The sequence below is a fragment of the Bombus vancouverensis genome, chromosome 9 (assembly GCF_051014615.1).
Source record: "Bombus vancouverensis nearcticus chromosome 9, iyBomVanc1_principal, whole genome shotgun sequence".
Classification (NCBI taxonomy): Eukaryota; Metazoa; Arthropoda; class Insecta; order Hymenoptera; family Apidae; genus Bombus; species Bombus vancouverensis.
Genome location: NC_134919.1, coordinates 3,717,790 through 3,860,815, shown reverse-complemented (window position 1 = coordinate 3,860,815; position 143,026 = coordinate 3,717,790). Strand labels below are relative to the sequence as shown.

Here is a 143,026-nt window from a genome sequence, read left to right as displayed (position 1 = left end):
TACTAAATTTTCACTGAGACAGGAAGTAATAGCTGCATAGCTCTAGTTCCAAGTTTATTTGTAATTAATAGCTGCCACTGCATAAGATTTACATAAACTTTTGAAATGTGCTTAAAGAACACTCGATCGCTCTAAAATCCCAAAAATAAACAGCCCCGCTAGCTCATTTGACCGGGTATCTCCGGACGATCAATTTTTGTAAATATTAATATTAACCCTTTACACTCGAGAACTTTTTCGATCGACCATAGCAGCTACTCCGAATGATTTAGCGTATACGTGACGCGTGTCTTACAACTAGCGGAAAATGATTTTATATACAAATTAACTTACAAAAACATTATATTCTGATAATTTATCTATATTTACATCTTTGAAAATATGATTTTGTAATATTAATTTCTGTATTTTTTTTATGATAATTTATAAAGCATTCGCCAAGATGTATTCTTGAATATAATTGATCTCATTTTTCAACAGCTCAAAATCGAGTTTACCTTCATTTGAGCTAATTTCACTTCCAAAAATCATTTTGTTTAGGGTTTCTAAACTATAATACTTTTGCCATGATCGTCGAATCCGAACTAACGTTGCAGACGTTGTTAGAACCATAGTTTCGCAGGGATATGAGATTAAATATTTATATTAACAAAGAACACAAAAAGCTAAGGAACCAATTTACGAACCAATATTGTACTCTCATCAATTGGAGATGTCGAAATCTGGCATAAACACGGACTGTCGGTTCTCGCTCGCTATTGGAGTTGCAGCACGGAACGCCGTGGTGACTGAGAGTCACCTCTCGAATGCAAAGGTTTAAGCATTACTTTTATCAATATCTACTATTTGTACATGTATGGAAACAAAATCGGGCCAAAATTAGATTAAAGAGATTATTTTGACAAGTATATTTTACACATCTGTGATAGTTTAGAAGTGGCCAAGTAGCTTGTACGTAGACGGTGGAGTATAGCAGGTTGATCGATGCTGTGAAAAAAATCCTGGCAATTTCTGGAAATTACACGAAGCAACGGTGAGAAAGGCAGCGCAGATCTGGAACGCTACAATTATAAGAAGTGCCTTTATTATGAATTGTACGGCGGAAAGAGGATGGCGATGAAACATAAAGCTTTTTAGAGCAACGTTGCTGCTCCGACAACGAAATTTACTTAGCACTGTTTCTCCGTCGCCATCCTTCTCGCCGTCAAAACTTCACTATAATAAATTCTTTTACGACGAAGTCACTGCATCGAATACCTTCTCGAACGGCCGGAAAGATATAAAAATATTACTCTTCGAACGATCGATTTTCTCGTCACACAAAGACGTTTTTTCGTGTAAAAAAATTCAACAAATAGCCGGCAAACGTCGAAAACGTTCGAGACGATAAACGATACACGAGCAATCGAGCCACGAAATCAACGCGGCTCGAGGTGCTGTCCAAAAAAAAACCCACCCTAAGGAAATGCGATCTCCGTGAACGTTTCAAGAGGTGACTCGATGCAATCGGGATAGGCCAAGATGCAGTCGCCTCCGGATCTTCCTTGTCGTTCCGCTTCCCTGTACAGTTGGTCGACGCTCTGGTGATTGGAATTAGCAGTCCCTGCCACGTCTTCGCTCGGCCTGATCCAGAAATTCTCTTCAACGCGTTTCTCACGAGGCACGCGTTAAGGTAGAACCAATCGCGGATCGATCTCTCTTTAAACCCCGAATACACATGTTACGTAATATTCCCCTAACTCAAACGTTGGAAAACTTTTTATCGCATTTTCTCCCGTGTTCTTCGATTGACAATCGAAGATATAATTCGCGACAAGTGAGAGCCTCGTTAGTTGTAGAAATTATTAGGTTGTCCGAAAAGTTTCTTTCATTTCATAAAGTGATAATAAATGAACAACAATTTCTGTTTTATATTATTTTATTGGATTAAGTATGATCCATTTCATTCTATTTCTATTATTATATTCGTGCATAATTCAATAAACTAATATAAAACAAGAAAACATCGTGCGTCTATTATTTGTTTATAAAACGAAAGAAACTTTTCGGATAACCTAATATTACGATCGTTTGTGTTTCAGGATTAAATGCTTGTTTTTAACACGATGCAATGGACATCTTCCTAATCTTTCGACCGGACCTGTAGATATATCTAAACAGGATACTTGGAATGTTTGAGTATTCCCAACTACCGTGAATATTTTGGCTGTCTACACGAGGATTAGAAAAAGCGACGTTCAAGAAAGAGAAAAGTAAAAGTGTGGACGATCGATCGAAGGAAACTGCAACTGTTTGAATGGTAAATAGCAGCAGCCAGTCGTATTATTGACATTCGACGCGCGTTACCCGGCGATTGTTCCACGGCTGCAGGATTACGTCGGAAGGAATTTCCCAGTGACGTGTGTACACATTCGAGGCACCGCACAAAGGGAAAACCTACGCGAAACACCTTCCATTAGAAGCTTAATGCACGCGCCTAATTTCGACGCAATTAGAGCCCGCTCACTGGTTCGGTTGCAATTTCCTTCGAGTACGCCCGGCCGCGTACGGAATGGCAAATTCCTGACCAGTCCTCCATCCACCCGAACCGATCGCTCGACCAGTGGTTCGACTCGCCCAACTATCTATCGTTAATTCGATCTCTCTTATGCTGCCTTTATGCGTACCGTTGAAATTTTCAACTTGTCGATGGCGTAAAGGTACTGTTTCGATATTCGTCGATCTTTTTCCATGAAATTACGATCAGCTGTGGAATTAGCAACTGACCCGTAGCTTTCGAACGGAAGTGTCTAATCTATAGATTGAAAGAGTACAAATCTCTCGCCCGTGTATAATCCCGTATAAGCCACCTTTGCTTATCGTAAGGTTATCAACGCATTTTCTTTTTTGTTGTTGTTATTATCAGTTATTGTTTACCTGGAATCGTCCCGAAATAATTGCGCCACTTTTTCTGCTTTTATAAAGTACAGTATATAATAAAATACATCAATTTAGTAGTATTAAAATGAATTAAAAAGTGACACTATCAATTATGACTAAATAAAGTTATAATCGAACGATACCCCATTGTAAAAAAATATTAAAATGCATTATGAATTTTTAATTTCACGTTCAAGTCGTGTTATATATCTTTAGTCATCTTTAATGTTTTCAATTTTACCTATATTTTTGTATACTTTTAATTTGATGTTTTAAATATATAAACAATATACATATAAACATATAAACAATATGTGAAATCGTTAAACGAAATCATTACCGCGAAATATAATTGACCACTTAAATAATTTTTAGACTTCTTTGTTTTTTAAGTACTGAATATTAGTCGTCGATATTTGGAAAAATGCGTGGTGGACAGCGTACAGGTTGGCCCGTCCGAGGGCGGTTAAAAGATAACAAACATTCGGCGATTTTAATTGTATGTCCAGAGACTATAAGTGAGAAGTTACGAAACGTTCGATTTTCTGTTAGCTTGTGAATAAAGGAGAATATAGCCGCGGTATTTAAATACGTCGATTAGAAAGAACGTACTGTAAAGTTATTAAACGATGCCCGTACCCGATGCAACATGGATTTACTGCATTATCTTAGTCTATTCGTGCTTCGTTACGTGACACCGTTGTTCCCGTTTCGTGGAAAGCGGCCAGGACAGCCATTAGGGACTTCCAACGGAATTCATTAACCGGCAGCTCCTCAAGAAATGAATTTTGTTTCGAAAAGTAGCAGGAGCCGACGGTGTTCTCCCGTGCCACGAGTCAAAGCGCGATTCATCGCAACGAACTTACGTTAAAATTAAGTGGATCACCTCCTCGAGAACGTCTTGACGTGTCCTGCCAAATGGTGTCTCCGCGAGCTCGCAAATGGTCCTCAAAAGACACTCCCTACCGTCCTGCCAGCCGTGCCTTCAACACAGAATACATTCCATTTTAATTTCTACCCCTTTTTGGTGCGCCGTGCTTCTGTCTCGTATTTATTTCCCCTTCTCCCTCCATTTCTCGCGTATTCCCCTACGTTTTTTTTTCTCTCTGTCGCTTCTTGCCTTTTTTCTTCCTTTTTTGTAATTTGACCGCCGCGTAGAAGTAATTTTATTAGGAAGTCGCACGGTAGCGAGCCCCTCGGCAAACCGTGCTGCCGCCAGATGATATTGGTTTTATAAAACGGTAAAAGGGAATTCTTAAACGTGTGCCGTACTTCTTCGCCCCGTTTCTAGCCGAGAAATTCATTATCCTGCTCCTTTTCCTAGCCGTCGTTCGACGGCTTGCCTCGAATGAAATTATGTTACCGTGCCGGAGAAGGATGTAAATTTCGGATTAGTTTAAGCGTTCGCCGCGCGTTACGCGTTAAACATTCATTCTCCAAGAGTTTCACGTTTGCGAATTTCACGATTTTCCAGAGGCTGTAAAAAACGAAAGACAGAATCGAAATGGTAATTAATGGCGTTGTTTCTACCTCCAGTTTCCAAACAATCGACGATGAACTGTTTGGCCAGACTGACCAGGATGCTGGATGAATGTTCGTGAAAGAAGGACGACGAGCAATTCACTCTATTGAGCCAGCTAACGATCCATTTCACGCGGCATCGCGTCTCCTTGTCAGCTTCGACAAGTTTCGATCAGTCCCGACACTTTCTTAACTTTCACACCGTCTTTCCAAAGCAAGATAGTTCGCTTGTTACCTGCGCTTCAGGTCTCTCTGCCAAGACAAAGTAATTGCCTTACGTCCCAATTAATTTATGTTCCAGTTCCCATCTTTACCTTACCCTCTCTCCGGTCTTTTGATCTTAGTTTCCTGATACTTGCTCACACCCTTCATGAAAATCTTTTTCATCTACCACAAGTAATCCTTATTACGTAGATTACTAATCTTTCATCAACCATCGTTAATAACTTTCCCCCAAACCATCTCGTACGAACTTCACCTACAAAACTGATCGATTTGTCGTGGAATAATTCGTGCGATTATTAATGTACACTTAAACAAACTGAAGGAAGGATACAGGTTCGTGTACCTGTAACTGTTTTTCGTCGCTATAAAGCAGCAACTGATCATTATCGTTATATCCATCGAGTTACTGAAGAACGTATAACAAAATGATAACTGGCGTAATAAAACTGACTGGCGAATATCAAGCACATACGATGAAGCCTCGTTTCCCGTTTCTGTCGCATAATCACCTACCCATTGTACGCGTTATCGGTGACAAACACGAATGTGGCGACGTCACGGTTCAATGATCGTCGACTAGAAAATGGAATTTCATTAATCGTCCACGGCAACTATCTGCACCAATTCCGATGTTGAGTTAATTATAAATTTATTCGTTCGATTCTAGCGTGTTTACCGATTCATCGGGCAATTTTGAACGGTAATACGGCCCACTTATTCTTCTTCCAATTCGTTGTTGGTCATTGTTCCATGACTCTAAACGACTCGAATCGGCTCGCGCTGAATTTCACCCGTTTCACGGCTCCCCTTCGTGGCGGCTTCGATTTTCCCCCACAGCGCAGAATATGGAAATTCGCGGAATACTCACCGATTCAATAAATTTTCGATAGCCGCGTAAGTGTCCTGCAGATTCAGATCCCTCAACTGCCTGGCCGGTATTATTGTAGGCTCGAGTTCTGACAAGTTCGACGGAAGTTTATAATTGAATTGGAATGCGGACGAGAATACCACGCTACCTCTCTTGTTCATGGAAATCGGAACCGAGACGCCGGTCGTGAACTGGAAAATAGAACGGGGGAAAAACGTTAGATGTAGAAGGTACGATCGGTTCTCGCGAGATTTTCGTAGAGGTTAAAGAAGTAAGTCGAAGAAATTCCAAAATATTTATTTCATCCAGTCTATGATATTTAAAAGACCATAAAGAGTTGAAGAAAAAAAGAGGAATGGACTCATAACTGTTGAGGTTGAGGTTGACTGATTGAAGAACAAGTGGATGAATTTGTAATAGAAAAGTATATTGAAATAATTAAAGGTGTACATATAAGCATAATGTATAAGTATATGCTGATTCAGATCCTTACTCTCTTAGTGTTAGACAATGGAATGATAGGGAACACGTTCATATATTTATAACAAAAGGACATTACCAAAAAAGTTAAGCTTATAGCTTTGACTAAAGGCTACAGGGAACATAAATAGAAATCTGTTTATTAGTTGCTTTGTTCCTAGACCTTGCAACCCAAAACATAATGTTTACTCAGGGGTACAATAATATGCACCGCTCCTTATTTAGAATATTTCTGCGTAATAGCAGTCTGCATGTCACGGATATACATAAATAAAGATGTAGAATTTTTTTTGAAGTAGTTACTTCAACAATAACTACATGTATGGCAAAGTAACAAAACTACACGCGTCAGATTCCAATTTCGAAGTAGGTAAATCTTGCTCGATTCTTCGTCAATTCGCCGATGCAACCGTCAAGTACGCTTTCCATAAGAAGTGCGTCCTCTGAAAAGAAAGCATCCAGAAAGGTTACTTTCCTAAGAACGAGGAAATGTTTTATTTATTCCTTCAATTATAACGTTTTATATGCGTGCAGTAGATATATCAATACTTAGGAGCGAAACTGTATATGTACACTATTTTTTGTCAGAAAAGTTAAAAGAAGAATTTCCTTTATCTGGACTAATAAATTCGTCCTTCGAAATATTTTCAAGAAACTAATCATCTGTCAAATAATCAATGAAATAATATACTATAATCAGTCAATCGTAAACCTGTCAAGATGATCATCAAAGAGACATACGAGCAAATAAAAAGGGAATTATATAAATTATATAAAGGAAAGAAAACTATATCGAACATTTAACAATAGCATTTTATCAAATACGAAATGGCTGTGTTGTACAATTAAAAAACGATATTTGACTTCGAGACTTGTCTCGGTGTCTGCCGCCTGACTTTCAATTCGTTCGTTTTTAAAAGCAGCCCGGTACGGTTTCAACTGTAAAACTACAAATACGCCTTTGAGCTATTTTTTCGAGAGATTGCTTATTCAAATTTCCCGTAAAAATCTCGTATTAAGGACGAGTGACCACGAGTTTCCACGTTAGTCCTCTCATCGACAGGCGAAGAATCCATCTTACTCGGAAAACATTAAGATTTCAATGCAAACAAAGGCGTAAACTAATTAGGGGAAAACTCGCGAAAGAGTACTCATTATCCTGGGATTTAAGTAAATTATTCTGGGGTTTAATAAATTTCGCGGGCTGTCTAAGTAGGATTGGCAAACAAAAGCAAATTGTCTACCCGGAGAAACTTACCGCTATAAAACCTCGTTCAGACTCGTCGAGCTACTGGAACCCAAGCGACTTAAACGTAAGTACGTACCGTTCACTTAATGAACTTTTCTTTAAACTTCGTATTCAGTCATATTTTCTATATATATATATATGTAGAAATCTATTGTTAGTTCATCGAGTATATCAACGACAGATGACAGCAAGTACAACATAAGCAACTCCCGACCCATCGACATTCGCTCAGAACCTGTTACTTCACTTACGTTGATATGTATATCCTTTCAAGTTTCTACACTTGTCTTCATTAGTCAAATCACTTGCAATTTGAAGGACTTTGCTAATGTAATTCTGTGATATCACTTCACTTGAACTATATCTCCAATTTTCAAGTGAAATTCATTTCAAGGAAATAACAGTTGCTAGGTAACGCAATCTGTTATTTTCAGTTCAATATTCGCTGATATCGTTGGTATCGGCTTTCTAAAGCTAGACGACTTTTACTGAGTTTTATATTCAATTATATATATGGAAAGCTATTATACATGATAGATAAATCATTTGTTGAATATGCTAATCGTAAACGATGGATAACTATAGAGTGATCATGCAACTCAAACGATTTTCAATCACTCAGTGATTCACTGAGAACTCTCTGGATTTTCAATTACACACACAACACATATCCTTGCCACACGCAGCCAAAAATACGTAAAGTTACCTGGAACAATGACCTCGCAGGAAAGAGAAGGGTACTTTCGCTTCTGCAGATAAAGAAACATATTATCGCAGTTTGGAACAGAAATAAACGGAACATGTTAATTCGAAAACACTTGCAGAAGCACTGAAATCACTAGTTTTGAATCACTGGCGAACGAACTAACGTCGAATGGGACTACCGCTCGGCCATGCGACGACGAGTTTATGGCAACGTGATAATGAACACTGGAATTTGCTATGGAGGACAGGTGGGCCACTGTTTGCGTTCAACGAACGTTCACGATACGTGATTATGACTCGGAAAAAAATTGCCTCGAATGCCACGGGCGAATTATTGGTCAGTTTTTGGAAAATTGAACGACGTCGATGCTTGTTTCAAAAACACGAAATCACGCTTGCCGAAATTGGCGACCACGTCGATAAGGATTCACGACGAAATGAAAATTCGACTAGAATATCAGTCGCCAATAAAATCGTGTTTGAATATTTCGAAATTTTCTTTACGTGAGAAAATTGTATTTTCGTTTAAACACGTCCCTTCGACTAACAACGTTCGTTCGCCGATGCAACTAGCCGTATGGGAGGAAACGAACAAAATTTCTCTGAATCGTTTCAAGCGTCGACGATCGCGTCGAATCGTAAAGGGCTAACCAACACAAACGCGTTTCATCAGAGTATTCAACCGGCTGCTTGGAAAACCGACGCGCGATTCATCGGCATATCAGCTTAACCCCTGCCAGCGATAGCGTTGTAAATCCAATAATTGCCCGGCCCTGGCCGTTAAGCAGCTTTAATTAATTCCGTTTCCAACGTGGCACGATTAACGACCAAAGTTGAATTAAAATCTCATCGCAGGATACGCGATTCGAACCTCTGCCACCCCTTTGCCTCAAACCAGATTCTTTCCTGTCAAATTATGCATCCAATCTTTTTCATCGTTTGCTATTTCCACACTTTTTCTAAAAATATAACGTTTAAAAGACGTGAAATATCGTAAACCGAGGGAATATCGACAGGCTTTCGTAACACTTTTGCCGCATATCATATCAAATTAGAATATATACATCTGTTTTTAATATTATAACGTTATAACTCTGGTTGTTCCTCTATGAGTATAAAAATGAATAAAATTGTTGCCGATAGCTCATTGTTTACCGTTGTCTCTCCCCTTTCCACTTCTTTACTGCTCGTTTTCCAGCACTAGGGAAAAACGGGAAATGCGAGGAGAAACGTAAGGTTCCGTTTCTTGGACATTCGCAGCCAGTCTTTTGCACAAAATGTATTTCGTGGAAGCAAGTCAAAAGTATAATATAACACACGTTCCCGGCGAAAGAGAAACGACAAGAGACCAATGTTCGTTCTTCAAGCTAGTATTCTATTTTATCCACGCTCCTTCGATTTCCTATTCGACTATCGCCACGCAATGTTTGTTCATTTACCTTCTAAGCGAATTCCGTGTTAACAATTAAGGAATTATTTTCTTTAGGAATCTACTTTAGTAGGGATATCCTTCTAAATGCAATTCACGATTAAAAATTAAATAAATAAATAATGACTACATTCTGTCTTGTTATTTCTCTATCGTGACGTCTCTTTATCAAGTGAACTAATCGAACAGCTTGCAATTTGTCAAATTTACCCATAAAACTTGTTTGTCTCTTACCGAACTCGTTACTGTCACGCAACGATATTTACAGCTAGCAATTCGTAACCTGTAACATTTAAAATTTGGCTAATTATACTAATAATAACAAATATTTAAAAACTAATAATATCAGTTCTATTGTGCAAGACGTCCCAGGTATTGAAATGCTTGTAGATAATAGTACACTTTATTTACCACCTCGACTTCTTCGTTATTATCGCGGATAGAAAATTTCCTCGCAGGCAAAACAGCGAGAGCAAGTGCAAGGAACGCGATGTAACGTCGGAGAAAGGGTGAAACGAATCGCTTTCATCGTTCGTTTAACAGAGAATAACGATATTTCGATCAACTAGGAGCAGCCCCGATGAAATTAAACGCGGCAGGGTTGCTGGGCGAATTTCAATTTGCCTTTCGTATTTCCGTGGAATCGAGCGTGACCGTTTCAAACGACGCGTGCAATTGGTGTCAGGCCGCGAGTGGGAACAAAAATGAAGAGGGAAAAAAGAAAGGCACAGAGACGGAAATAAACAATGACGGGAGGCGCGACGATAGACGGAGATAGAAAAGCAAAGGAAAAGAAAGAGAAGTACCAGGATTTTTTTTAGGGAAGGTTCATTTCCAGCAAAATCGATAGCGTAAAACCTCTGGCAATCGTCGCGTTTTTTTGAAAAGCACGCATCTTGCGAGCCTCTTTTCCCAGCACTGCAAATTCGTTCTGGCTTCGACGCCTTATTTTACGGTCACGTGGCTCGTAAAGAACCGTAACGACCGGGGGCAATAAAAGCGATAGCTTATGACGGAAATAATACGTCGATGTCAGGGAAAATGGTAAAAACGACGACATTTGTCTTCATTTCATGGTGGCGCGCTTGTTTGCTCGTCCCTTTCAATTACATCTGTTCCACAGGGATGCGAAGGAATTGCTGGTTTCCTAGCTATGTACTACACACCGCGATCGTTCTTTGTTAATTTTAATTTTGTGAAAGAAAATAAAGGACAAGATCTAGAAAAAGAGATAAGAAAAGAGACGTTCGTTCCGTGGTTTTCTCTGCTTGCAAAAATGCAAATACCGGCATGGAAAACCGGAATTCTCCCAGGACGGTAATTTGAGGCAAGCGAGCAGACATTTTCGAAGGTTCTTGGATTCTAGAACGCATTGCGACATGATCCGATTACGCTGCGCTCTACGGACGAGATTCGTTCACCGTCCTGCAAATTACGATAGCTTGCTACCTGAAAGTCCATTTCGTTCAATCGAAAAATACCTATAGCGTGATGTTTGTTAAACATTCTTTATCACGAAGAAATAAGCATAGTGGAAAAGAAAGTGAGGATCTATAGCATATTCCCTTGATCCTAAATAACGATGTCTCGAGACAGTCTGAAAGTTCGCAAGATAAATTACTACGGCCCCACACATAAAATTCAGCCTACGAAAGGCAGGAACGAACGTCTGGCAAAACAGATTTCAACGGGACGAAAATTTATAATGGCTGGACCGATAAAATAGCGCGGGTTATCCGGGCAAAGGTGCCATCACCTACCGAGAAGCACGTTCCTTCTCATTCCGCGTGATCTACGAATTAGATTTGACTGGAATAATAAAAGGAATCGAGAAAAGAAGAAGGGGAGCGTATCTTTGCACGAAGCAGAGAGATATCTCGCTGCCTGACGGAGAATCGAAAACGTCCTCCGCGAAGGCTTAACCGTTTTTTCCTTCTTTGCCCTTTCGCTCTTCCGTCGTTACATTCCACCGTTGTACCGAAGAGCTGGAATGAAAATACTACAGAAGAAGCACGTTTCGCGGAATCGTTCGCACTATCGTGGCTTCGAACCAGATCGGAATGGTAATGGAGAAAGTCGCCTGTCGAAATTTCGACTGATTTTCAATTGTTTCTCGTCGTCTACCAATTTAACGACCTAATTCGTGGAAAGAATTGTAGGATCCGTAACAAACACCAACTGTGTCCACATTTGTCGTTTTCCAGCCACGTGAAATACAGAGGAACAATATGGCATTTTTAATTTCTATTCGATATATCTCGATCTTTTTAACAAAATATTTATACAATTACACATTTATCGTAAGCTATAGCCACATATATTGGGAGAACTGGTAGAGGAACTCTAGTTAATTAAATTATCAAGTTATGAAATCAGAATAAGGTTATGTTTCTAGACTGTTCGACGATAAATTAGAACATGGATCAATTTTCATAATACTAATTCCATCGTGTGTTCTAGATGTCCGTTCCGATTACTAAAATACGTTGTTGTCTAGAAATGAAAAATTGACCAGGATTGTCCTTGTTATTAGCCCCTCGATTAATCATACGCTGGATCCTTACAAACGTGTGATAAAATGGCGCTGCAAACGATGAATAGGTGACTTCCTTTGAATAACAGGTCGCTCTACCGCAATTGGATTTATCTATTAACGAGAAAGCAAATTGATTGACTCGGTGTCGAGGGACCGTAACAAAGACGCAGGACCTGATCTTCACACCTACTGGAACTGAATAAATATTGAATGGTTCTTCTGTTGTTGTAACTTGGTATCGAGTGGGAACTTGTTCGCGCAAAGCAGGGCAAAGATGGTGGTTTCAAGGGCGATTCGAGCGCGAGCTAATCGAAAGTTTTCGAGTTTCGTACGAAGAAGCGCAAAAAATATCATGGAAAAAGCATTCTCTGCCTTTACAGGAAGCGATATCAAGCGTTAGATTACAAGACCATCCTTGTTCTATTTTTCGTAATATATTTCATCGCCGACGTGGCCATCAGTTATCCAAGCGTTTGAACACGCGAATTCCAATGCAGAAACGTTACTTGGAATTCTATTAAAGTTACGTGCAAGTCTAGAAGCCTTCTCGACCAATTTCTTTCTTCTTTCTCTGTGAAATCCTCAGGCCCCCGAAATAAATATCAACGAATTAATACCAAAGCAACACCCATTCGACGAAAAGGGATCGATAAAATAAATCCACGGGAAAATGTCGAAGGCGTTCGACTCTGGTATCCCGAGGGCAAACGCTCCTCTCTTCCAAGGCTACAGTCTTCTTCCTGTTTTTATTTCCTCCCTGCCATATTATACATACATACATACATATATACTACGTAGACGACCAACTCTGTTCGATCTACGCTCTTCGTTTCTCTCCGACACACTTTTCTTCCAGCTTTTAAGCGTTACGCGTACTTGGCTCGAACCTGCACGATAATGGACTATGCTTTTTAAAGTACTTTAACACCGTCTATTATCGTTTTGCAACCGGTTCACCGACGTCCACTGCCGACAGAATTCTTCTCTTCTTTCCATCGACTTTTCCATCCACCAACGAGTCGATAGGAGCCGATAAGGATCTCTTGAGGCGGAACATCACGCACGCCTAGATTGTCCATTTGCCCCTTAATTCACGGCCGTAAACGACCGCATAAATCGCTCGGAATTTTCAATTCCAACTCGGACACGACATATCCTTTCGAAAGCCGAAAGTAATCCAACTTTTTACATTACAAAGAGGTCTAATGGGATTGGCAAAAAAGTCATCCGGGGAAATCCATTTTCAAAGCGTGAAATTTTAAGTACGAACTGTAAGAAGATGCAGTGGTGTTACGTGAATGACTAAGGGAAGGGCTCGCGGAACACGCTTAATTTTGTTATACTTTCGGAAAATACCCTTTGAATTTTAAGGGCATATTCATGTGATGGAAATATCGAAACGAAGTAGTCCATCTTTAAATATTTCGAAAACAGCGCGCTCTTGCTGCTTCGCTACGTTCCGTCTCCAACAGGGTTACATACGTTGAGAAAATTTCGAGAGATTTGAAAAATTACAAAAATAGCGGGGAACACGTATGTAGCCACAAAGGCATATAGAAACGTCTTAGAATTGAGTTTTGTAAGATAAGAAGATGCGACTTATCGTGTCCTTCCCACCTATTCTCCATACATTTTCTATACTTTTTAATTAGTGGAATGAAAGATGTTCCCTTTTAGCTGCTTCCGAGTTAAAATTATCGCGACATTTATAACGAGTCGATCCAGTGCACGCGTTGAAAGAGTATCGACAAAACGAGGTTCGTTTTTTATTTTTCCGGGGACGGGGATTCGAACTTTCGACGTTATCCAGGAATTCTAATCGGAAGTCAGAGGTGGCCGATTTATTTGAAGCGGAGCGCGATGCCGGGAACGACGAAGATTCTTTAATTTCGAATTCCGACCAACTGCCATGCCAAGGCGAAACTCGACGATTGCTGCGGGTACTTTTAGGGAAATGAAACTCGGGGGCGGCTGAGAAGCGGCCCGCGCGCTGGAATGCTCGCGGAACAGCCGACACACAGTTAAGAAATGCTTTCACGGTGGCCTCGACACCTTGAGAAACGGCGCTCGCCTCGAAGAGATGAGTTTTAGGCATCGTTTGGGGATAATCGAGCGTTGAACTGGCCCACGAGGCATCCAACTCGCCTCGATGAATTGCTTCTCTTCGATGTACTCGCTCCTCCTGAGTTGTCTAGAATACATTTTCTTGATAAATTACAAGCGTCGGTGTACAGTTCTTTTTTCTCACACATTTAGAGTCACACAATCGCCGACTTATCTATTCTGTGGCAGTTGGTTGTTTGATTTCTGAAAAATTAATGGTAATCATGCGTATTCAGGATACTCTCGTACAAGTGGATTGATATTATTTCAGAGAAATTTTACAAGTTACGTATATTTGAATCTGATTGTATCATGTAACTTAAAATTATAAAATCAACGTCTATAATTTACATTTTTTAGTTCGTCGACTTACTTGACATTATTAGCTGGCACATTCTTGCGCAAAATGACTGAAAGTTTCATAAAATGCAGCTGATTAATGCGGCTTCTGGGAGGGTAATTTGCAATACTCTGATAAAAACTATGTACAAGAGTAAATATTTTATTAGCCTCGTTTCGTAGTGAATTAACCCTTTCTGCTGAAAAGAAAATGCAACAGCTTAAGCCGAGTTCGCAATTCCAATTTACTATAATAAATAGCCATTAATTCCTTCCGCGGAGGGTTACAAATTTCCTCGGAACTGATCTCGAGAAAGGAAACAAAATCGTACGAACGAGGATTCATTGAAACTCGGTTAACGAGCGCAATTTCCATCGCATCCCTGTCCACGTGCGGCTTCTTCACAGGGATCCAGCGGTGTAGAGAGTTCACGTGATCACCGTGGAAAATACGTCGAGCACACTTCTGCGGCATTCGGGATAAAGGGCGTGGCAGTTTTCCGTCGACATCTGCTCGCCCAAACGTTCGGCCGCTCGGTACTCCCGATCCCCGTACTCGTCGTACCGCTCGTCGGTGCTAGAAGGCCTGGAATTCCAACGTGTTCGCGTTCGAGTTCCCCGTGAAAAATTACAATCGTCGCCGCGAGAGATCCAGGCCCGGGAGAAACGGCCTGGAAAAGAATTCGGGGGGCCAGAAAGAGAAGAAAAAAAGGGAGAAAAAGAGGGAGGAAAGAGAAAGAGGGTGAGTGGCAGAGGGTGGTACCCGGGATCGATAACGCGACCGGATACGCAGGAGAAGCCCCGAAGTTATTTCGCAGCTTCCCTCGCGTTAATTGGCGCCACGTTATGCGGACCGACCGCTTAATCCCTAGCTACTCGCGCCACGCTACTGTGCTAATTCACCGGTTAACTACTACGTCATCGTAACTTCGATTTTAGTGCCACCGGGTCGGGGATTTTATCGCGTTGCCCCAACGTTTGTTGCTTTACGACGCGATCGAGACTTTTAGTCTGTCGTATTGTGTTCCGTTAAGAGACCCGGATTGATCTCGTAAGCTTCGATGTGACTTAGGCAATTGGATTTTACCTGCGATCCTCTAGCTTATGATTCTCTTCGTTTAGTTGTGTTTCCAATATCATATCTAACAAAGAACGATGGTATGTCACTGCATTCGAGTGGCTTAGAACGTGAGACACGTTGATTGAGTTAAAGTTTTATTTGTAATCTTCCGATAGAATATTCCTTTGGTGGCTATCTGTATCGTTTTGTTGTTTAAATGTATCGTTTAAATGTGATGGATTCGTAGACGCGGATGTGGGTTAGAATAGGAGAGACGAAGAGTGCGTGTTCTTCGGATAGTAATATATCAAAGTCGAAGTCAGACTTGGACTCTGATTGTCGTATTTTGACACTTCGTCGTAACTCGATAGCATAAAATAAGAGACTGAAGATTACTCACTTGAAGAACACGTGCAACAGCTGTCCCAGTAAACCATGAGTCCCGTCGAAAGGAGCAGACGCAGCTTCACAAATGGCCCTCAATAGACACGCTTTGCCGCCGAATCCGTATATATCAGCCACCTTTTCCAGCACCTTGTAAATGCTCCACCTGCTCTTCTGCGTTCGAGAGTAATAGACTCCTGGAATGGTGAAGTCTGACGCGTTGGAAGGCATCTCGTACACAATCTTCGAAAAGAGACCGATGATCACGCTCTCGCGGTCCAGTTGCAGGGGTGAGCCCAGACCAAAGATCAGCTGTAGTCCGAGAATTTTAAAAAAGACTTTAAAATAAGTGGCGCAACATTTCTCGACGAGTTAAACGATGCGAACGAAGAGTAAGGTTCTCTGACCGTATTTTCGTGTCACGAGATGCGCGTTTCGTGAGATTCTCTGAAGCTTTTCTCGAGAACGTTCCCATGAAACCTATCGATACGAGGTGACCACGTAGATGCCGACAATCTGATCAGAAAACCCGTTCTTATAGCGGTTATTCATGAGGCAGGCAGCCTGAAGAGGAAATTGGATGAACTCAGACGAGATCGGGTTAAAACCCAGCAGTGTCCGGCGCTAGAAACGGAACGTCCAACTGCTATTCCACGTATTTCTCGTCTGCTTTCGTAGAAATAGCTATAAACGTACCGTTCGCTAATAGCAATTTCGACTTCTCGAATTTAGCGACTCGCGCCCCTCGCATACACGCGTGTACCACAGTTTGCAAACAACCATTTCTGTCAATTAAATGAGCGAAGCTTTGTACGTCCTGTGGATGTCACGAAACAACGAACAGAATTTGATAATCTATATATATATATATTACTTTGACAAATGACGTAAATGCCATATAATCTATTTGCGATATGTCGTCTGACTCTATCTGACGATGGCGACTAGTGTTTCGCTGTTTATACTTCGCGTTGAGGAAGTACGGTTGCAGGTATGTTTGGTTTGCTTAGCATAACTGTGTATTTCTGGGAAAGTAGGAAGTAACGGTAAAAGTCCACGATAGCGAATAATCTCTAGACTTGGCAACTCCTAGGACTTCTAATTTGCTGGCCATTAGACATTGACTGACTCTGCTACTGTGTATCTTTCTTTCTTACCGATCTGTCCTGTATTATGTCCAAGTTTTCAGGACAGAAGAAGATAGAAAAGATAATATCGTATAAGAGCACCGCTTTTGAGCGGCTTAAATTCAATTATAAACTGTAATGTTAAAAATGTAAATCCGACAGAAAATATTGTATGGATACGTCGTACCGTCGCGTAACGATACTTTTGCCAAAGCCACTTTCCAATAGACATTCCTTGTTTATTGAAAACATATGTAATATATATTTTCTTGGGCAATAAACGTTATATATATATAGTACACAGTAGCAGAGTATATATATATATACTTCATTGTGGAATTTTGACGGTTTGCGAAAGGGTAGCTGAGGGTGGAGTATAACAAAGAGTACTAAACTCATGGATGAACGAAGCAACTCCGGTTTCTTCGCGGATGTAACGCAATTAATACGAGTAGCCAGAAGCAAAGCGGGGCGTATCGGTGGTCTTTGAAGTGTATCGATCTCGATTGGCAGCGGGCCGGCCGGTTCGATGCAAAAACGCCGCTAGCCCTTCCCCGCGCGAACCCCTGCGAATCTCGTTAAACTGTCTTCCCCAGACGCGCGGCCCGAAACGATTCTCCGTGGAAATTCGCGGTTTTATCGAAAATTCATACACCGGCCGCGGCCCATGATGCCGCCCTCCCTTTATCCGCCTCCGCATGAATATGTATGCACATGTACGAGATGGCTGTGCCACGCAACCATGATAGCAGACGTGTGTGCCCGATATGGGATAGAGGTATCCACCTGGCGCAGAAATTGGATGAGCCCTGAAAGGTCAGGTGGAATGTGTACCGTGATATCGGATGGGAAGATGAGAATCGAAATACGTTATACACTTTACCGGACGCTCTTCTGCAATCGATTATTACTTACCGATCACCCTAATAATTTGTTATTTTAATAGAGAGAATGGATTTTTGAATCTCGTTCGACCACTGTTTCAACGCCAACCCGTTTCGAGACCAATTCCACGATAAGACATGTATTGATATTAATCGAAAAATTATTTTCACATACAACAAAATTCATGATCTTCTATTTATTCCTTTCAATTGTTTATTCTTTATTCGCTCATCTTTCCCATTCCTTATTCCTCATTTTCCGACTCTTTCTAATTTCCTACATTATCCTGTTAACTGGGTCGTTGTCTCGCCAAAACTTTCCATAATTACGAAATTGAAAATTAATAGGAAAGGCAAATAAATTTCATTTAGGTCAGTTTTATTCCTTGCAAATATAAGTATGATGTAGTTTATCCCTAATAAAGATGAAACCGTACGTGAAAATTATTATTCCAGTAACGTGTTACGTCAACTTACCCTGTTAACAGGTTAATAAGCGATATTCGGAAACAGACTGTTCCTTACTCCTTATTCCTCTCAATCTTCTATTCTCTGCCTCAAGTTTCTCTTTTGTATTCCTTGTTATTCTCTATTTCCTGTTTTCTATTTTCTCTATTCTTTATTCGCTACTCTTTTCGACTTTCTATTCCCTCTACCTAATAGGGTAGATGAATATATTTCACCCTCTATTTTCAAACGTTTTCTATTCTCTGCTTCCTATACCCAATTCCTCGCCGTTTCCTATTTCTCGTCTCCTATTCTTATCGATCGTATAAGCCCTATGTTTCTGGATTCCCTACTTTTTCAGTATTCCCACGATTCCTTATAATTCTTCCCTAGACAAGCAAATTTCAGTTTCGAAAACTTTCGAGAAAACTCAGTTGAAGTTGGCTTAATTCGAAGCACCGCAGAAGTGACCAGAGCCTGTTCGTTGAAAATCCAGCGGTCATAGCGTAGCAACTGTGGCACCGTGCAATGCCCAGCCACGATCCTGTTCATCCTATCAAGCCGCGCGGTTGTAATCCGAAGGACGACCGTTTCCAAACACGCTGGATGGAAAATTGGATGAGCCCCGGACATGTGGCATGGCCCAGGAATTATTCAAGAAGCGGCGTAAACGGCGAGCGGTTTCACATGAGAGCCATGCCCGTTCTCGCGTTTCTCTTTTGGAATAATTGAGCGTACGGATGATAATCAAAGTGCATCCGCGGACAGTAGGTGTCGACAAAAGCTTCTTCGTTCGTGTACCAAGCTTTTCAGCTGAACTCTATTAATGACTGGTCGTTTTCAGGCTTTCCACCTGCTGGAACCTTTGCCCGGTGCTCTATTGTGACAACTGGATCCCGTCTCCCATTTGATACGGGGCGAGTTATTTGCCTAATGCACGGCCTTGTGACAACATCTACCAAATTAATCTATATGGGAAGGAACATGTGGGAACAGACACATTTCGCTGTTGGGTTGGACAGTAACGGACACTGGTTTGGTCGGTTTAAAATGAACAACTCCGACCGTCCCACGATCCTTTAAAGTCATGTAACAAAGTAATTTGCCATTGAAGCGTATTAAGGTGAAAATCTAATTATAATGACTTCAAAAACTGAAATTTGAAAAGATGAACAGGAAGATAGGACGTTCTCGTCAGAAACATGAAATGTGAAATTTTTTATTTTGTCTTCATAAAAATATGAATTCGAATAAATATCCGCGATCTACTCGTAAGCAAACTTCTTCTATATGCGTCAACGTTCTTGTCTTAAAAAACGAATATTTTTATAAAACTCTGCTGTCTCGAGGGAAGTCCTTTCAAGTGAACTGTATGACGCACACGGGAGGAAAATATGTGGAATACATTTTTATTAATTTTTTTCATTTTAATGTCACCTTCTGATTAAACAAAGGAACTTAAATACGTCACAATTGAAAATGAAACAATCTGCTAGGTGCAAAGATCTTTTAAAAATAATTGACAAGTCGGCAAAGGCAGAAACCAACGGTACAATTATCGAGAAAACCAAGAAATATTCCAATATCTTTGATATTTTCTCATAATATCGTGACGTGCAGTTTTTTACAAATAAAATCGTACCGAGAAAATACATGTTCACCTGCAAAACCAACTAAGAATCAATTTTAGTAACATAGGATTATCACGTATGTAAAAAATGGGAAACGTGGTGTATCGTATCCTTCACCTATAATCTTCATACTAATTTCTTGTATATTCGTACGTACTCCGAATCACAATGATATTTCGACCGTCATCCCTACCATAAATTCTGTCTAACAGCCATCTCCAACGGATTTGATTTTATCAAATTTTAAACGTTAACCCTTGACAAGTGGAAGTCGCTCGCGCTTCCACATTATTACGATGTTCCTGCGCGATTTTTCCCCACGATTACACTCGATCGAAAGCGAAGCACGCGTATAACGAGGGAAACCAGAGGGTTCATTGGAATCGCTCGAATTCCCCTGGATCGCCGGAAGAAAAAGCGGAAACCGATCGCGAACACTTGAGCGACGCGCGAGTGAATGCCCGATTGGCCGCGGAGACGGCTCATTAGCCTCGTCGTGCGGAATCTGCGGTATTCTCTACGTACCAGGAGCTGAGAGACACGAGGAAAAATAAGAGTCCTCGGTCGCCTCGAGCAACTTGCGAACAGCTTGGTCCCGTTCCTGCCCGTGAAATCGTCCTTGTCGTCGAGACTCTGCACCAGACATGGCGACAGGAAAGCGACAGCGAGCACCAGCAAGACAGCGTCAGTCATCGATGCGACTTTTCAGGCCTGAAGCGATCGTTCAACGCCGACGAACAGACCGTAAAGAAGCGAAATGCGATCGCTGTCCGTTGAAGAGCGCAAAACCGCTCAGAATGAGCGTTCGCCACGTGCTACCACCTCCTCGACAAACCAAAGGCCAGCCGTAGCGGCTGGTCCCGTTGTATCTCGGCGAATAGCACGCGCAAATATTGATACGGTGGAGCTCTTGCTTTGCTCTGGCAGCTTGTTCGTTCGTTCACCCGATTTGCCGATTCGCACGTATCAGACGTTAATCCAACGAGAAAACTTTGGTAACGGGATGCTTCATTAACAAGATGTCGAGTAGTGCTCGTTGGTTTTCCAACGTTGGTTGGTAGATCTTTGTTTCATCTTGCAACTTTATTCATCCGTAACTACGCTTCCGTAGATTTTTTTTTTTTATTTTATGTAAGACTCTCCTTCTAGAAACGAAGAGGTTGATGTGACAGATACGTGTAAGTCTTTTTATAAATATTTTCGATAAGAATTGTTGAGGTTAAGGTTGACTGATTGAAGAACTAGTGGATGAATTTGTAATAGAAAAGTATATTGAAATAATTAAAAGTATAAGTATAATGTATAAGTATGTGCTGATTCAGACCCTTACTCTCTCAATGTTACTAGACAATGGAATGATAGGGAACACGTTCATATATTTGTAACAAAAGGACATTACCAAAAAGGTTAAGCTTATAGCTTTGGCTAGAAGCTACAGGGAACATAAGTAGAAATCTGTTTCTTAGTTCCTCTGTTCCTAGTCCTTGCAACCCAAAACATAACGTATACTCAGGGGTACAATAATATGCACCTTTCCTTATTTAGAATATTCCTACGTAATAGCAGTCTCCAGGTCACGGATATACATAAATAGAGTTTTTCTTGAAGTAGTTACTTCAACAAGAATAATTGTTATTAGAAGGTTGGTCCAAACCAGATAGAGAATCAACGCAATTGCGTGGAAATGTTTAGAAAAGTTTTAAGGAAATTGTATCTTTCGTGTATTCGTATCGTTTGTATTGGAAAATTGACACAGCAGATCTTCGATCTAATGCATCTCTCGGACACAGCACAATCTCAAACGCAATTTGTAAGATTGCGATCTCTGCGGGGCTAACGAAGGGTTCCACTTAATAGTTTCCGAGGAATCTTAGAAGATTTCACAGGTGAAACGCTCGTCCCCTTGAAATGGTTTCAACGAAGAAGAAACTCGAGCTACGCTGGAATCAGTGATCACCGGATCGCTACTAAGCAATAAAATCCTTGCTAAAGTCTCATGCTAGTTAGGTTTTCTCGGTCGGTAGGAAGAGAAGGGGCGGAGAGTAAGAAAGAGACCTGGCTTTCAGAAAAGGGTCTCGCGATATCCGTGATTTGAAGACGCCCAGACGAAATCTCAGCGAGCCAAGGCCACCAGTCTTCGATCCCGGCATTAAATTGAATTACAACCCCTCCGGACTAGATCGTAAAACTCACCCTCGTTATGTACACGAATCTTTCGTTCGTGAAACGTAACTGCGAACGAACGCGAACACGCATACCTTGCCTTTTATCTATCTGGGTTAAACGATGTCCATTTGTCGTTTCTTATCCGACCGGCCGAGACGTCCGATCCGGAAATCGAAAGCTCGTGCTCGTGATTTCTCTCAAGGTAGAATCGATAGATCCAACCGAATCCTCACCGTTGGACAGTCTGCAAGCATTTCATGAACATTGAATACCATTTTTAGCGATGTTTTACGGATATTAAACGCGTTCGATACACTACCGGGAATTTCGAATTTCACGTAATTTGATGGAATTCTGAGATCTCTTTATTTCTTAAATCAATAGTTGAACTGATGTGCCTTTCTATGATCTTATTAGATTAGGTCTAGATCATTAGGTTCTGTGATAAATTGATTAGTCTCTTGCTGATGCATTTTGAGGAACATTATAAAGATATTGCTAACATTAATTGTATACAAGTTTATATGGATATTGTTTATAATTGTAAACATTTATTGGCTCGAAAAAGCGTCAGATGTATTTAGTAAAACAATGGTTCGTTAGTATACTGTTACTTTATAAACTATTTTCATAAAACGACACTTCTCTGATGTCAGTTTGCTGGACCAAACTGTTCGCAAAAAGCTGCAGCCCATTGCGATGCTAATTAATTTGCACTATCGACTTGTAAATGATGCAACTCGGCGAACTTCATCTTTCATACGCGAAGGAAACTTGTGAAAATGAGAAAACACGATGGCCAATTTCGTCTGGCCGGTTAATATATGGAAAAAAGGCTCGTCAACTTGGAATTTTGTTAGGGTTGATATATGGCCGGAGTTGCCGAAATTTTCCAGCCCTCCTCCTGTCAAATATACGAACTTTTTTTTCGCTTCGAGCTCGGGCCGGCCAACTTTCTCCGTTGAATTTATTGTTTCGCAACGTTGCTTGCTTGATTGCTTGACACGGTTTATTGCGTTCCGCTGTAACCGTTCTAGCCAGCTTGTATTATCTTCGGCGTTTCCCTGCCGCTTGTATTCCAACCAGTTTCGAAAAGCGGAGAAATTAATTTCATTGGAAAGCCCAGAGACAATAAGCATCAGAACAAGACTCCTGATTAATCTTCGTAATTGTTGCCTTTGAGCGGGAACAAAACGCGGAATCGAATCTCTGAAGGTGCGCAAAGCACAATCAGACCAATGATCGGCAGGAAAATTCTCAACGAAATCCGAGGGACACGCGTCACGAGCAACAATGTGTTCGTTAATCTGTCCAATGCGTCGAGCTGGTCGATTCCACGCATCGCGAATTATCGACAATTAACCGGCTAGTTTGTTAGGCGAATGGAACGCAGCTGTCTAAAAAGAGGAAAACAAACAAATAAAACGCTAGGCAGAAAAAGAAAGAGAGAAGAGAGAAGGGAACATAGAGTGGCGCTGCAAAAGCTCAAAGGTTTCGACCTTGTGGCGTTGTAACGACGCGCAAGTAAAATCGTATATTATCGGTCCGTGTTAATTACCACGAATGGCTTTGCCCTGGAAAAAGCATCCTCTCCCTTTCCCACGCGGCTACCCTGTTCCCCTCTCCCCGTTTCTCTCGGTCACCGGCGTCACGGGCCATTTTTCCCCTGCTCCACTCGCTCTACACCCTCTATAAATTTCAACCGGAGTATTTTCTCTTTACGTGTACCTGTTATTGAACGAGAGAACTGCCAATAACGTTGGATAACTGCGTCACGTTTCGCCGCGAACCCCCGTGCGCGCAACCCCTTTCGCGGGCCTCAGCCTCACCACTTCTCCATCCTCCTTTTCCCTGATCCTTTTTCCTTCGCTGCACAGCCCTGCCATTCGCGCGTCCTTTTCTTCCCTTGATATTTCTAATATCGCACGACATCGGCCCACATAAATTATCGCCGCCTTTCGATATAGTGTTTCGTTTCAGTCGCAACCCTCCCGCGCCACTTTCGTCCGATGCTTTTCCCAGCAAACTGTTTGCTTCTTCAACGATAGATTCAGGTGCGTAGTTGTAGATTGACCGAGTACAAGGCGAGTCTCTGAGCAATTTATAAGATATTTTCAACTCCGATGGGTCGATAGTAACGTGAGATCTGTACGTCATAGACAATTGCGTCGATCAGGTGAAATATCGGAGACCATCTTATCCTTATCGTTAGATAAAAAGATGGAAAGGATCAACTAGGACCATAATATAGCGGAGACTTTAACGTTGTCTAGTTTCTTCAAATCCTTTCAGTTGAACTAACCTGGTTTCGAGTAGATATTTAGTGGGAAACGAAGGGATTGGTAGTGGTGCGTGTACCTTTTATTAAAATTATGACGTGGATTTTAATTATGAATCATGATAAGAATAATACATTTCATAAATTAGAAATAACGTCACATAACTCGGCAACTGCTGCAATCTTTTAAATTAAACGATAGTTAAAATCACCTCGATTTTGTCAGAAGCCTGAAGGTTCAAATTCGGATTAAGTAAAATATATAATATGGATTAATAAATTGTTCCAAATTGCGCAAAGTCAAGTAAAACTCAATTAACGGAGGAGAGACTAGAAATTTGGCAAAATATTTCAATAAATAAAGAGGTTTCAAGTCATTTGAAATAATCTGACGAGGTTTCGGGGACGTCGTTTTTGCTCAGCCAACGTATATTCTGCCTCTTATCGGCGCTTAGTTCGCGTACTTCGCTGTGTGCAGAAAAAATTGCAGCACGAGACGCGATCTCGTTGATGATCAATCTTAGAGAAGAAAGGCTAGGTGAAGCGGTGTCAAGTTTATTCTTCTATCAATTAAGTCAACATATTGCAGGCGATGTTAGGCAAACGATCATTCGTAAACCTCTGTAAAGTAATCCAGAGGGCTCTCCGTACATTCCGCGAATAAATTATCGCAAGGACTGACTCCTTGTCGGCCCATAATTTCAGCAGCGTGATACACTCGATCAAAGTCAGTCCTGAAAGGCTCCGAGGTGGTCGACGGCCTGAAACGCGAACAAAATTAACCGATCGCCGTGAGGCATTTAGATTCAGGTTGATAATGGCCAAGTAATGGGAAGTTCGAGGAGCCCTAACGCACCCTCCGTGACGTTGCTCTCACAAACAGTGGAAGCAATTCATGGCCACGATTTTCATCGAAAGCGAAGTTGGCCATTAGCCTTCATCGTTTGATTTTAAAGTTACACCACTCTTAACTTTTACGAATAACGAATATTCCATTGCGTGATGATTATTAACGCGTGTTTTCCAAACTTGATTAAATGCTTTTCACAGAAATTTTGTTAGATCGTTCGCAACGTTTCCATATGAAACTGTCGCGTTTATTTTATACATTTATTTCATTTATACGTTTGTATAAAAATAATATTCGTCAAAAGTTGGCGTAATGAAAACCGAACAAAATAAATAAGCTTTAAGTAAATATATATTTAAGTACGATTATAAAAGGCAATATATCTTGCGAAAGTTTTAGCTATTTCCCTGGGGTCTCGATTATCAATTGAATCTCGATTTATCAAGGCTGTCTGGCTTCCAATTAAGCCAGTTAATCGACGACCTACCGTATTTCGTTTGATACAGAAGTAGCGATAAAAAGTGATGAAAATGATCAATATCTTTGAACAGGGATTGATAGTTAAGAATATGGAAAATTAAGTTTTGCGGTTTCTCAGGCTTTATCGACTCACGTCCAACCGACACGCTAACTTGATAATAAATTACAATCGTATCTTACACAAATAAGTTAGACCTCGATTTTCACATCGATCTACGTCTTAACACTATGCAAGTGGCACAACGTAGATCATTTCTGGTGTAAATTAATGTCCAACGAAGTACAGGAGATATGAGATAATCCACGAAGGCAGTTCCACTGCGAGAACACAATCAACCACGATACGTTCCCCGTTCCATCGTCCTTTTGGAATCGATACTCACGTGAGCAGAAGATGAACGAGCTGAGAGCTGAGACCGTGAACTCGGTTGAAAGGCGCCGCTGAGGCCTCGCAGATCGCCCTTAAAAGGCAAGCTTTGCCCGATCGCGAATCGCCGAGAACCGATTCCAGGATTTCGTAAATTTCCCATCTGTTGATGACACGTGCCACTCCTAACGACAGAAATTATTCATTGAACACGGGAACAACAGAAGAAATAATGGAGTATTAATGGAGTCGATGAGAAAGGGTATCGCATTGGAGTATAAACGCACGAATCTAAAGGACGAAGGACAAATTAAAGATTCAGACGCGAGCGCCAAAGCTTCTGATGAAAATGAGAGAAAAGCGTGTTCATCTTATCGTTAGCAGTGGTATTACTCTGCGGGTGAGTTTAATTATTAACATAAGCGTGGTTCTTTGACATTTTTCCCTTAACAAGATCTCCGACCATCTTATCTGCGTTTAACACTCGAAAGAGAGAAATCGAGATTGCAAAGAGGATTAGACGATGAAAGAAGCTGGTACTTGGCCGATGAAAAAATGCCGGAAGCGCATGGAAGCGGAAAGATGTGAGGTGCGTGTACCTTGGTGATCCGACGTTGGAGCGTCATTGCCGTCGACCTCGACACCGGGGCTGATCGATCTGTCATAGCGAACGTATGAATCCGTCAAGTAGGAGGCGTTATAGGGCAGCACGTAATTAAATTTCATCACATATCCGATAATCATGCTGACGTCGACTTCCATGGGTAAACCGAGGCCGAGGATTAACTGGAACGATTTTCAAATACACGAAGGTGTCATCGATCGTTTATAATAACCGCCAATCGAATCTCAATTGGCAGGCCCGTTCTCGTTCTCCTAGCTAGCTAGCTCGTGACATTCCAGGCAACGAAATTAGATGGGAGAAATATTACACGAATTTCAAGCCCGCGCCAGTTTGTCCGTACAGTTGCGGTATTTTTGACGATGCGCTCGCCGAAATTACTCGCTCACGATCGTTCTCTCTCGACGTTAATTTCTGCGAAATTCTGTCCATAGCTAGAACGTCGATGTTTTCTACCATTTCTGAGGCCACGTGTTCCGCGTGTTCCAGCCATTGCGATTCCCATGCAGTTACGATCGTCGATCGAATATCCAATTCCGCGATTGAATCGCCACCGATCGTGACGTGCACCGTGCAATTACAGATAATTGTATCGCGATTGCCTGTATGAAGCGTCTATCGAGCTGTCACAAGAGGGACACCGTTGTGTCTTTAGAAACGTACGAGACTCTGTCTCCATATTCTCTCCCTCCACCGGCCACACTTTCACTGTTCCACGCGCCCTATGTGTATCGCTTAAACAATTAGCAATCGATATCCAATTAGAATCGCGAGTGCAATTAAACGTGTAGGTTTGACTGCAGAGACGATTCCAATATCGATACAACTATATATATATATATATATATATATATAATGATATATTACCTGCACTTTGGTTGGCGCTACGTTGCTCGGCGGCGGGAACACCAAATATCTTTTGTCTCGTACGAAACTCGATCCAGAATGGTAACACGTAGACAGAAGCGAGATGAGCAAGAAACACCGCATGGTGACCGTTCGAGAAGATCGTAGTGAATGTCCGTGGAACTTTTGAGAGGTGTATAATCGAAGAGGCAGGTGGCGAGAGCTCGTTAATAGGTACAATTAGTTCGTTATCGCGAGTTAGGCAAATAATGAACCGGCCTCGATCGTGGTAAGCGACCGCAGTCAACTGAATGGACAGCTTGAAACTGAAACTGCGCCGGTTGCACATTGCTCCTAGTGAAATTAATGCGACCATCAATTTCCATCGATGGATTCACGACTCTCATGTTCGCTGGATTCCGAATCTTCGGAGCGTAACTGCGATTGACGCGGATGCAACGTCGTTAATGGACTGAAGAAGAATTACAGTGTGCGATGGCATTCGTTTTATCTGTGGAGATCGGAAGTTTGGAAGGACCTGCACGTGTGTCTAATTATTTGCATCGAGAAGATGATTGAAAAAGGACTAGTGGATTTACGGTAAATGTATTGGGTTGGCATTATGTGTTAATGACTAAATCCGAAATCACTTAGTTGCCAACCCAATATGTAGCACATGTACAAAACGTTTTGAAATTTCATTAATATCGTAATGAAACGCGAGTATCGTAAATATATCGTGTAAATATATAAACCAATTTGAAAATACATATACATGTATAGAAGTTAGAAAATATTTATTGCGATTATACACTTCGAAGAGAATACCAAAGATTTTGAACAGTCAATTCTTTATTATATTGACGTATTAAACAATAAAATAACGAAATAATGAGAGTTGTGTAAATAGGATCATATTGGAAAACGTAATTTATGTATTGTCTTATCGAGTTCAAAGTATTTTTGTAAATGTATTTTTTAGGACAGTATATCAGAATATGTAAGAAGAAATGACTGAAAAAGTATTAAACAAATCCTTCAAATTCCTTCTTATACTCGTAATGTCAAGAAAATAAAAGTCAGTTGTGTAGATCGATCGAAAAAAATTGCAAATAAAACGTTAGGTTGACACATTGTTGGACTTGGGTTAAATATGTCATAATATTCGGTGAGATGATCTTTCCCACTAATTATATGTTTCAGATCACTGATCATACTGTATATTAATTTCTCGCTACATACAAGTACAGCAAGTTTTATTATTCTATGTAAATTTCAAGTTCGAATTTTATATTGTTAAATCTCGACTATTTCCATCAAACCGAATTAAATGATATATAACGCGTTAACAATGTAATCTACTTTTCCTTTTCCATCTTCAAAAGTGGTTGTTCGAACGAAACGTTAGTCAGCACGCACGTGCAAACCCTTCCAGATACGACAGATTAAATGATATTCATCGCGTACCATAAGAAAACCATACGAGCTACTGGTCGATCGGAAAACTGCAATGGAGCGTTATTAATGATCGAGCGAAACGAATTCAAACGTTATTTCTTGCCGAAGATCGTTAAGATAAGATACGAAAGCCTGGTTTAAGTGGATTTAAATGCGCGGAAATCCAGGGTTATCTTCGATTCGCATTAACTCGCGAATATCCCCTTTCGGCCATCTTGCCACAATTGTATCGTCACGTTCACACGACATTTGCATTATTTTCGTATTATGGGCGGTCTCGTGCACGCCGGACTCTCCAGTGCGACGATAAATCTTCTTAACAACGGGCCGTAGAGACGCCAGCGAGAAGAATATATCCTCCTCGAAGCAAAGCACCCTGGGGATTGATTCGGACCAGCCGCTGAGAATTGCCGCGAATATAAACGGTGGCCTCGGTGCATGAAAACTAGCTGGCTAATGAGTGGAGAAAAACGCGGCTATGAAAAGTGATTATACAGAGAATAGAAGAAAAGAGATCGACTCCTCTTTCTCTTTTACAGACTCACTCTCTCTCTCTCTCTCTCTCTCTCTCTCTCTCTCTCCTCGACGCTTATTTCCTCTTTGAATAGGAGGCCGCCTGATTCCGAGCGGCTTGCAAATATCGGCTGATAGCAGTGAAAGCTGCGAGGGCAAAGAGGAAATACGTGCTAGGAAGAAAGAATCGGATTTTGCGGATCAGATGGCCCGATGGCTCGTTCTACTTGTTACGAAGGCCGTGTGCGAATATCTGACAGCAATCATTTGCTATAAGAAAGATGAAAACTGCTTGTTTGGGAATCGGACCACGTTGCTGGATGGAATTATCGAATTTCGTTTCCATCGATGGATGAAAACATCGAGAAATCGTTTTCAAGGGGTTGAACATATTTCATCGACCGGTAACTGCGGTTCATTCGTCTTCCCACAGGCCAATGAATGCTTTCACGTCTGCGAGGCTGGTTTATTTCGGCGACAATTTATTCGCATCTGGGTAGGAAACCGGAAAAATAGCGACACACTTCATCCACTGATTCCTCGTTTCTTCTCTGTCTCAGGAAATAGTTATTCTCCGTTGAATTCGGTAACGATATAGGTGCGAAATTCCTTGTTCCACCGATCCATGAACGAACTTAAACCGCTAGAATTGAAACGATAAATTTGCGCAACTCGCTATTATGTCGAGATACCGTAATCGTTACTTGAAAACGCTCGAATAGTTATCGCATGCTGTATACTGACTTATCTCAATTATAGCTCAGATTCTTCTCTTAAGTATATGTAACAGGTCTAAGTGCTTGATGTTAATCATCGTAATTGTACGAAAGGAACTGCCTGTACAATGTTCCAAAGCTATCCGGTTATTTCTGCCCCTGTAATATTGTGTTGGCAACTAAGCGATTGCGGATTTTGTCATTAGGTGGTAGTCAATAGTTCCAAGATTATACAGATCATACAGAAGTTACATGTAGAAACAATGCAAGGTAGAGGCGACTTGCATCATAGAGCCTTTAAAAAATATTATTTATTTCGTAATTGATATTTCTTAATAAATATGGAGCACTGCTTGTAGAATTGATACTCGACATCGAGACGATGAAGAAAGTTTAGATGCACAAGTGACGGATGAGGCATATCTTTCAAATTCCTATATTATAATTAAAAATTAGTAGGAACTATGTTAATTAGACGATAGAACGTTCTTTCATTGACCTCTGTTACTCGTTCCATCGACCTATATTTCTAGAACATCCTTGTAATCTTCGATCAAACTGGATCATTGATTCGAAGTTTTCATATACCGAAATCCTTTTTCGAAATACGCATATGCTAATGCGATTATCATGGCTTCCGTTATCTTCATTCGCCGAGAAAATGTAGCTTTAATAATTACCAAACAGGGTAATGAATTCACTTGAGCGTTCGAATAACAACCATCAGAAGCGAAGTAGTTTTAATTCGACCATTCAGAATTTCGCGTATCGAAGCTGCTCAACAACGGCGAATTTCCAGCTATTCGTTTATTATCCGAGATGAGGAGGGATCGGTCAGGACAGGGCCACGCAGTTGGTTTATTGTGAATATCTGTTTAAAATGTGTGTGCGAATCGTAATTTCGACGCGCTTTTGAACAGATTTCCCGTGGTCTCTGAGAGCCGGCCGAGGGCACGTTACATCTCTATCATTAAAATTAGAATAGTCGACGCTCAGAGGAAATTACAGACCGTCGGAACTTCGTAGCGGGCGAATACCCGACGAAAATCTAACGAGCTGCCCGGACGCGAAACACAGTCCCGTTGGATTCGCCGAAAATTTTTCTCAGTCACATTCGCTACTTTAAAGCGTTCCTTTTTCTTTATTTCTTTCATCTTCCTTCATTTTCTCCGAATCGAACGAATAAAATGAAATTTTCACGGTGATCGTACGATTTGCGGCTATCTGTTCTCGTCTGATAAAAATCTGGGAACCGATAGAAGAACAATCGATGGAGCAACGAAAGAAACGGATTGAAATTTTGTGAAATCATCCTTTGCGAACCCTTCCGCAGAATATTCCATGAAACGGCTGCATTTTTCTGCGAAACGAAGGGCTTTCTATCGAAAATTCTTCGCCAATGATATATCAAATATACATATCCAAGACACATGACAAATAATATTAATACGTTGGAGGTGTAGAAATTTCTCACGTTTAGTGTCCCGCCGATACGATGATCTAATAAATCGCCGTTGAAATTCATCGACACGCAAGAAGCATCGAATTCAATTATTCTCGGCAGAAGAAGAGAAAAAGAGGATATTAATTCATGGAAGCTTTTTACATGGATTATGTAAATCGAATTTTATCGCTCGTTTGGATATCTGGCATCTTTAAAACTCGCTGAATGATGCGAGGCGCTCGACGAGCTGCCATGAAATTTATAAAATAGCTTCGATTATCGCGCATCGAATTAGCAAATAATAGCTTCACACTCGTTTAGACGTTCGATATTTTCTATCGGAATTCAAACCTGAGTTTTCTCTCTAAACCAACGAAAGAGATGGCGAGAAAAATGTGAAAAGCGTAACGAATAATGCTTCGCGGAATTCAATAAATATCGATAAAATGAAATCAAAAATGGCTAGGATAAAAACTGAGCGAGAAGAAGAACGCTGAAAAGAAGAGCGAACAATTTTTCCACAGGAACCGATGCAAATTCCATTCGGAAATTACAACTTATAATTGTACTTACAAATTGGAAACCGATTATTTTTACTGCTATGGCGATCCATTATTCATATGTTCGCGGTGCTAACAGAATGGTCTACGGAATGACGTGGGATTTAAAAAGTAAAGGGGTAAAGGCGAGATCTCCGAGCCTCGTGTTTCTACCGATTTTCAGGACATCGTTTTTCCACGATCCAATCTAAATTTCGTATTCCTCGAGTTGCGTCTCAAGGCGCCAAGGAAATGGCAAATCTTTTCGGCAGTCGTGCCATTCGTTTCAAGGACCATACTCGAAGGAATCCGACTTTAATCGTGGCCTATTACGAACAGGAAATCTCGTCGATTTGTCTCGGTAGTGAACTTATTATTAATTTCAAGAAACACGTGACAGGATCTATAAAGGGAAGTTTGCAGCAACGTTGAATGGCTACTGCGGCGTATAGTAGATAGAACGGAAATAGTGAAACAGTTTACTGAACGATGGTAGTCGGTGGTGGAAAAAAGAAGAACATCGACACGGCGGCGCTCTGTCCCCGTAAAAAGGTAACAGACGCATCTGCAGTGAATAGGCACTTCGTCCTGAGGAGAAACAATCGTCTCTGACCTGTTTGTGAAAACGGAAAAGTGTCGCTATATGTCATGCACGAGCGGTCGATGCACGAGGAATAAACGTTTCTGGAGCAAAACAACGAGAAGGAAATACAAAAGGGTCGCAAGGTGGCAGGAGAGATATTCAGGCGCCTCCGTTTTTTCGTCCCTAACAATCGCGAGATATTCAAACTTGGAACCGTGGCGGAGGATACTACGTACGACACTAAATTAATAATTATGAACTTTGTAAAATTTCTTCGAGTCTAACTTTCAGAACCTTAGCGACTGCAAGTGCTTTCGGAATAAATGTACAGTACATTGTACAAAACGAGTAATTGTGTATATTGATGCGTTGCGTCGTTCCGTGCATTTTCAACGAAAATTCAGCCATATATATCGGCAATCACTTAGTTGCCAACTCAATATATTGGAAATACACAAATAATTCTACAGTTCTGTAATTTAACATGATGTTGTAACTTGAAATAAAACATAACGTTCGACGCTTATAAACGCCAACTATTTTATTCCATATTAACTTTTGAAAGTATAATACTTTTCATCGTATCTTAATATTCTACGACAGCCTCGATGAAGAGGAAAATCACCCAGCGCACCTTTCTCTTCGTAATTTCCTGATTAAATCATATTCTGCCGAAAGCAAGCAAGTGTCCACGTTCTTTTGAGCGATGGTGTTATTACATTATAATTTTTACTATTATATATATTAGTTGGCAATATACCGAGCATCACTATTGCGCCTACTTTCGTAAGTTTGCAAATATTCTAACTTCGTTCGTTCAAATCACCGTATGCATATCTCGCGATGAATAAAGATGAAGTAAATAGATAAATAAACGAAAGAACTTGATTGACCCTATAGTTTTAATCAAGTCGGGAGTTATTTGACTTTTTTCATCGGTCACACACAAACGCTGCGTCGAACGTATTTTTCACCCTCTTTCGTTCGACGTCCTCGTTTGTGATTAAACTCGCCAGTGCCTTTCCTTTGAGACGCATTCGCGTTTGTCACCCACTTTGACACACAACTTACATGGAAACAATATACTAAATCAATTGTAGACAAAATACGGATAAAAAGAAGACAGATGTACTGGCTAAATAGTCGAAACTCTAAACTCAGCATAGAAAATAAACTAAAAATCTGCAAAACGATAATAAAACCAATCTGGATGTACGGAATACCATTATGGGGGACAGCAGCAATGAACCACATAAATAAACTAGAGTCGCTACAATCGAAGGTACTGAGAACAATAGTAAACGCCCCACGGTATGTCAGAAACGAGGATATACGCAAAGACTTAAAAATACCAACGGTCAAAAAAGAAATCGGCAACACATCCAAACCAGCTGGCTGCTGAATCGAGCAAAACTCTCATAGAAAGAAGATTAAAAAGAAAACACCCCACTGACCTCGCTAAAGAAATAAAATAGTCAAACTCGAAGATGGTATCCCGCGGGGGGTAGCTATCCACATGTTATTTAGCAATTAAGTTAGAAAAATTTACCAAATGTCCAGCTGGACAAATTGTAAAGTACAGATTAAATTGTTGAAAATTGTGGATCTTAATCGCCGAAATAAAAGTAAAGGAACACTAAGATTACACTTAGAATTTAGATTAAAGTAGTTTTAGATTTATTTAATAAACGATTTGCAGGATCTTCATCGATATACATTTGCACGCGTCTCAACACTCTCTTTGTCTCACCATCTTCTATACCACATTACCAACAGAACAGTTACATTCATCTGTTTTTCGAGACGCTGTGCACACACATACTTCCATGTACTCATATTCACATACGTGTGTCACTGCCACGCGCCTAATCTAGTCTAGCACAGAAAATTATACATATCTCAATATAAATAATAAAAAAAAACATTTGTCGCGTATTTATTATCGCATCCTGACGGTTAAACGGACTTAGGTGGAGAACGGCTCGTTGCCGGTGTGATGCGTGTGTATTGATGTAAACGAGCAGAAGAATTAAAAACAGGAAATAGTCCCAGTAAAGTGGGCTCATTTACGTATGCATGGTTAAAGCACAGCAGCATTTCCAGCCGGCGTAACCCTCTCGTCTCTTGCTTTTTTTCACCAGCCACGCCAACGCTAAAATCGGTGAAGTTTTTTAATCACCGCCACCCCAGGCCGCCACGATATCTGAGGTGGAGAATTGTAATCGCATTTGAAAACCGTGCCACCGTCCGCTAATGTGGCCGGCAACGCGTAAAAACTTTTGGCTAACTTTGGAAAGCTTGACACCGGAACAACAGTGGAAAATATCGCTGGCGGTGAGTCGACAAGAACGAAATTCCATCGTGAAATTTAGTGGAAACTGATGCTAATGAAGCTTTAAGCACAACGACGTTCTTGAGTCTATACGATTCAATGACAGTTTATTCGAAATATCGACTATTACAGATCAAACTTCTGTTTCTCCTTCTACATTCGTCCAGCAGTTCCATCTTCGTGAGTTCGCATGTAATTATCGTTAATAATCACGAATATCGTTAACGAAGGAACCGGTTTGTGCGGAGAAAATGAACCGAGAGGAAGTTGCAGAACGTCAGACTTGCGTCTTCTCTGCGAGCCTACGGTTAAGTGTCCTCGGAAATGTCGACCCATCGGCAAGAACTTCTGTACGTTCAATAATTAAACCGATTATCGTTCGTTAACGGATCCATCCAAGCGAGTTCGCGCATTAGAACTTCTTAAAGAGAATTAAACGATCTTCACCGTCTTCCGACTTCGCCCGTTGAATTTTCATCCGGCCGACGAAAGGAGCTTCAATTTCGTTCAGCGCCTGTTCATTTGTAATGTTAATCAGGTCTCGTGCGATTCGCGATAGCCGCGGTACAACGTAGGGACGTTAGAAATCGGTCGAGAAAGTTTTCCGTACTTCTTTCGATCTCTATCTGTCGTATCCCGCAGCCACTTTGATATATCGTGAAAATTGTTTTACGAGCAACGTGCACGGTTTACCAGTCTGAAGCAAAGTCTTCTTTTACAGCCCCTTGATGCTCAATCTGCTGGTGATATTCCATCCGACTGGTTCGAGACTCCAAAATTCGGAGTTGGCGGAGATACTTCATCGACCCATCCGGTCCTTCACGTTCCCGGAAGAAAGTACCGCAGGTGTGAGTGTCAGAGTAGCAGTGGACAATAAGAAATTATCGATTCGCGCGAAGGAAGAATCGAGTTAAAAGTGATAAACGTGTTCTTCTTGAAGCTGTTCGTCGCGCTAGCGATACCGCTGGAGGAGCCATACAAATCGATTTCCATAGCCGATTTCTTCGAGGCGACTTACAGCCTGCCAACGAACGCCAGCGATGAGAAACTCTGGCTGTATACCGACGATCGAAGAAGGAAGAGAAGCTTGGACAGAGCTACGCTTTATCAAGCTGTAAAGAATAAGTTCGTCAAGTGAGTTCGAAATTAATTACACTGAGAGGTTATTGTATTCGTCTACAGACTGTGCTGTAGAGTTTTTCGTAGTTCGGAAAGTAAAAGATAAAAATGTAGAGCAGAGTAGAGAAAAATATAGGTGCACGCGGATGCTGACCCAGAAGTCGTAGTAGGTCAGCCACGGACGGTCTTATTTTATTTTTCACTTTGCTCTGCTGACTTTCTGCACAGCTACGGATATCAGGGTCACGAATGCCTGCTGAGGGCCATTTGCGAAACTTCGGAGCACTACCTGAGACATAACGGACTCATTGGTGACATTCTGCACGTGATCTTCACGTAAGTTCCTCCGTTAGCTTTTACGTCACACAGCAGCCCTCGTCTCTCATAATCATCCAGTCGAATTGCTTCCATTCGTCCTTCCTAATCTGTCCTTCAACCTGCCTGTAGATTCCTTTAAGCTCGCCGTTAATTCGGTTAAGGTAATTTTCCTACTTGCAAATTTCATCTTCGTCGTCTCTTTCTAATTCCATTCTGCCTCGATGACAAAGTTTAACGCAGGTGAACAATTAACTTAATAAGTAGATAGACATTAGCAATTTTCACGAGAGACAACCCCTTCAAAGTCGAAACGGAACGGAATTAGCAAGAGAACCTTGTGCCGCTTTGCAAAGTTCAATTAACCCGACGTTCGAAATTACGGAAAATTCCAGCTCTCAAAAAACGGCGCGTACATCATTTTCAAGCCGCGAATCCGACCGCCAGAGATCGAAAAGATCGCCATCCACGTTTCCAGAGAAAAGATGGAACTTGGTACTGGCAGGGGCCATTGTTCGCGCAGAGTATAATGCGCTAAAGGATCCAGCTGGAAATTTCGTCGGCGCGACCTCGTTTCGCGCTGCGAAAAAAAGAGCCAGGCCTTTTTTCGGCCAGTCCAAGGCGGCGCAAATTGGAGTAGATACACAAACCGTGTAGGAAAGCAAATTTGGTTTAGCTTTCTCGCTTCTCGACGGCATGCCAGCTTCTTCTTCTGTACGCGTGCACGTCGCACACGCTGGCTACCGTTGCATGCATTTTCCCGTGTGTGTTACGTGGCTGATGCATGTCGGCTCGTGGGCGGATAAACTGTCGAGCCAGGGACGTATGAATAAAAAAGACGGCCCGCAGGCGGCCGTGACGCCGCATTGTCGTCGTCCTCGGCCGCCGACGATATCCTCGCCGTCGTGAAAATTCTACGCGGTTTACCTCTACCCACCGAGTCGAGAAAATGGACTGGCTCGGAACCAGGAAAACGCTGTACCAAATGTATGCCTCGTCCTCGTCGTTATTTCATCTCCGACGATTTCGCCTCGTTCAATTTTCAAGATTATAATCGATACGTGATTCGTTCTTCAAACAAAATCGAATCGCTATGCGGTTAGTTAAAAAAGAGAGAACAGCTGTTTCGGACAGATTTCGTGAAATCTGGGTCAATATTGACACGGGTATTGAAGCTTTCGAATTAGCTGCACCATATTCAACAAGCTTTTGAGTTTCTGTATGCTCGTCTTTCTTCCAGAAAAATGTCCCCGACATTGTCGGCGATGTATTCCATTTTGCGCGTTTCTCGAGCTCTACGTGAGGAACTTGAGAAACTCGTCTGAAACGTAGAACGTTTCTGAGTTTCCAATTCCACTCTGACGTCTTTGGATTTTTCTTCAGCGAAAGGACGCAGCGACGATTAATGCTACTACCAGAGGGATCTAAATGATAAATTTGTCGTTTTTCGTGGTACGAAGATATATTTTGGATAATTTCCCTTCAACCTTTGCTTGTTCCTTCGCGTTATAATTTTTCATAACTTTCCTTTCCATTCCTTTGCTTCAATTTCTTCGATTTGCTCTTCGTTTGATTCGATCAATGTTTTTGTTTACTTCGGTCTGAGTCTAGTTCGGCTTAGCAATTTTCTATTTGTTCTTTACGTCAAGTTTACGTTATGTTTCTTCATAGATGTTTCCATTCTAACTTTTTGTCGTTCGGTCGATTTCTTTTATATTTTAGTCGCCGGTAGTTTTAATGCTAAACAAGGGACCGAAATGTATATGGTGATAGTGTTTGCCAGGCAAAACGCAAACAGCGAATGGAAAAGTCCGCGAAGGATGTTCACAGGGGTGAATAAAAATTGCAAATGAACTACGTTTTTCCGTTGAAGTTGTTATCGCGTTAGTGGAAGCGTTGTCCTCCTTGAAAGTCCTTTCACACGGTCTCACGGGTAATTTGAGAAAATGGAACTGGCTAAGGCGACATGAAAGAATCATAGGGACAGCTTGTTTGCCTTCCAGCTGCGAACGAGGTGTTATTAAACTCGCTCCGGTTCTCGTCACTTTCAAATAAAAACACAACTGCGCGTATACAAATTGCTCCGATCAGTGATACTGATCGACGTTCGAAAAATAAGCAAAGGAAATTGCAAGAAACGTATCGATTTCTTCGAAACAAGGACTTTCCAGATTCAAGATTCGTAGGATCAAGAACAACAGTTACTTCAATTTTCTATATTCCTTTCTATTCAAAAGAAGAGACGATGCTCCCAGATTGCATGGAACGTTCAAACAGCGACTACAATTTATTGTCTTTACAAATCAAGGAAGAAAGAATTGCGCGTATTTTACAATAAATTCGAGAAAAGAAAAGAGTTCGCTTGGAAGGAACCACGAACGAGTCGTTTCGACTCTCCTCGCTCTGATAACGAAATTATATTGTTTTTCACCTCGTATCTCCGGCAGGACGGAGCAATAAAACGGAAGAAGAGCGAGGCCAGCTAAACGCGTGCTTTCCCTCTTCCTCCAGTCATCCCGATTCGAAATAAGAGGGGACAGCAGCCGAAATAAAAGCGCAATGAAAACGGCCCGAACGTTCGTGACTTTTTACGAGCACGCGAGATATGCACGACATATTGTCGTGTTCGTTTGCTCGGCTCGCGGAATCATCTTCTAGCTGGCAGGAGAAAACGGTCAGGTAGTAAGAAAAAGGGAGGGATTCTTGGAAATTCCGGTTAGTCCTGTCCAATTTTTTCACCATCTTGTCAGTCTTGTCATCCTCGTTTTAAGAAAAACTATCGACTCTGAGAAGACTCGCAACTCATCGACTGACTCAGAGATTTGTAATTTCGATTTTCGAAAATCTCGGAAAATATTTTAAGATATTAGGTTGCCCGAAAAGTGTCTTTCTTCTACAGACACGTCTTTTACAACGACGCATCTTTATACAGACATGAAACCTAATCTTTCCTTATAGAACGAAAGAAACTTTTCGGACGACCTAATATAAGGATAAATTTAAGGTATACAAAAGAATAAAAAAGAATAATTTGAAGGTATAAGATCGGAAGTAGATTCAGACGTTTCTAGTCGACCTGGTTACCGAATTCAGTTTACAACGCGTCTATCACCTGTCCTAACAAAACTATAATATTTGAATTCTTTTCTTTTTTTTTTCTTTCTATTCTGCAACCCTCGTTTCGAACGACCGAGAAAAGTTTCATGAGATAACGCGGGTAACAGTCGTTGGCCGGCTCTTTAAATTGGCTCGTGCAAAGAATCGTATGATACCTGAACAATTTAATGGCCGTCTGTTAACGAGTCGACCAACGGTACGCTAGACCTTGTTATCGCGCCGAGGTATCATGGCATAGAGAAAAAAGGAAAAGCTTCTTATTATCGTGCAGATGTATGTACCAGTCGATGTTTTTTCAGACCAACAAGCTCGCGACACGAGCCACTACCGCGGGATATTCTTCAAGCCGAAGTGGTTGGACGTAATGGAAGCTGCTCTAAGTACCGACCGCAATGCCCCGTGGGACTCTTCGACTTGATTGGAGTCCTCGTTTGAACTCTGAAAAACCACTGCGATGCAACGCCGCTTGCACTTCGATCGGATAAACAGTTCGATTTTATGCTCGTACTCGGTGTCGTTCCAGCGCTTCGATTACTATGAATATCATACAATTTAACGGATTGATCGTTTTACGTGCTACTTTCCTCCAACAAAGAATTTATTTTAAGCTCGCGAGAATACTGTAAGAATGAATATTCTTATAAATGTAATCCTATGCGCATATACTCCCGTTAATAAACATTACAGCCTCCGATGATTTAGTGTAAATCATGATGATACTCGATACAGTAGAACCGCATTTATCTGAACTTGGACAAATATAACAGTTTCTGTAATTGGTAAATACGAGTAAATACGAATTCTTCCGTTTCCCCCCTAATTATTTTTCGTTTCTGTTCAGATAGGCAAATTCAATTGATTAATCGAACTCTGTCTACGATTTCGTTTCGACAAATGCAGTTCGAACAGACGAAGTTATTAGCGATCCTAAACTCTTGAACACTTGCATTGAAGAAGTAAATCTCGGAAATCGTCTACGACTGTCAAACAGATTCTTAACGATTCGCGGCATTGTACATTTCTGAGATTTTGTCTGAAATTCGTCTGTCTATGTGAAGGATCGTTTAACTGCAGAACCGAAAACAACGGACGAAAGAAATGACTATCGTAGGGACGCCGCTGTTATTGTCGTGACAATACGAAGCCCTAAAAGTATCTCAGGTAACACTATCGCGGATATATGGCGGCAATTTATCATCTCCGACTAAGGTGCGAGAATGAAACAGACAGGACGCGGTGTCATCGAATTATCTTCGGTGAAAAATCTACTTATACATGTGCGCGTAATTACCCAACGATCGTAAGCCTGAGGCGTGCTTGGAAACCGACCATCATTGTTCCCATAACGTGGTCGAGAATTATTTGCTAAGGTTTTCCATCGAATTAAACCGCATTTGCAAGTTTTATGCAGACGTAGAGGGCAAATCCTTATAGCTAATATCGAGCAAAGTTTATGAAGGAGCATAGGAAAAAAAGTTGGAGTCCCAATACGTAGGCCAACAGGCTTTATGCCGGAAGTTGGTAAAACCAGCTGAATTTTATAGCTGCTATGGGTGTGAAGTCCACGAGAATTTCGACACAGGCGGAAGTAAAGCCGGATATTTTACAACGGCAACTTCCACAGAACTTTCGCCAAGTTTCATTAGGAATTTAAGGGCTAGAGTGCTTAAGCATACATGCACACGAGTTCCAACGCTCGGCTTCGATCTTACCGCGCGCATACTAGTTGCTAATTTCCCTAATTTCTTATCGTCTGAACAATACTCGCGCGTAAATCACTGCAAATTCATTTCGAAAGGGTAAAATTACGCCGATCGTCGATACGTTTAATCAGTGCACCATGGCGAATGATTTATTTGCTTCTGTTTATCGCGTATGGATTAGAACGACGTTCCAGAGCAGTTGAACTCACAGTCTATAGATGTAACTTCATCCGGTAAAATCAGGATCAGAGGTCTCGTAATCTGGCAAATCGGAATTTCCATTCGCCGAGAATTCCATGCTAGCCAACTGGGACATTGATCGCGTCAATGAGTTTCCCTCTCCGGGCTTATTGTTAGTTATTACGCTATCGAAGCTTCCACGCGTGTTTGTAGCTCGATTAGAAACTTAACACGGATGGACTCGATCTCTGTCGCAAGATTTTGCCCATGAGCCATTCTCAGAACGCGTCGCGTTAAATACGTCGCTGATGTCACAGAGCCATAAATTAGCGATAGAAAAACCAAGAGGGTCTAACTAACATCCAGCAGGTCATCGAAACAACAACGTAGAGATTTTATAAGAGAATAATAGACGCACAATGTTTTTTTGTTTTATATTAGTTTATTGAATTATGCAGGAATATAATAATAGAAATATAACGAAATGAATCGTACCTAATTCAATAAAGTAATATAAAACAGAAATTGTTGTCCATTTATTATCATCTTATAAAACGAAAGAAACTTTTCGGACAACCTAATATATGAACCTTCCTAAAATCAGCTCTTGACATTCTCGGTTCTAACACTCTGAACCGTCACTCTGTTGGATTCGTACAATAAATTTTACTACTAAATATATCTAAAGTTCAACTCTTTACCTCATTTGTGAAACGTTCGAACTGCGACGCGAGGAGATCACCGGTGATCTGTCAATTTCGTGATTTCTTGTGTCTCCTACGTGACACCGACTTGGACCAATCCATCTGTTTGGGCAATCGAAAAATTGATTACAAAAAGACAGCAGGGGAGACAAAAGGATTGAAAGCTCGTTCAAGGACGAGGGAATAGCATTATGCCGCGCACGTTTTCAATAAAAATTTGGAATAATACCGTGTTCTTTAAGGGAGATTTATTAGAGGTGTTGTCAACGCGACGCGTGCGAAGTACACGAGTTGGGTGCCGATTAATCAGCTCGTTTGGCATGCAACAACTTCACAGCGGCTCAAGAGCTAGATCAGCTAATGAATTTCGAAATTGGTCTGTTAATCGATTGATTTCCTTTACACGCCACTGTCCTATGGTGTACATTATACATAGCGATCAGACACTGAGCAAGATTCCATGACGTTGGTAGAATTTACGAGCCAGCAAAACTTTCACCTCGACCCCTGTTTCCTTGGCGAGAACTGTCGCGAAATCGTTCCACAGTCTATCGAAGATCTTGAAACGGGTCTCGAAAGAGCCACACAGTTTCCGACTGGTCTTAGGAAATTCAAACGTTTACAACTAACTGCGGAAGAACTGTTAAGACTCCGGCTAACTTTCGAGCTTTTCGACCAGCGTCACACGCTTCCAACTTTCTTCCTTCGGCAACGACTCGATTAAAGCTCGCCAAACCGAATTTACACAGGGTTTTCGTGTTCCTTTCAAACATTAATGTATATATATGTACTATAATATAAATAAAAATAATATATATTAGGTCGTCCGAAAAGTTTCTTTCGTTCTATAAGGAAATAATGGATGCACAACATTTTTCGTTTTACGTTATTTTGTTCTATCAAAACGTTCTTACGTTCTATCGTTCTTACGTTCTTACGTTCTTACGTTCTATCAAGATAAAGATTACAACATTCGACAGATTAGGTTTCATGTTTGTGTAAAGATGCGTCGTTGTAAAAGACGTGTCTGTAAAAGAAAGACACTTTTCGGACAACCTAATATATTTCATTTCGCGATGTAATATGAGACAAATAGAACTGGGAGCTTTCTTAATCCACTCAATGGCCTAATCGCAGCAAGCTGGAGTCCATACTGAACGTGTATCGTAGTTATTAATCGTGCCATGTGATTTGTCAGGAATAACATGAAATAAATTTTTATTAAAAAAAAGACAAGCTACAATAGATCGAATCATTTTATACCTTTCTACGAAAATTCACACCCACGAAATCCCCGAGTTCACTCCTGTAAGGATTAATTACCTAAAGATTTTTAAAACAGTACGAGTTTACGGTTGTACGAACTATTTTAGGAAAAAGATATTTATCCGACGATGTTAAAAATCTGAGCATAATGGAGATGTACGTACAACAAATACTCACGGGAAAAATCAACGGGACTAATAATGAAATCAATGAATTAGAAAAATAAAAGAACTATAGGCAAATATCTTATAATATACAGTGGCATAATCTGCAATTTATTATAAAATAATTGATCCGAGCAAAATTTATTATGAAAAAGGTTGCTAAATATGATAGACATTGTCGAATATTAATCGAATAAAATCATTTAGTTGATTTTCATAGAATTTGATACTTCTTCAAGCCTAATAAATCCTTTGATAGATCTAACGAAGAATATTATTCGCTACATAATTAATATCTGTATCACGTACATCGATGCAAGCGCTATTGAAGGAAAAAGAGCCATTTTATGTTACAGCTATAACGAGTAAATTTACTCGTTTAACTTGAGAGGAATTAAAAAAGAACCTGGCTTTTAAGTAAGTATTAAGTAAGAATTTTAAATATTTCAAACAGAGATGTAGGTGTTATTCAAGAAAAAAACATTTTATTTTTTAATTAGCACGAGTAAATGAACGAATATCGATAATATAATATAACGCTTAATATGAATTTTATCTGTCTGATTATTTAATACCTTAACTTATTTCACAGTAACGTCATCGAATGCCGTTAGACTTTTTTTTTCCTTTTTGTTCAAACTAATTGATAGTCGAAAACTAGTACCAAAGTACCAAGTATGAATTTAGTCTTAGTTTGTAGAAACGATTAAAAAGACAAAAACAGATATAGTATTAAATCGTTAAAAACGCCAATTTACGATAAAAATTAAGAAATTGTTCAATTTGATTTTGTTATAACGGAAAAACCGTCCTTTGCTATGTCAAAAGATCGTTACCGTTTGATTGACATCTCGACAACTTGTCAAGGTATATAAGGAACACGGAAGTCGCGCGCGAGCTCTTTTGTGCCTGAAATTCCGGAGAGTGAACATCGAAGAAGAATTTAAATATAAGGTAAATAAGAAAAAAAATATCAAATAACAACATTGCAAGTAGCAATTTATAACGTCTAAACCATTAATTTACAACACTCGAGTAATTAATTTATAATATTTAAGCTATTAATTTATAATATTTAAGCTATTAATTTATAATATTTAAGCCATTAATTTATAACATTTAAGCTATTAATTTATAACATTTAACCTATTAATTTACAACATCTAAGCCACTAATTTACAATATTCGAACTGTTATTTTATACAATTACGCCATTAATTTCTAACATTTAAACTATTAATTTATAACAATTAGGCCATTAATTTATAACATTTAAGCTATTAATTTATAACATTTAAGCTATTAATTTATAACATTTAAGTCATTAATTTATAACATTTAAGCTCTTAATTTACAACATCTAAGCCATTAATTTCTAACATTTAAACGATGATAAGTTCAATATTCAAGTATGATTATGCGGATCCACGTACTACAGCTATTCTAATTAATAAATTTCAATACACGCCATTTCTTTATTATAAAATAATTTTACATCTCTGCTTCCAATGCTTAAAAACTCTTTATGTAAATGGGACCCGAGCGTAGTTACCTCCTCGTGGTGGGTCCCGGTAATTGGTACCGTTTTCCAAATAATAATACACCAAGTACTATTTTGAATATTAGTATTATTATTTGAGAAACGATATCAAGCTAAAAACTACTTGAATATAGTCTGGTCTTGATCATCCAAAATAGTTTTGGTGATATAGACTGGACTAATAACCCCCCGCGGGGGCGCCGTGGGACATCGTGGGACATCGTGGGACATCGCGGGACACCGTGGGATGCGAGCGATTTAGCCTTAATTAATCATAAGATAGATGCCTATGTTATGTGCATTGTAAGCTCATTCTGTACAAAGATACTTATCTATCTTGGAACGAAAAATAAAAATCTCGTCTCTCGTGATCCCCTCGCTTACCACACTGGAAAAATTGTTCCCACGATTTATCGGTTCACGGTCGCTCAGTTCTTTCAAACCGTAGCGTGACGTACTCGCTCGCGCGTATTCCGGGTACGTGCGGGTCAACGTGCACTGGACAACTCTTTGGATTCGTAAGTCGCCCCAAGCACACCTCTGTCTTGAGGACTACTCGACGACTGCTCGTCGTTTGCCTCGAATCACGGGAGTTGTCATCGCACTGGCGATGCCTGCGATCCGCAATACTGCCCGATTGGTACTTCGGTACTCGGGCAGAGACCTGCATTTTACGTCCTCCGTAATCCTGTTCAAGTGACGAACCCGCGGGGGTGGACCCCACTGTTCAGTTGGGGCCTTGCCTTTGTAATCCTGTTCAGCGGTCCCTCCCCGGGCCTTCATTTGGAGTGTGTTAAATTGCAGGCCTATTTGCTAGATCGCTAGTATCATCGGTAGGTGCCATCGACCGTGATGAGATCCAGACGACGTGACAGGAATCGGGCGAAGGTCAATGCTTGGGCTTTCCGCTGAACCTTAGGGTTATCTGGTACACGGGGGTACGTTGTGTAGGTTTGTTAGTTCTTTCGAGAGATCGTGATTTCGTTCGTTCCGAGCGCGCCGCGGTTTTTCTTTCATCGTCTGATTGTTGGGGCTCCTTTTCCGTAGTAGCCTCATATTGTTTCTTTCGTTCCAAGTTAGACAAATGTGTCTTTGATACGGAATGTTGCGGATAGGGTTGCGCATTATTATACGATGTTTGTGCTGATCGATGTAATCGTTGTATGGGAGATGAATGTTGCGTTGTATAAGCTTTGTTTTGCGTTTGTAAAGATTCGTGTAACTGCTGCGTAGGAGATAGGTGTTTCGCGGTTAGGACACGAAATAACTATCTCTTTACGCAGGCCCATGATCATGTAGAGTCAGAACTCGACATTCTTACCAATAGGTTGAATGTCGAGACCGATGCATAATGTTGAATAACTCATGGGCGGGTCTCGTGCGTAGTCACTTCCTCGTGGTGAGACCTGGTAATTGGCATCGTTTTCCAAAAATTAATCAGCTGATTAATCTTTGGAAAACGATACCAAGCTAAGAACTACGCACCAGTCCAGTTTGGAACTTCAAAAGCCGCCAAAAGAATTTTGGATGATCTAGACTGGACTGCAACATGGGACATCGTTGGACATCGTAGGACACCGTTGGACACCGTTGGATATGTTTTGACTATGTCGAATCCATTCTGAGCCCATTCTGTACAATGATACTTATCTGACTTGGAACGAGATATAAAAATCTATTCTTCTTTTCCACTGAACCTTGCAGTTATTTTGTGCACAAGAGTGCGTCACGTGAGTCCATTGATTCTTTTGAAAGATCCCGATGTATGAAATTATTCTCTTATTTCAAATGAATTTTTAACGTATTATCTTATTGTTTCAAATTGAGTTAGACAATTAACAGTTAGATTCAAATACTTCGAAACAAGGTTTCGCGCACGTTTGTGCAGTATTCTTTAAATATATTTAAGTGGCGAACTTTTGAATTCTTGCAAATGTTTTCCAATATTTATAACACGCGACTATAGTGTATTAGTGGAATGTATATTTCATAATCTAATAACGAAAATTCACAGTATATATTCCAATTGCGAACAGTATAATTCTTGCAAACGATTGCATTGCATTCACGGTATTCGTAAGCATTTGTTCGCTATCGAAAAATATCTCACAATTTTCAACTAAACAATATTTTTCAGACTTGTCCCAATTTCTTAATAATAATTTTTAAGCGTAAAAAAATAGCAGTATTTTCTAAATAAAAGTTCGATAGGAAAAAGAAGAAAATTGTCGAATCGACGTTTCGTTTCTTTTCCACCCCCCTCCCCCACCCCCGCTCTTAAACAGCTTCATTTTCGGGGAATATTTGTGACCGCGCGCAATGCGGTTGTAGAGTCAGTGTTTGCTACGCAATAATTTCTTTTCAATATTTTAAAATCACGATATTTTTTATTCATTTCGATCGAATACGCGAAAGTAATAAAATTTTATCAATTAAATTTGTACGCGATATTAGAGTTCTTGTTCGTCGATCATTATTTAAGCGGTCCCGGTAACATAGGCTTTTATTTTTTTTTCTAGATATATTTATTTTTTTGAATATTCGTTTTCGGTATTAGAGTCAGCGCCTCCCTCAAGAGGATAAAGCCTCTCCAAGAGGTCAAGATTATAAGTAATTTTATATATTGTATAATCCCTGCATAACCCACATGATCGCTAGTTTCAAACGAGTTGATCCAACATTCCCAAACTTTCGGCTATTTTAATGATCGAGAGTGTTCTCCACTTTGTTCCCTTATTTACCGAGACGAAAAATAAATAAAATTTGTTGATTCAACCACCGCGATCAATCTAGACATATAGCACGGATGATCCATCATCGAATAACGTCCGAGATAAACGATAACGAGACAAATGGGCGGTCCACGAAACTACGGAGTTCTCCATTGTGTGTATGAGCACGGGTTTCTTGTTTGTCCGATGGATAGACACACGTTACACGCTTCCGTTGCTCGACAAGCAAAGGGAAAAGGGCGAAGTGACGAACGACGAAGAAATTGGATCGTGTTGAGCAGGCGGGATGAGTTGGCGTTAGGTGTCGGCATCGATGAACTCGGTTAGGAAGCTTTAGGGCGACGCATACGTCTTCTCTTATGAAGCAAAAGGGTCGGAGACTAGTGCAGAGATCGAGTTATCCCAGTTAGTAATCGGATTCCCGTAAATCAGCGATTATTCGAAGGCGGAAAATGATAATAAAAATAAAAGCCCCTTCTACTTCGTGGACGTCTTATCAAATACGTTTGCACTGTGTAAAACATCGAAACAAACCGTACAAATAACTCTGTCGATAATACGACATCTACGAAGACACGTACACGTGTAGAGAACGATGCTGTTACGCTGGCTCTCTAATTAATCGCCTGAACTAAGGCTGCTCCCCTGGTACAATTCATCTTATCACAGACGCGAAGATTGATTAACGTTACACTTCTCGGTTTCATTCTATCGGATTCGGTCCCTGAACCAGCTTTCCTCGACAAAATCAACCGTTCGACTAGTTCTCGCCAGTCTATATAAGTAGTAACATCTAGGCTCGCAAAAAAGCTCACGGGGCCAAGTTGTTGCTGGTAAGTTTTGTTAGGAAATGCTCGTCAAAGGAACGTCGGGCAAGTTGCAAATGAATTTTCAGTTAAATACTTGGCAAGTTTTTGCAGCAGAGTGTCGTTAGCAACGGGGACTCTTTGATGTATCCGTAAACCCGACCAAGGCAAAGGAAGAGATCGAGGAGTGTCTTGAGAACTTCTCTGGCAACCTTTTTATTTCGATCGACCTTTGACTCGCAAGCTTTCCTACTAACGCAACCAACATAGATTCTCTTTTGAAGGATCCATGTACGTTACTTTCTCATATCCCCGTGAATCCTATACTTGTAAATCCTGGCCCGTTATTGCGGAATATCTCGAGCATTTTAGCGCAATCCATTATGGCCTCTTGGTAACCATCTATTCGTTAAATATTCCTATTTTAATGAAAGAAGAGCGAGGAAAGGGAAAACGGCTAACTTAAACGCCAAGCAAGAATGCAGAAAGCATCCGAACACAAATTCTTGGCCTGCAACAACCACTTATTAGAAAAGGAATGTGCTTCTTCATTCACAGCTACGTTTTCTTCTAAAGAACTCCTTCACTCGTAGATTTTAATAAAAAGCCGAGGTAAAAGGGAGGGGGGTGAAAAAGGAAGAACAAGATAAGAAATCACGTGGAACGATAAATCTGAAAGTTTGCCGGCCCGTTTCCCGCAGACTTCTTCGCGAGAGAAAGAAAACTCACCGCCAACTCGCCAACTTTCCTCCACGGAACTTGCCGAACGAATTTCCGAAAAACAAATTTCTTGCCCAACCTATTAAAAATACCTGTTAATGTCGGGGGAGCCGGCACGCCGCGGTTTACATACCGATTTTTACCTGATCGATCGCCAGAGGAAGTTCGTTAACCGACAATTACAATATTTATACGGGCGAATTGAATCCCCTCTCCTTCACCCAGCATTAATTACTTTCCGCGAATTTCCCTGAATAATCCTACCCAGTAATAGCTTGCATTGATCCTGACTCTCGACGATGCCAAATTGCGCTGAAATTTGCATATCGACTAGAGAAATTCGCATGCACGTCTTCGAGTCGACGACCTCGCCAGCTAAGACTTCTTCGCCAACTGATGGATTATCAAGAAATCTCGAATTTTCAAGATCGCCTCGATCGACCAAGACCCTCGTCATCCGCAGACGAACGACAATCGTTGTTGCGATCAGCGAAAAAATGTAAAAAGTACAACGACAAATGGAAATCGAGAACCATACATCTACGTTTATCGTTAGATCGGCGTAAATACATGTAATTACAAAATTATCCATCGCGTGTATTACAATGAAAACTAAATTATATTACATTTCGAGTAAGTATCGTATCAAAACTTATGTTTCAAATTAAAAACAGGAGTAAACCTTTCATTTTGATTTCTTCGGTACAAGTTTAATCGTTGCTGGTTTTAATGGTAATTCACGATCTTTCTACATTTTGGCCCATACTATACGATTTGCGTAGACTACAATCTGGTTAGATGCAAGTTAGATTATGAATTTAGAGGAAGTTTACAAGCATTGAGCTTGAATTACATCAGAGTTAGAATCATCCTACGTAAAGTAGGAACGAGAAGCAAACTAGCTCGCCATAAATCAAAGCCATAGACCGATCTCCCATTGGCAAACGTGGAGATCACAAAGGATTCGATGCAATCGTTGAACGAAAGGAGTTGGCAAAGTTCATTTCGAAATCTAATCAACGCGAAACCAAGAACAACTGCAGATATCGAAAAGAGGGACATTTCAACTTCAAAGCGTTACGCGATATCGGAGGGCAACCGCTAAGCTAGCGGCCATGTGTTCCGCAACGATGAAGTAATCTGATAGCATTCAAGTTCGGCCCGGACTGAAAATAAAGCCGCCACAGCTACGATTAAACCCTCTTGGTACGTTGATTACCAAGCCGGACAATTTCAGTAGGGCAGCGGTTAGCCCACGTTTCTGCTCGGCGAGAAGAAAAATCAATGCCAAATTCTGTCAGCCTTCCTTATTCCACTTCACCGACCGACCGATTTTTCACTGTGAAATCCATCGTTTATTTAAAATTCTATATTTCTAGAATATATATATGTCCGAGATGTAGGGACATCGGGCCTTTCTTTTGGAATTTTGGAAATATTCCCAATACTTTGGTCTGGTCTATTCATTGTAGCTGTGCTTAAATGGTAGAACTTAGAAGTAGTTATTGTGATACGTTCTGATTATGTTTGCCCAAGGTTTGTGACAGTGGGCTTGGGGTCGAGGTGACACAACTGGTTGCCGAACGTGGCCACGGTCACGGGATGAACGTTTTTACTTAACAGTAGAAGTATAAATATTGAGGGCACACGCTGTGTTAACAAACAAGCCCCGGGGCAGGAGCAATGACGACTCTACGCGGGTCTGCGTAGTAACGGCGCCTGGAATTTTGTTGATAACCCCGATCAATACGCAATTGACAAGTGTGATCGTGTCAGTCTTTTATTCTTACGATCGCCTTGGAGAGTTTACACACAACGTCTGGTCAATCAGTCTGAAAGATACTGTGCGTCACAGCTAACGTCACTTTGAGTTTCAAAACATATTCAATTGTACAAAGAGTTATCCCGTTGACCGTGGATTCGTTTGAACCTAAGAACATTGTCTTTACTTTAAGAGTGACTAATAAACACGTTAAATTGTTAAATCCTGTTAAATCAACACTTGTACACATAATTGTAAATATAAACCTCATTGAACAACTACGATGGCTTGTTCTAATGAAGATACGCAACGCGCTCCTAAAACTAGAAACTATTAAACTAGAAACTAGAAAATTTGTACGTGTAAAGAGCGCGGTAGAATCGAGAAGCGGAAAAGACTGGAAAAAGCAACACGGTACTTCAGAATAAGAGTTTTTAGAATTATCGCTAGTATTGTTTTCTTTCTATTTTATTATTACATCAATTTTATCTGCTTTCTTCTATATTTCATATATAGAAACCTGTCTGTGCGCGCGCCATCCAACACTTCTTCGCGTCTGTTCTGGACAGACTAAAACTATTTACATTACGATATATTTGGTTGTTAGAAAAGTGTCTTTCTTTTACAGACCTGTCTTTTACAACGATGCATCTTTATACAAACATGAAACCCAATTTGTCGAACGTTGTGATCTTTATTTCGATAGAACAAAATGATCATACGTAATTCGATAAAATAATATAAAACGGAAAATGTTGTGCGTCCATTATTTCCTTATAAAACGAAAGGAACTTTTCGGGCGACCTAATAGTTGCACGAATCTGTTTGAAATTGATGTTACGTTAACACAGTTACATTGTTCAACCATGTTGAGAATTGTGGATCTTAATCGCCGAAATAAATGTATAGGAACACTTACATTACACTTAGAATTGATATCAAAATAGTTTCAGATTTATTTAATATGTGATTTACAAGATATTCGTGGATACATATTTGCACGCGTCTCTGCACTCTCTTTGTCTCACCATCCTCCTTACCACACTACCAACGGAACAGTTGCATTCTTCTGTTTTACGAGACGCTGTGCACGCACATACTCCCTCATACTCATACTCATACTCATACTCATATATGTGTGCCACTACTACACGGCTAATCTAGTTTACAAAATTACACATATCTCAATGAACCATTTGAACGCTGTTTCCATGTATTGTCACGCTTAAGACATAATAGCTTTCCGATGCAGGTGTAACATTATTGGGTTAACAATGGCAGCTAATCGATCAGTCCGAGCTAAGATAAAACACGAGAAAGAAACAAGTCGAACAAGTCGGCTGTGACAGAGCGAAGGAAGAGAGTGCGGGAAAAAGAATAGAAAGGGTGGGTGAGAAGCGGCAAGCGTACGATAATGGTGTGATCGAGGCCGGGCGAGCATAATCGAAGAAGAAAGAGGAGACAAAAAGGGATGGAAGGGAGACACAGACATCCGCGGAAACGATATTTCAATCTTCATCCCCGGCAAGTTTTTTTTCGCTGTTCAGGGGGCAATCCGCATATCGCGACGAACAGCGGATAGATTTCGTTTTAGGATAGGCCGTCACACAGGATTGGTGCGACGATGGAAGAAGGAGAGAGAGAACAAAGACCTCGAGAATGGTACAGGGTTGATTGTAGCCGGTCGACCAGACCAGAGACAAAATTGCATTTCCCACCACGTATATCTACGAGCCTCGCATCATTTCGTTTAAACAAACCGCGTCCATTCACCGCTGTCAACGACCATCTCTTCTATCTCGGTTTCGTCTTTTTGCCGGCCATCGACCATCGCTGTTCTAGAAAACCGCGAAACTTTCATTTGCCCAATCCGTGCATCCTGACACGGACACTTCGATTACGATTCCGCAAATAACTCTGTCCAACGAAAAATCGGCTACATGTTCCAGCCACTCCCCTAGGCTGCTCAGGGACCGTGATCGCGTCTATGGGTTCGACTCACTCGTTCAGCAAGTAAGGGATCTGATTGACTTAGGATAGCTACATTTCAACCAGGGTAAAAGGAGATGGCATTCCAAAGCTTTATGGGCGATTTAGATTAGACATTTAGAGAATGGTAATGGTACTTTGAAGGACATTAGGGTATTCTAGCTTGTGGAAGAAAGGATATAGGAACGTAGAATTGTAAGATTATGCATAAGTGTGCGTACGACCAGTAAAGGGAATAGTTGGTGGTCGATGCTTCGAGATAGTCGAGGGAAAGCACAGAGGTTAGAATTGATCCCAGATGAGTCGACTACCCTCGAAGCCATTAAGTCGTGGTCATTGTCAACGTAGGCTTGGTCCCAAATAATTGGTGCCTAACGACGTACCTCTTACTGGAATGCATGACATCAGCGTACCTTTAGCGATGCTAAAAGGGGGAAGATATGAGAGTTTAAAAGAATGAGCGATGAGCGTTTCGTGAAACCATCAGAGCGATAAAGAGCAATGACACTGAGGTGGTATTAAACATGTTGTTTATTAAAGAGATGAATGATAAAATTGCGATAGTCAGTGTATATTAAAATCATTTTAAATACAAGTACACAGATCGTAATCGTCGCTCGCTCAGTGGTACTGTATGACTCGCTATACTGGCTCGCTTTTCTGATTCGTTATACTGATTCCTAGCACGTTCGTCTATTTATATCGATTGGTGGTCTTACAAAACGCTCAGATATAATTCCGGTAGACGATTATAAATTACAGCGATAATCTTTTGTCCGGAATTCGTTTACTTTTGAACCTAGCGAGTCAAAACAATGTCGACGCTCCAAGGCACAAGCATATGAGTCACTTTGATTTGAATCTTCCGTTGACTCATGTGCCACTAATTGGCACTTTGTCATCTTGTTAAATACACCTACGTCCTAGAAAATAAAAGCCGAGGGAGAAATGTCTGGCGTATCCGCTTCAACTCTTTAGAAAATATGAAAAGGGAAATAATTGTCGAGCGATTAATAATCGGGGGTAAAAGCTTTCGATCGCACATAGTTCGTCGAAGTTGGAAGATTCGAAAACCAGCGTCGCCGCGTGTTGCCACGTAGCTGGTTCGAAAAACTAATTGCATTCCGATGTAGCTGGTTTTCCAGCGGAGCTAACTAACGTGCCATCATCGAGGCTGGCGCAAAGCTTTTGTCATCCGGCAACTTTTCAGACCGTAATTTTGCCGTAGATTAACCTTCCCAGATCGCGATCCACTTCCTTTTTCCGGGAAACTTTTATCCCAATCATTGGCACGGAACTTGCTCGAAATGAGACGGACATTGCATTTTACTGAATACTTTCGCCCCTCTCATCTCCACTTCGAAATTAAAATTGCAATTATCCTACGTTATTCTTTCCTCTTTCTCTTACCATCCCCATTTTCTTACGTAATTTCCTATCTGCTCCCCTCAATATTTGAACGTTAACTAACCCGTACAGCGCTTTGCATTATATAAAACGAGATGTCCCAAAGTTCGACCTCTTCGATGGAAATTAATCGGTTCGAAACACTCTACCAATATAGTGTCGATCAGACTTCAAAGACAGATCAACGCGAAAAATAAATTTGCGAGTACCCGCTAAATCACGCTGGTGAAAAAAAAAAGACGTGGAAAGCGTCTATGACAAAAGTAGCGCGTCGACATTTAACTCGATAACCGGCGGTAGCATCGATGGCAACGAGAATAATTGTCGCAAGCAATCGATCACCACGGGACGGCGTATCGGATTAAAGCGCTATTAACGGCTGCAACCAGTCGGACACGATCAGTTCGTTGGGTTTTCGAGCGACTCTCCTTCCAGGTCGTCGTACGCAGAGCACCGAATCGATTATTTCGAGGATCCACCCTTTCGCAGAACATCCTGCGGTTCGAGTAACGTCAGATTGAGAGTCATAGGAAGAACGAATCAACGATTTTCCCAGCTTCCCGTTCACCGAGCAATATCATCCTGCCAACGATTGCATATTTCAAGGTCTGCTTGCAATTTCCGGCAATGCGCGACAGGTTACAAAAGTAATTTCTCGGTCTTGTGTCATACCGCTAGTCAGGCAGCTTTGAGGTCGCGCCGCTTCAATCAGAAACTGTAGCCATTCTTTTCTTCCCCCTTTGTTAGAACCCACCGTAATTAGTGCTAAATTGAATATCAACGTTGACAACGTAGTTTCCCGCGTTGTTCGTAGATTAATTCGCGGCTTGATCGTTACGGAACTCATTATAAAAATATTGCAACAATTCTTTCTAAAATAATCAGCTGAAAGAAATTCTTGAGTCGAAGAAGAGCAACGAATTGAAGTTGTTTCGCGTTTGCGCCGATCCGCTGGCTGCTTTCATTACTTTTCTAAGATACATCAACATCGACTATTCCAAGCACGTAGCTAGCAGGATTAACCTCGTCGGTCCTTAATCCAGGATGTATCTCCACGGAGGAGGTTTCTCTCTTACAATTAGGCAGAGGAAATAGCCGCTAAATTCATCATCTCGAGATCGACAAATGTCATTAATTATTTAGAATCGCCTCGTTGTTTCAGCTCGCAGCGACGTTTATGTACTTTGCAAGATTCATCTCTGATATTCCTATTACCCTGAATAGAGCCATGAAATTATGGCTCGTACACGGTCGAGAGATCTTCGATCGTAGCAAAACTTCCAATTCACAAAACAATCCTTTCACAGTGGAATCGCGTCAAGAACAATTTCTCAAACGTCTCGGACAAACAACCAGCGGATAGCGTATTTCAGGATTCACCCTCGATTTCCCACAACTGCTCCAATCTCATATTTTCGAGAATAATTTTCCCCACTCGACCTCTATAAGCTTTCTTATCGGCCCAACCACCCCTTCTACGTTCGTAGCCCGTTTAACACGTCCAGTCCCAGACGCACACTTTACAAAATTAGCTTTGTCAGCCTTTAACCAGGTATGTACAACCGCGCTTGGGGTTCCAAATGCCGAAGATACAAGTGGAACCGTTTCAACCCCTTTCAACTGACCAACAGCAATTGGGATCGACAAGTTTTCACGTCGTCGGATCAGCAGCTCTTTTTTTCTCTCGATTCCTTAACCATCGTCGAACCACTTGGTTTCTTTCTCTTCTGACCGTTTCTTTTTCAAGGAAGACTCAGTTAAAGCGATATTTGTTTCGTGCAGAGAAAAGAGAAGACGCAAGCTTTTTGCCGGTATGTTGGCCAGAGGATAAACGCGTTTTAGACACCTCTTTATAAATCGTTAATTATCCAGAGCTCAAAATTGAATCGGTTTTAAACAATCATGTGTTTGTTGAGACTTAACAGCCCGCTGAATTAACAAACTACTTGTTGAGTGCAACACACCGGCACAGGCAAATTACCATAAACGATTACGCGCCTATTATTCACAAGTATGTAATTGAATTCGTAATTAAAGCGTTGACTGAATTATCGAACAAAACAACAAGAACGCCAGTGTCAGGTGTTTCGAATCGATGCCCGTATATTATAAACTGACCCCGGCTGAAACATCACGGACGATGATTCACCAAAAAGGAAAAATGTCATGAACACGATACGACAGAACGGTATCGAAAGCAATAATTCGATTTGGAATATTATTTCGCAAGCTGTTAGAATTACGAAAAAAGCCATTCTATAACACACCTAGTAATTTTAATAAAAAAATTGATTGAAATCGTCGAACCTCGAATTAGAGACCTCGAGCAATTGTTTCAACTGCAACCAGTCGATGGCATGTTCGTTAACGCTCAACAAACTCGTTTCGTGTTCATCCCGGGAACATTCTGTGCCAAGCATTTTCGAATTGCGACGTTAAAAACATTAACGGCAATTTTAAACGCTTTCGATCGGTCAATTCGAAGAGACTGCCAATTGGGCTGTATACCGCGGCAATTTTTCCTATTTTTTTTTTTTTCGCACAGGCAGTGCGCTATGCGTCACGTAAAAATTACCATTATTTCACATCGACGCGATTAATTCTCATTTACGCGAATCCGGCGTTTCTCTAATCTACATCCATGCCTTTCGACTATTTTAATTCCGATCTGTTTAAAAATTGACCGATCTCATTTGCCGATAGACTTAGTCGCTCTTGAAACTCAATTTTCCGCGGGAAAGACCCTTCACACGGGCGACTTTTCAGCCGGTATCGAACAAAACGCGGTCGTTTAAATCACGAACGGTCCTTATTAAAAAAGACGACGCAAAAGAAGAAAAGGAAGCGAGCAACCGGTCGCATTCATGGGGACGTGCTGCATCTTGGCCGAGCTGGAAATTGCGCGGCTTATTATTTAAAAAACGGATACGAGCCAGCGGATGGGGAAGAAGAGGAAACAAAGGGACGAAGAAGAAAAAAGGGGGCGACGATATCGCATAGAGCGTTCCTTTTACGCGCGAGTCCGCTGAAAGCAGCGCGATACGATTTTCTGTCAGACGCAAAAACAGATAAACCGAAAAGAGAGCAGAACGAAGAACGAAAAGGAAAGAAGTAAAAAAAGAAACGTGACTATAAGATAGTTTCTGTCCCACTGTCTCTGTCCCCCTCTTTGTTACTTCCATTTGCTCGTTTCTCCGAAGGCTAATTTACTTCAAGCATTAACTTACCGAAATGTGTACACGCACGTGGCGAGAACTATTGTACGTGCGATTCATTCGGTTGAAAGTAATTTCTCTTGATAACAAGCTCGCCGGACTGACGCTCGCTTATGAGAATTACAGCTGTACGAGCGGCTCAACCGGAATAAACGCTTACGGTACACTTTTGCTCGGTGATTCGAGGCGTTTGCGACACGATAAAAAGGGACCAGCTGACGCGCTCCAGCGGAATTCTTTCACGCATTGCCACCCCAGGCGGACGAACGTCGTGATATGGCTTCATCGTGCGAAATCGCGTTAACCCTCTTAATATTCCGCGTCCAATTATTATGACTCGTGCGCGTGTCATCGCGAGCTTCCGCTAGGCTGCCTCGTGTTTGCTTTAACGGAAGGAAGTTATTACCAGGACGATAAATTTTCGAGTCTCTGGGAAAAGATTTCACGAGCAACCTATATTGGAACGTGACGATGGTTACGCTTGCAGTACGATGACGAGGAAAGGTCAGGTTCGAGTTTTACAAGGTGCAACGATTAAGCTTCCTCTTCGTTCAGGACCACTCAACGATCGAAAGAACTACCAGCTTCTTTATCACGGAAAACGCATACGAGAGATCCAAAGGTTGTTAGGTTTCATGGCCGAGTTTCCGAAATGTCAAAGGAAATTGAAGTTCCAAAAGATGTTTTACATTCACGTCTTCAAGATATCGATGACGACTCGTCACCTCGAAGAGGTGCGATCTAATTGTAATATGTTGTAAAATCGTCATCACCGGCGACGTTGTACGATGCAATCATCCATAACATTTTTTCTTGCGATGCAATTGAACATCGATTTGATTGACCATTTTCTTTTTGGCTACAATAGCGTTGCGACAGTTTTTTAATCAATAAATGACAGTGTTGAATTTTTCAAAGTGAAATACGACGTATCCCATTGTGATTGAACGTTAGATCGATGCGTTCAATTTCAAAATGAGTTCACTTGCGAAAGCAAGTTTGCATATCGCTTTCACCAATAATAACATGTATAATATCACTTTGAAATGGCCTATATTTATCGAGGTTGAGCACAGAGTTGCCGCGATATCGCCGATCGTCTGCGCACTTGGTATTGAGCAAACTCATAATCGTTCCAACTCGCGGTCCTCAAAGCAACTCTCGAACCTCGATAGTAGAAGAGGAACTTGTTTGACGCAGCCTAAGGCAGTTGGAAGTCTCACGCCACGAATCCTAGCCAGTACTTAATGTTGTTCCATTTGCAACTGCAATAAGTCTTGGAGACACACTTGAGATCCATGCGACTTGTAATTAATCACGCTCTAAATCCTTCAGATATCAACCAATCTATTTTCTTCGACAGATATTTCATTATTTCTATCATTATATCCCACTATATTATAGTTTCGTATGCAATGTTACACGATATTTATTAGTTAGATAAGGGAAAAAGTATTTCGTTGAGTCGTTGGCATTTTTTTTTCAATTTCAATTTCCTTGTTTTTTATTTCATTAATAGCTGCAATATATATTCTGCCTTGTAACTTATAACTTCCTAACTTTTCAGGTCCCTGGTAACTGTGCTTTTATTTCATATATCGTTTATTTTTCCAAACATTACTCTTTCCGCGCATGTTTTTATGGTTATTGCATTTTTATTATCAGATTCTTTACACAGATGAATTTCGGAGTATTTTTACAATTTATAGCAATTGAAAAAAAAAATCCAGAACACGGTTTGTTGGCTTTGAATCTCGAATTTCTAGATAGAAATCGAAGACCCAACTCATTAATGATCTTTTGCTATCATTCAGCGTTATCGTTATTTCTACTGTAAAACAAAGTCGTGCTTCACGCGTGTTTTCCAGTTTAGAAAATTAAACATTCGATAAATATTCACGAGTAGTCAAATTGGAAAATTTCCAACGCCTCTAATGCGAAAATTCTTCCAACTTCGTTTCAGATTAATGGTCGTGGCCGTGTCGTTATTAGGTTCCCGTAATTCACGCGAGATAATTTAGTTCTTAAGTTACATTAGCTGCGCCCGTTTTACATCTGTTCTCTGCTGCTTCTGTCTTCCGTTCGTGGAATCTCAACGGCAAACAAAAGGATCGTATCCATTTCCGCAGATCCTAACTCGTGACATACCCGAAGGGATATATTCTGTGTGCACGCCGACACACCTTACAAGTACTATGTAATTCCGTTGTTTGCCAGTCAACCGAAACTCGTCGCTTTATTTAATTAGAAGCGGCAGAAACGCTTTTACCGTCCACGAAAATGATAAATTGCATTTATTATAGCGCTGCCATCTCTTGTAATCATCATTATCACGTATGTTTTAAACCATTCCATAACTTTTAATCACGCCACTCAAATTGACTGGTTTTACAATTTTATTTTAAAATTCCTACTTCATGTTATATATTTTTTCCGCAATGACGTAATGACTTTCTCAACGATAACTAAAAGAACAATATAATGAATCTTATTTCGTTTTTTATGTATTCAAACTCAAAATAATTTTGTATCAAGGCTACTTATACTTGTCAAAGTGTAAAAGGGTCCTGCAACCTGTTTATCGAACTCCAATTAACCAGTTTCCTCGTTTTCTACAACTTCCCACACGTTTTTTAAATTTTTACTGCGTTTCATTGAATATGACGATATCAGTTATCAAGAAAACCCCGGATCGATCGCTAGATCGCTAGAAACCACACCAGTCAAAGTGACTGATTCAACAATTTCATAAATGTGTCAACCCTCGTTTAGGGATCATGGTCCCAGACGAATTAATAATAGCAAAAATGTACTACACAACATGGAATTCCTTCTGTAAGAAAGTAATAAATCAATAAATATAAAAGTATTCTATTATTAGGTATTTTTTAAAGATCAGTCATTTTGACTAGTTTTGGTAAAAATAGCTTCGTGTTAACTATCGGTAGTTCTAATGTTAATTCACTAAAAAGACACGTAAAAGAAAAATGAATCCATCCTTCTTCGCTTTCTCTTGTTTTTCTTTCACGATTTCTCCCTTCTTTATCGCGCTTACTATAAGAAGTATCAACCGTTCGACCGTGATACGTTAACTTTATTCTGAAACAGTCGTCTCAGTGAAAAAAGAAATAAAAGATTCTTCTTCCTGTACGAAATACTTTGTATGTACTGCGTACATTCCCCATGTTGTACTTATCCATAGTTTGTTTCTACTTCTTGTCCTCGCCCTTTCTTGTGCAAAAAAATCTTGAACCAACCAATCGATATCTCCAGCTTGCATTGTGCATTAGCATTATAAAAACAAGGTGCTTGAAAACTGGATGTCTTTTCTGAAATTCTATCTCTTTATATTCGGCTATGTCTGAATCCACGTTCCAGCCTCCGATCGACAAATCGATCTTCCACACACTCCTCCCTATTAATGTTCCATTACTTTTAATAATTTTCTATCTTTTTTTTATCGTATTTTAGTACTCTGAATCGCTTGGCAAATTATCGTCTAATTATAAAGAATATGCAACGCAACGTACGTTCTAAGGGGTGGAATTCCCTTTGAAGATTTTTAACGAAATCCTTATCACGCTAGAAGTTAACGTACCCAGTAGGGTGGTTAAGATTCGAAAATTTCCATCTCTCTACACGGCAAAGCCGGCAAAAAAGTTCTTGTTCGAATTACATGGGCGGGGCTGAAGCTTCTGAATACCAGCCATCGGCCGCCATCTGCGAACCGTTGGTCGAACAATCTTGGAAACTACAGCGCGAACTGCAATCGTGCCGCGTTCCAGTGCCGAAACAGGATTCTGTGGATTGTCTTTCTCCCTTTGGCATTCCACAGTGCACTCTTGATCGGTGGCTAAACCAAGAAATCAAGTATACATTCGTGAAATAGGGAAGCATTTCTGAAAGTTTGACAAATATTTCATCGATGTCTTTGTCCGAGAGGGGTGAATTTTCTTAAGCACGAGTTGCTCAACAATTCCGGAACAATTTCATAAAATAACTCCCATTTTTTAACATATAAGCCTAGCAACCAACGATTTCATTATGTAAGGACAATTTAAATTCAAAGGATTTTTCTATAAAATCGATCATTTGCAACATGAAGAGGTGGATGTGGTGATCGTTGCGTATTGGCGTCCACGTATGCAGGAGACAGCCGTGAAAAATCACGACACTCCAACGATACTACGCAACAATCGCCTTTTCTGACATCGTTGTATCGCACGTGGCGTGTGCAGCGACGAAATTCGCCAGCGGTGAATTTGCGCGGCCTCTAATCAATGATGCATCTTCGGCCGCGTATGTGCGCGTTTCTAACGATTAACTTCGTCCCAGATATCCAAAGGCCCGCGGCATAGAGAGCAGGTTTCAGCGCGTTATTCGGCTGCGGGTGTTGGCAGACCGACGCCTCCAATGTCGCACACAATAATTATTAATACAAGTCCTGCGTTGAATCTGAAATGCGCTAAACAACGCAGCAGCACAGTCGCATTACGATTTGATGATTTATTTAATATCGGACTGATCTGGTCCGTGTCGTGTATTTGAAATGTTTGAAATGCCCTCCGTCGATGATAAACGCTCGTACAATCCCCACTACGTGTTGCTGCCTGACCCGAGGAGATTTTGCAAATTTACGGAAATGGGCCGGAGATTCTGGGCGAACTGGCACAATGTGGCTGCTCGGATAACTTGGCAAGATAGAGATTGAAATTTAACTTCCATGAAGATATAACGTTAAGATTGGATGATTTAATCTTCTGTTTAGATTCAGTCTTTTATGTTTGCCTGCGGGGTGACTCGTGGCTCTTCCGCACAAAAATGTAGCGGGATCGATGGTTTACGCGTTTGCACATACACGCGAAAAAATCTAGTTACGGCTCGTTAGCAGTATACAATTATTAGCCCGCTGTAAACTTCCACAGTATCCCTCGTTTAACGGGCGTTGGCAATGTGCAGCTTACAAGTCGTTAACTCCCGCCTCGTTTCAGATCTTACGACGTAGCCTTTCGTTTAAAAAATGAAGCAAACGATTCGGACAAACTTTGCTTGATTAACGCGATGCTGCGCGCTTGGTAAAATCTAACTTTCGAGAATCTCTTCTATTATCGTCTCATGAAACATAGCTCGAGTTGGATAAACGATAATTTGCTCTTCCATGAGATTTCGAACCTGACGGATCATATTCGTATTCCTTCCAGACGGTTAGTCACAATGTACATCCTCGTCGTGTGTTACCTCGCGTGGATATCACAAGCTTCAGGGGTGAAAAATATCACGCACGGAGTAACAAGACACCTTAGATCTATTGGGTTTCCGGAAGGCAGCGGCATGGGGGTAAAGTACAGAATAAAAGTCATTCATACTGTTGCATCGTGCAACACTCTACCTGGACCCGGCCATACACCGCGGGCCAGACAGACCTCAGATGTCCGCGCATCCTTACGGCGTACCCTTAATAGCCTTAAGTACCCGTCATAAATCCCAATTTGCTTGCTAAGGCCCTTCAGACCGAACAAATATCCTTTCCTAAAACACTTTCTAAGGAGTATTGTCTACCACGGCTAGACAAGGGAAAGTTGGGTTTTCCCACGTACGATGCTTCCTAATAGCAACTTTCGGGGGCAGCTAAGACCTTTCCTAGTCCACCAAACTTCGTTTAACCAATTAATAACAAATCCGATGGTCCCGTGTGCTAGACACACCCATCCTTAGCTTTCCTCCGCTACAGTATCGTCACCGAACATCACTGATTCTTCAACCTTCCAACATACAACATCCTTCGACCGGGTCTACACCCGAAGATCACTCACTTATAAGTCACTCACTTATCTTATACATACGTACCAGCGTAACTATCTTCTTCACAAAGTTGTTGGAATAAACTGTCATTCACAACTCGTTACATCAGTGTCATATTCAATTAACCACCTCTATTATCCTAATCGTAATAGGGGATCGATCATTTCGTGGCGTCGATTATCTAATCGCAACGGGAATTTACGACACCCGTTGGCGTGTTTTCTCGCGATCGCGTCTCTCCGCGAGTGGTCGAAACACATACTTCATCAACTAATACTACCATTTACCCGTTAATGCGATACTAACATCGTAATTTAATCTGTCACCGAGGAAAAAAATAGCATATCGTGTAGAGATCGTTTCGATCTGATCTATATAAAAATAAATGGTTATCATATAAAAAAAACTCTTACGCGTGCAGATATTCTTCGCCCTCGGAGTACCCATTGATATTCCCGACAAATCGGTGCTATTTTCTCTATACTTCGAAGCGAATTATGCTCTGCCAGGGGAATGGAACTCCACTTACTATTCGAACGAGCCGTATCTTAAGAAGCGAAGTCTGGATCGACGATTGACGTACGAAATTCTTATGAACAAACTGGAAAGGTAAAGAAACTGGTTAAAAATGAAATGTAGAAAAACGAGTCCTGGATGGATTAAATTAAAAGTTATAATATTCTTTATTTTTATAGCTTTGGTTATTCTGGTGAAAATTGTCTACTAAAAATGATCTGTGAGGTTGCTAACTATCCTTTAACTAGTAATGGGGTGCTTGGCGAAGTGCTGCGAATTTTATTTACGTGAGTGCTAAACGTACTTTAATGTAAATACAGTTTCGACAATAACTTTCCAATAAATTAAACAAATTCAAAGTTTTAGAACACGTTTCTGAAAAATCAATAACGTGATCCAATTTTTGTCACAGGCCATCCTCTTCGCAAAATGAAAATCTTCCGAGCGAGATCACCGAGGCCGAGCACGCGAAAGATTGCAATTACCGCTATAAAAAATGCCCTCAAAGTCCATTAGCTTTGATAAGGCGCCATGATCTCGACGATAATAGTTAGAGAAGCCACGATATTAAACGCAATCTTCATAGTACACGGTATAGTTCACGGACAGCAGCCCGATAATGGAGTTTCTAAAAAACACATAAAGATTTTTATACCTCCATAAATAACATTTATCATTATCGAACGATAAACACATCTTTTTGTGTAATAGTATTGCAATATTTATTGAATTGAAAATACATATGTTCCTTCTCGTACTCCATATTCGCATGATTTATTTTCGCTTCGAGGAATATTTCCAAGTTTTTTTTATAAATTAGGAGCTTTAAATCGAAAGTTTCGCATAGCATACTACTATCGCTGCGAGAATAGTATATGCACATAAAGCGATTTGTCTAAATTGACATCAAATATCAACAACAAGAAAATGAAATAAGACTACTTAGAAACTATGGGGAGAAAGGTATCATGGAAACTAGTTCGTTCCGAATTATCGAAAAAGGACATTATACACATTTCGAATAAAGTTCGAACTTCGAGTCGAGAAAGTATCATTAAGAATGTATAGGTCATGTGCGTTCGCAATTTGTTTAAAGTAATTTCATTACGGCGACGTACAAAGTTTCGTAAAATTAACAAAAGTCTTAATTAATAACGGGAAATCTTGTCGCTGTATTCACAATTGTTTTTCACAGTAACAATGTATGGAAAATGATGATCAACAACACAGATTCATGAACATAGAATAATGAACTGGAAAACGGAAATCTAGTCGTCGACGTCGGCATAAATTTTGCTTGCATATTGATTAAATGCATTCTATTCTCTGCTATAATAATTTACCTAAAAATTTTCACCGACAGATCGTAAACGCATTTGTGTTAGCTGGTTTGATCAAATAAAACCTTCGAGTCGATATCTTAAAATGACAGTGGATCTTTTTACAAGGTAATTCTTAAATTAGTTACTCTCTTCTACATTCTTGATCAAAATTGGCAAAGTTCGGTCTTGATCCATCGTTTTTCTATGTTGCAGATAGTGAGACACATTTTCGTATACCAAGAATGTAATCACAGTCGCTGGAGTCACCCTGGTCAGGTTCGCGCTTAGACCCTTGTAAAAGCCTCGCCACCCCTCATACCTGCAATTAACCACCAGCAATACTCTTTCGTTATTTGCTTCTTCTGTTTTCATCATTTATTGCATAGAACTTTCTCAATAGGCTACAATGTACGTTTTCATTCGCATTACAGACCGGTGTACGATTCTTGTCGTGATTCATTAATCAAAGCACCTCTCTGTCCCACTGTTTTTCTTTATCGAAAAGGAAATAACTGTACGCCACGAGAATTATAAGCGATAATCATGTATTGACAACGATTATCGTAAACGTTGCACATACTTTTATTGTTCAACGTCAAAGATAACAGCATTATATAACTCCATTGTATATTTCAATTAATGTTCTTATTCGTTCATCGATAATCAGAATTACTTTTCGACACTTTTGTAACTTAGTTTGATAAAGAATTGTATACAATTGTGTGTAAAATGAAAAAAGTGGGTGAAGGAGTTTCTCAAAATCTAGACAATTCCAATTCTACGTAGTTTATTTCTCATTCAGATGGTTTCACTTTGATAAGTTTAGAGACACATACAACTTCATAAATCATACACAAACGTCCAAAAATCGTACCGCTGATGGTTTAACAAATGATCCGTCTAATTGTAATTACATTCCATGTCTCACGTACACACAACACTCATCTAAACATACACGTAAACACATTGCTCTCTTACATATTGTTCGCGCGTTAACTGTGGTCCTGCCACAGCAATTAATTCATTAGGAAATTTAGTCAAGGAGGAAAAAAATAAGATGATCGCCACAATCATCTAATTCGAAGGAAAATATTTGAACAGCCGATAGAAAGCTGGGATACATTCTCCAGATTCCCAATCGTTCGACAAATATCTTTTTTCTCCATTAAGCTCTACAAACATCATGCATAACCATTAAAAGCTAAATGATCCAACAGCTAGTTTATAATGAGAAACAATTAAATGTTGCTGCCAATGTTTATTAGGTCATTCATAGTCTTTAAATAATGAATCCTAGTCACAATTAGAAATACATATAAATAAATTGAACCTACTATTTTGAAAATTGCAAGGACATTGAATTTTATTGCCATATCATCAGTTGCACTGAGTACCAGACTCTATAAACTTTGCAACATTCGTCTATTGATTTTTCGGAAGGAGGTACATATTCATTCCATACAGAAATATAACATAAATAATAATTAAACTGTAGAGAATTATTACATTCCTACGTATGTTTTCATTTCATTTACTTTTAATCGAAATTTGCTATCAACATTATGACTTGCATTATGACGCGAGGATTTGTAATTGATCTATTTATTTTAACATATTCGCACTAAAAAATTGTTTACTGTAATTTCAGGTGTACGCATGATTTGTTATTTATACAATCATGCGACTTTTGATATTTTCTATCCTTTGTTACATGTTGTACCTTTCGCCAGTTACATTTTTACAATAAAACGAGAAGGTACAAGCTTTTTCTTTGAGTCAATCTTAATGCACTTACAAACAATATTAATTTATGGCAATAAAACTATTAAAATGTAATTTCATCTTAAAAAGAAGATATTAATATACATGATAGATATTATGAACTTTTGAGTGCCAGCCCAAAGAAAAATTCCTAATAAGAAAAATAATTTAATCTTCCGTAGGATTTATAAGTTTCGTTCCTCTTCTCGCGCGTTATAAAAGCAAATAAAATTGTTCTATATGCGCGAAATGTAGAATAAATAAAATATATGCTTGATCTCTATAAATTACTGTATGTTCAAAAAATAAAATTAACAACTGTTTTTGATGTCAAGAAATATCATTTGTTCGCTATGTTCTTAAAGTATTCCATTATTATATGAAACAGTCAACTAGTATATAACATGATCATAATAAGATAACGTTAGAGACTGTTTTTAATTGTTCCAGTAACAAAAAAACTAGTTGATTGGTATTCTTAAAAATAAGTTTAAATAAATTGAAAGTCTATCCCTATAATATGAAGGCATTTAGCATTCAAAAACTTCAATAAAATGCTATTATTAAGAACAATAAAACTATTCCCAATAATATTGTTTGCTACATAAGTTTCTTTTCAAAAAGGAATTCCCAAAAATATTTTCTAAATAATTCGAGTAATTACATTTGTTACATATACTATAGAACTACCTTTTTGAGTTACACTACTGAAATATATGTCTTATTAAACAACATATTAAACGTTAATGAACAACACTTTCTTTAATTCATTGATGCCAATTAAGAACATAAAATAGTTTGGTAAAAGTTGGCACTTCCAGAATAAAACTAATGTACTGCTTTGCCATTTGTATAAAAATATATACGGGAAAAGAATCTTTTTTCTAATAATACTGTTCCAAATGTACCTCTAATGAAAAAAAAGGTAAAAGTTTTAAAATACAACCAACATATGACCGTCTCAAATAATAATTACCTCCAGATTACCTTTGTTGATTTACAAATCATACTTAGGGCTGGGAAAATTCAATATCAAAGCATAATTCTACTTTAGAAAATTATAAAATATTTAAATGAGATTAATATGTTCTTATTTTCTTCTACCTTTAATAATTTTAGATTAGTGTAATCTAAGGAATCAATGAGAGTTTGTAGGCACATTAGAAAATGTTTCATAAATTACTATAATTAAACATATATTTGGTGTAACGTGTAAAAGGTAGGGAGATAAGCCTTTATAAAAACCCTTTATTCCTTCTGACCTCCATATTGATTGAATGCAATGAACGCTGCCATTATAGTTGTGGTGATGATCTTGAAGTCGTGCTCTAACAACTTGATAAGGATAAGTCGAGGCGGCGGCAATTAATTTTGAAACCGCCGCGAAGTTGATATATTCCCATGTGCTCTGTAAATATAAAAATAAAGATAATATTTTTTCAGGATTGTGTTTTAAATGTCAAATCAATTCAACATATATGTATAATTGCACACTAGACTTACCAGTTTGCTGTCAATCGGTACATTCAAGTAATTATTGTACCAATTTTTCAGTTCTTCGTACACCATAAATTGGATAGCACCGTGCGAAACACCAAACATTCCAGGTACAAATCCCTGTAAACATACGTTTTATAAAATTTTATATTATATTTTACTATAGTTTAATGAATACATTTAAAAAGGAGGATCAAATTAAAATCTAATGTTTCCTCTTCACTAAAAGGAAATTCATTTACCCGATACAAGCCTCTGAATCCTTCGGTTCTATATATCTTTTTAATTGCATCTACCATTCCATTGTATCTAAGTGTTTCTGGAAGATGTTTATCGTCCATGTACTGCAAACACAAACGTGTTTTTACTACCCAAAGTGGATTTGTCATAACTAAAGTAAGAATTCCAGCGTCTGCTGCAGCGAACATGTGCAACGATGGTCCTAACGGCTTCCTACTATTTCCACCTTGGATCCACGTTTTAATGGTATTATAGCTAAACAAAAGCAAGTTTCATATATTATTAACAAGGATTACATTAAAATCTTTTCTTATAAAAGTATTTAAATAATTTGAAATTCTTACAAAAAGAAATAGCAACCCCATGCACCGCCAGATCCTAGGACATTTGGCGTTACCCCTCTGTAAAGACCTTTCACTCCCTCAGTCTTAACAATTTGCATTACTGCGCTTTTAAGGCTTTTGTATTGTGGGCCCACGCGTGAGTGACCATCGCTAACTGCAAAAAGAATAGAGTGATGAGTACATCTTGTTTCCAGGATTCCAGGAGGAAGGTACAACTAGACAGAGCATGACGAACTGCTAATACGTAAAATTCTTCTAACTGATACCATTGTCCAGATAACGTTCGCTATTTCTTTTCGTTCAACTCGTGACGATAACGTAAAGAGCAGCCAAATGATAAGCAAAATCTAATTATTTTTTCTCGCATCACGTGTCATAATTTATCTAATGAGCGTATTGCAACTTCAATCTCGTGACATTTTGATATATAATAGAAATCGTATTTTACTCTTAATTGCATTGCACTAGATATTTCGACGAATTCCTTTCCAACAAACAATAATCTATATCGTGTTGAGTTTAATTCACTCGCCACAGACACAAAAAGACGATTCTTCATTATTCTTTGTGTTCAGGAAGATGTTTGTTGCGGTAAATTATCGATGTGTCCACATATTTCTAAACGTATTACACAGCCACCATTGCAACATTGCAAAATACTTTTAAACAGAATAATTAACAAGCCTTTCTACAACATTTACCATTGTATTTTTTCGTGGGAATTAAATTGTCAACAGTTTCTGCAAACATCCTACGCTTGTATGTACTACGCTAATTTTATTTCATACACATATGTATGAAGAGAAATGAAACTTATTCGGAATCACTAAGAAGATGACATTCTCTATTTACGTCTCGACGTGAATTTCCATAATAATATTAGGTTAATAGTTAAAATTAATAATGTTTCGATTAGATTATTAATATGTATAATTAATAATAGAATAATGCATTTTTGCGGTATGTGTACTACTTATTATGAACTTAATTTTTCCTAATTTCAATTACCATCTTTCAGATAAACTTTCTATTCTAGTTTATGAAGTTTCTGGTCTAACGAAATTCATCGTTCAATTTTCAAAAAAAGATAATTATTTATAGGACGATCAAATAGTAACGTTACTTTACACGATATCAGGAAACATACGGAATTAAAAGTAATCTCTCTTTGTCTCAAACGAAATGATCACCTAATTATTTTTAATAAATTTCACGTTTTTAGTATAGTTATTGTGAACCAAATAATTAAATTATCTACTTCATTTCGCCACACGAGACGAAACTTTGATCATGAGAAAAACATTAAAATGTAAATTGTTCGGGCTCACGTGCGTATGACGCAATCTGCGGAATTTCTTGCAATTTGGTGTGTAGCCAACGGATTTTACGACGAAAATACGACAAAGAACGAGTCCTATGAGGACATCATCAGTCTTTTGATGATAGCGAGATAAAAAATTACGATGAAATAAGCTTCTGTTTAAGATCCTATCATTTTAACGCTTCATTATACGCGAAAGTTTCGATTATGCTTAAATAAGTTGCTACTTTCGAATCAAATATGCTACGAAATCTTTTAAAATTCGTTTTATAACGTTAATTAACAGAAATTACGTAGCTACGTTGAAATAAACTCTTTCTTTAAGTTCACATCATATCTTAATACTCCTTCATATAAAAACGTTTCAACTATTCCTAAAAAAGATCTTTGATTCTTGATGTAAACAAAACCGATGAACTAACAGAAATTATATTAGTAAATCGAAATATATTTCTTAATATGCATGATGCAATAAATATTTGAATTACTTTGAGTTCGTCAGACCGAAGTTAAATACGTGGAAAAGCAGAAATACGAAACTATGACCGTTGCTCCTTGTATTAAATATCATTAGCGATAAACTGGTCGATTCCGAGTATGTAATCTTTAAATAATTTGAACATAACAGTATAATGTTAACAATAAATGTCAATACAAGGTAACAAAAAAAATTTTCGGAAAATTCGACTTCTCCTGGGAATTCTTACATTTGAGAAGCAGTATAGTCGTAATGACCGAATAGAAATGTTAATAAGGCACTAACAGTAAGATTCGCAACAACGTGAAACAAAGATATTCTTTAAGTCAATTTAACTACAGGAATGTCTACTTTCCATTCCTAAATGTGGTTGAAAGTTAACCATAACTTTCCATTTCATTTCGAGGTACATCATTCGTGTATTTTAAGATTATTATATAATCTAAATTTTATGTACTACTCTTGCAAATTTTGTTATATTATTCGCATGACAATTAGGCTATACAGGATATCCACCTAACTCGAAACCCGCGCTCACGAGACATAAGAATGGCAACAGTGTAACATGTACGCTTACTACTGCAATCAAATGTCGCTCGCCATCTATGAGCTGTTACTAGAAATAAAATTAGGCGAGGACACAGAGCGGTTTTTGTTGGTTGACGTCGAAGGACTTAAATTTGATGTCACTATAAGGAGAAGATGATCGCTGAGAAAATTAGCTTCGTATTTTCGCTCGATGATTTCATGTCCTTACGTGCTTGAAGCTTCGAAGCAAGCAAACGCACCTGATTTTGATATCTTAAATTATGTCTACCTGAAATGTAATTACAATTCAATTTTTTTTGTCTAAAATTGTATTCAACTGTTTGAACGATCGAATCATAATGAAATTATCATCGCTAACGAATTACAATAAAATTGTTCACTTTCTTGAAGACCCTTTTTATATCTCGTTTGGTAATTTTCTTCTACGTTGTATTTCAAAATTTATGATCGCTATTACCTAATTTTGGATCGTTCTGTTGTGGATATGTCGAATGTAAGAATAGGGAACAAGGAAAGCGATTGAGATATAGTAAGACATTTCACAAAATTCATATTTAGACAGATTATTTCAGAAGAATACAAATAAATTTAACCCTCGTACTGCAGTACCTGGGTCCGTTCGAACTAGTCGGCTAACGACGGAAGTTTATTTTTTTAAACTGATCTGTCTAGGTATGAATTCTATGAAGTATTTTATTGTATCTCAATTGTTTTCCTATTCTTACATCGGAGCAGCGGATTCAATCACAGTAGAACGATCTAAAATCAGGTAAAGCGGCCAATTTATGGAGAATGATTGTTAATAAATTTTAAAGTATGACGCAGAGAATGTTAAATATGTTAAAAATGAAAATTACCAAACAAGATATAAAAGGACTCTCCATATAATAACGTTTATAATAACGTGAAAATTTAATTGTAGTTCGTTAGTACCATAATCTAAGATATCAAAACCGGTTGCACTTACTTGCTTCGAAATTTCAGGAGCACGCAGGGACATGAAATCGTCGAGCGAAAACGCGAAGCTAGTTTTCTCAGTGATAGTCCTGTCCTTATAGTGACATCAAATTTAAAGTCCTTCGGCGACAATCAAATTTCTAATTTCTAATTATACTTCTAGTAACAGCTCGTAGATGACGATCGACATTTTATTGCAGTAGTAAGCGTACATGTTACACTGTTGCCATTCTCATATGTTCTCGCGAGCGCGGATTCTGAGTAAAGTGAATAACCATGTGTACGTATATGTGGTATCGATCATTAGCTAATTTTTACCATAAATGTATCATGAAGATTCACATCAATTAATACAATCTTCAGTTCAGTTAAATACGAAGTCAAAGTAAAATAGCAGAAGTAGTTTAAGTTTTACCGGGAGTTTAGTGAAGTAAGGTAAATTGCAAAGTAAACAATGTACTGTAATTAAAAATATGTAATCACATAACAATACATAAATATATTCGATCATAATTTGTAAATAAAAAGAATTTTATTTAAAGGAATTAAATAACAAAAATCGATGTTAATAAACGTCACTTCCCGTCGCGTGCAACATTCAGTATTTATAATGCAAAGTTAAGGGACATCGTTTGTCTCTGTCTTTAAGCCGGTCAAAAATACTTTTTATTCTTCATAATAACGCCACGTGCTTTTCTTGTTCGACCTTGTCGGCCAAACTGATAGGAGCGTCGACCGTAGACGTCACAGTTTTTTATTATATTCTTTTGAATGTAATTATCGCTACTCAATGTGTTAACGAACCTACACGTTATTTCGAACTACTTCTATATATATGTATATATGTATATAAAATTGGATCGACTATCTACCAACAAAAAATGACTAATATCAGACTTAGTATCTTGCTTCCCGGTTTTCCTCATGACAAGTTTAAATATAGAATGTATTTGCATCAAATTTGCAGAAATTAATATTAGAGAAATTATTCAAGAAATTTTTATCAGATCATTTATTATAGAAATTACTTATGCGACAATACTATTTTAGATTAACAATGTATCATCAATGAATCCATAACAAAGCTTATGTTAGATGGAATATGCGGTATTTTAGAAAACATAAAAATAGAAACATAGGTATTTCGTGAAGAAACATTCGAAAATTAAAATAAAATAAAATTGTCATGGCAAATAGCATCATTTGTTTTGAGAATGATTTCACTTACGAATATAATTATTACAATATTCTCTTCGATTCTCTGTAATTAAACAATTCAACTATCGAGATATTCATTTTACACAACGATTATAACATAAGCCGCATAATGTCAGACTGTGTGAGTCACAGAATAAAAGCAGAACATAGGGGAAAATTTTCTGTTTCTAGCACGTATAAATATACAATATAGCACGTTTACCACGTGCATATATCGAATAAATTGAATTCGTACCCGCCATTTGCATGCACAGCCGTTATGTCGTCAGCAAAGACACACTCGAATTTACTTACCTGCAAATCTGGTCTTGATCAAGTCTAAAGGATGCAACATCAGCGTGGAAACCACGCCACCGGATACACCAGCAACGAGATGTTCGTACTTAAAGTGGCTCAACACGGGCAAAACACGAGCGGTCCCCGGTGAACCACCACTCGACTTTATTGTCGACATTTTACCCGTGTCAAACTGCTCGTCGTTCGTTATCGATCCGTCAGTGGAAAATCCAGTTGCATCCTTTACAACGCTAGCAATATTCGTCTCCACTCTGCGGCATATCTCTTGATCCGCGGCAGGCAGTGCCGTTGCGTTTGCGGTAACGCGAGACACAGCCGAAATCGCTTCTTCGGTTTGATACGTTCTTCCGTCTCGCTTTCTCCTTTTAACTGATTATGTAACGCAAAAGGACGTAACGCGCACCGAACGCAGACTAATGACTGACTCAGCGACTACTGGCGTTGAATACTCTGCGCACCACCTCCCTCTACCTTCAATTACCTCTCTCCAACATGTGCCATCTTTCTGAATAAGAGGAAACAGAAACTCCTGTCGCGGGAAATTCAATTCAAACTATAAACGCGCGCCGTTCTCTACCACCACTTGAAAACGATCATCTTTAACTTTTTTAAGATTACTTAATTACTTTGTACCAGAGAAATCTAAATTGAAACATTATAGCTTTCATCTTTACGTTTCATGAAAAGTCATTCAAATCCTGTATGTATCCTAATCAAAATGTATGTATGTATATCTATCTACAAAATTTCTATGAAAAGTTACGAATTGGTCATTTTATTCATTGTAGTGATAGTTCTAGTATTAATAATATAACTTATAGAACAGTGAAAATGATGAAGGTGGGACATCTGGAAAATATTTGAAAATATTTTTCATTACGTATTTTAGAAAATAAAAAAATACTTTGCTAAAATGTAAATTTATACCTAATTAATGTAAACCTTCTTAAAGATAATAAATTTTGAATTACTTCTATACTGTCAGGCAAATTTCTCAATAAATTAAATTTTAGATAAAATTACAAGTATTGATTAACGAATCTAGCAAAGAAGGTAAGCTAGATAACAGAACGCCCGTTCGATAACGTTAAAAATTGCTTATCTTTGAATGTCTGATAGGATGAAACATATATTGGCGATTGGTGATGAACGGATAACAGTTTTTTTACCCACTGTCACGATATAATATCTCAGTTACTATCCTCTCTTATATTAGCAGTCAGTGTATTGAACAATTCAGTTTGCTGTGTATTTTATTTAGTGAAGCGTTAAAAAAGTCATTTGTATAAGTACGTTTAATTTTTAATTCAACAAACACTGTACTTAGTATTATATTTGCTAGAATTTTTAGAAGTAATTATCCATGTCGTTGTTAAAATGTTGTGTAAAATATGTTATGAATTGTTAATATATTCTGTTAATTAAATAAATTTCAGTGCTCAGAATTGCAAACGGAAACAACACATGACTGAAAGTTTTTATATATTGTAAGATTTAAGTGACAGTCAGTGGATAATGTGGTTAGAATTATATAAGAATTGTATAATTATATGTTGATAGAAAAGTAAATGAATAATTAATTAAATAAAATAACGAAGAAAACATTTCATTTAACTAGAAAAAGAAAGTTTCTACAACGGTGGGTCATTGGTGTCAAAGCTTATATGCAGAATGGTAAGAACCTTGTACTTTACGTAATCTTTTTATTAAAGGAAATATGTTTCTTGAGAATCAAAAGAAGCAAAATACGAAGAAACGTTTGATAGATTTACGATTTCCTTAGAAATAAATTTTTTATTGGCATTTTACCAAATCTAATGATATACATACGTCCGTTCTAGATGGTAAAAGTAAGCTGAGATAAATTATTCACGATAAATTAATCGCGTAATTATTTCACTATCGACATACGTCCATATTTATATGGTATGCAAAATACTAAAATATTGACAATAATTGAAGATATATAAAGTGGCTTACTGCTGAAGGTTCAGGGTCGCCCACATATAATTGCTTCTCGTTAAAAATCTATAAACACGAGGTCACATTAATTGATTATACTTTTTAAGATTTTTAACGTATTCAAGGCTCTAAAGAAATCTATTCAGAATGCATTGATGTTTTCATTAATTATAGTTTAATGCATATGCGATATTCGGCAGGAATAACGCAAACGACTATATCCATTTTACACATTTATTTGATATAAAATTTTAAAAAATAATGTACACAATATTGGTTCACAAATTACAACACACAATCAGATTTTCATCACTCAAAAAGCATTACAATGGTATATAAGAATAAAGATGTTTGATCCGTAAATATAATCTCAGCATATATTTATATGTGTGTGTAAGCTATTCTGACTATTAACACTATTCAGTTCTCAAGCTCAGTTGTACTTTACACGTCGCATAATCGTCTGCCTCACTTGTTATATCACAGTAATTCTGAATCAGAATAAACACTCAGTGAAAGAAAAGTACAATGTGGAATCACCTTGGTAGATGGATTTGCACATGTTACAAGAAGTCTGGTTATAAGCACTTATGTCTTTTGGTGAGTGTGAAAGAACATCTGATCGATAGGGGCGACATTCAAACTGAGAAAACGAAAGTCAAGGAGAAATTCATTATACGGTTGAATATATATATACATTCATTCTGATTGTTTAATCATTCATTCGTACTTTATGTTATCTGGTCATCTCGTACATTCTCTGCTTTATTTTTACACTTTGCGAACGACATATCTTTTGTTTAGCGTTCGACTAACTGCAGCTCAAGAGAAATTCATAGCATCAGCCATCATATCATTATACTCTTTCGTGTAAATCAGTTTGCTACCAGTTGCTGGAGCAGCCGATGGTGGTCTACCACCATAGACTATTTCTTCCAACTTTTTCCCTAGAGCTAATGCTATCCTGTCCCTCACGTACGTATACCCACCTTGGTTTTTATGTTCTTCTTGGAACCACATTATCTAAATATACAAAACACGTGACCAGATCCTTACAAAGAAGAATTAGATTGGTTTACCTTAGAATTCGGATACTTTGCTACTTCTTCCGCGAGAAGATGATACGGGAATGGACATAATTGTTCGAGACGAATGATAACTATTTTATCCTCCAATTGTTTCTCCTCACGTTCCTTGACTAAATCGTAAAACACTTTTCCACTACAAATCAACACCTTTTGTATGTTACCTGGCTTGACAAGAGGATCCGAAAGGATAGGTCTAAATGATGTGCCAGGTTCCATTTCGGAGAAAGACGATAGAGCCATTGGATGACGTAGTAAGGATTTAGGCGTCATAATACACTGCATGAATAGATAAATGGTTATGCCAAGTTTTACGTAAATAATAGAAATAATAGATGTAGTTAGAGTAAAATCTGCCTAACCAGTGGTTTTCTGAAAGGCATGTGAATCTGACGACGAAGAGCATGGAAAAGGTTTGCGGGTGTCGTTAAATTACAGATGATCCAATTTATTTCAAATAATTGCCGTGTCATAATTTGCTCCACGGTCTCTCCTTGGGGTGCACCCGGTTCCGTACCCGGAAGATAAATATAATCGTCGTCGCAAAGCTCGAGATATCGCTCGAGCCTCGCAGACGAATGTTCAGGTCCCTGACCTTCCATTCCGTGCGGCAAAAGTAAAACTAATCCTACTTGTCTACCCCATTTCGATTGGCCAGAGCATAAAAGAGTGTCTATAGTAACCTAAATATAATTAATTTTGCCTAATTTTAAATTATAATCTTTTAATAACAGAGATTGTATCAAATTAAAAAGCGATAATATATGATAATGATAACGTTCTTTTCAAAAACATATATATTGATCTTTCACAACAAAATCAAAGGGTATCTTTTGTATATATGATGTATCATTACGATTACCTGACACGTATTTGCGAAATCACCAAACTGGCCTTCCCACATCGTCAAAGTGTTATGATTGTAAGCCGAGTAACCTAACTCGAATCCTATACTCATAATCATGCAATTCATCAGTTGCTTATCGTAACTGCTTTTTTAAAAGATATTGCCTGTTTACAAGACTCACCGCAAACACCATATTCCGACAACGAAGAGTTAGAAACCGTGTATAATGCTTGTCCTGGAAACACATCGTGCAGAATATTTTTGAACGTTTTATCTTTATTTTGATCGTGAATAATATGAATGCGGTGAGAAAAGGTGCCTCGCTCGACATCCTCGCCGGACAACCGCACGTGGTGACCTTCTTTCAGCAGACTGAGAAACGCTAAGCATTCGCCCATCGCCCAATCTGCTTGCCGAGCTTCCATTAACTGCGCTCTTTTGTCCATTACCCTCAGCACCTACGTTAAAACGGTAAATCGTTTCGGCATAGCTGTCTCAGCCAAACGTTTTCGAAGAATACTTTGATAGGATATCAGTATGTTCTTAGTATCGAGGAAAACAACTGAAATGTCTAATATGTCGAAACACGGAAACATACAAAAAATAAACCATACCTTAATGTTTATTCATTTAATCACCGTATACCTGACTATGAGAATCGATATCTTTGGGAGGAGTTGATATTGCTTTACAAATTGTCTTCATGGTTTCCATGTCGATGCCGGTGGATGGTATCTTATTGTTGGGACTTTGATTAGCAAAGAAGTCAGACCACGGTATATCGTGCCAGTCGCTCAAGTGCAACGAGTCTATCGTTTTCGCCTTTTCAAACTCTGCTTCGCAGTAGTCAAAATATTTTTCAGTTTCCTAGACAAATTGAAAAATAGTAAGAGATAGAACGGACGACTAAAAACTTATCAATATATGGAATAGTAATCAGATCTGTATGCACTTCTTTTGCAATCGCTTCGGTAATAACTCCTTCTCTGAGCAACTTTTCCGTATAAATGGTAAGTACATTCGGATGCGTCTTTATACGTTTATACATTAATGGTTGCGTAAGCATCGGCTCGTCTAATTCGTTGTGTCCGAATCTTCGATATCCCACGATGTCCAGAACAACGTCGTTGTGGAACATTGTCCTGTATCATTAATTTCCAAGTGACAGAAAAATGATTCCTATACTGATATAAAAATAGAACATATAAGTACCTATACTCTGCAGCAACTTTGCTACAATAAGCTACTAAATCAGGATCGTCAGCATGCATGTGAAATATAGGGGCATTTACAACACGTGCTACATCCGTGCAATGAACGCTGGACCGGGAATATCTTGGATCAGTGGTGAAACCGATCTACGTTTGATCGATATCGTTAAAACAATTGATCATTTATTAGGTTCGATTGTAGTAACAAATGGATATCATTACCTGATTGTTAATTACAAGATGAAGGACGCCACCAGTCGTATAATTTGGCAGATTAGTTAAATGCATCGTTTCATAAACGACACCTTGCCCCGAAAAGGCGGCATCTCCATGAACCAAAATAGCCATAGACTTCTTACCGACTGGAATAAACAAACTTTTAATCATAAATTTCTTGATCAGCAGTCAACATAGATGCATACGTACATTTAGCATCGTCCTTTTCCACTTGTTCGGCTCGAACTCGACCGACCACGACAGGATCGATTGCTTCCAAATGAGACGGATTAGCCATCATAGAAATAAGAATCTTCTTCTTGGATCTGCAAATAATTTCAGTTGAATTATTTATAATTTCGTAAATTGCGTCACTATATAATAAAGTGATTTTTTACCTTTCTAAAATTCTTTCCGCGTGTGTTCCCAAGTGATATTTTACGTCACCAGAACCGAAACCTTCCAAAGGAATCGGATGAAACTGAGTAAGAAGTTGATGCAACGGTTTGAAACAAACATTGATCAAGGTGTTTAACCGTCCTCGATGAGCCATTCCTATCACAGCACTTTCTACTCCTGTAAACATGTTACATCTTTCGGCCGATGCAAATGAAAATAGCTTTTTCAATAATTCATTAATTTTATTACCATTTTCTGCTGATGTTTCTAAGCACTGTATCATCGATGGTATGAAAGCTTCGGAACCCTCCAAACCGAATCTTTTTTCAGTGGGGAATTTTCGCGCCAAAAAGCCTTCGAACGTTACTGCTCTCATAATGTTTACCCAAATGAATTTTCTATGATCAGCTGGTAATTCCCAAGCTCCAGGTACTTCAAACTTCTGTCTCAACCAATCTAACTGGAAAGGTTTAGTGAAGTAATTCTTCATATAATACTCGATGTAATTTCTAAGTTTCAAACACCTTTCAATCACTACTTTTCTTTTATTTAACAATCCAATTACTTATTTTTTTTTTTTTTTGTTCTTCCTTATTCTCTTTAAGGGACAATACTTACTACAACAAGGTCGTGAATGTAGGTGTACTCGAGACCTAAATGACCACAATAAACTTGGTTCAATCTCATTAGTATTTCGCGCAAAGGAAGATTTCGTTTAGGACCACCAATCACGGTGAATGGAGCAAGAGGAAATTCTCTGTCCATATCAGCCTCGGTCATTCCTTTCAAATGTTCTCGCACCACGATCGCAGGTGGTAAATTAGAAGTGCCTTGAAGCTTATACGATTCTGGATTTTGTATGCCCAGTGGATCGGTATCAGCTATTAAATGACCACGTGCCTTAAACCAATAAAGACAAACTTGACGATCTATTGACGAGTGGATTTACTAAGGTGAATTTAACTTTAGGTCTCGTTTGATGAGTGATACCTGATAAGCACGAATCGTGGCATTAATATCAAGAGCTCCATTTATAAATTGTTCACCTTGCATGTCACCGTTGGATTTCGATTCTGCATTCTTTCCAGAACTTGATGCTATTCGGTAACAAGATGACGATATATTTTGTTTTAAATATAGTACAGTGCAAAAGTCATCGGTCACCTACTAAATGAAAATATTTTGTACTTACGTACATGTTTAATTCAAGAATGATTGGTAGCTCGCTAAAAGAATATTCAATGATTTGAAATAATTAACGTTTTATGTAATTCTATTTTATCCTGTCGCAGAAAAAAATCTCTCGTGATTCTTGTCAAACAATTTTTGAATAAACTCGCATCCTACTATTTACCATTACATATGTCTTTACATATCTCGAACAATTTATTTATATTCTTTGCCTTGCTCTTCTCTCCATACTGGCTCTAAATCATCTCATATGTGTTTTGTAACATTTAATTTACTAGCAGAAACGACAAACAAGTAGTATGGTTAAATGAAATATCTAAAGATTTGTTTCTATGTAACTCCGTGTAGAAATATTTCCTGAAAGTATGACGGATTACCATTGCTAGACCGCTATCGCAGATGACCCAAGACTTGTATACTGTACATGTATAGCTTTTTTAAAAAACCATATCGTAATACTACATACAATGAAACTTCGTTTGTATATAATCTTAATAGGCAACAAGTAATTTATATAAACGGAATATTGTAATCTATCATAAACATACTATTAAACTCTAAGGAAAAGACCACCTGATAATGCAGAATTTGACGGTTTCGTATTAGAAGATAATTCAACTCGAGTGGACGCAGGTGTTGTCAAGTTAGAAGCTGATGAATACCCCGATGAGGTGGAGAATTTCGGTGAGCTGGAAGCTATTGACTCCGGTAGATTATCAGCATAAGTTAATCTAAAATAGGAATCCCACGAAGTGCTGACGGACTTCGGATCTTTCCTCCACAACTGGTACATGTGATCCAAGTACTGACTGTTATTCATGTTCAAGACGTAGTCGTACCTATTGTTCTTACGACCGCCTTTCTGGTCATCATGGTGGAAACGCACTTTGGACTGTTGCGGCTCGAACGGCACGAATAGGCAACGTTTGAATATCCGATGTTGGTCATTGCTGGACTTGAACAAGCGATTCACACATGAGACGAAAAGTCGAAAGCTATTATAAGATTGTGATTTCGTGTACATGTCCCCATTTGATGGTATTCGCGACCAAGATGCTGAAAATTTTGTACAAACACTTTCGAAATTTCAAATTTAATCGTCAAACGTATCGCATTTGAACCCGGGATCATAACATCGTGACACCTGACTGTTTGGAAGGTTGTTCTGTCGACTAACTTCGGCTAATATTCTTTAAATTCTTGTACGAAATTGCTCACTTCTCAAAGTTCAAATTTAGTACTTTGCTTTTTACAATAAATTAAAAGAGGATAATTTAAAAGAAAGAATCATTCGTGTTTGAATTTACAGAATATATATATATGCCTGTAGCTGGATGCATGTACATTCACACGTTCCTCAAAGAAAGACTTTAAATCGTAATAAATAAATTTGCCTAAATTTTTCAAACAAACAGTGAAAAACAGTGAAACTAGATCGATTGATAAAACTGCAACTTCTCTCGCCGTTCTCGCCATACGTTTTTGATATGGCACCAAGCTTCTTATCGATACTTTCTCGCAGAAATGTTTGAGATAGAAATCAGTAATTCGGCATTACAGGATAAAGTGAGATGAAATGACGCAACATGTCACGCAACCCTTAGATGATTTGATTAACCTGCCCTATATAGACGTGCAACTTGACATAACATCTTTCGGTAAAAGAATATTGCACTTTATTCGCAGAAGATGGTTCAAGTCGAAGAAATTATTACGCGTGCCAGTTTTCCTAAGAACCCAATATTCCTTTTCCCACGCGGTCCTTTTTGTGAAAGCAAGTGCACCAAATGTTTATTGACAATCTAAGTTATGAATCTATTGCTTTCGGCTTTCTAATTAATTAAAATGCTTTTGTATACGTAGGGCAACGCGATATCGTTGTACGCAGATCATAGGGTTATAACTATTAGCCCGAGTAACGATCCAAAGGAAACAATTTTTCCGAGTAATCACATAGTCTCTAAAAAGGTAGGTATTACAATTAGCAAACAAAAATATCGATCCAGTGCGTAATTTATTTTTGTATCACTTCATTTACAGTACACAATATGGAACTTTCTACCAAAGAATCTCTTTGAGCAGTTCAGACGGATTGCAAATTTTTATTTTCTCATGATGACAATAATATCTGTGATGATAATATCTCCGATTTCTCCGTTAACCAGCATTCTACCGCTGAGTTTCGTCGTATTTGTAACCGCGTGTAAGCAAGGCTACGAAGATTATAACCGTTACATGGCAGACAAACGAATAAACCGAACATTCATCACAGTGATCCGTAATAAATGTGTACAGGTTGGTGCAATTGTATTGGCATATCTGAAAAAATTGGTTCGATATGGTGGCATGATAGAAGAGCGACGTGTATAAACAATTACTAATTCTTAGATATCTGCAGAAACAAATCCTAAAAGTTTTTTCCTTTTTTTTTTTATTTAGTTGTTTACATTCACAATTTGTCCGATTTGGACATTTGGTAGAATTTTTTGGCTGTTTGATTATCATATAGGTGGTTACCCTCAGCGGTGGTTACCATCTTTGTGAAATCCTAAAAGTGTCCACTGTTAGGATAGGAACGTCACTATTATTCGATTTATATTATTTATATTATCTAACAAAACGTTTTATAGCTTGTATTAGAGATCAGAAGCGAAATTAAAGGAAAAAGATGTTTGACTTGCTAAATAATTAATTACTAATATCTTATTTCAAACCGGTTCCCTGAAAAATTTACTTTTCTTTCCGTAGAGAATTTACGTCACTCTTGTAACAAATTTCTTGTAAAGATCTTTTTATCTGTCACCAATCGAAAGTTAAACTTCAAAGTACAGAAATTACACTTTGTACAACAAAGAGTGTTGTAACAACCACGACCGATAAGATATCAAAAATACGATAACAATAGAAATCGAGAAAGGACGGATGTTAAGTCTGTTTGTAAACATTCTCATACCTTCTACGATAAACCAATATGATATAATAATTTACAACATCGAAAGTAAAGTAGTAATATAAAAATCAAGTGGAGAGGAAAATTTAAAAAGACTTTTCTTTATTTTACATTTCTAGAACGTACCTTGTGAAGAAATAGTAGTTGGAGATTTAGTGAAAGTGTATCGCGAGCAAGATGTTCCTTGCGATCTTTTGCTTCTTTTTAGCACGGATAATACGGAACGCTGCTATATCACCACATCGAATCTCGATGGTGAAACCAATCTAAAAGCAAGTAATTCTTTCTTAATCGAATTAACACGTTGAATGCCACGTCGGTTTCGCAAGGTTTGGCCGTGCCGCCATGATGAAGTTTTTATTATGCGATACATACAATATAATGTTGAAATATCACCTACAGGAGGTATCGTACGGTGTATAATCATCATTAATGAATTTATCTCACTGAGGTCACCGGTAACTTCCATGGCGCTGTGGTGTAATTTCGCTCGATTCACTTATTTTTCGCGATTATCAATTATCTCATATTGTTTCTTCGCGTTGGATAAACGTATGGATAAACCATAATCCACAAACGGACCGTCACAAGATTTAGCATTTGTTACTTTACTGTGTAACAGCACTCGACGACAGACCTTCCAACGGTTTTTATCCTGGGACGTGCTACACAAAAGCTCCGTTCTTCGGACAAGATAATTGCTAAATGTCGAAAGATCTTCGAAAAGTCGGCATACCTTCAACTAGCCTAAGTACCCGCTATAAGTCTTCCGATTTCTCTAATTAAGGTCCTTCAAACTGAACAAATATCTCTTAATCTTAGCTTTCCTTGATCTATTATCTATTACGAAGAAATACGGGAAATCCTTTCTCGGGTTTTTCTCAGATACGATGCTAGCAACTTTCTCTCGAGGGCGGTTAGCATCCTTCCTCAACCACCAACCTAGTAGATTAACCAATTAACAGCGACGTCCATTTTCCTCACTTTCCTAGCGAAAACTTTGAGAATTGTTAATACTTGAAACATTTTGAAATGAGAATTGTTAACAAATATACTGTTTAAACCCTTGGCCTATAACCACAAGCGAGACTCGTGGTAAAGAATTTGTGCCATAAGCGAAAACCACGAATCTAAAAACACTATTAAAACACGTCTTAAAAGCACTATTTGTCCTCAAACGTTGTTTATTATTTCACAATTCCTTTTGTAGCCCCTAAATATACATGTCATAAGAAGTATACATCTTGCGCCAATTCGGGCATACGGCTGAACAGATGAATGGCACGGTACGCGACCGAACTTCTTGCTTACTATGGCACGCGCGATCAGCAAATAGCGTGTAGGCCAAGGGGTTAAATATATCCGAGTGTTTCTTCAGCACCTATCACGTTCTATACACCTCAACTGTTAAGGCTCTTAATTGCCATCAAACATCTTTCAAGTCGAAACGTTCCTTAGGGTTATTGTTCACTCAGGTAAAAGTGGGATTTCCCATGTTCGACAGCCACTGGATAATAGATCTATATTTCATGTATAAATAAAACTGTTTTTATATGTTTTATACCGCATTAATTTCGTCACACCATTTTGGTAACGATGGTAATAATACAAAATTTATAACTATTGGCATTTGTTCAAATTATGTACTTCTACTAATCTTGGTGCGCCGGTCACCGATGACCCCTGCGGCATTCAACGTGTTAAGGAACAGATTTCATAATAAAAAACGTTGAAATAGCAGTGTCGATGATATTTATCGAACTATTATTTGTTTAGGCTGTGATGATCCCAAAAATACTCACGAAAATGACCATGCAACAAATAGCATCTATGGAAGCCACTGTTACTTGCCAGCATCCTTCGTCCGATCTCTATGCTTTTCATGGCAAACTGGAAATAAATAATGGGAACAATGAAATAGCCAATGGACATCTAACGATTAATAATTTATTGCTTCGTGGGTCCAGATTAAAAGACACAGATTATATTATCGGTTGTGCGATTTACACAGGTCACGATACAAAACTGTCCCTCAATTCCAAGATAAAGAGCAACAAATTCTCCACAGCTGAAAAGTAAGCGCATTGAAAAATGCAAAATGCTCATAGAATGTGAAAACTGATATAGTTCAGTGAAATGAAAAGTATCTATAAATAGTGAACGTTTCTTTATAGATCCATCAACAAACACATCATCTCGTTTATCGTCTTACTTCTGGTCGAGGTACTAGAATCTTGTGTAATGAAAGTCATAACAGAGGCGAATGCGAAGTGGAAATCGTACCTTGGTACTATCCAGTCCATTACTTTCGGTTCATTGGCTACAGATTTTCTGAGCTTCACCATTCTATACAATTACATTGTGCCGATATCATTGTACGTTACAATAGGTAAAAACCATGTTTTTTTTTATCCTTTCTTCGTCCTAAAAATATTTTTGCCGTACGATACCAAATTATCATCGTTCAGAATTGCAATTCTATCGATTAAATCTTGCCACAATTAATCTCAATTTAATCGCGATGCAAATAGGAACATTTCTAACAAGTTCCAATCAATTGTTTTCGTTACAGAATTACAAAAATTCCTCGGTTCGTTTTTCTTCAGCTGGGATCTCGATATGTATGACGAAGTCACGAACCAACCGGCATTGGCCAACACGTCGGATCTAAACGAGGAGCTTGGACAAGTCGAATATTTGTTCGCGGACAAGACCGGTACACTCACGGAAAATCTGATGGTGTTCAGGCGAGCCTCGATCAATGGAAAAGTTTATATCGAAAAAGATTGCGATGGTAATTTATATTTATTACCTCCGAACGGCGACGAAAATCAAGCAATCCGATTAAAAACTTGGGAGGTAATGTCGCATTTACAATGGAATAAAGTCTTCCTTTAAGTCCATGTTTAATATAGTTTTTAATTAAATTCTAGCCAGATATTTGGCATTTTATGATAAGCCTTTCTCTGTGCCACTCGGTTCAAATTTCACCTCCGAGTCAGACGCCCGGTGTTATCGCTAGACGCACGGAATATCGCGCCAGCTTTAAACAAAAAAAGATCCTGCAGGTGAACAGTTCCTTGCTAATGGATCCGAATTTGCCGGAGTATCAGGTAAAAATATTTGTCTCGTAGGTGAACATAAATCAACATTGTCATATGTTTTTGTTTCTTTGCGAAATGTTGAAAAATTCTTTCGTTTCATATGACACGTCGACACGTCGTGTTAACGTAATTCATAACGAACGAAAGACAAAGCTGTACGAAAACATCGATATTTTATGCGAAGCTAATTTGACTATCGGTCGAACATTTAAAAATATCTGATCACTATGCGGTAGGCAGCATCAGCAGACGAAAAAGCTTTGGTCGAGGCCAGTGCCAGATGCGGGGTGGTCTTCCAAAAATGCACCAACGACGTGATAGAGTTGAAAATTTATAAGAATATCTTAACCTACGAAAAGCTCGAAGTTTTAGAATTTACTTCCGGTTAGTATTCGAAGATCTATAGAATCGTCAATGGAATCGCAGGTTTTTTAAATCGCTAATTCTTTGTCAATAGAACGCAAAAGGATGTCGGTTATAGTGAAAGACACTGCTGGAGATTTCTGGTTATATTGCAAAGGGGCCGACTCCGCTATGTTACCACTGATTGTCTCAGGCAAAATCAACGAAGCTATCACACACGTGGCCGATTTTTCAATGGTTAGTCGATTCTTGCACTAAATTCGTGCACTTTCATTACTGTGAATTCGATCGTTACTTCCTACTTCCTATATGTATCGTTAACAAATTTTTTAGAGAGGTCTTCGAACCCTAGTTGTTGGCTATAAGAAAATGAGCCAGATCGAATACGATCGACTATTACAGAGAGTGGAACAAGCTAGACAAATAATTGGAATGGAACGAGCGGTATACATGCAGCGAGCTTATGATCAGATGGAAAGCGGGCTCACTCTGTTAGGTGTGACCGCTGTTGAGGATCGTCTTCAAGAAGATGTGCCGGAAACATTGGAGTGCTTGCAAGTAGCCGGTATTAAAGTTCGTAGGATTAATACCAAGAACAAGAAGAAAAAAAGAAGACAGACTCTGTCGAGATCACACGATTTCTTTTTTATTTAGGTGTGGGTGTTGACTGGCGACAAAGCAGAAACTGCGGAAAATATAGCGTTTCTTTGTGGTCAATTCAAGAGTGGTACCGAAGTACTAAGAATGCTAGAAGTAACCATAGGGCAAACTTGTCTAGTTAAACTTACGAATTTTGAGTAGGTACAATTTAATTATTTTTCATACGATCATTCCAACTTTAATTCATACTGTTATTCTATTTGGTTTCATACGATTCCAGGCGAAGAATTATCCTCGAACCTTACAGACAGTACGGATTGCTAGTTGATGGCTGCAGTATTGCAACTGCACTAAGGGACCATGCGGCACAATTCAGATCAGTTGCAATGGCCTGCGATGCAGTTGTTTGTTGCAGGCTAACTCCATTGCAGAAAAGCCAAGTAAGTTTATCGTAAGAGAAGAAAAATGCATTTTATATAATGTTTTTTGATTTTTAATGTTTATAAGATTTTCTTAAATCTGTGCAGATTGTAAGCCTGGTTAAAAAAGCAAAGAATAAACCGCACACCGCGGCCGTTGGCGACGGAGGAAACGATGTCTCGATGATACAAGAAGCCCATGTCGGAATCGGAATAATGGGCAAAGAAGGTCGACAAGCGACTATGTGCTCCGATTTCGCGATAGCGAAATTTAAATTTTTAAAAAAAGTTCTACTGGTACACGGACATTGGTACTATGTAAGAGTCAGCACTTTGACGCAGTATTTTTTTTATAAGAATTTTATCTTCATTACACCGCAAGTGTTGTACAACACATATTGCGGCTTTTCTGCACAGGTAAAACAATTTTGAAACAGATGTTCACTTACAATTATATGCAAATGATTTCATTTTACGATCTACGTATTTTCAGGCATTTTACGATGCATTATTCTTAATGCTTTTCAATGTCTTATTTACATCATTGCCGATATTGGCGTACGGATTGTTCGAACAGAACTTCACTGCCGATAAACTATTATGCCAACCATATTTGTACAAATTACATCGGCACAATTATTTATTAACTAAATGGCAATTTTTTGTATGGAGCGCTCTAGGTAAAGTAGATAATTCATTAACAATGATCAAACTTCAGAAGATTTCACGATCTAAACCTAATATATTCTTCCAGCTTTATGGCATACCCTTGTCATATATTATATGTCACATGTGTACATATCCATCAATCCTGTTATACTGCATAATAATACATCAATAGATCAGTGGACATTTAGTACATTTGTTTTTCATTTAGTTACATTAGTGGCCAATGTGCAGGTATACCAAATATAATATTTTTATTTCATAGGAAAATACGTTACACGAAGTTCTCTATGATTTCCAATTTTTAGATACTATTGCGTAGTTGCTATTGGACACTACCCCTCGTACTATCAGTAACATTATCAGAACTAACATTCCTTGTATTTGCGATTCTTTATTCATTCGTGCACGTGTAAGTAAGAATATTACAAACTTCGCAATTGTGAAACCTATAATTTTGTCCCATTTCTCTGAGATATCTTTTACATTTATTTCGCAGACGATATGACGGCGATATGCTGAAAGTTTTCCCGACGTTATTATCGTCGATAACATTCTGGTTCTTAACCATCGTCATTGTTATGATTTGTCTAATCCCCGACTGCTTAGTCATTATATACAACAACTATAGACCAGTTCGTATAATGAGAAGAAATGAAGAAACGCGGCAGTATACTAACAATAGTACCAATGATAATACCAATGATAACACGGAAAACGTACTGTTACAAGCATATATATATATTATAACATACATTCGAATAAGTCAATATTCCAAACTAACGATGATGAACCAATGAAATATATTTTTAGACGCAACGCTTTTTCAACACGATCCCATGGAAATTCAACTTTATATTGCGAAAAGCTAAATAAACTGGAACCAGATTGGAGCACTCCGATACTAATCAAATTAATAAATTGTTTCTCGTATCATAAGGAACGTAAGTCATTCATTAATTTATTAATTTATCATTCGTTCATCGGATAGAATTCATAAATGTATTTATCATTAAACTCCAAAGTCATTTGTAACGTACTAGTAAAATTATGTTACGCGTTACTATTGTATTGCATTGTTTATCATTAAACTCTAAAGCCAGTTGTAACGTACTAGTAAAATTATGTTACGCGTACATATCTATAATTGCTTGATTAAAACAATGGAACATTGTTGCAACTCGGATAAAAGTAGTAACTAGTAGTAACTAGTAAGATTCATTCATGACACGTGCATTTTTACATAAACATTGTATTCATATAAATATTATAATCGCAGTATAGTAACGATACAGTTACTAGTATAGATAAGTCTGTTAATAAATGTAAACCGTATTTTAATGAACGTATAGTATGATTATGTACGGTTTGGAGTGACTCAGGAGTCGCGTTCTTAAACAATTTATAATTTACGTATTTATATACTGATTCCAAGGTAATTCTTTGATCACTTCGAACAATATAATTTAGTGAATACAATGCACATGTTGTTGCAGAATTCACAGCATACTATAAGGAAGATAATTCTATATAATGAGTCTCTGCAATTATCGATTGTAAATTAATATAGAATACAACTATAGGATAAAAATACGTACTTTTGTACTTTATGACTGAAATACGAACGTTTTTATTTCTTAAGCGACCGAATTTTATAATAAAAATTTGATAAATATATGTATATATTTTTTTTACTAATCCACAAACTATTTATTGCAAATAAATACTAATTTCATACCGAAAAAATAGATAAGTTTAATTCATACCATAGACAAGTATACAGCATAAACCTCGCATCTTATGGGACTTTGTCCCCTATCTTCTGAAATACCGATCGTGTAAAAAATCAGAGTATTTCTTGTGCCTTCTACGATTTACAGTCATGGGTGCTGGAATTATATTTAACTCAACAAATAAAATTGGTAAAGTAAGTTGAAACATCGAAATGTTTCAATCATGAATATTTTAAACATGATATTATTTACATGTATTATAAATAGTGTTGATAGTTACAGAATTTTTTAATAAATTAAACAAAGCTAAAAACAAATTTAACTTCCAATACACGCATCAGATACAAAAGTATTAAATATATGTGTACATATTTGATTTGGAAGTTCTAATTTTGTCAAACTTTTTTATTGGGAACGATACATATTTAATAAAGATTCATAATTAATACTCATTTAGACATTTTTCTGTACCAAATGAAATATTGCGCATGTACTTACTTCAGATAAATGGTGACAAGTTATAAAAAATATTTTAATTTAGTCACTTAGTAAGTTGAAGTTTAGTTTATATTCTTTACCTTTAATACTTTCACCAAAGGATGGCGTTAAATACAAAATCCTAACTTCTCGATCGTAGCGTTTTATGGTGGTCGATTTGTAAAATACTATTCCCGACATTAAATAGTTACCTCTTCCATTGAAGTTTCAGACCTATGTATATGATCGTGGTTCAGACACTAAAAGTCTTACCCCCACCACTATTATATGGAATCGATAATATAGCATGCGATGCGAAAATGGTATGAGGGGTCAGATGATCCCCAAAACATGGGGCACGAAAAACATTGATTGTCTATTCTGTACTTCGTCAATGCTATGCCTTTGGCAGTATTTCTACTTCTACCATCTTTTTACTTCTATTGACTTTACCAATTTTGGTAGTTGGATCCAAGATAATCCCTAAATTCACTACTCTAAATTGTAGAAGGCAAAGCAACCTTCTGATTTTTTACACGATCGGTATTTCAGAACATGCGACGAAAAGTTTCATAAGCTCTAGGTTTATTCTGTACCTCGTCGATGATGCAAGGTCTATTCTATATCATAGAGAAAGATAGAGTACATAAGCCGTATGTTACCGTGTAAATATTGTAATAGGAACGCTGCACAGAGTCCTCTTTTAGTCCTTGCCAAATCAGGCATGTACACTGACGTGACTCGTTGATATATTTATGATATATTTATTATACAAATATGTAATATGCGTGCGTTATTAGAAAAAGACATAAGTAGCTTTCTCTTTCTATTCCTATGTCACTTTTTCAGCTTACTTACACACTCTATCTTTATATCTCTATGATCCGATGTGTTCGTCTGTGCTGTAAATTTCAAATATCATGTTGCGCTTTTTGTAATTAATTACAAACATTACCGAGGGATGGAGGCACTGGTAGTAAGGACCCTGGACATTGGAGGGGAGAAAGAATGTTCATGCTTTTGATGCAATGTCGTGTTAGTGAGTGGTATATTTCGCTTTCCTTGTTGTTTGGGATTTATATAGAAAGTGATTTACTTGACCTGTTGGATAGATTTTAAAAGTTACAGAAATCATTGAAAATAACTTTATTAATTTTATTTTCGAATTCCTATATAAATTCTATACAGATGGTAATTGTTTTATCTGCATATTATAGTAGTGGATATATTTTAAAATCCCCTATGTTCACCTTACTATTATTATGTGTTCTATCATATTGTTGTTAATCAATATGCAATATAATAATATTATTGGAACAACATTTGTTATTCCTATTTATTTTGTACTAAACTAAAAACTATAGGAATAAGTAGACAAAGACATTTTTATCTATTAATTTAACAATTAAAAGATTATTAAAGTACTTTGATCGAACATAAAACAAAACATTGGTAAATATTTTTCATTAAGCTTATTTCACAAAGCTTATTTCTATGTTTGTCCCTTATTCTATTTCTTAAAGTTTCTTAAGAATTCTAACTTATCTACTGAATATATATATTTCTTGTATATTTCTTCAATATTACATATATTGAACTTGAAGAACTTTCCTTTTAAATATATAAATAATCTTTTATATCTAGAGAAGAACAATTATGTTGTTTTCAACATTGTGTTTAGGTAAACATATATTCAACTAAATGCATGCAATAAAATGACATCAAAATGACATCGGTAGAGGCGCAGAAAGATCTTACAGGTTCCTCGTATCTACAAAATTCAATTACAAATGAATCACAAGAAGAAAATTCACAATCAGCAAATGTCCAAAAAGGACATAATCTAATTGATAACATTAACAAGGAAACAAATAAAGTTGCCATTGCAGATACAAAGGACGACATTAAAGATGCACAGGATATTACAAATTCTGATCAAAAGGAAAGTAAAAATGAGGAAGTGATCATTTTAGAAAACATTAAGAAAGAAGTAAAATGTAATATAAATAAAATAGAACGTAGGCAGAATACAGGGAAGTTGGATACAATTTCTTCTGTTTCTGACAATGACTTTAAGTCAAGTAAAAATGAAAATGTAAAAGAAACTGTGTTTAAAAGTGGAAATAATTTAAAAAGGACACGACGAAATGTTAGGTAAGCATAGACAATGTTTATTTTTACTGTTCAACATTTTTCATTTTATTTTATTTTACTTACAAATGTGAGTCTGTGTAAGGACATAGTGCTAGGTATTAGGATTCTAAATATTTCGCCAAAATTAATATTTCACAAAATAAAATAAACTAGAAACTAAATTTATTCTTTCAGTATACAAGAGACGGATGTTTCCTTAGATGAAAATAATTTGAGAAATAAGCGAAAAAGGAGAAATACAAATGATAAATTTTGTTGGCGATGTCACAAGGAATCTGTAGAAGCACATTGCAGTGCTTGCCCTAGATCATGGCATCGAAAATGTATAGGAATGCAACAGTCGATTATTCAAAATTGGATATGTGGGGAATGTGCAGCTATTTTACAGGCAGAGAATGCAGAAACACGTTCTACAGCTATGGCACAACTATCTGTTGACCAATTATGTTTATTACTGAAACATGTAGTCGACAGAATGAGAGAATATCCTGGTGTATGTATTAATTTTCTATTTATATTAAATTATTTTTGTATTATTCTAGTAAAATTGAATTCAAGTATTTTGGTCATAGTCAGAACCATTTTGGAAACCAGTGGAACTTTCTGAGGCTCCAAATTATTTAGATTATGTGGTAAAGCCAATGGATCTGAGCCTTTTAGAATCGAATGTTCGGGCTAAATTATATGGTAGTACAGACGCATTCATGGCTGATGCCAAGTGGATACAACACAATTGTATTGTATTCAACACATGTATGTGTGTAAACATAAATTAATATTATATTAGAATTAAGTACGTTAGAAAAATTATACTTAAATGGGTTTTATTTAAATTAAATTATACAGGTGGTGGTGTATACACAGATACATCTAAATTAACGAATGCCGCGAAACAGATTATTAAATTGGCACGTCAGGAAGTATCAGAAATTGAAGCATGCCCTGATTGTTATGCTCATGGCAGAAACTTACCAAGACCACAACCAGCATGGTTTATTGAACCCTGTCGTCGTCCTCATCCACTTGTGTGGGCGAAGTTGAAAGGCTTTCCATTTTGGCCTGCTAAAGCTATGCCTCGAATCAATTCTCAAGGTTTCATTGATGTACGATTTTTTGGGGAACACGATCGAGCATGGGTTCCTCCGCGAGATTTGTATCTATATTCCGAAAACCCACCTGCTCCATTACCGAGGAAGAGAAAATTAGATATGGTAGAGTGTGTTAGGGAAATTACTCGTCACTGTCGCAAGCTAGAACTTGTGTTTGGCCAATTTACATTTGCGCCTCCCAAAGTGCAATATAATCCGCATGATCCAATGCAAATAAAATTACTGTTACCAAATTATGATCCTCTTCATTCTAATAACTGTACATCACCGCAACTCTTGCTTCCCAAAAAGACGCCGCTTCTTAAAAAACGGGTTCATGTAAAAAATAATTTGCAAACAAACTCGGAAAAAGCAGACAATTCCGATACTGAAAATAAAATATCAAATGAATTTAACGTAACTAACAAAGGAAGCAAAATTGAAAATAAATCATTTAAAGCAGAACAAGAATCTGATAACTTTCACAAAACCGAAACGGTTACGATTACAACTAATAATTTAAATGAACCAAGAGAAAGAAAAAGGAAAGTGAATATGCAATCAGAGAAGAATATGTCAGCAAAGTTCAAAGTGGTGATGAAAGAAGATATAAATACGCCAAGTACAAGTAAAACTAATACAAATAGTGCAAATGATGAAAAATGTATCAGTAATCCAATAAAATATGACACGAAAGCACCAAATTCTACAATATTGAAACAAGATATTAATCCAGAAAATGCAACAAACAATAATGCAAAATCCTTGGAGAATTCATTACAACAAGAGATAAAATCCCCGAAAAAGCATATAGCAAAAGACATTCACATATCCAAAAAACGAATTCCCTTTAAAGTGAACGTTATTAAAAGAAATGTCGGCCAAAATGTAAATTTACAGAAGAATAATTTTAGAAACCATGAAAACAAAGAAAAAGTATACAAGCCAAAGACTAGAATAGTCGATAAAATGAACGCTGAGAAAGCTTTAAAATTTATTACAACGGAACAAAATCAAAATATGGTAGAATCGACAATTTTGATTAAACGTCAGAATGATTCAATGACGTTGAAAGAAGGCTCTAAAAGTGATAATAATAGTAATTTAACAACATCGTCCATTTCAGTACAAACTAATAAAACATCACTTGATGTTGATATTAATGGCGATATTGACATTAATAGAAAAAATACTACAGATCAACCTGTCGGGTTACTTTTCGTTGCAAATGATGATAAATCTAATATCGCGAAAAAGTGTACTGAGGAAACTACCGAGAATGAAAAAAAGAGCAATATTTCGGCTCACGTACAACAAATTTTCAGAGATTCGTTGAGAATAAAAGATCAACAAGTAAAGGAAAATAGAGCTAGAAAATCATTTCCTAATAAACCTCGTAATTACCCGCAACATATTTCTCGTTCATCGATAAATACATTATCCAGTCCGATCGAGTCTACTGTTCATACGTCTACTCATCAGGCTGAAAATTGTGTCGAGTACCAAATGTTGCCCCCAGAAGCAGGTCCTATTAGTGCCCGTTTATATCATGATGCTCAAGATTTAGCCACAAAAATGGCTAAATTAATGGAAGAGGCATATAAGGAAGCAGCGTATGAGAATCAAAATTGTGAAAATCGTAATATGTCCGAAAATCATCAAGCGTCAGTTCATTTTTTAAGATTACAGATAGAACGAATGAGGTGGCAACACCAACAACAATTAACAGAATTAAAACACAACACTGGTATGTCTTTGCAGGTCGCTTCGTGCGTCATTTTATTTTACATGTTATTATATCTGTTTACGAAGGTTACATATACATTTCGCAAATATTTTTTTATTACAGACAGAATATTAAGAGAAATGAAGGCAAGCCTAGAAGCTGAACGATTACGTGCTGTCGAGGAAACTCGTAGAGAAGCCGAAGAGGGGATGTTACGTTGTATCGAAGAAATCAAACGTAAACAATGGTGTGCAATGTGTGGCAGAGAAGCATTATTTTACTGCTGTTGGAATACTGCATACTGTGATTATCCTTGCCAACAATCACATTGGTCAGTGCATATGAGAACATGCGCTCAACAACCTTCGTTCACTACTATTATTACTAGTTCTACTGCAAATTCAAATCAGCAACAGGTGATGCCCAGACTTATAATAAATGCACAGCATGTGGCATCAAACATGTGGAGGGCCTAGAGCATACTTTAGTGTAAGTCTCTGTAATTGAAGCCAGAAGTTTCGTAAATTATAAATACTTGTTCTCTAAGTGTTTATTCGATCATTCGCGGAGAGACGCGATCGCGAGAAAGCACGTCAAAGGGAGTCGTAAATTCCCGTTACGATTAGATAATCGAAGCCACGAACTGATCGATCCCCTTATTTCTGTTAGGATAATAGGGGTGGTTCAATTGAGTTTATACTGAATTAACACTAAGCTTTAGCAATATCATTGTATTTTTTATTATGTAGCTCATCGTAACTTGTATTTATATGTAAGTGTTATTGTTGTAAAGTTAAAACAAACTAGTACTTTATATATAAACTTTTTGTAATGTAAAAATGCAAATAACTTAAAATAAAGAATACGTATTTAAGGAGCAATGCCTGCTCCAATAATTATTCTATATAGGAATAACAATTTTGATTTTACTTTTATATTTTATATTTTAATTAAAATAGAAATTAAAATTAAGATTAATATTTCAACTGAAGATACACTATTAATATTTCAACTTACACTGAATATGTCTTTCGACCCTTCATATTTTTGTTACCACTGTTTTTCTAGATTTTCTCGATAATTCAATTATTTGATAATTAGACAATTATATGACAATTTTGAATTACTTTGTTATTCTTATCTTTATGTAATGTTCCAACAAATTTATCTATATTTTTCAGAATCATAATATCAAAATAAACAGACTTACTAATAAGACATACGAACTGCCTTATGACAAACAGCATGAGATATCGTGATTTTTATCTTTGTGTTGTTCTGAAACTGAAGGTAATGGAAATTCATCATAGCGTACGTATACTTTAATATAAATGGACACTTCTTATATAATAAAAAAAAATAAAGAAAAAAGTTGTTCAGTACAATTATATTACAGCTTAAAAGGTGAAAATTTTTAAGTGACAAAAATATTGATGAAAAAAAGTAAATCATATTTGTATTTCATTTTGCACACACGATCTATACTTGTTTTGTATAAAAAATAGAAAAATAAATGAAAATGTTATGTACAGTATTATATAAATAGCTTTTGCCCATTACATTTTTAAAAACAATGAGGAAGATGCCCATCTACCTTTATAAAAACTACATATGTATGTGTAGCCAATTTACTTATGTATATAATACCAGGTAATAGTTATTTATTTCACTCCAAAATTTTCAATAATTAAATATCGCGTTCTTCTGTACTTTTCTGTTCTCTAAGTATTCTCACAGTTTTTGTTTCATAGTCAGATTCTCCAGGGAGAGTGTTTTTATGTTTCAGATAACGCAAAGTAGGAGAGTTTGCCATATCTAAACTTTTCCTCGTATATCGTTTAAAATACTATAAATAAATATTTGCAAATTTATCAACTTCTAAAAAGTATCAATTATACCTATGAATTTTTGATAACCTCTACAATACATATCAGCGTTAATGATCCAAAAGTGTAATATATGAATTAAAAGAAATCATTAAAAAGGAAAAGATACACAAATACGATGAAATGATGTTTAAATCTCTTCTATTGGTAATTAATTACATATCTCATAGGATCGTACTAAATTTTTTGTGGTTTGAGTTTGTTTCAGAATCCATTGTGAAATCGACAGAAGAAGACTCCTATTGGTTGTATTCCATATACATACAATATAATGTCTTACGTCCTCCCTTACATAGTGTCCCATTCCTTTTTAATAGTATTTAATTTTTTATATATATAAGTAACTATATTCATATACATATAATATTCGTATTGCAATTGCGTTCTTCATAATTTAAAAAAATTTGTTTTTAATTTCAACCATAATTAATGTAGTAATTTTCTCCTATTATTAAGAAGTTCATCAATTGCTTCCCCTTATTGCTTACGTTTATAGTTTACATGTTTAACAAGTTTAACTTTTCGAGTTAAATATACATAATTCCTGTTTCCTCTGTATTAAATCTAGAGGACATAAGAAACACTCCGATTTTTTATCAGGTCGATATTACAAAATATGAGACACAAAGTTCCGTTTAGTGTTACACCTATATTGTTTTTAGTCAATGGTAAGAGCTATGTCTAATGATCAGTGATTGTATCATAGATGTAGTATATATGTAATATGTACATATAAGAATATGAATAAAAACTAAAGATCAGACGAAATCTAATTTTTATATTCACAGAACTTGTATCTGAAGACAAGACTTTATAAAGCTTCGAAGCTATCAAAATCTGGAATGCTTATCTTTTTCCTCCTTTTCTGAGGAGTACCTATTCTGTTAGAAATTAATATTTTAATAAATTTTGTCTAGAAAATAGACTATAAATTATTTATTTGTAGAATTGTATCAATTAAGTTTCAGATCATAAAAATAGTACAAAGTTCCAGGTTTCCAAGTTTTGAGGTTTCTAATGTCACAAAATCTCAACTCTAATAGTAAAATGTGTATCGTATTTAATTTGATACTAGATGGTTGTTACGATAAATTCAAAACAAGTATTTAATATTTGATTTTGATTTTATAACTACAGCGGTGCTGAATTGATAAAAAATGTTCACGAGATTGAAAAACGTTATCACGCGTCGAAGAAATACTTTCAAATGCATAACTATGAAAGAATACAGTCAAAAGGTTAATTTTAATTATGTTAAAAATTGTGTAACACACGCACACATATATTATATATATATATATATATATATATACATATATATGTAGATTTCATATATATCACAAAATTAATTATAGGTTTCCAAAAGTGACTATCCAAAGAGAATATTTTCGGGAATTCAACCAACTGGAAACTTACATTTGGGAAATTATCTTGGAGCTATACAAAAATGGGTACAGTTACAAGATAGCGGAGAAAATGTTATTTGGAGCATTGTAGATATGCACTCTACTACTTTACCGCATGTAAAGATTTATTGAATTTATGTTCTGTATTTAATGGTAACATACTCAAAGAACTATATCTATTCTATTTATTAAATATATATCTGTTTATAAAAAACGAAGTTTTGGTTTCGTTAAAATGAAAAGAAAAGAAATATGAGTACAAGTCAATTAAGAATAAACATTATAGGATCCAAAGGAATTAAATGATAACATATTTAAAATGACGGCAACATTACTAGCATGCGGTATTGATCCAAATAAGAGCATATTATTTCAACAATCTACTGTGGATACACACGCACAACTGTCCTGGATTTTGGGGTGTCTAACAACTTTAGCAAGACTAGCTCGCTTACCTCAATTCAAAGAGAAAAGTCAGACATTAAAAGATGTCCCTCTAAGTTTATATATTTATCCTGTTCTACAAAGTGCTGATATATTGCTGTATAAGTAGGTATCCCCAGGATACATTAATATATTGTATTAATTGAAACTATAATTTAGTAAAAAAAACAATGCATATTATAGAGCAACACATGTTCCAGTTGGACAAGATCAAGTTCAGCACATTCAATTCGCACAAGAGTTAGCCATTAAATTCAATAAAAGATTTGGAAATACTTTTCCCGTGCCTCATTCTTTAGTTAATGGTAAAAATGTTATTTATTTAAAGATAAATAAACTATATATTTTATGATATATTTATTGCTAATAGAATGCATATGTTGCAGAAAATGCAAGTCAACGTATAAAATCTCTTCGTGACCCTTCAAAGAAAATGTCAAAATCTGACCAAAATCCAAAGAGCAGATTAGATATACTAGATAAGCCAGAAGTATTGGCAACAAAAATAAAGAAGGCAGTTACTGACTGTATATCAAAAGTAACTTATGAACCAGAAACACGGCCTGGTGTTGCAAATTTAGTTATTATCCATTCCATGCTTAGTGGAAAATCACCAAATCAAATATGTTCTGAAGTAGAAGAATTAGATACTGGAAAGTATGTAAATTAAGATATTAAGTTTTTTTATCTTTGCTCGCTATGTATTTAAGTTATTTTCTTTTCATTTATCTATTTGTGTATTGCAGATATAAATTAGTGGTAGCGGATTTAGTTATAGAAAAATTGACTCCTATTCGTGAAAAATTTTCAAGATTAATTAAGGAACCAGTTTATTTGCAAGAAATTTTGAAAAGCGGTACAGAAAGGGCAACAGATATAGCTAGTGATTGTTGGTGTGAAGTTCAAAATAAAATCGGTTTTAAAAATGACATTCTTCATGAAAATAAATCAGTACAAAATACAATACACAATATATAATGTAAACTGAACATTTATTTAAAAATAAGATGTATACTTATTTAATAATTACTATTGCATTGATGATACTATCTCATATCAATAACCAATTTACCTCGTAAATGACCTTGAGTTACTCTATCATAAGCTAATGGTAAATCTTGAAATTGGTAGACTTTCTTAACCACAGGAACCACCTGTGCAAAGTAAGAAGATATTGGTATGCTATATTATGATGATATATGTGTGTGTATATACCTTTCCACTTTCGACAAATTCTTTAAGTGTTTTAATTCCTGCTGCAGAAGGAATAAAAAATCCCCATTTCACTGTACTTTTATTTTCAATTGGAATATTATATTTTACCAGCTCTCCTATATTCTTCACTGTACCCACAATCAATCCATGTTGATCGGTATTTTTTAGTACCGGAGAATTCAAAGTTATATAAGTACTATGGGGGTAACCCCTTAATCGTATTTGATCTGCCCCTTGATTAGCGCAATCCAAAATTATATTATAGCTGAATTGGAAATTAATAAAATTTATATCAAAAATAGACATTCTTTAATGTAGGATAGATTAATGACTGAATTACATACGGCCCCTCTGCAATAATTCTTGAATCAGCACCATCTAATTTATAATCAATTACAACATCAGGTCCAAGCTTTTGTACCATATTTACAGCATCACTACTGCATGTAGTAATGACCTGAATCATTTTAATATGTCTTATAATACATAAAAACAATAATTCTTACTTGTATCACAAATGACAATATCAATTTGTATTACATGCATGTTCCAAGCCTTTAGAAGTTGTACTGCTATAGTTCCTACTCCTCCTGAACCACCTATTACTAGGACTCTATTATTTCTTCTTGTAGCCATTCTAGTTTTATAACACAACGCACCAGTAATCCATAATGCAGACCATGCTGTAAGGCCAGCATACAATATACTGGCAGCCTCGATGTATGATAAATTTCTAGGTCGTAGACTGACCTATGAATGAACATCACTATAATTTATATATTTTGTATGTTATATCGCAATGTATCCTTATATTTATTATTTACTTATCCAATTTTATTTACCGATTTATTATCAACAACTACATAACCAGCATGACAACCTTGTTGCTCCACAGGAACTACACCCCATACTTCATCACCTAACATTAATCTATCTCCAACACCGTGTCCTTTTGACACTACTATGCCCGAAAAATCTCTACCTAGAGTTAATGGCAATTCTAATTCACCGTATTGTCCACTGGTAAGATTTCTAGCTTTTCTCATTAAATTTAACATTACTGCGCCATATCCTTCTAATATAAAACATTCAATTATGATGCTACATATTTATTGTTTAAGCTGTAAGAAACAAAAAAGAAACTGACAATTAGTATAAGATAATTCATACTTGTCATAGCTATATCTATGGAGTTTACGCTAGAGGCTTCAACTTTGACAAGAATATCTGTTGGTTTAGCGATCACTGGAATCCTAACATTTGAAAGTTTTAATTCTTCCAATCCACCGTATGAGTGAATTTGCCAAGCTTGCATTTTGTCCTCAACATTTTCTTTATATTTGGCTAATACATTACTAAGAAAACGAGATTGTATGCTTCCAATATTTGATTTTAGATTTTGCGTTATTCTTTTTAACATTTTCCACATTGATTTCAGTTGGGCACTAAATAATGTAAGATTTAAAGATAGGTTACGTTCAAGAGGTTCTGTTAATTTAATTCGCAGCAATATTAGAAATATTTTCTTTTATAATTTAACAATGTAAATTCACACATGATGTTAGAAAAATGGATAATTTAGTGACTTTGATTAAAGTTCTTTTCCATGATAAAATTGTCTAACATTAATTTCTCCTGTATTCAATGCGTATCCAATAGCTGTATCCAATACGAATTATGAATTGAACGTTAATGTCGTGTGTCTTTTTTTATTTGTTCTTTTTTTCTTTGATATGTATACTTTGATATATATATATATATATATATATATATATATATATATATATATGGATTTGAGTACATATATATGCATTACATATATATATATTTTGTAGTACATATATATATATTATATATATATATATATGGATTTGAGTACATATATATGTGTAAAATATATCATGTATATACATATATATGTACGTGATTAAGTTTGTGTAACGTCTTATTTACGTATTTTTGTCATTATTATCTATTAAATTGAAATGTACCACGATTAGAAATTCTATTTCTATTGACGAATTAAAAGCAATAAATTCAAATAAAATGTACATACAAATGTATATGTATAAACGAATATTTTTTTCATTTAGAATATTTACATCAATAGTCAAAATCACACATTTTCACAATCAATGTTATTATTACATTATATAATCTGTTATAATAAAAGATAAAGTTTATGAATTTAATATTAAAAAAAGAAATTAGCGAAAGATAATGATAATTATAATTGAACGCCATATAATGTCATTGATATTATTCATCGTTTCATTCTTAAGTATTAAATATAATAGATATATACAGAATACTTATGTATATATAATAAACATTAGAAGAAATACATGCATTATTTGGTTGTTATATTGCTAAATATGTTACAATATAATAATAATAATAATAATAACAATAATAATATATTATAATTATATTTGTAGGTTTCATATCAGAATTGTGTGTGAAATGAAAATCATTCATGATTTTGAAAATTCTGTATATATCATTGAATTATATATGCACGTTGACGCACTATGTATACGAATAGGGATAAAATTTATTTATATAGATATGTATACCTTAATTACTGAACACGTTTAATCAATTAGAAAAAAAAGAAAGGCTCGATGATACTCGAGTCCGTGTATGATAATAAATTATGCTACATGCGCATAGATGATCGAAGATGTGGTTTCGTTAATCTTTGGTGGTACTTTTAGCAGTGGATCATGTGGTACAAGAGAGTAAAACGAGGGTGGTTCTTTCGTTTTACGAGTAAATTTGACAATGCGCATGCCTGTTATCGATCGCTAATCACTATGGTTACGCCTCGGGATAGAGGTACGACAGCGACTACGACGGTGACGACGACGGCGACGACGGCGACGACGACGACGACGACGACGACGGCGACAACGACGGTGACAGCGATCACCCTGCATTTGTTTCACGGTGAGTTTAACGAAAGTTTAAATAATTGATTCGGTATAATTGATCAAATGCAAAAGGGGATAAAGGTGATAAAAGTGAAGACTTTGAAGAGAAAAGTGCATAAGCTGATTGAGTGAAAAGAAATGAAATAAGGTGTAAATTTTCGAAATTTTAGTAAAAATAGTTTGATCTTTGTGTGACATCCCTGTTTAAGTACTTGCTGATAGGACTAAAGTGGGGAGACACGTAATCGACATACAGTCCGAAGGAGAAATAATGAGAGAGAAGTAAACTGAGAGAGATAAAAAGAGAAAGAATAAGTGGGGATGAGGAAGAGGTGAGAAAGGAAAAAAATCGGGAGAATGAAGGAACAGGTGAGGGGTGGGCAGAGAAGTAGGAGTAGGAGTAAAACTCAGAGGAAGAAGAGGGGGAAAGGGCTGGTGTAGGGGTCGAAAGGAGGTGGACGAAGGGGAATGGGAAAACGCATACAGGGCTGTTCAGAGTAACATGGAGCGCATCGCGGGCGCAGCGAGAGAGGATATTGACATTTTCGGTCGAGGGGCGCGCATTCGTAGAAGAAGGGGTAGTGGGTAACGGGGCAGTCGCCTCTTTTACCCGATCCTGCAGTATCCATGACTACGCCGTCCGCGAGGATTTCGCGCGAAATACCGGAAATTTCGGACGCGTAATCTTTTATTTTAAATAGTCTGTCAGTGAATTGTCAGGTGTTTTAGATCCTGTTGAACGACGTCAGTCGTTAGGTCGACTATCGCTTATTGTTTGACAGGTGATCGTTTGCGAATCATTTGCTTTCGAAAAGGGTGGATACCGTGATCTCACACCCCGCTACTACGATCGCGGTAGCCCATCCCTTCTTTGATTCCGTCCCTAACCCCTTCTCATCCGTTCGTTTATCTTTCTATCTCCTACTACAGCATATATCCTTTTCTTCCTTCCTTCTCTATTCATTTCTCCCTTTTTTTCTTTCTCACTGTCATTCTACTTCCACCTTCTTTTACCGTCAAACATAGAACGTGTTCGACATCTTCCGCTGTGGCGAAGATACCGCCAATGCAATGGTGAGTTTTTTCTCGTGACTAAATCAAGTCGAAATACACGAACCTGTACAAATGAGTAGGCGACAAACGAGCGGACACAAGAAGATATGTGTACTTATTTATCTGGGCAGAGTAAATGTGTGAGAAAAAGAGACTGAGGAGGGAGAGGGGGAGCGAGAGTGGGGCGGTGGAGGGCGAGGAAGGAGAATCGTAAAAGGAGAAAGAACGAAAAGCATACGATAAAGTGTATTCAGAGGGTGTTCAGAAAATGAGAAAGGCTAAAAAGGACCTTGAATATAAGAGTTTCTTGTTGAAAGTTGAGGAACGAGGGGCGTTGATTAAACACCAAACAGCAAATGGGGATATCCTAGCTGGTGCAATGTTTACTCGAATTCCACAGTGAAATATCTTCGACTAGGCGGTGTCGGTCTTCCTTTATTATTCGATAACATGATTAGTTACTAGTTATAGTGACATGTGCTATTTATCGTTAATTGCGTAATGTTTTTAAATGTAATGTTAAATGTTAAATAGTTTCGAAATGATATTTTGAGAAGCATTTTCGATGGTTAATCAAGATTTACTTCGAGCTGTAGTGTCCTTTTTATTCATATCGTTAATTGTCATTCTATTTTGTTCCAACACTTATTTACCGGAATAACAGATACTAAATATATTCATCTAATGGTACATTTACCTAGCTGCTTTTAATTGTTCCTAGTAATTTCGCGATCTGTATTTTTATTCCTGTTTGCCGAAATGATTGCGTCGTATTGTATCAATGCCCAAAAGCTTGTATGTATATTGATATTTCGTCGTTTTTGAAGCAAAAATGGCGCTACTTGTTATTACAAATAGGTAGGTATAACTTTAATAGCGAACAGTATTGAGGTAAACCAATATTTATATACACAGGAAATAACGAATATAAGTATAACAGAGTAATGCGTATTATGTAGGTGAAAAGTCTGTATCGGTTCAGTAACCCTCTCGGCAACGCCACCCCTATTATTATCCGTAACACGTCCACGCAACACTTTGTTCCGCTTCATTCACCTCGCTAATGTCTGTGCCGTCGTATGACACTGTGTCATCGTAATTATTTTTTTTAAGTATCGAAATAATTTGAAGCAGAGAATATATCATCTTTTGCATATAATTTTTAAAGATATTTGACCAAATGCTTTTTTTTTATTAGTAATTATGTAACTGAATTGTAACATTACGCAATTTTACTATATTCTAATGTAAAGCTTGTTTCTCTCTCTCTGATACTGTCCAAAGAAACAATATCGGATTAAATAAACTTGAGGTTAAAGTTAAAGGTGACTTGTGAGGCTGATGACCGACACAGTATCTTCTCCTTTTCTTCTCTTTTTTTGCTTGTTTCACTGACAATTTTTAAATTAATATGATACAATTATTATATTTCCAGCGATTATGTCAGGGGCAAGCTGATAAACTTTTGAACACCTGCAATGATGTGACAATAAAGGTATATTCTCCTACATCCTTTCTCATATCGCGGGGTATTGTCCCTGTTACACAGTGCTTCCCAGAATAGAACAAGAGAATGAAATAAAAATTATCATCAACTAAATCGATGATTAATGAAAACGGTGCCAAACGTCGATAGACAAGCCAATTAACGTGAATATACAGCATCTTGATATTCCGATAAACATCGATAATTAGGGAGCAAAAAAGGAACAACAAGAATAAGAAGAAACGAGGGGTTGACCTCTGACTGCAAAACGCACACAACAGAACAGGTTGATTAAGATCAAATCTTAACGAAGGAAACGCAAACAGACAAGGAAAGCACAAAGAAGGAAGAAATAGTGGTAGTTGTTAAAAAAACAGTAAATTGATTATTCAAAGATTGCGTGAAAGAAGGAAGGATTACAGGTGGTATAAGAGAATAACAAGAATAGAATGGGCAATAAGTTGTCTTGCAGTTGTGCTCCTCTTATCAGAAAGGCTTATCGTTACGAGGATTCACCATGGCAGGCTGGCGCGAGGGGCGGAATGGGCGGCAGCGGAGGTCGCAGGGGTGACACTGGCCACTTGCTCAGGTGCGGAAGCTTAAGAGAAAGGAAGAGGTGCGCATACCATACCATTCAACCATTCAACCACTCCATTCGACTCCATTATCAGTCTTTACATTTTAGGAAGGTTACTTACTCATGAAAACACATTGCTCCTTCTCATTTAGCTTCCAACTCAATTATCTACATGTCCCCATATAACACATACATACACATTTCATCGAATGCACTATTACTTGTTTTCTCCTCAGGTAGAATATATTTATTCGAACTGTTTGCTTTTACATTGTCCTTTTTAAGAGAACTAATCACTATCTTTATTTCCCTGCTGTATCTATGTAGCAGTAGCGTGTACCTTTAGCCCATAATGCGCATACTGCTTCCTCAATTTGAATTTTAAATAAGAGCGCGCAATATTTCGTGAAACTGAAGATCTCTTTTCTCCTCTCTGATACTTGAAATATCCTCAAAGACTATCATCTATTGTAATAATGTTGATTAAATACGCGTTTAATTAAATTGTTCTACCTGAGATTTTCCTCTTTCCTTTTTTTCTTCGCTCTCTTCCATTCTTTTTTATTTCTTGTTTATTTGTCTTTTTACTGTTTTCTCTCTGACACGCACATATGTACCTATATTTACAATCATCTATATACGTATTTCGCATCAAATCACTTTCTCTTCCTTTCTCTCTATTCTGACTTCATTTTTTGATACATATCCTATTTTATCTATCCCTGATCTTCTGTCATTTAGTTGCCATATCGCCCATTGTTTTAGCTGAAATTCTACTTAATCATATTTCTATCTTTTCTAATATCGGAGACACAACATATGATTTTCTATTAAATTTAAAATTAATATCGTAACATAAATCTTTTGAAGGATTTTATAGCTATACATATAATAATTTGACAACTATGTCAGATCTTAAAAATGTATAATTCGTTTTTGAACATTGTTTAATCATATGCTGTGGTCAGTTATACATTTCTGTAGTTTTATTATGCTGAAAATTATTATATACTTTCAAACCAATATAATTCTAGAATTATTTAAAAATTCTAACCATAAATGTTATTGATACTCTGTTAATATGAGTAACACGTTCACTTTAGGATATACATGCTCTTATATGAGTTAATCTTTTCTTGCACTTTGTCCATTAAATTTCGTCATGCTTATATGACTGTAACACATTATCTGTTAAATTTAGGACTGTATTGCATGCACATTGCAATTTATGCAATTATATTTGATACAGTTATTATTGCATTCTATTTCAAAAGAAAGAAATCGTGTATAATAACGCTGCACAAAAATGATGATAGTGGGATCGCGATACGTTGTAAGTTTAATTTATACAACAAAACATGCACATTAGCTGATACTTTAATTATTTACGTTATTGACATGCATGTCTCTTCAAAAATGAATTGAAAATACAAATATGCATCTTGTACTCTTTAATTTCAGAACATAAGAAAAAGAAATGAAAAGCAAAAGGGAAACGACTAAATTAAAACCGTAAGAAGTGAGAAGAAACATTCATTGATATAGCCAACTCCAGAATAATATAGGGATGATATATAGAATATTATAGGGACGATATATAGAATATTATAGGGACGATTTAAATCTTGGACTGCGTTAAAGTTATTTGGAAATAAATATTTTCCTCACAGTCTTTTATTTACGATATTAAGTTTCTGTTATTGCCTGCTGAATAATACAGTTGAAGCTCAAGGACGCGAAAACTTCTATAACACTACAATTTCATTCTTTGCTTTCCGACCCGCTTTGGATATATAAACTTACTTTATCTCGAATTATTTGCCACGTGTTTAGGTGCGTTATTTTACCTGTATAATTCGGATTTAAACAAGGCCAACCTCTACAATTTGAAATTTATCTCTGTAAGTCTTAGATTTCTGTATCATGCGCGTATCCCTCACACCCAAGTTATATATAATATAAAGTAAATTATCATTTATTTTCGTAAATAAAAAATTCACCTTCGAAAATTAATCTTTTTTTTTCAAATTGTCACAATTTGAAAAATATTATTCCTTGCATGAAATTTCTTTAAGTTTGTTAAATTCCCGCTTGTTAAACTTTTCTTATTCGAAAAATTCGAAGATTCTGTTTCTTTCCTTGAGATTCAACTTATTGAGATTCAACCGTAATTGTATTAGTAAAAGTTAATTAATTAGTAGTTACCGAGGATTAAGACATATCCTTTTAAAAAAGACAGAAAGAATTCGGAATAGACATCTATTTTTGTCTTTGTACACAAAAATGTCTTATATTATGTATTTCGACACTCGAAATGTATAAACTTTTTAGCTTCCTGCTAATTTCGCAATCGCGTTACATACATATATCTACTATATATCAAAATTCAATATTAAAATTCAAATATTTAAAAAAACGGAGTTTTCCTCACGATTAAATGCGAAGTGTAAGTCTGTATTCTGTAATAATTGATTAACGAAACGAAACAGATGTACACTCTGTACGATTATCTTTATTCAAACCGATCTGTTGAAATTTGTCAACGACATTCACCTGACATATTAGTTTGATTTCTTCCTTGTAAATTATTCATGTACTACCACGCGCTAAAAGGTGAAGCAGAAGATGAAGAAAAAGTAAGAAAAGAAGAACAAGTAGAAGAAGAGGAAGACAGAGAATAGAGAACGTTATTTACAATAGTAGTCATACCATGTGCTGAATAGATATTTCTACGCTGACTGATATTCAAACATCTTGTTCGTTTGAATTGTTTTTGTTCGTTTCCTTTCAGTAGTAATCCGTTCGATATATCCGTTCGATATATCCGCTCAACAAATGTTTTTACTGTGATCAATTACAATTTAGCAATAAAAATTTTTAGACTATGGGCCGAAGTGTTCCATGTAAGTGCCAGTGGAGCAGGGACTGTAAAGTGGCAGCAGGTCTCCGAGGATTTAGTTCCTGTAAATATCACATGCATTCAAGATTCGCCAGAATGTATTTTCCATATTACCGCATACAACAGTCAGGTGGACAAAATTTTGGATGTACGATTAGTTCAACCAGGTAAGATCATTACTTGATATCGTATGAAAGACGATAGACAGAAATGTAACTTATTAAAAGATAATTAATATTATTCTAGGCACACGTATCGGACAAGCATCAGAGTGTTTTGTTTACTGGAAAGATACAATGACCAACGATACGTGGGGATTGAATTTTACTTCTCCAATAGATGCTAAACAATTCAGAGAATGTTGCGTAAGTTTATAACGAATGTTCTTTTGTGCGGTACGCATGGAATCATTTTGGACATTTTCATAAGAACAGGGATCGGCATTAAGTTTCATGGTATTCGAGTCATTTACAGTCATTAGTTAATTTTTCGTACAGTCACCGTCGTTCAAGATTTCAAGGAAAGCGTCCTCTTCTTACTCGTTGAAGCTTGAACCACCTAACAAACAAAAGATCAAAACCCGGAGAAAGCCCTTATCGACACCGGCATCACCGAGTAGATCCAGGGAGCCTCAATGCACTTGTATGACCCCAGAACAACTTGCCAGGTTTCGAAGTCAAGAAGCTAGATATCGAGGCTTTTGTGGTACGATATATTTGTTAAGTTGTATATTAATATATACGTAAATTAATTTCAAGATTGCATAATAGACAAGTAATCTACGGGAACGAAAAATTTAACATACTTGTGTTTATGTAGAGGCGCGCATGTTTAATAGATTATTAAGTTAATTATTTATATGCTGACACTGAGCTATCTACTTAAACGTCAATTTGCATTCCGATTTTTTACATGATATATTTCTGTTTATTTTACTGTTATTCTGTTATACATAATCCAGGTACTTCTACGCTTCCGCGAACTATGGCAAGATCCACGGAAGTTGAAATGACACCAGCTCGTGATAAAATAACTGCAGCAACATCCAGTGCGTCCCTCTACGACAACGTTAACAATGCGAATGTAACGCCAGGAAAAACACCGAAAACAGGCGAATTAAAGCAAAAGGAGAAACAAAATGAAACCTGTCAAACTACACCAAAGACGGCAAACGTAGGAATCGAAACAGTCACCGTTGGGTCACAGGTAAGTTGTACAATCATTATCTATGTGTATATTCTTATACGTATATAGAATGTGTAACATCGTAACATACATGTACATTAAAGTTAACATTCGATTCAAACTAACGATAACTAACAAAATGAAGTAACTACTTATAAGTAAGTAAGAAAGTAAGTAAGTAAGTAATGTACGAGTAAGCATAAAAGTAAGTGAAATATAAAAGAAAGTTAGAAGAATAAGTTGTTTCTGCTCGATCTGAATTACAGATCGATAGCCCGGAAGAAAAAGGCGCTGCAGTTTCTCCGAAGAAAGGTCAGAAGCAAAGTCAAGATTCGTCTACTCAACAAAATAGTACTGAAATGCTAAAATCAGAGGGTACACAAGCCGGTGGTACTTTACAAAATAAATCTTTACGAAAAGAGCAATTACATCATACAAAGTCTGCTGATTATACAGACTTGGAAATACAAAATGGCAATATCTTCAACATAGTGAACAATAATCACAGTGGAAAGAAATCAAAAAGTAAGAGTACCGATGATATGAGAATTGAAAATGCACAGAACGGTGGAATTAGTTTAGATTCGAATACCTTGAAAAGAATGCTGAAACCAATGTCGAGTATCGATAGTCCTGTTACATCCCCAGAGATGACCAGAAAGAGGCACAGCCATCATAATTATCATTACCACCCAAGCAATAACAATCAGAAATACGTTATGCAAGAGACTGAAAATGAAAATTGTGCTCATCTATATCGAGCACCATATAATAACAAGTTCCAGGCATCTAGGAGCGTGCATGACATGGGACGTCAGTACACTGGTACATACGATAACAATTTCATTTACGGTCCGATACATGCATTTTTTTTCACTTTTGTTCTCTCGGATTTTAGTTATATTTTTTTATTTAACTCGTTCCATTTACAATTTGGAACTTAGTGGGACACGAAATTCCTTTTTACACATATACATACATTCATAAATGCACGAGCGTATGTAATTATTTATAATAATATGAAACTAGAATTTCGGTGATCTTTCAATCTCTTATCTTATCATTTTCTTTCCAAAAAATATCTTATTTACTATTGCGAATATATGAAACTTCTATTCTTTGGACTGTTTGCACGTTATTTATTTATATGGATACATATATATATATATATATATATCTGTTAGAAAAGAAGTATCTCTATCGAGTATTAATTTAATAGCGTAATTTTTATTTCACACTCAAAATAACGATATTATGTATAACTATATTTAAATGCATTACTTATGTACTTATTACTTATTTCATTTAATTGAAAAAATCCATATTTTTGTAAATGATTATTCATTAACAAGAGTATAGTGTCAAGTGCAATTGTTAAACATTATTGTATAATATATAGTATAAGACTATGTTTACAGTAGATGCGCGTTTTGATGAACCGTTATTTTGACGAATGAAACATCTGAAAACCGAAATGCATACACTCGTAAGAATCTACATATATATATACATACATAATTACATATATACATGTATACTTATGAACATACATCCATACATGTTCCCTTGCTTTAACGTATCGAATCCGCCATAACATGCATGCACTGTAATGATAGGCTTAGGACCGGTGCAGACGAGTGGTTTGTGGCAACGTCACCACTGCGCCGCTACAATTTGCTGTCGCTTTCGTCCGTCGAATAATGTTATTCTATAACACAGCGGCAAATCACCACGGCGGTGACGTTATCGCAAACCGTTCGCTTGCACCGGGGTCTTAAGGAGAGAAAACTGGCAAAAGAAATGTATTCGTACATAAGCATCCCTGTTTGAAAAGCAATATTGTGTTGACAGAAATTAACTCTGTAAAAATTTTTGAACAAGTAAAAGTGACCAAATAACGGTTCTTTTTATTGGTCGCGACACATACACACGTACACATTTACATACTGTGTTATGTGTTGCGTGTTGCGCAAAAAAAATTCATTAAATCTTAATAAACTAGCGGAATTGACCTGAATGCTGTTGACATCGACTGATTCTATGAACTACGCGTACTAGTCTTCAGCTAGTATCGTATTGTTCTAAGTGCTAAAAAAAATTGCATTGCATATTCTATAAATAAATAAAGGGGTGCGTAGTTGATTAACAGGGATGCATGGCGCATGTCAACTTACACCATCGAATGAACGTGAACGCAAAAAAGTAACGATTCTTTACGTTCGACAGCTGAATACAAACATCACACCGTTTCCAATTCCTGCATGAAGCACCTGTTTGTCGTAGGCAGCAGAGCCAGGACCTATTTAGATTCGGAACGTAATCGATGCACAGGTGATATGTCGCCGCCATCGGATAATGTCATCTTCGATAATCAGTGTTACGCGACCACGCCAAGTTCGTCGAATGGAAACTCGGATATGGAACAACCGACTCACTGCAGTTCGCGTCGTTGCAATGGTGGTCAGGCGTATCAACAACAAAACATGCAATCTGTATCAACACCTGGTAGTCCAACTAGTAGGCTTCTTCTCGAATATGAGATGCATTTGAGGAACACTTTGGCCAAGGGTATGGATGCCGAAAGCTACAGCTTACGTACTTTTGAGGCCTTGCTAACGCAAAGCATGGAAGATTTAGGTGAGTAGTAAACCTATTTCTCAAATTATCGACAAATTTCATCTGTATTATGTACATGCATTCTTTCCTTCCTTTTCCACTTTTTATTTGTTTCCTCTCCTTTCCTTTCATTACCTTCACTTTGTATGCCTTCTTTGTTTCCTCTATTCCTTTTTCTATACTAAACCGAGCGTCAATGTTGCAGAATTTGCGAAAAATATACCGTTGAACATTCAACGTACACCTCACGTTTCACGAAGACGTAAGTTTTATTAAGTATCTTGTTTATTCCTCTTAAAAGTCTTCGTACACATATACTCCAAACTCTACTACACATTACTCGACTTGTTGATTCTGTCGTATTACTTATCCGTATTTAGTAATTAAAAGATAATGAATGAAAAGTTGAGGAAATCTTTCGGCAATCAATAAATTTCGTTCAAAGATGAAATTTATCGTTTCATTTTCAAGCAATGTATTTTCTCTATGTCTAACGCATTCTTCGGTATTTTCACAGGTCCCGGTTCCAATAAATCGTCAACGTTACCACTATCGTACCGTTATTGCAATGAAAGACAAAATAGTAAAGATAGGGACGGTTACTACAGCGATCGTAATGAAATGATTAGGGAGAAAAGAGACAGAGAAATTGACCGAGATCGTGGATATCTTAGTGATTATAATTCTAGGTAAATTGTTGCTTTTGTCTTTTAAATGATCAAACTAATAAGAAAGTAGAGAATCAGTAAAAAGTAAAAAATTTGGAAGAATTTCATCTTTTAAGAAAATAGAATTTTATTTCGTTACTTTAAATTTGCTTTTGTCAGCAAATAGATGTCATCTTATTAATTCTTTTCCGAAGAAAACATAAAAGACGATAATCATTTAAGAATACTAGTTTAAATATATATTAAATATTAATATTGTTTAATAGTATATTCTACATATATAATGTACGTTTTCGCGTTAACAGCTTTTGATTATTTTCGAAATAATGAACAACGTAACCAGGATAGTATACTCGTAGATACATAAAAATGCTGAAATTTTAAGATGTACCAGCTGCGTTGGAGAGTCTGCACGTGCACAATGGTTTCGCCATTCTGATGGATGGCAGTCTGGTAGTTCGACACTTGGCTCTGGTGCTTCTAGTTCTATGAATCCAAGTTACGTGGGACATAAACGAGATTCTCCTTGGGATTCCTTACCATCGCTAAGACACGAGGGCAGCCTTAACGATAGCGGATATAAATCAAATCGAACTGATTCTTTAGAACAAAGGTGAATAATTTGCAACAAAACATTTAACTAACCATATAATTGTAAAGCTATGTTTCTGATCATAAATTAAAATCTACGCAATAGATATGAATTCTAAGACGTTTATTCTATTCATTTTGACAATGCATACGTGCCTCTTTGCGCCAAATCTTTAAGATATAACACTTTGTGTGTGTGTTTGCTTTTTCGAATTTTGCAGAGGAACTTTTGATAGACAAGACAGCGTGAGATCGGATTATATGTCCGATCGGGATGGCAGATATGGAATTGTTCAACAAGCTTCACTGGAGAGCACAGACTCGAGAATTTGCTACTTGACGTCCTCAGAGGTGAGTCCCCTAAGTAGTTGTCGACCTTATCACCCTTTTATATCAATATCCCACTTCAACAGTTCACTATTGCTTCACTTAGCTGCACTTTATAAGGTAAAAATATAAACGCAGATACTTGATTAATAACAAACTGACAACAGACAAATAAAATACAATAATTATATCGAGTTAAATTTTATGCAATCAAAAAGGATGATTCGTTTATCGAAAATTTTCGTTACACTGTGATAGAATAGATTGACATATAGTGTTTACAAGCCTGTGTGTGCGTGTACGCGCGCGCGCGTGTGTGTGTATATGTATATATACAGTAATTTCAAAAAGATAGATATATTTATTAAAAACTATAAATCGTATAATTGGAGTAAAGTAAAGAACAGTTCCCTGTCTCGAATCGGATAATACTCATTATCGATATTCTTTGAAAGTCATTCATTTTTCTCCTTGCGTATTTCATTTATATAAATTTGATCTACGTGTAGATAATAAATGATCACATTTTCACGATATTGTATCGGTTGTTGTTCATAATCTGATCATAAAATAAATATAATACGTGTGAATGAATGTATTTTTATAGTGACCAGTTAGAGAGAATGATACGTACTAAAAAAATACGTATCTATTCGTTAAACGTCGATAACCTACTGACCCTGCCTACACATGCTTTGCACGAGTCACCTTTCAGCCTATTTCTATGCATCGTACTTGAACATTGATGGTACACAATGTCGCTTCTTTCCCTTCTTTTATTACTTCGTACTACGATATAACACGATAGAACACAATATAATACGATACATCAGTTTTAGATGAATAGAAAGATGAAAAGAAAGTAACAGATAGGGATTAATTTTGTATTGCTTTGTTAGGAACATGTATTCGAGTTACATATGATTTCTTCCTTTCATTATATCATCATCCTAAATGGCATACTCATATAGAAAAACATTCATTTATATATGTAGATGATGTATATAACATAAATTGATGTTTAATAGAAAAATTTAAAAGAGAAAAGCGGAGGAAGTGGACTGATTATATATTTAAATAGTTTTTCGAATACCTTCAACGTTATTTTGCCTTCGTACTTATTACAACCGCCAAATTAAACGTTATTATCTCGGATTTTATTTCAGGCGTGTGTGTATGTAAAGTAAATATATATGTATTACCTACACCTAGAGATTGATAACGCAAGCATGTCAAAACAAGACTATAATTTTTTTAATATCGATAATTACAATTGATTATGTTGCATCGTATTTGATGCTTCTTCTTCGTAAAATGCGCAAAGGAGAGCACCGCTATTTTCGGAACGTATTCTTTACTTGATTAAAAGTTGTAGAAGTAGTAGCAGCAACGATAATGGCGGCAATAGCAACGATATCAGAAACGGTAGCAACAGTAGCAACAACAGCAGCTAGTACCGATATCTACGACTCATTTTTCCCTACAGACTACTTTCCACTGCGCTTTCCCACCCGCTTTCTGTGCTGTCACCCATTTTCCCATTCCAAACCCCGACGGTTCCGGCCTCTTCGCATTCCCTTGCCAACTTTTCCTTCCCCTACTTCTACTGCTATCCCTACTACTCCGAGTAGCCTGACTACTCTGACTACCCCGACTACCCCGACTACCTTGACTACCCCGACTACCCCGCTTACCCCGGCCCCCATTTGGCCTCCACAGAACGAGCGAGCGAGCGAGGTATTGATTCCCCTCGCGGTAGCAGCTCCACTTCTCTGTTCTCCAGCGCCCCAGTCGGGAGCAACTCACGTTCGTGGCTGCGGCCCACTAATTCACTGCTCGTTCGCGTAAAGTCAAGAAGTGAGCTCGATCATTATCGAGCTCAGCGAATAAGCTCAGAGAAATCAGGATCGATTTCTCTGGTCACTAAAGTGGTCATTTCGTTTGCTCGCTAACAATTAGCGGTCGGTTCTCCAAGATTCGGAGGACCAATACCGTCTGGAGTCTGTCCAACGGAATATCACGCGCATTTCACAATGAATGGAGATACTAGTGACACTTCTGAAGATTGGCCGTACACGCAAAGTTCTGTTATCATACGTTGTTGAACAGGAAAACGTTTCGGTTACTCGCACAAGATCCAAATCGGTAGTGAACAAATAAGATTTTCTCAGAAAAATATCCGAACCCGCGGTTTGCTGTGTAGCACCTACACAACTACACAGCTACACACCGAACAACTCCACTAGAAGAACTGCGACGGACAAGAATATTTTCGTTGGTACCTCGTATAGAAATTTTCCTTCTGGAAGAATCACATTTAAAACAATCGTTCGACACGTGCGGGCTCACGTGCTGTTGACAAAGAACAACTACACATCAAGTTCTTCGACTAGTTTTAGTTATTCATACATACATTGAATGATTAGATACCTGGTATATTTATTACTTTGATTTACCTGCTCCGTTTCGCTTAGCAACGATTTTCCAAAATAGTTGATACATAGATTTATAAGTTAGAGAAATTAGAGAAATTAGAAAAGCAGGTAATGAGCTAACAAACAAACTCATTCTAACAAATGTTGTTCTGAAGTACAAAGAAAAAGAAGAGTTGAGTTGGAAAAGAGAAGAAGTGTAGAAGAGAAATATGGATATGTATAAAGAATACATAAAAAGGATAACGGAAAGGCAACAGATGTATGCGGATGAAAATAGAAAGGAAGAATAATTTCGAAAAGAAATAGAAATTTTTAAACTGAGATACGGTATTTGGTGTTCGAATAGAATATCTGTATGTATATATAAAACGCTAAAGAGAACGTGATATTGAGAAATGCAACATATTTTTATACAGAGAGTTCGTTTCTATGCATATATTGCAAAAGTATTCTATATATTTACCTTTGAAACCTATCCACTTACCAAGAAAAAGGAACATTTTTAGAATAATCCTTTCGGTTTATTAATCAACCCCGGAATTTGATTATCGCTTCTTAAAAAAGATCGATGAAAGTATTAGAAGAAAGAAAAGTCTTATTCAAGAGAGAAAAGAGCAGGGAGAGAGAAAGAGAGAGGGAACGTTTCTTTCTGCATGTACCTTGAAAAATAAAATCAAATGGAAGGATGAAATGGGCATCCCTGTTGAAACATATGCATATTAAAAAAACACATAAAGTACAAGTTTACGGTATATCCGCGAAATTGTCGATTTTCTAAAACAGATTCTTTCTAGTTTTACGAAACAGAAAATCACATAAAAAGGATCCTAGTAGTGATCTGTATAGTGCAAAAGCAGTTTGCCTTAAGTAGAGATTATAAATGTACAAATAATCGGAAGATTTTCATCTTACAACGGTGGTATTATAATATTTTCTCCTATGTAATGAAAACGTAGCGACAAGATTGCTTCTGTCCTTCGTGACAAATATCAAATATATTGTTATAAGGTGTAAAATATTGAAATCGATTAGGGGGATTTGCTTCTTTTATTTTCGTCGTTTCTATTGTCTTTTCTCTACATGGCTACGTGGCTCTTACAGGCTTTTGGACTAATGGTTAAAAAGCTCTTTCTGTCAGAGCGATAATCTAATGCTCACAGAAAATGCACAATGCACGACGACTGTGCCTATTTTATTTTGTATGCACATTCGTAATTAACATTTTACATCTATTCAGGAAACTGTTGGAGCCATACGCTGTCACTTTTACTAAAAAGATTGTCCAAATTTTCAACCGAAGGGAAGAATTTATGCCTTAAGCATCGAGTTTCAAGATAACAAGGTGATCAGTTCTTACAATGATTAACGCAACGTTTGCCAATCAAATAATATTCTTTCATGTTTAGAATCGTAAAAGAGAAACGCGATACGAAATGTTCTATAGAAGGATGCTTTTAGACATGTTCGAGCTTGAATCAAATTAACAAAGGAATCCAAATCGAACGGAATCTTTCAAATCTACGATTGAACGACACGTTGTCTATTCTTCCACCGTCCAAACGACAATAAAGGCATCGATGGGGAAAAAGAACGAACAGGTCGAGGTGAACACGATGATTTTGACGAATTCGAATCAGAGTTACTCTTGCTTACTAACTGTTTAGGAAAAGCTGGTTCGTTTTCTGTCGTTGATTCGTCCATCTGAAATCTTTTGATTCGGTTCAGCAAAAGCATCAACGTAATCAAGTATATACGATAATGGTAGAACCGAGATGGTCGATCAAGTGCATGAATAGTACCTTAAATCTGTTGAATCCGAGCAGCAGCTACACAGATTTGAAAACACTTCACAAAAAACATTGCAGAAAGTACTTTTGCCTTTGCAAAAGGCACACCATCAGCGTAATATGTATCAATGAAACGAGAAAATTGTATTGGTTTAATTACAAGAACGTTCGAGAAAAAGTCAACTTTGGTCTCGGTGACGGTTACTACTACAAGTTGCTTAGGATCATTAACGGTGCTTTGAACACTTGGGCTCAGCATTACATCCACGGTCTCAGCATTGCCCGCAAAGAGATCATGTTCAAGATAAACGGCACCGCCAAGAAAAATATGAAGCTCCTGAAGGAAGGTTGCTACTGTCATTACCATCCGCATATGACAGCGGATGCTTGCAACGCCGACTTTCTAAAAAAAGTCGTAAGTTTTTGGGCTGGTGAAGGCTTTTGGGGATTACGCGAAAAGCTTCGCGGTATGACAAATTATGCTAAAAAGGTAGAGACACCAGAGTTTCCGCGTTATTATTATAATCTTGTTTTCATTAGTACCTATTATTGTTATCGTAGCTGTTACCGTTATCGTTACTGTTATACCGTCGTTATTACCGTTACCATTATCGTTGCTGTTACCTTTACCGATATATCGTTACGAGAATCAATAACTATGTATACCGACGTTGATACACCGCAGTTACTGTATTTTTACCGTATCTTTACTCATTTTTTCCACAATGTATCGTTGTATACGATCATTTTTTATATTTAAATAAATATGCTAATACGTAAAACGGTAGAACATATAAAGTAAGTATATAGCACAAGTATCAACATTTCTGATATGTTAATATTCGTAATTGGTGTATAATATCATTTTTATTCTTACATGAGAAGCATCAGTTCTTATGCTCGTCACATGTTCTACACATCCTTTTGCTGTTTCTTCTTTTTCTTTATCACTTGCTCTTTTCATCGTCTTTTCTACACACATACACACACACATAGATCCTGATTATTCTGTTCCAGTTTGAGAAATTGTTTACGTTTGATTATACGCCAACCCTACTTGGATTGCACTTACGATCGTAATAAAAATTATGTTTATAAATATATATAGTTCAGAAAACGTCCACTTAATATTGTACATTTGAGATTGAAAACGATGTATATACATACTTTCTTGTCATTCCTTTTCATTGAAGTGGAGAAAGTGGACAAATCAGATAGTAATATTGGTAAATGTTGTAGATGTCAGACGATGATAAAATGTCGCTAACTACTGCCGTTAGCGATGACGACGATGGTGAAAGTGTCATAAATTCTCCATATCGAGGAAAACAGACTGGTACCGCTGCAGCTTCGTTCAATTGCACGGGAGCAGTTCGAAAAGCTGGGTAAGCGGAAAGAAGAGCTTTGTAATAGAGAAACATACATTAAGTTTCGAACGTAAATTTAACACAAATATCAAATTGCAGATTTTTAAGCGTGAAAAAATGGCTGTTACGAAAGAAGCATCAAATCGAGTTGGCGAGGAAGAGGGGTTGGAAAGGTTATTGGGTTTGCTTAAAGGGAACTACCCTTCTCTTCTATCCTTGTGATTCGCAAGAAAGTAGAGCCATGGAGGCAGCACCAAAACACTTGATTATAGTCGATGGTGCAATAATGCAACCAATTCCGGAACATCCAAAACGGGATTACATATTTTGCTTGAGCACCGCATTCGGCGATGCTTATTTATTCCAGGTAAGCGCGTATTGCGAAACCATTACGAATTATCGTGTCATACATTGGATAATACAGTTTCTATCGATATATATTGCTCGATTATCAATCGTAAGTCCTTTCTTACTTTTATATACTAGGCACCATGTCAAGTGGAACTCGAAAACTGGGTGAACAGCATACATTCAGCATGTGCCGCTGCGTTTGCACGTCATCGTGGTAAAACCGGAACCCTTCATTTATTGCAAGAAGAAATATTTCGCTTAGAGAAAGCGATAGAATCGGTAAGCGGACCGGATATAGCTATGTATTACTTTGCTTTAATTTATGTTCCTTCTGACTATCAAGCGGAAGAGTTGGGGAAAATCGTTTAAACGTCTCTATCGTCTTTTCTTTAGGATCATAAACTAAAACACATGGCGGATCTTCAGCAGTCTGTTGTATCCGATGTAGAAACAAAACAGCAGATTAATAATCAAATTGTTCAATGGGAAGAAAATTTGGAGCGACTTCATTGTGAGCAATTCCGACTAAGATGCTATATGGCGAGTTTACAGAGTGGCGAATTACCAAACCCAAAGGTTTGTATCTGTATATTGATTTAAGCATAATAAAATTTTAATAAATGTAATGACTAAATGAAATTTTCGACTATGATACGCAAATAGTCTGTAAAACATCCTTGTGTGTTACGTTAACGTGCATAATTTATACTCATTATAGACCGTATAGAGAATCGGAAACTTGTATCGACCACCGTGAACCGCAAATAGAATCTTGTAAAACTTCAACGAGCCAGTTTCCGCTAGATTAGTAGGGGCAGCCGATAATTCCGATACGAGAATCACCTCGATTCAAATCTTTTATTTTCTCCGCAGAGTTTATTGACGCACGTATCTCGTGCTACGAAGCAAACATTAAACAAATTAGGAGTCTTTACCGTATCGTCGTTTCATGCTTTTATTTGCGCACGAAGTCCTTCGTTGCTGAATAATCTACTAGCAGGACGAGGAGCTACCAAGAGAAGACCACCGTTACTATCGAGATCCAATAGTGGATCGAGTAGGAGATCCCTTCAAATATCGTCTAGAGATGATGAGAAAACCGTGAAGGTGTATGTACCGGAAAATCAGGTAAGCGACCCTAATTATTGTTTGTGATATTATATTTAAAAGTATACCAATCTATCTATGAATGTTCGTAATTGAAATAGTTAGAAAGAATATAAAATTGTAACGGTAACTTTGTACAATTGACATCATCAAAATTAAGATAATTTCTTTCACATTTATCTACGTTTCTATTTTCAGCTGGTATCCGTCTTTGTGCGTGACGCTATGACAGTAGAGGAATTCCTTGCGAGTGCTTGCAACAGGAAAAACCTTAATCCGATGGAACATTTCGTTCGTGTAAAAAAACGACGCGACATGGAAGATCATAATTATTTTGTACCACATAGAACGGACATGATAGAAACTTATGTAAGTATTAATGTCGTGTTATATGTTACGAATTAAACCGTTCACTTATTTGTCGATATTTCCTTGGTCTAATTGAACTGACGTAATCATTTTCTAGTAATTTATTATACATATAATATATATATTCTTACTGCAAAATTCTCTATCGAGAAGTTTGATTTCGAACATTTTTATTTATATGAAAGGCTATCCCTTTGTTTTATTGTTACTAGAAATAAAGTACTATCTGATTTATAATAATGACTAATTATTAATTACTAATTGCGAGGCTATTGTAAACGAAGAATAAATGAAGTAATTACATATTTATAGCATATCTAAGTAAATATACATATATTTCAGTTGCACACTCATGAGATCGTTGAAGTTTGCGCAAAAATCTTATATCAAGTAGAGCTACAGAGGAATACTCTTGAACAAATGTGGGGCTTTTCGGTGGAGGCAGAATTAATTGAGAATTCTGATCGGCAGGATGAATTGTGTTGTTACGTTAGCAGGGTTGAAGATAAGAGCGTCGCAATGCAAAATGGTAAGTAAACGATGCACGCATTTTTCAAACTGATTATCATTGTGAGTTATGTTATAATTGTTATAAATCAAGATTTCTACTAGTATAAACATTAACGATATGGAAATTAAATCAATCAACTATTTATTTTTATTCGTTTAACATAATAAACACGTATACTCGTAAACTCGAACTTAATATATCATTCTTCAGAGGAAAATTCGATAAAATTGCACGTTCGCATCGTTTTCCATAAAACTGCTTGATGTAATATAAATAGGAGATCAGTCAGGCAAGCTCAAGATTCTCTTTCCATCCCTCTTTGATCTAATTTAAGAATGAAGGTGAGATACATGTGGAAACACAAAGTCGGGTGACCTTAATCAGATTTTTTTTTGTCTGCATCTGCAGAATATCTTGTAGAGAGTGACATTGAAAAACATTGATTTTTTGTATTGTACTCCCCATTAACTGAGCAAATACAGATTTATATTCTTTAACGAAGCAAGGCATGCATAATGTACATATTTATATGATATATAAATGATATAAAATAATATATATATATTATTAAATAATATATATATATGTAATGTCGTAAACCTCGGGGTAATTCAGGTGATCGATTTTGAAGTCTGAAAATCGAGTTTATTGTGAAAATACTTAAATGAAGTACAGGAGTAAACAACAATTAGTACCAATCGATAACAGTAAACAATAAATAACAAGTTCTGTGCAATACCTGAAAATCGAGAATCGATTTTCAACGTCCTGAGCTATCGATCTTTCTCCGTCAATCTTCAATGTTTTAAATAATTATTCTTTCTTCTGTGATCTTGTCTATCTCTGATGTTGCTCTCTATGCGTCCGTTTAGGAAATGAATGTCTCTCAAAATGGCTGCCCCTAAAACAAAGAAAGTCACTGTGTCTGTGAAACAAAGAAAGTCGTGCTGTCCGTGACAGAGAAAGTCCTTATTACACTTGAACCCTAGATAGTTTACGTATATATAACATAAATAATATAAAATCATGTTTTAAACATTATAAATTATGCAGCGCATTTTAATTTTTGTGTATTTTTCAAAATTAACAATGATAATATGTATTCTTATTTCTTTTAATCATTTTTTAAAAATTACACATGTTCCTTCGGACTTCAAATTAAACTTCTATCGTGATACTTTTTTATTTTGACATTTTTCAGGAATCATTAAAGGAGACGAGATCATGGTAATTAACGGTGCAATAGTAAGCGATTTAGACATGATGTACTTGGAAAGTGTGTTGCAAGAAGAAGTTGGTCTATGTATGATGATGAGATCTTCGCGAACTGAACCACCAGATCTTACAGGCATAATGAGAGTCACCGATGACATAATCGAGAGTTTGGTTTGCCCGCCACCACCTTCTGATCCACCGGTTATAAGCGAAGAAATGATTTCCGGTTTAATCGTTCCAGCCCCCGGATGGAGTAAGGATTTTCGTCTACTTGAACAGTTTATTTTCCACTTTTTGTTCAACATTATTCCATATTTTCTTCAGTCCCTTTCTTCTATTACCCCTCTCTCTGCTTGTAATAACTTTTCTGAGAAAAAATATTTAGGATATACAAGATTATTTTATTTTAATTTTTATTCCTACTGTATGCATTTTCGTACAATAACGGTAACGTAGCAGTAGCAGTAGCAGTAGCAGTAGAGTAGCAGTAGAAGTAGCAGTAGTAGTAGCGAAAGTGGTAGCGGTGGCGGTAGCGGTAGCGGTAGCAGTAGTAGTAGCGGTAGCAGTAGCAGTAGTAGTAGCGGTAGCAGTAGCAGAGCAGTAGCAGTAACAATACTAGTAGTAGTAGTAGTAGTAGTAGCAGTAGCAGTAGCATAATAGTGATTCTTTCCTTTCTTAATAAAAAGATTTTTAGTTAATTTTATCCATACTATAAAGCGTCGAATTATTGTTACAAAATATACAGTATTTATCTAATAATTTAATAAAATAAAATTAACAAATAAATTATTATTACAAATATATAATCTGTGCATACTCATATGTGTATGTCGGTGAATGTAGGCAAAGAAAGTATCGCACAGGAGTGTACGTCAGCAGCTCACATGGAAAATGGCAAACAAACATCTCGCACAAATTCATTCGAAATAGAAAACTTATTGAAAACCGCCGAACAAGTAACTGGTATCTGTCGATCACCTGGTGAAACAAGAAAATCTAGTCCCACTGGAAGTGTTGTTAGTTCTCATTCTCAAGCTATGACGCCGAGTCGGCAATTAAGCGATGCTGAGAAATTGAAGAAAGTTATTCTAGAATTAATTGAAACTGAACGTACTTATGTGAAGGTGCGTTTGATCACAACTTATTGTGAAATTGTATTTATGTGACGCTTTACTTTGCTGCGATCCTCAAACTTTTATATTTCAATCTCGTTCTCACGTTGACAAATAACAAGATCTATGAAAATGTTTCGCATAAAATTCAAGCAAAGAATCATGCATGCTAATAAAAATTTAGTCATATTTTTCGAAACTTGAGGTATTTTGTAACATTAGAAAAATACAATCGACTCGAAAATGACCAGAAAAATGCAGTAGGGTTAAAATCAAATCTCAATCTCAATCTTAGGAGATTTGCACTCTACATTGTGTAAACATATGATACATACGTATATATAATATACATATATTGTCGCGTAAAATATTTATAACTAAAATAGGTATTACATTACATGAACAAATGAAATACTTTTTCAGAACTTAAATAATTTGCTGGAGAACTACTTAGAACCCCTTAAACGCGAAACATTCTTATCGAATGCAGAGATAAACGCATTGTTTGGGAACATACAAGAGATTGTTACATTTCAACGACAATTTTTACAAAATCTTGATCATGCGATCGAGATGGAAGCTGATTTCAATAATTTCGACCATCCTAGTCAATTTAAGGTATGCAATATTGATGATCTGCAATAAGAAGGTTATACCTTTGCTATCTATTGTATTTATTTTATCAAATATTTGTATGTATGGGTATACGTGTATTCCTCTTTACCATACATACGTACAAGTATACACATATACATACGTATGAACAATAACGTAAAAGAAGTACGAAGTAAAAGATTTATATGTATTTGTATTGTACAATGTGCGAATTATCTATATTTTTTTCAAAGGGTGTCCTGTTTTCTATTGGAAGTGCCTTCTTATATTACGTAAATCATTTCAAGTTGTACAGTTCGTTTTGTGCTAGCCACTCAAAAGCACAAAAGGTTTTACATCCAAGTGAGTAAAATTCCGATTTTCTTCTTTATTAAGATCTATCTATACTCTATTAAGAAAATGAAGAAAAAAATGCTTTAAATGAACTTTTCTTTATTTTCTTTTATTAGATGAAGGAAACCAAGCTTTACAAGAGTTCCTGCAAGCGCGCAATCCAAGGCAGCAACACTCGTCGACTTTAGAATCATACTTGATAAAACCTATTCAACGAATACTGAAATATCCGTTGTTGTTACAACAGCTTCGAAACCTAACTGACGAACGAAGTGAAGAGCACCAGCACTTGATCGGTAAACGAGACAATTATTATAAATATTTGTCTCTATATAAATATATACAAAAACTTGTTAAATTAATATTAATTGTTTATCACGAGTACAGAAGCCTTAAAAGGAATGGAGAAAGTAGCAGAACACATCAATGAAATGCAAAGGATTCACGAAGAATACGGAGCTATCTTTGATCACTTGTTCAGGCAACATCAAAAGTCTTGCAAACAGGTAAATAAAATATAATAAACTTTCAAAGGCATTCCACTTCCAGATTTTATATTCTATATTTTGCATTTTATGCGTATCTTGCAATGATGCTATCTCGCCAGCCGATCGACTTAAGTCCAGGAGATCTTTTATATTATGGAGGGGTCGAATGGCTTAATATTTCCGACTTTCTTGGTAAAATCAAGAAAGGACTGGAACTGCACGCAATGTGTTTTGTGTTTAAGTCTGCTGTCGTATTCTTGTGTAAAGAAAGGTTGAGACAAAAGAAGAAGCTTATGGTAATTTCTTTATTTTCTTCTTTCATCTTAAAAATAACATAAAAATTTATTTATATGTATACTTATATACAATATATATATCTGGACACATATCATAAATTTAATGATATTTTGATCAGGGGGTATCCACTAAAGCGAATTCCAGTGAGGTAGAAATAATTCGTTATCAAGTATTAATTCCTGTAACGGAAGTACAAGTTAGAGCTAGTTCCGCCAAAGATATGGAATCTCATTTCCTGTGGGAATTGATCCACTTAAGAAGTCAATTACAGAGAAGATCGGAGAAAGTATACGTGCTTTCTAACAGGTATCGTCTAACGGTATTTCTTCTTGAATTAAAAGTTTTAAAACATACACGCTTTGCCCTGAACCACCGCATCATCCGACAAATTTACCTGCATTAATTTGTCGCTACACATCATTGTCAGGTACATTTTATATATGTATGTATATATAAAAGTATGGTATATACTTTTTATTGTATATACGCGTGATGTATCATATGCTATACTACTTAACAAACATTTTCATATTACGTTACGGGCGCAGTTAGCAGGGTGTGCGTAATCGGCCTTGCCCGAGGAATGTCAGTATTATACACTGCTGACTGGTGAAGTCCGAAGAAACAATTGAATAGCGAACGACGAACTATTAATTGTGTTAATAAGATTAACACAAAAACAACTTAGCGCGACGCTGCCCACATGGATTTATTAATATCCACATATTTTATTTCAAACCTAGCAAAGTTCGCAAAAAGATAATAATCCCATCAAACTGCCCATCAAATGGTGGGCATTGTCAATTTTACTCGTATCATATTGGTCCATGTTCGGAATTCGAGTATTTTTTAGGCGACGGTATGTAATGCTGACATTGGTTGGGTAAAGCCGATTTTTGTATACCCTACCAGCTAACGATTTCTAGAGCGATTAGAATCGAAATTGTACATAATATGTGTAACATTTATACATATATTACCTTTATGTATTTCCTTAGCACAACAGAATTCAGAAATGCATTTTTGAGGACGATACGTCAAATTATTCGAGAATCGGTTCGAAATATGAGTATACCATCGACGAAACAGAACTTGAGCCAACCACCGATTACTATTTCACCACGAATGTCAACTGGACATGTTGAAAAGTTTGAGAAACAGTCGGCAAGCCAGGGACAAAATGGCAGTAACAGTAGCGCCGTAACTACCGGTACGCTATCGAAAAAAACGGTTAAACCGCAAATATTGCCAACTTCCCATAACGTAAAACGAAAATATAGCCAATCAAAGCAAACGGTAGAGCATGAAAGCTCCGAAGATAAAGATACCGAGGAGCCAGCAGGCGCAATCAATCAACAGCAAACAACATTTCGCTCCCGAAGCAAGACTATCAGCGATACATCCGGTGAGATTTGTTTGTTATGACACGAATATAATTAATTTTTTCTTACGTGAATGGAGGATTCTGAGGAACGTTATTTTTAACGCACAGGAGAGGTGAAAGTCGAGATGGATTCAGGAACAAAATCCGAAGGAGAAGAAGATTCGCAAGCTTTTTTAGGTGAGAAGAAGGCGAATTTGGGCCGCACACCGAATCATTTGACTTTGAGCACCACTTCAACAATTTCAGCAGGAAGTACGGGTAGTCAGGCGAGACTGATCCAATCTTCTCATCAGCCGGAAAATTATCAGCCGATCGCAGTCAAGGAACTTGGTAAGAAGTTCATATTCAATCGAATAAGCATTCTTATCTTAAACGAGAGGTCTCTCATTACGTTATATGGTCTATTATATTGTACTTGTATACATGTGTATACTATTTTATGTATATATTATTATATATCTGTATTGAATATTACCTGTTGAAGGTTCGCCGATTTGGAAACCACGGGAATTACCCTCGCTAGGAGAGTCTACGACGTTGCCACGTAAGGGTAAGTCGGCCAGCGAGTTTGGGGATATAAGCTCATCTCATAGCGCCTCCCGAAAGTCTCTGATAGAAATCAATAATTGTGCTCAACAATCTAACTGTAATAACCACGTTTAAATTAAATAGATGTTAACTGATTGACGAACCATCGAGTTAAGTTTAAAAACCGTGCAACAGAATAAACCAAATAACTACTCAATTACCGTGTAAACTGTAAAAACTAGCGCTCGCTTGCCGCCCACGCGGAATACTTAATTAAACTTTCACACTACGCGTTTCCCTCCTGCACATCTCCTTCTTCTCGTTTCGTCTTCCAAACGCGCTACGCGTTATAAAACGTCGTTGGTGCTACTCCTCTGTACAACGAACGATATTCAATTGTTTGACAGGAGAGAATCTTAAAGAAGGGAGAGAACTTTGCTTTTAATGGGAAACAAGCTTTCCCACGAAACAAACGGCGAATGTTTCGGTACGTGTCTTATGCGCAACTGGTAACAATTCCAGCGGAAATCGTACTTGGACTCTTTTCTCCGTTCTTTTGTCAACTATCTTTCAATCTTTCACCTATTATCGAATAAAGACGCGATATTGCTATTCGCTGCTACCATCATATTGTAATCAAAATCAAACATTAATTGTATTAAAAAATACAAATATCACGCATACACTGACATGTACATACGTAAATAAGTAAGTACATACATATATACTTGTGCGCGCACACACGCATACACGCACGCACGCATATATGTAGACTGCATAGATATACGTTATTCAACCAACAATATTAAAAGGCAGTAAACGATTTTAACGAATACCGCAAGACACTCTCTCTCTCTCTTTATCTATTATTACTACTATTACTGCTACTGCTAGTATCATTGTTACTACTATTACAACTACTACCACTTACTCTTATTACTACTGCTGCTACTGCTGCCGTTGCTACCACACTACTTCTGCAATTATTGTTGCTGCTGGCTCTTCTGTTGCTGTTGCTGGTGCTGTTGCTGGTGCTGCTACTACTACTGCATGCTTGTACTACTACTGCATCGTACAATGAAGTAATTCTTCTTTAAAATATTTGGGTGAAAATTAAGGATTAATTTTTAACCACTTTTAGGTTAAACGTAACTATTTTAACCAATGTAAATGTAACTATTTTCATGTTTTTTTCTGCGTGGACGGCAATGCGATACAACGTAATAAACTCTGTATATAATGTAATATTGACGCGATCAATATTGTCATTCTTTCGTTATAGGGAATTTTATTTTTAATGTTACTTAAACTTTATTTTTAATGCTATTTAAACTAAATTAGGATATTCGACGCTAAAACTATAAGGATGAATTTGTGAATTTGTTGATTTCTGGATTTGTAGGTTTGCAGGTTTGCAGGTTATTAGCTTAGTGAATGACAAAGAGCGTAACGATACGCGGAATGGTATCGGATTGATACCATTAAAGAAAATTATTACGGTAATATATATGCGTTTAAACTTAAATGTACCACTAATATAATACAGTTCGCAATCAGTGAAACAAGTGTCTGCGTGGAATACCGTCGAAACATCGATATATAAATATCACAAAAAGTAACGATATTTGACGCGTAACGCCCTGTTATTGAATACTAATATAAGTTAACATGATATCGAGGGATAAATACTTGTAAATTAGAAAACAGAAAGTATATCTATATCTACATATATATATATATGTATGTGTATATATATATATTCAGAGTAATTCTCTTGCTAGTTAACTCGAAGGAAACGTTGCTTCACCGCAGTGATAACGCCGTGTCGGTATATGTGATCTGTCACATTCATCACTAAAAGTCAATATCGGCACTGTGTTAGTGCAGAGATGGCTATGTGTTGTATATATGTAAAATGAAAATGAGAGTAAATGATCCATAGAGTGATTAGCGACGCTGCTTTTGAGTCGGCTAGCGAAAAAATCACCCTGTACATATACGCGTATACAGTGGCGTGCAAAAATATTCAGTCATCATTTAGAACAGAATAACTTCTTTAAAATTAGTTCAAACGATTTGACTTTTCTTGAGAAGTTAGTAGAATTAGCTTATTACATGATGTGTAAAAAATATTTTGAAAAATTTACAATGGAATCACGAAGAAAATAGTAAAGATCACTTTTTACAATTTTTTTATTTCACTAAGCAATGAAACTCTAAACACTATTTCTTATAAATTTATGTCACTTATACTATATATGTTAAAAATTTCATCGAATTCAGTTGATGCAGAAATAAGTGACAGGCATCGAAAAACGTAAGAATCTTTAGATTCATTACGGTTATAGGCCGAAATTCGTGGAAAACTGCGATTTTCACCATTTTTAATCGTTCCTAGCTTATAGGAACGTTAACCAATTTCGATCAAATTTTTTATAACTGACATAAATGTGCAAAACATACTTTTCAAATTTCCATTACAGACTTAGATAAAAAAAGGGTTATAAAAGAACAATTTTTACTATTTTTTTCTCATTTCCGATCAATTGCAATTTTGTCAAAATTTTGTTTACACGTCATTTAGTAAACTAAGCCTTCTAACTTTTCAAAAAGGTACAAGTCCAATTTGGTCCAATTAAAAAAATTTTTGTTTTGTTTTACAGGGTGGCCGCACACCATTTTTGCACGTCACTGTATATACATATATATACATATATATATACGTATGTGCGTGCGTGAACGTATGTGCGCTCGTGGGTGTGTGTATATAAATAAAATATATGTATACAGGATGGGAGTAAATGGTTGTTCATAAATCTAAGGATATCTATATCAAACGAAGTGAATCGTATATACATAAGTAAGAACTTACTTACGTTTATGCACTCACTGATAGATCCTATACTTTTCTTCTATGTTTTTTTTTTTTTATTTTGAAAAGAAAAAAGGAGTTGCCGTGAAATAGTATAAATCGATAACGATAGAGGTAAAGTAATACATTGGGCAATTAAAATATATCCCTAAATTTTTGAACACTACTTGGAATCATCCTATATATACATGTACGTGTACACATATTATCTATATGAATGACACGCATATATGGATGCATAATCAAAATACGATATATTTTCTTTTAAACATTTCATAGGGATACCATCAATGGTATAAATCGTTTGTGTCGGACAAGATAACTATTAGATTTATTATGCTAATTTCTTGTCGAAACAAATAATGAAACGAAAAATTTAACGTAAGGTTTATTTTATTTCATTTCATTTCACTTCGTTTCAATTCGTGTTTCGTTTCCACTTCATTTTGTTTCATTTCGCACTAATTTCATGAATAACAGTAAATAGTTCGATGCGTTACGAAATGTGAATTTGAAGCACATATCAACCAACAACAGCCCATATGTCGAACAAATTATTCTTGTATTTCTTTTCTTCGTCAAAATGCCAGCATATTCGTTAGTCGTGTCCTCCAATTAATCTTTTTCATGTTCGACACTACCGATTTAAATATGAATCCCTTGTGTAAGAAATTTCCAATTTCCGATCATCCAGTATACTTGATCTAACAAACTGGATATACTGAAGAAACGAAACAAAAATGTAGCGAGATATACTTCGCGCGACATTCATTTAAAAAAGAATGAGAAAAGAGCACATAAGAAATTTAAATTCGATCAATCAACTGGTCGTTCTATTTGATCGGCAACTATTCCATCATTAGTTTCACTATCTTGTTGCATACACGGATATGTTTATCGTGCAGCAATTATGTACAATGAAAAAGCTTGGACTTTGTTTTAAATCCTCCTCGCACGCATTTGTATTAACAAATTTATTCGATAATTATCTTTACGAAAAGCAAAAATCACACATACTATTAATACATTTATCAGATTCTGTAAATTCGTAGAATTACATTACAAATGATAGGTCACCACGCTGTTGATCATGTTTACTAAAAAGTATGTCAGTGTGTGTGTGCGTGTGTCGGTAATGCATCCTGCTTGTTTTATCGCGTTTCGTGAATATTTTTACAAAAACAACTTGTATCAAAGAACTTGTTGAAGTTTAAGTTATAAATTTATTTAAACATCTTTCTATATCAGCGGCTCGAAATTAAAATGCTAGTATTTAACTCAGTACACAAATAGAGACATTAAAGTTCGGCTATGAGTTTCAGTCAAAAAATATTTTGAAAGGTATTTCATGTTAGCTTTCACTCTATTTCGAGGGATTTTACATGTATAAAAGTTAATGGAAGAAATGTAATATTCTGGGGGGGGGGAGGGTATGAATATACGAATACATCTGCATATTATTACCGAAACTTGAAAATCCATGTCAAGTATCTTTGAAAGATCATGGTTGAAAATCGTCTTTTACGCTCCGCTTCCGCTTGAAGTTTGCGTATGTTCACTTGGAACATGTAGAAAAATGACACACGTGGGCAATAAAAAAACGTATCGAATGAGCATTGTATACTGTTGAATATTGTATATAATGAAAGAATAAACCAAATAAGACCAAATACGACAAATTATAGGAAACAAATAAAAAGGAGTAGAAGAAGAGTAGCAAGAAAGGAAAGAAAATGAAGAGAAAGAAAGAAAATGAGAAATAATTTGAAAAAATGAAAAATTGTCAACCAACCAAAAATAAAATAAGACTACAAACTGAAATCACAGAAAAGCGATAGATGTACATTTTACACCGATTTATAGAATTTGAAAGCTTGATCGTAGCTGTACGATAAAATTCTTTACACTTTCTATAATTATCATTATGCTATAAAACCACGTGCTCTTTTTTTTCTCATTCAACATCCATACATACGTGCACACTTTGCAACATATGCACACACTTACATAGTAATCGCATAATCGCACACGTGCGCATATACACACAATACGTACGTACATAATAAGTTATTGATTAATATTTCACGATGGAGAAGAAATAACAAAATATCTACTTAACGATTATTATAGATATAATGCGTGCGGATTTAAGATTTACAGATTTTCCGTTGCTCGAGTTATTGCATTGTCTACTACTACTACTAATACTACTACTACTACTATTACTACTACTACTACTACTACTACTACTACTACTACTACTACTACTACTACTACTACTACTACTACTACCACTATATCCTCCTCCCCCTCCTCCTTCTTCTCCTACTACCACTACTATTACTACTACCACTACTACTACTACTACCACTACTACTACTGTTACATTATTACACTATCACACTGCTACACTATACTACTATTACTACTATTACTACTACTATTACTGCTGCTACTACTGTTGCTACTCCTACTACTACTTCTATTACCACACCCACCTCTCCCCTTCCTCTTACTACTACTACTATTACTAATCCTATTACTACTATTACTATTACTACTACTGCTGCTTCTGCTATTACTACTGCTACTACTACTACCGCTACTACTTCAATTGCTGCTACTACTGCTGCTACTGCTGCTACTACTACTACATACACACAACATATTAAAATATGTAACAACACACAAATTTTATTATATAAATTTTACCGAGATACGTTTCCGAACAAAAGTTGGTATTTCCTTTTTTCTCGATCTGCATGACATCCTGTTTATCCTACACAATGAGATTCCTTCTTTAAATTGTAATTCATTTGGAATTAACATCGATACAGAATGAGTTAGAATCGTGATAGGAGTAATTGGTCCAATAATAAATATTACTTTCTCGTAATTTTTCAGAGTATTAAATCGGTTTGTTATATATGAAATACTTTATCCATCAAACATAAAAACCTAGTGATAAGGTTTTTAATAAGTGTTTAATATTCCATTCAGTAGATCGTATTACGCCTACATACATACATTCATATTTATATGACAATCAATGGAAATCTTAGATTAATTATTTTTTCTGTTTCAAAAGAAGGAAAACTGGTACAACGAAAAATGAGAATTATAATTATTATAATCACGTTAACAGTATTAATAAAGAAAAGTATCGATAATATTGTTAATAATAAGAATGAGAAGAAATCGGAAATTTGAAGAGCGATAAAGCGAAAAAATAATTAAGATCAAAGTATTTTGTGTGTTTAGCTTGTGAGAAATTAGGCCGTTGGTGCGCGATAACGGATCCTAAAAATGTTAGGAGTATCGTAAAGTTCCTGAAGATTGAATAAACACGCAACGCAGGCAATGAGAAAAATGGCAAATGGTCGCAACACTGTAGCTCGGAGACGTATCTTGGTACATAGTTGGCCTAGTAACAAGTTTCATATTTTTCGCCCCAATCGAAGTGAATCGTCAAGTACTTATCATCTATTATACTATATTATTGACATTATCCAGAAATTTTATTGAAATAAACTTTATCGATACCGTTGAACATAATGTACTTAAATTGTGACGACGACAATTTCGATATTGTTACGGGCACTGAGTATACAGAGTGAAAGGAGAAAACAAAAATGAGGGAGAAGAGACAGGATGCGAGAAAAAGGGGAAAAGTAAGTAAATGAGTGAGTGAATGAATAAGAGTGAAGACGGTAAACGTGGTTCCGTGATGTGTGTACGTTTGATTGTATGTATGTGTGTATGTATATGGAGGAATGAGAGAAGAAAGTTGGAAAAATGAGAGAAGAAGGAAGTGGGAAACAAAAAATAAACGGACATCAGCCTTTGAATGGATGTGAATCCGAATATTTGAAATGAGAGAGATCGATAGTATTATTATTGTATAATTATATAAACGGAAATATAAGAGATACAAATATGAATAGGAATACGAATATAAATGTGAATATGAATATGAATACGAATATGAACATGAACATGAACATCAATATGAACATGAACATTAATATGAATATGAATATGAATATGAATATGAATATGAATATGAATATGAATATGAATATGAATATGAATATGAATATGAATATGAATATGAATATGAATATGAATATAAATATGAATATGAATATGAATATGAATATGAATATGAATATGAATATGAATACGAATATGAATATGAATATGAATATTAATATGAATACAAAACAAATTGGAACAGGGTGGGCCGGTCGTGTTAAAATAAAACAAGTATAGAATACAATGACGATATAACGAATCTTTCTACGTATATTATTTCCCTGTCATTAATACATATGCACACTTGTGTGATGAATCAGAAATTGAGAAACCTTGTACCTTACGTATAAATACGCAAAGGCAGTGCAAACATGTTGTTTATGTTTTGTGTAATTATACATTAGTAATGAACATTATATAATTATGATAATTCCTGTATTTATTGTTACTGTTCCTCGGTTACACGGAAATGTTCAAGAATGATCCATTTGTACAATCATTAAGTTATTAAAATATGATTATTCAGTATCAAAGATGCGTATCTTTTCTACCTCCTTTTCTACTCCATTCATCGTTCTTACATATTACTCTTTCTTTTATTACAATTCTATCTGATTTTATTATATATACATATATACAAGAGTAAAATTTAAAAATAATATTGTAGAGTAGGAATGATTCGGTAACTGCGACAAAGTACATAACACAGGTGTATTATTATCTCCAATTAAAACTAGATAGAACGCAGGTGTGCACAACTTGACACTGAGGCCAGGTACGGATTAAGTGTCTTCACGGGGAATTCCCATTTTTTAAGTCCCTGAAAATAATTGTCTAAGTTGGAACAAAAATTTGAAAATGCTTTGAAAAAAGTTTTGTAACGGTAGCTTGTTTTATAAGTTTTAAATTTTATTAATAAGCTACTTTATATAGTTTCTTCTCTCTTCTATCAAGTATATATACTTGATAAATTTTCAATTTTGATTTTCTCTGAAACGGAGCGTTATATGAAAATATTTTACTCTATAGTTTCTTCTTGTTTCTTCATAAGGAATTATTCGACCAAACGCTGTATATACAATATATTTATGTTACTTATATTATTCTTTTAAAAACTTTTGTAAAAATGAAACAATTACAAAAGAAACTGGATTTTATAAAAATATTTCAATATGATTTATTGCAAAATAAGTCTTATTTTATATTTATGGAAATTTATTTCATTTCAACACGCCTCTCCCTTTCTCATTTTTGTATGAAGAATCACCGTTAAGTCATTCTCCAAACGTTCCAGGCCTGAAAAACTCTAAACCGGCCCTGCACGATCAATGATTTATTGAGTATATCGATATTAATCTACGATGTACTCTGCTCCGATAAGTTTTTATATTTCCATTACTGCTTACGAGAAGTTTAATTTCATTGTAAATGTTCATCTCTTTCTAACAGCTCCTTTATTAATATATTCAATCACACGATAAGATGTTCGATAAATTCGATATGAAGACGAAAAGTCAGTATTAGTTTAAGGTATTCCAGACTGATTCTTCGATTGAGTAACAAAACAAACGATTCATAGGTGACATTAATAATAAAATAGTTATCAAATCATTTGTTGGTAGTGATTGTGAAGGAAGGAAGTTAAGAGGTATCGAAGAAGAAAAGAACCAAACTCTATGAAGTTAACATAATCTACGGGTGAAATCCGAAATTCACGCTTGAGTTTTGAATTATTCGCAATATGAGTCGAAACAGAATATTTGTTTTACTACTATTCTGTTATATGTTACAATTAACGCAATGCACAGATAAATACCACTGTGTATGGTACGGAAAGTGTGGTACCCGGAAAAATTTGCAGCTTGCGTGTGCGGCAAATAATACTGCAAAACCAATCAATAACACATCAGCCTCAGAACTTCGTGGAAAATGTCCACAATATTTCGAAAATATAGGTATTAATTTCATTTTCATTTTCATTTTCATTTTCATTTTCATTTTCACTTTCATTTTCATTTTCATTTTCATTTTCATTTTCATTTTCATTTTCATTTTCATTTTCATTTTCATTTTTATTTTCATTTTCATTTTCATTTTCATTTTCATTTTCATTTTCATTTTCATTTTCATTTTCATTTTCATTTTCATTTTCATTTTCATTTTCATTTTCATTTTCATTTTCATTTTCATTTTCATTTTCATTTTCATTTTCATTTTCATTTTCATTTTCATTTTCATTTTCATTTTCATTTTCATTTTCATTTTCATTTTTACTTTGAACATTACTTGTATCTTTACTTATTGCTTATTCGTTTCTCATGTATCAGGTCTTGTACATATATATATATATATTTAAATATGTAGTTACGTGTAAATGTTTTAGGTTCGAATGAACCAGAATTATGCTGCGACTCTGATAATATTGAAACGTTGGTTACACAGCTGTTTATGGCCGAAACCATCTTTGGCCGATGTCCAACTTGTATAAAAAATGTATATAAGTTACTATGCGATTTAAGTTGTAGTCCTGAACAAAGTAGATTTCTCAATGTCACGAAAACAAATAAAACTTCAGAAGGCAAAGAATACGTCGAAGAATTGGAAGTGAGTGAATCTGACGCGCTTTAATATCATTCTATGACATAACAAATTCGTTAAATGTAAAAAATTTAATGTCTCTCGAAAAATCTATTCTATTTATTCTTCAATCTTTCGCATGAATAAATAAATTATATCCATTTTCAATCGTTTTAGGTTTATATTGATGAAAAATACATGAACGATACCTGTGATTCCTGTAAGAATGTCGCGTATCCAGCATCTGGAAATTTAGCTATGGATCTCACTTGTGGAGTTTACGGTGCTAGTAAATGCAATGCAAAATTGTAAGCAATTATAACATGTAAACCATCCTACCGTAACTTTATATGAAACAATAGATATTTACGTAAATTTACGTAAGTTATCTATTTACATACTTATATCAAAATTTCAAAAAAGTATAATTGTAGATAGTACGAGTTTCAAGGTGATCCGGTTGCAAATGGTTTTATAGCCTTTCGAATGACTTTTATCACGGATAAGCCATATTGGAATGAAGCTACGAAGACATGTGACGAACAGTATGATGTGAGTCCAAAGTCGAATACACATTGAAATGATTCATATTGTGATTCACAGGTGTATCAAATGATACACATTGAATACACATACAAAGAGTAGACCAAAACACATATAATTAAATACATACATATGTCTATGTTTTAATGAGTACATAAACTGTTACTATAACTATAAAAGATGATTTATATTTGTGTTCTTTTTTGATAGGGTTTATCGGCATGTAGTTGCGTTGACTGTCCAAAATCCTGTCCTCTCATCAAATTAGACAAAAGCAATAATGTTTCCTTCATTCTTTTTGGAATGAACGCCTATGGTATCATAATAGCAATTGCAATCAGTTACAACTCCTTATTAATCACACTTGTATATCAATTCGTACGGAGAATATTCCGTTTAGGTATTTATAATATTTAATATAAGCAGCTTGCATAAGTGCTTATACGTACTTGTATACTATGTACATTGTAAATATATATGTACATAGCGTTAGATCGAACGTGATGCACAATTTATTAGACATTGGCGGCCACGTAAAAAGAACATGTTTTGAACCAAATTTATTAGTATCTAGCGTACAACGAATGACCATGATAAAAATGTTGAAAACATTCTTTTCATAAGTGCTTTTTAAATAAGGGTTTTACGATATCTAATAATCGCCAACGAATAATATTGAAAAATCATTGTAGTACTATGTAGTACAAGTACATATATAGGCACTTATGTGCATAAGCGAATTTATATCTGTTCTATATCTGTTTGATATGTTGTGAAAGATGAAGACGGAAACAAACGGATTATTTGTAGAGGATATCATAAAATATTTCATGTGGCTATCACTGCTTGGGGCAAAGGTACGTTTTTCTAATTACTTTATCTATTTATGTATTTATGTAGTAACTTGTGGATTCTTAGAGTAAGGACAAGTGATTGCTGGTAGAGTTTAAAGTTTAAGGTATTTTAATGAGTGATATTCGATAACAAAAGGACAGACTACGATATCTTCGCACGCCGACTCACACTCCGTGTCCGCTCAACTCGCACTCTGCTTCTCGACTGACTCTCTGGCCGTTGTAGCACTCTATTGTCTATTGCTGGGCCCACCGCACACGTGTTCTACAGACGCTCGTAGCCAGGGTCACGTAGGTCTTTTCGGCTATTTACCTATTTACCTGAAGGACCCGGTAATGCATTGATGGAGCCGACAGCGCCTCGGCTCTCGCGACATTGTCTGTAGTTAGCTCGACGTTTCTTGGGCCCTTCTCCCCGATACTACATTTATATAATTACAATACGTGTGTTGTATTGGATGTTAAACAAAATACTATATTATTAATCATAGTACTGAATTACGTTTATCACTATAAGTTTATAGATATATCTTTATATCTCATATATATTCGTATACCGTTAGTGACTATCCTGTTATTTTTACTGATGTGAATAATACGATTACACTAAATATACTTATGTTCCATAGCATTCGCAAAATAACCATTCATCACCGTTAAACATCTGTTCGTACGTAATATTGGGATTAAGTTACGGAATGACGTATCTTTCTATAACAAGTAACCCGATAGAAATTTTGGCAGCACCTACTAGCAGAGCTAGACTTGAGAAAAATTACCTCGATTCTCATTTTCAACCGCTCTACAGAACTGAGCAGAATTATATTAAATCCGTGGGCCTTGGTAAGGTAAAGTTGTTCAGTTATCCGAAATTTTAAACATAAACGTAGTAGGCATGTTAAGTATTCGAATACGTAAGCGTATGTTTCAAAATTATATTTAGATAATCCACAACACAACAAATCGTAATCTTGAATTCGGCCATGTGTTCAACAAGGAGTTTTAGCTCGCTGAATATGATCTACAAAAGAAAATATTGCAAGTAAGATAAGAGATAAAAAAATACGAGATAACGTAATACGTTATATGGTATAACGTTATAATGTATTACGTTATATAACATAACGATATATGGTACAAAGTTGTAACGTATTACGTAATATGGTATAACGTTATAACGTAATATGTTATATGGTACAACGTTATAACGTAATACGTTATATGGTACAACGTTATACCGTATTAAGTTATATGTTGTAACGTCATGTGGTATAACGATATAACGTATTACGTTATGGTATAACGTTAAAACGTATTACGTTATATGGTATAACGTTAAAACTTATTACGTGATATGGTATAACGTCATAACTTAATATGTGATATGGTATAACGTTATAACGTATTACGTTATATGGTATAACGTTATAACGTATTACGTTATATGGTATAACGTCTTAACGTATTATGTTATACGGTATAACGTTATAACGTATTACGTTATATGGAATGACGTCATATGGTATAACGTTATAACGTATTACGTTATATGGTATAAATTTATATGGTATAACGCTATGACGTATTACGTTCTATGGTATAACGTTATATAGTATAACGCTATGACGTATTACGTTCTATGGTATGACGCTGTATGCTATAACGTTATAACGTATTACGTTATATTGTATAACGTTATAACGTATTACGTTATATGGTATAACGACATAAGGTATTACGTTATATGCTATAACGGTATAACCTTTACGATATATGGTATGACGTTATAACGTTTTACGGTATATGGTATAACGTCATATGGTATAACGCTACGACATATTACGATATATGGAATAACGTTGTATGCTATAACGTTATAACGTATTACGTTATATTGTATAACGTTATAACGTATTACGTTATATGATATAACGTCATATGGTATAACGCTATGACATATTACGATATATGGTATAACGTTGTATGCTATAACGTTATAACGTATTACGTTATATTGTACAACGTTATAACGTATTACGTTATATGATATAACGTCATATGGTATAACGTTATGACGTATTACGATGAATAGTATAACGTTATGACGTATTACGGTATATGGTATAACGTTTTATGCTATAACGTTATAACGTATTACGTTATATGGTATAACGTTATAACATATTACGGTATATGGTATAACGTTTTATGGTTTAACGTTATAACGTATTACGTTATATGGTATAACGTTATAACGTATACGCTATAAGGTACAATGTTATAACGTATCACGTTATATGGTATAATGTTATAACGTATCACGTTGTATGGTATAACGTTATAACGTATTACCTTATATGATATAACTTCGTATGGTATAATGTCATATGTTGTAACGTTCTGACGTATTACCATATATGGTATAACGTCATATGGTATAACGTTATAACGTGTTACGTTATATGGTATAACGTTATAACATATTACGGTATATGGTATAACGTTTTATGGTTTAACGTTATAACGTATTACGTTATATGGTATAACGTCATAACGTATACGCTATAAGGTATAACGTTATAACGTATCACGTTATATGGTATAATGTTATAACGTATCACGTTGTA

The 143,026-nt window shown here is 36.7% G+C and overlaps 13 protein-coding genes and 1 long non-coding RNA gene across 33 annotated transcripts; 7 read left to right on the top strand and 7 right to left on the bottom strand.

Moving 5' to 3' along the window:
• Nucleotides 1–1,457: 1,457 nt before the first annotated feature.
• On the bottom strand, nt 1,458–5,694 carry LOC117161757 (uncharacterized). The gene is made up of 3 exons (XM_033343521.2): nt 5,534–5,694; nt 3,786–3,902; nt 1,458–1,623 (listed from the first exon to the last, which is right to left on the bottom strand). Exons 1-3 carry the CDS (start codon nt 5,692–5,694, stop codon nt 1,458–1,460), a joined length of 444 nt encoding a protein of 147 aa, XP_033199412.1.
• Nucleotides 5,695–14,803: 9,109 nt separating this feature from the next.
• On the bottom strand, nt 14,804–20,600 carry LOC117161755 (uncharacterized). The gene is made up of 3 exons (XM_033343520.2): nt 20,433–20,600; nt 15,835–16,130; nt 14,804–14,960 (listed from the first exon to the last, which is right to left on the bottom strand). The coding sequence occupies exons 1-3, from the start codon at nt 20,598–20,600 to the stop codon at nt 14,804–14,806; spliced, it is 621 nt and encodes a 206-aa protein (XP_033199411.1).
• A 3,986-nt stretch (nt 20,601–24,586) lies between these two features.
• Nucleotides 24,587–27,800, bottom strand: LOC117161706 (uncharacterized). The gene is made up of 4 exons (XM_033343432.2): nt 27,538–27,800; nt 26,648–26,834; nt 26,065–26,233; nt 24,587–25,112 (listed from the first exon to the last, which is right to left on the bottom strand). The coding sequence occupies exons 1-4, from the start codon at nt 27,658–27,660 to the stop codon at nt 24,959–24,961; spliced, it is 633 nt and encodes a 210-aa protein (XP_033199323.1). The 5' UTR covers nt 27,661–27,800; the 3' UTR covers nt 24,587–24,958.
• Nucleotides 27,801–35,829: 8,029 nt separating this feature from the next.
• LOC117161712 (uncharacterized) lies at nt 35,830–40,206 on the top strand. Its single transcript, XM_033343439.2, has 4 exons — nt 35,830–35,949; nt 36,042–36,235; nt 36,449–36,556; nt 39,952–40,206. Exons 1-4 carry the CDS (start codon nt 35,830–35,832, stop codon nt 40,085–40,087), a joined length of 558 nt encoding a protein of 185 aa, XP_033199330.1. The 3' UTR covers nt 40,088–40,206.
• Nucleotides 40,207–63,054: 22,848 nt separating this feature from the next.
• LOC117161703 (uncharacterized) lies at nt 63,055–64,712 on the top strand. The gene is made up of 4 exons (XM_033343431.2): nt 63,055–63,177; nt 64,064–64,251; nt 64,338–64,445; nt 64,571–64,712. Exons 1-4 carry the CDS (start codon nt 63,055–63,057, stop codon nt 64,710–64,712), a joined length of 561 nt encoding a protein of 186 aa, XP_033199322.1.
• A 143-nt stretch (nt 64,713–64,855) lies between these two features.
• LOC117161702 (solute carrier family 25 member 32) lies at nt 64,856–74,580 on the bottom strand. Of its 2 annotated transcripts, none has more exons than XM_033343430.2 (6): nt 74,140–74,580; nt 69,323–69,476; nt 68,981–69,233; nt 68,745–68,858; nt 68,504–68,649; nt 64,856–65,799 (listed from the first exon to the last, which is right to left on the bottom strand). In XM_033343430.2, exons 1-6 carry the CDS (start codon nt 74,297–74,299, stop codon nt 65,619–65,621), a joined length of 1,008 nt encoding a protein of 335 aa, XP_033199321.1. In that variant the 5' UTR covers nt 74,300–74,580; the 3' UTR covers nt 64,856–65,618. The 2 variants fall into 2 exon arrangements, with proteins under 2 accessions (XP_033199321.1, XP_076477445.1); XM_076621330.1 differs by lacking the exon at nt 74,140–74,580 and adding an exon at nt 70,024–70,087.
• Nucleotides 74,581–75,362: 782 nt separating this feature from the next.
• Nucleotides 75,363–90,832, top strand: LOC117161700 (phospholipid-transporting ATPase IF). Its single transcript, XM_033343426.2, has 19 exons — nt 75,363–75,816; nt 82,917–83,021; nt 83,094–83,348; nt 84,123–84,275; nt 85,780–86,078; nt 86,178–86,392; nt 86,576–86,862; nt 86,937–87,116; nt 87,344–87,491; nt 87,565–87,707; nt 87,804–88,043; nt 88,125–88,267; nt 88,351–88,510; nt 88,598–88,906; nt 88,983–89,169; nt 89,244–89,389; nt 89,464–89,567; nt 89,655–89,874; nt 89,969–90,832. The coding sequence occupies exons 1-19, from the start codon at nt 75,814–75,816 to the stop codon at nt 90,029–90,031; spliced, it is 3,360 nt and encodes a 1,119-aa protein (XP_033199317.1). The 5' UTR covers nt 75,363–75,813; the 3' UTR covers nt 90,032–90,832.
• LOC117161701 (2-oxoglutarate dehydrogenase, mitochondrial) lies at nt 76,350–82,270 on the bottom strand. The gene is made up of 16 exons (XM_033343428.2): nt 81,627–82,270; nt 80,853–80,959; nt 80,481–80,762; nt 80,112–80,322; nt 79,862–80,039; nt 79,674–79,789; nt 79,470–79,609; nt 79,249–79,394; nt 78,989–79,178; nt 78,682–78,903; nt 78,218–78,494; nt 78,052–78,137; nt 77,552–77,872; nt 77,184–77,468; nt 76,835–77,127; nt 76,350–76,747 (listed from the first exon to the last, which is right to left on the bottom strand). Exons 1-15 carry the CDS (start codon nt 82,075–82,077, stop codon nt 76,927–76,929), a joined length of 3,213 nt encoding a protein of 1,070 aa, XP_033199319.1. The 5' UTR covers nt 82,078–82,270; the 3' UTR covers nt 76,350–76,747; nt 76,835–76,926.
• LOC117161705 (uncharacterized) lies at nt 83,238–92,214 on the bottom strand. Of its 3 annotated transcripts, none has more exons than XR_013059287.1 (4): nt 92,028–92,214; nt 85,806–85,893; nt 84,130–84,269; nt 83,238–83,372 (listed from the first exon to the last, which is right to left on the bottom strand). It is a non-coding gene; the product is annotated as an uncharacterized LOC117161705 (long non-coding RNA). The 3 variants fall into 3 exon arrangements; XR_004465068.2 differs by lacking the exon at nt 92,028–92,214 and adding an exon at nt 91,467–91,588; XR_013059288.1 differs by lacking the exon at nt 83,238–83,372 and adding an exon at nt 83,380–83,601.
• Nucleotides 92,215–92,364: 150 nt separating this feature from the next.
• Zmynd8 (Zinc finger MYND-type containing 8) lies at nt 92,365–97,876 on the top strand. Of its 5 annotated transcripts, none has more exons than XR_004465070.2 (8): nt 92,366–92,556; nt 93,047–93,519; nt 93,694–94,012; nt 94,092–94,272; nt 94,366–96,354; nt 96,457–96,749; nt 97,515–97,644; nt 97,730–97,876. XR_004465070.2 is itself a non-coding variant. In XM_076621830.1 (8 exons), exons 2-7 carry the CDS (start codon nt 93,092–93,094, stop codon nt 97,590–97,592), a joined length of 3,288 nt encoding a protein of 1,095 aa, XP_076477945.1. In that variant the 5' UTR covers nt 92,366–92,556; nt 93,047–93,091; the 3' UTR covers nt 97,593–97,623; nt 97,730–97,876. The 5 variants fall into 5 exon arrangements, 4 of the variants coding, with proteins under 4 accessions (XP_033199374.1, XP_076477945.1, XP_033199372.1 ...); XM_076621830.1 differs by having other exon boundaries at nt 97,515–97,623; XM_033343483.2 differs by having other exon boundaries at nt 92,365–92,556; nt 96,457–96,822; nt 97,515–97,876.
• Nucleotides 97,877–98,245: 369 nt separating this feature from the next.
• Nucleotides 98,246–101,110, top strand: TrpRS-m (Tryptophanyl-tRNA synthetase, mitochondrial). Of its 4 annotated transcripts, none has more exons than XM_033343490.2 (7): nt 98,246–98,887; nt 99,357–99,457; nt 99,575–99,742; nt 99,912–100,174; nt 100,253–100,374; nt 100,456–100,726; nt 100,816–101,110. In XM_033343490.2, exons 2-7 carry the CDS (start codon nt 99,377–99,379, stop codon nt 101,045–101,047), a joined length of 1,137 nt encoding a protein of 378 aa, XP_033199381.1. In that variant the 5' UTR covers nt 98,246–98,887; nt 99,357–99,376; the 3' UTR covers nt 101,048–101,110. The 4 variants fall into 4 exon arrangements, with proteins under 4 accessions (XP_033199381.1, XP_076477949.1, XP_076477948.1 ...); XM_076621834.1 differs by having other exon boundaries at nt 98,246–98,938; XM_076621833.1 differs by having other exon boundaries at nt 98,246–99,268.
• LOC117161736 (NAD(P)H oxidoreductase RTN4IP1, mitochondrial) lies at nt 101,045–102,979 on the bottom strand. Of its 4 annotated transcripts, none has more exons than XM_033343485.2 (6): nt 102,455–102,979; nt 102,127–102,356; nt 101,825–102,034; nt 101,629–101,741; nt 101,285–101,549; nt 101,045–101,223 (listed from the first exon to the last, which is right to left on the bottom strand). In XM_033343485.2, exons 1-6 carry the CDS (start codon nt 102,711–102,713, stop codon nt 101,116–101,118), a joined length of 1,185 nt encoding a protein of 394 aa, XP_033199376.1. In that variant the 5' UTR covers nt 102,714–102,979; the 3' UTR covers nt 101,045–101,115. The 4 variants fall into 4 exon arrangements, with proteins under 4 accessions (XP_033199376.1, XP_033199375.1, XP_033199377.1 ...); XM_033343484.2 differs by having other exon boundaries at nt 102,127–102,359; nt 102,455–102,977; XM_033343486.2 differs by having other exon boundaries at nt 102,127–102,359; nt 102,432–102,592.
• A 1,167-nt stretch (nt 102,980–104,146) lies between these two features.
• sif (guanine nucleotide exchange factor still life) lies at nt 104,147–136,958 on the top strand. Of its 7 annotated transcripts, XM_033343476.2 has the most exons (31): nt 104,147–104,233; nt 106,706–107,372; nt 110,215–110,399; nt 110,479–110,597; nt 110,730–110,937; nt 111,194–111,438; nt 111,684–112,242; nt 113,701–114,054; nt 114,239–114,295; nt 114,551–114,722; nt 115,087–115,314; nt 115,514–115,643; nt 121,081–121,226; nt 121,308–121,575; nt 121,695–121,838; nt 121,953–122,135; nt 122,433–122,687; nt 122,865–123,035; nt 123,378–123,564; nt 124,748–125,014; nt 125,605–125,885; nt 126,297–126,491; nt 126,722–126,830; nt 126,938–127,117; nt 127,209–127,327; nt 127,429–127,605; nt 127,725–127,912; nt 128,605–129,011; nt 129,099–129,167; nt 129,237–129,320; nt 129,475–136,958. In XM_033343476.2, exons 2-31 carry the CDS (start codon nt 107,206–107,208, stop codon nt 129,651–129,653), a joined length of 6,033 nt encoding a protein of 2,010 aa, XP_033199367.1. In that variant the 5' UTR covers nt 104,147–104,233; nt 106,706–107,205; the 3' UTR covers nt 129,654–136,958. The 7 variants fall into 7 exon arrangements, with proteins under 7 accessions (XP_033199367.1, XP_033199364.1, XP_033199366.1 ...); XM_033343473.2 differs by having other exon boundaries at nt 106,706–107,345; nt 129,099–129,320; XM_033343475.2 differs by having other exon boundaries at nt 110,781–110,937; nt 129,099–129,320.
• Nucleotides 136,959–138,083: 1,125 nt separating this feature from the next.
• LOC117161758 (NPC intracellular cholesterol transporter 1-like) lies at nt 138,084–139,636 on the top strand. The gene is made up of 4 exons (XM_076621807.1): nt 138,084–138,380; nt 138,809–139,029; nt 139,180–139,310; nt 139,437–139,636. Exons 1-4 carry the CDS (start codon nt 138,167–138,169, stop codon nt 139,438–139,440), a joined length of 570 nt encoding a protein of 189 aa, XP_076477922.1. The 5' UTR covers nt 138,084–138,166; the 3' UTR covers nt 139,441–139,636.
• The last annotated feature ends 3,390 nt before the right edge of the window (nt 139,637–143,026 follow it).

Bases quoted from the DNA above. Each gene is read 5' to 3' on its own strand.
- LOC117161757 (XM_033343521.2), bottom strand. From the start codon at position 5,694: ATGAACAAGAGAGGTAGCGTGGTATTCTCGTCCGCATTCCAATTCAAT. The intron at 3,903-5,533 runs GTGAGTATTCCG...TCTGTGTTGAAG, and splicing joins ATCGAAAATTTATTGAATCG to GCACGGCTGGCAGGACGGTA. The intron at 1,624-3,785 runs GTAAGTTCGTTG...TTTCTGGATCAG, and splicing joins GTGATCCACTTAATTTTAAC to GCCGAGCGAAGACGTGGCAG.
- LOC117161755 (XM_033343520.2), bottom strand. From the start codon at position 20,600: ATGACTGACGCTGTCTTGCTGGTGCTCGCTGTCGCTTTCCTGTCGCCA. The intron at 16,131-20,432 runs GTACGTAGAGAA...CTCGGACTACAG, and splicing joins CTCGTGTCTCTCAGCTCCTG to CTGATCTTTGGTCTGGGCTC. The intron at 14,961-15,834 runs GTGAGTAATCTT...TTGGAATTCCAG, and splicing joins CTGTTGCACGTGTTCTTCAA to GCCTTCTAGCACCGACGAGC.
- LOC117161706 (XM_033343432.2), bottom strand. From the start codon at position 27,660: ATGCGGTGTTTCTTGCTCATCTCGCTTCTGTCTACGTGTTACCATTCT. The intron at 26,234-26,647 runs GTACACGCACCT...TTCTGTCGTTAG, and splicing joins TCCAACGTCGGATCACCAAG to GAGTGGCACGTGTCATCAAC. The intron at 25,113-26,064 runs GTGAGTATCGAT...TTCGCGTTTCAG, and splicing joins CTCGTTCATCTTCTGCTCAC to GCCGTCGACCACCTCGGAGC.
- LOC117161712 (XM_033343439.2), top strand. From the start codon at position 35,830: ATGCTCAATCTGCTGGTGATATTCCATCCGACTGGTTCGAGACTCCAA. The intron at 35,950-36,041 runs GTGAGTGTCAGA...TTCTTCTTGAAG, and splicing joins CGGAAGAAAGTACCGCAGGT to CTGTTCGTCGCGCTAGCGAT. The intron at 36,557-39,951 runs GTAAGTTCCTCC...ATGTTTTTTCAG, and splicing joins ATTCTGCACGTGATCTTCAC to ACCAACAAGCTCGCGACACG.
- LOC117161703 (XM_033343431.2), top strand. From the start codon at position 63,055: ATGTACATCCTCGTCGTGTGTTACCTCGCGTGGATATCACAAGCTTCA. The intron at 63,178-64,063 runs GTAAAGTACAGA...TTACGCGTGCAG, and splicing joins CGGAAGGCAGCGGCATGGGG to ATATTCTTCGCCCTCGGAGT. The intron at 64,252-64,337 runs GTAAAGAAACTG...TTATTTTTATAG, and splicing joins CTTATGAACAAACTGGAAAG to CTTTGGTTATTCTGGTGAAA.
- LOC117161702 (XM_033343430.2), bottom strand. From the start codon at position 74,299: ATGTCGACAATAAAGTCGAGTGGTGGTTCACCGGGGACCGCTCGTGTT. The intron at 69,477-74,139 runs GTAAGTAAATTC...TTCTTTTTGCAG, and splicing joins GATCAAGACCAGATTTGCAG to TTAGCGATGGTCACTCACGC. The intron at 68,650-68,744 runs GTAAGTCTAGTG...TTATATTTACAG, and splicing joins TACCGATTGACAGCAAACTG to AGCACATGGGAATATATCAA.
- LOC117161700 (XM_033343426.2), top strand. The intron at 86,393-86,575 runs GTAAAAACCATG...TTTTCGTTACAG, and splicing joins ATCATTGTACGTTACAATAG to AATTACAAAAATTCCTCGGT. The intron at 86,863-86,936 runs GTAATGTCGCAT...ATTAAATTCTAG, and splicing joins TCCGATTAAAAACTTGGGAG to CCAGATATTTGGCATTTTAT.
- LOC117161701 (XM_033343428.2), bottom strand. From the start codon at position 82,077: ATGTACACGAAATCACAATCTTATAATAGCTTTCGACTTTTCGTCTCA. The intron at 80,323-80,480 runs GTAAGTATTGTC...AAACCTTTCCAG, and splicing joins ACATTCACGACCTTGTTGTA to TTAGATTGGTTGAGACAGAA. The intron at 78,904-78,988 runs GTGCATACAGAT...CAATTTGTCTAG, and splicing joins CCGAAGCGATTGCAAAAGAA to GAAACTGAAAAATATTTTGA.
- Zmynd8 (XM_076621830.1), top strand. From the start codon at position 93,092: ATGACATCGGTAGAGGCGCAGAAAGATCTTACAGGTTCCTCGTATCTA. The intron at 93,520-93,693 runs GTAAGCATAGAC...TTATTCTTTCAG, and splicing joins AGGACACGACGAAATGTTAG to TATACAAGAGACGGATGTTT. The intron at 94,273-94,365 runs GTATGTGTGTAA...TAAATTATACAG, and splicing joins TTGTATTGTATTCAACACAT to GTGGTGGTGTATACACAGAT.
- TrpRS-m (XM_033343490.2), top strand. From the start codon at position 99,377: ATGTTCACGAGATTGAAAAACGTTATCACGCGTCGAAGAAATACTTTC. The intron at 99,743-99,911 runs GTAAAGATTTAT...TAAACATTATAG, and splicing joins ACTCTACTACTTTACCGCAT to GATCCAAAGGAATTAAATGA. The intron at 100,727-100,815 runs GTATGTAAATTA...TGTGTATTGCAG, and splicing joins GAAGAATTAGATACTGGAAA to ATATAAATTAGTGGTAGCGG.
- LOC117161736 (XM_033343484.2), bottom strand. From the start codon at position 102,713: ATGTGGAAAATGTTAAAAAGAATAACGCAAAATCTAAAATCAAATATT. The intron at 102,035-102,126 runs GTAAATAAAATT...GTTCATTCATAG, and splicing joins TAGTTGTTGATAATAAATCG to GTCAGTCTACGACCTAGAAA. The intron at 101,550-101,628 runs GTATGTAATTCA...TTTCCAATTCAG, and splicing joins AGAATTATTGCAGAGGGGCC to CTATAATATAATTTTGGATT.
- sif (XM_033343470.2), top strand. From the start codon at position 107,206: ATGGGCAATAAGTTGTCTTGCAGTTGTGCTCCTCTTATCAGAAAGGCT. The intron at 111,439-111,683 runs GTAAGTTGTACA...TCTGAATTACAG, and splicing joins CAGTCACCGTTGGGTCACAG to ATCGATAGCCCGGAAGAAAA. The intron at 125,886-126,296 runs GTGCGTTTGATC...ATACTTTTTCAG, and splicing joins CTGAACGTACTTATGTGAAG to AACTTAAATAATTTGCTGGA.
- LOC117161758 (XM_076621807.1), top strand. From the start codon at position 138,167: ATGAGTCGAAACAGAATATTTGTTTTACTACTATTCTGTTATATGTTA. The intron at 138,381-138,808 runs GTATTAATTTCA...TAAATGTTTTAG, and splicing joins ACAATATTTCGAAAATATAG to GTTCGAATGAACCAGAATTA. The intron at 139,030-139,179 runs GTGAGTGAATCT...CAATCGTTTTAG, and splicing joins AATACGTCGAAGAATTGGAA to GTTTATATTGATGAAAAATA.